At 46.5% G+C, this 144,179-nt stretch overlaps 2 protein-coding genes and 1 long non-coding RNA gene across 7 annotated transcripts in view; 1 reads left to right on the top strand and 2 right to left on the bottom strand.

The window, feature by feature from the left end:
• Positions 1 to 60,965: 60,965 nt before the first annotated feature.
• FHDC1 (FH2 domain containing 1) lies at positions 60,966 to 109,527 on the bottom strand. The gene is given in 13 exon segments (XM_070386663.1): positions 60,966 to 66,020; positions 66,022 to 67,574; positions 69,903 to 70,067; positions 73,530 to 73,647; positions 75,715 to 75,785; positions 77,526 to 77,633; positions 77,736 to 77,806; positions 80,864 to 80,964; positions 81,051 to 81,136; positions 86,332 to 86,434; positions 87,087 to 87,148; positions 97,237 to 97,846; positions 109,438 to 109,527. Coding segments are annotated over 12 exon segments (3,399 nt in total). The 5' UTR covers positions 97,711 to 97,846; positions 109,438 to 109,527; the 3' UTR covers positions 60,966 to 65,533.
• On the top strand, positions 103,874 to 109,610 carry LOC138991503 (uncharacterized). Its single transcript, XR_011467486.1, has 3 exons — positions 103,874 to 104,568; positions 106,490 to 106,565; positions 109,474 to 109,610. It is a non-coding gene; the product is annotated as an uncharacterized lncRNA (long non-coding RNA).
• Positions 109,611 to 122,319: 12,709 nt separating this feature from the next.
• ARFIP1 (ARF interacting protein 1) overlaps positions 122,320 to 144,179 on the bottom strand; it is a 140,081-nt gene continuing 118,221 nt past the window's right edge. For all 5 annotated transcript variants that reach the window (XM_070386662.1, XM_070386658.1, XM_070386659.1 and 2 more), the window contains one exon: positions 122,320 to 124,181. In XM_070386662.1, the coding sequence (XP_070242763.1) occupies positions 124,026 to 124,181 (156 nt within the window). In that variant the 3' untranslated portion in view covers positions 122,320 to 124,025. The remainder of the gene's footprint in view (positions 124,182 to 144,179) is intronic.

Genomic DNA, 144,179 nt, shown 5'->3' with positions numbered 1-144,179 from the left:
TTTTATCCTCTGTTGTCCCCTTCTCCTCCTGCCCTCAATCTTTCCCAGCATCAGGGTCTTTTCCAATGAGTCAATTCTTCGCATCAGGTGGCCAAAGTACTGGAGTTTCAGCTTCAGCATCAGTCCTTCTAATGAACACCCAGGACTGATATCCTTTATGATGGACTGGCTGGATCTCCTTGCAGTCCAAGGGACTCTCAAGAGTCTTCTCCAACACCACAGTTCAAAAGCATCAATTCTTCAGCACTCAGCTTTCTTTATAGTCCAACTCTCACATCCATACATGACCACTGGAAAAACCATAGCCTTGACTAGATGGACCTTTGTTGACAAAGTAATGTCTCTGCTTTTTAATATGCTGTCTAGGCTGGTCATGACTTTCCTTCCAAGAAGTAAGCATCTTTTAATTTCATGGCTGCAATCACCATCTGCAGTGATTTTGGAGCCCCCAAAAATAAAGTCTGACACTGTTTCCACTGTTTCCCCATCTATTTGCCATGAAGTGATGGGACCGGATGCCATGATCTTAGTTTTCTGAATGTTGAGCTTTAAGCCAACTTTTTCACTCTCCTCTTTCACTTTCATCAAGAGGCTCTTTAGTTCTTCTTCACCTTCTGCCACAAAGGTGGTGTCATCTGCATATCTGAGGCGATTGATATTTCTCCCGGCAATCTTGATTCCAGCTTGTGCTTCTTCCAGCCCAGCATTTCTCATGATGTACTCTGCATAGAAGTTAAATAAGCAGGGTGACAATATACAGCCTTAACGTACTCCTTTTCCTATTTGGAACCAGTCTGTTGTTCCATGTCCAGTTCTAACTGTTGCTTCCTGACCTGCATAGAGGTTTCTCAAGAGGCAGGTCAGGTGGTCCGGTATTCCCATCTCTTTCAGAATTTTCCAGTTTCTTGTGACCCACACAGTCAAAGGCTTTGGCATAGTCAATAAAGCAGAAATAGATGTTTTTCTGGAACTCTCTTGCTTTTTCCATGATCCAGCAGATGTTGGCAATTTGATCCCTGGTTCCTCTGCCTTTTCTAAAACCAGCTTGAACATCTGGAAGTTCACGGTTCACGTTTTGCTGAAGCCTGGCTTGGAGAATTTTGAGCATCACTTTACTAGCGTGTGAGATGAGTGCAATTGTGCGGTAGTTTGAACATTCTTTGGCATTGCTTTTCTTTGTGATTGGAATGAAAACTGACCTTTTCCAGTCCTGTGGCCACTGCTGAGTTTTCCAAATTTGCTGGCATATTGAGGGCAGCACTTTCACAGCATCATCTTTCAGGATTTGAAATAGCTCAACTGGAATTCCATCACCTCCACTAGCTTTGTTTGTAGTGATGCTTCCTAAGGCCCACTTGACTTCACACTCCATGATGTCTGGCTCTAGGTCAGTCATCACACCATCGTGATTATCTGGATTGTGAAGCTCTTTTTTGTACAGTTCTTCTGTGTATTCTTGCCACCTCTTCTTAATATCTTCTGCTTCTGTTAGGTCCATACCATTTCTGTCCTTTATCGAGCCCATCTTTGCATGAAATGTTCCCTTGGTATCTCTGATTTTCTTGAAGAGATCTTTATTCTTTCCCATTCTATTGTTTTCCTCTATTTCTTTGCATTGATCACTCAGGAAGGCTTTTTTATCTCTCCTTGCTATTCTTTGGAACTCTGCATTCAAATGGGTATATCTTTCCTTTTCTCCTTTGCTTTTCACTTCTATTCTTTTCACAGCTATTTGTAAGGCCTCCTCAGACAGCCATTTTGCTTTTTGCATTTCTTTTTCTTGGGGATGGTCTTGATTCCTGTCTCCTGTACAATGTCACAAACCTCCATCCATAGTTCATCAGGCATTCTATCAGATCTAGTCCCTTAAGTCTATTTCTTACTTCCACTGTATAATCATAAGGGATTTGATTTAGGTCATACCTGAATGGTCTAGTGGTTTTTCCTACTTTCTTCAGTTTCAGTCTGAATTTTGCAGTTAGGAATTTATGATCTGAGCCACAGTCAGCCCCCGATCTTCTTTTTGCTGACTCTATAGAGCTTCTCCACCTTTGGCTGCAAAGAATATAATCAATCTGATTTTGGTGTCAACCATCTGTGATGTCCATGTATAGAGTTTTCTCTTGTGTTGTTGGAAGAGGGTGTTTGCTATGACCAGTGCGTTCTCTTGGCAGAACTCTATTAGCCATTGCCCTGCTTCATTCTGTACTCCAAGGCCAAATTTGCCTTTTACTCTGGGTGTTTCTTGACTTCCTACTTTTGCATTCTAGTCCCCTATAATGAAAAGGACATCTTTTTTGGGTGTTAGTTCTAAAAGGTCTTGTAGGAGGTCTTCATAGAACCGTTCCACTTCAGCTTCTTCAGCGTTACTGGTCGGAGCATAGACTTGGATTACCGTGATATTGAATGGTTTGCCTTGGAAACTAACAGAAATCATTCTGTTGTTTTTGAGATTGCATCCAAGTACTGCATTTCAAAATCTTTTGTTGACTATGATGGCTGCTGCTGCTGCTGCTAAGCTGCTAAGTCGAGGCAGTCATGTCTGACTCTGTGTGACCTCATAGACGGCAGCCCACCAGGCTCCCCCATCCCTGGGATTCTCCAGGCAAGAACACTGGAGTGGGTTGCCATTTTCTTCTCCAATGCATGCAAGTGAAAAGTGAAAGTGAAATTGCTCAGTCGTGTCCGACTCTAGCGACCCCATGGACTACAGCCTACCAGGCTCCTCCATCCATGGGATTTTCCAGGCAAAAGTACTGGAGTGGGTTAGGGTTAGGGTTAGGGTCCATTTCTTCTAAGGGTTTCCTGCCCACAGTAGTAAATATAATGGTCATCTGAGTTAAATCCACCCATTCCAGTCCATCTTAGTTTGCTGATTCCTAAAATGTCAATGTTCAGTCTTGTCATCTCCTGTTTGACCACTTCCAATTTGCCCTGATCCATTCACACTTCATAAGATACCCTCTTTTCCAAGATCTCTTTTCAATGACCTGGATGATTGAGGTACTTGAATCATTACAGTAAACTAAATCATGTTTTTGGGTGCCATTAAGGAAGTCTTCTATCCTTTGTAATGTCATCAGGAAGACTTTCCGTAAAAGGTGTTTCAGGCCTTCAATATACTTCATGAGACATAACTTCTTAGGATGTCTTGGCTCTCAACATAAGTGGCCTAACACACCGTGATGGTGCCCATGGCAGTGGAGTCTGGGGTAACGATGGCAGAACAGGAAGATGACAACACAGCAAGGAAACCAACTCCTTGGCAGGAAGGGAGCAGGGCCAGGCAGGTGCCTTCAGATAATGTTGCAGCCCAGGGACTTCCCTAGTTGTCCAGTGGCTAAGACTCCATCCTCCCAAGGCAGGGGGCCTGGGTTTGATCCCTGGTTGGGGAACTCGATTCCACATGCCACAGCTAAGTGTTTGCATGCCTCCGCTAAAGATACAACACGCCACAGTGAAGCGTGAGGATCCTGCGTGCTGCAACTAAGACTCAGTGCAGCCAAACACTTAAAAAAAAAAAGAATGTCCCAGGTCCATTTGGGGAGAAGGAAGGGAAAGAAAGAAGCAGATGCATCCCTGCCTTGGAAAATCAGGAAAGGGAATCTCTGGTTCAAGATAAAAGCGGCAGAACAGAAACCCTGCGGGGCGACGGTTGTAGAGAGCAGCTCGGCTGCCCTGTTGCCATTGCAGAGGAAGCCTGTGGAACTGGCTCCAAGACTAGTCTAAATTGTGGTGATGGGAAGCCAAGAAAAAGACTCCAGTTGAGGGGCTGGGTGTGGGAGCTGCCGAGCTCAAAAGAAGATCTGTATTTCAACCCTTTATGTGCCCCCAAACTGAACAGGAATTAGGTGACCAAGTGGTCTACATGCGGATGGATAGCCTCAGGCTCTATAGTTTTGGTTTTTTAGACAGATTTTCAGTCTGGTAAGAGCCTTCAAAGAGACTGTGAATTCAAGAACAGACCGTGGACTAAGTGCTCACACAACAGTGTTTTTCATGTTTGTTTGTTTTTTTTCTCATCATAAAATGAATTCACAATAAACTGGGTAATAAGAAAAATTTTAAAAGATAGCACCAGTTCCTTAGCTTCTGCATGTCCTGCTCCCCGACTGACCTGGCCGTGCCCTGCAGCATGGCCCAGGGTTTCCAGCAACCACCAAGCTGATCTCACAGGTCCCAGACAGAGGGGTCTGGTCATGAGACACTTGTTTCTGCCATTAGAGCCAAGTCGGAGCCCTGCCCAGGCCTGCCTTCCCCACCACAAGCTGGGCCCTGAATTGTGGCCCAGGACTCTCCCTCCTCTTTCCTCACTCCCTTGACTTCTTCGTCTCTCCCTCATTCATCTTTTAAATCATGCTATGTTGAGTGAGAGGGATCTCTCATTCCCCAAACCCTCCTTGGTGTATCTCCAGAAAAGAGGTGACCTGGGGCAGACTGGTAAACAGGTTGGAGCATGGGCAGTGGAGTCACAAGGATCAGAATTTAAACCGAACTTTGCTGTGTAAACTTGGGCAAATCCCTTAACTTCTCTGAGTCTTTGTTTTCCTAATGGTTCAGTTCAGTTCAGTTCATTTCAGTTGCTCAGTCGGTTCCAACTCTTTGCGACCCCATGAATTGCAGCAGGCCAGGCCTCCCTGTCCATCACCAACTCCTGGAGTTCACCCAAACTCATGCCCATTGAGTCGGTGATGCCATCCAGACATCTCATCCTCTGTCGTCCCCTTCTCCTCCTGTCCCCAATCCCTCCCAGCATCAGGGTCTTTTCCAATGAGTCAACTCTTCGCATGAGGTGGCCAAAGTATTGGAGTTTCAGCTTTAGCATCAGTCCTTCCAAAGAACACCCAGGACTGATCTCCTTTAGAATGGACTAGCTGGATCTCCTTGCAGTCCAAGGGACTCTCAAGAGTCTTCTCCAACACCACAGTTCAAAAGCATCAATTCTTCAGCACTCAGCTTTCTTTATAGTCCAACTCTTATATGCATACATGACCACTGGAAAAACCATAGCCTTGACTAGACGGACCTTTGTTGGCAAAGTAATGTCTCTGCTTTTCAATATGCTATCTAGGTTGGTCATAACTTTCCTTCCAAGAAGTAAGCGTCTTTTAATTTTCATGGCTGCAATCACCATCTGCAGTGATTTTGGAGCCCCCAAAATAAAGTCTGACACTGTTTCCACTGTTTCCCCATCTATTTGCCATGAAGTGATGGGACCGGATGCCATGATCTTAGTTTTCTGAATGTTGAGCTTTAAGCCAACTTTTTCACTCTCCTCTTTCACTTTCATCAAGAGGCTTTTTAGTTTCTCTTCACTTTCTGCCATAAGGGTGGTGTCATCTGCATATCTGAGGTTATTGATATTTCTCCCGGCAATCTTGATTCCAGCTTGTGCTTCATCCAGCCCAGCGTTTCTCCTGATGTACTCTGCATGTAAGTTAAATGAGCAGGTTGACTCAGGGCAAATCATTGTAAGCTAAGATGTGTTCAGAGCTTAGCAGTTTTTCAGCACTTAATGAATGGGCTTCAAGGAATAGTAGTTAATTAAAGCAAAACAGGAATAACAAATGGTTCCTTGGTATCCCTGAACCCTTCAGCTTTGAGCCTAGGTGGTGTTTCTCAGCTTTGGTTGTACGTTAGAATCATCTGGAAAGCTTTGAAAAATCCCGATGTCCAGGCTTCACACTGGCCCCTTACATCAGAATCTCTGAGGGTGAGACCCAGGTATTGCCCAGGTATTACACAGTGTTTGGGCCAGGAGAGGAATCACGGGGAATGAAGCTAAGGATAAAGCCATGTAGGGCACCTTCTCAGTTTGCTGCGGTAAAGACACTCAGAGAGAAGCACCCTTACCGCCAGGGATCCATCCCCCAGACGCTAAGGACAGAGGTGCATCATAAGCCCAGAGCCTAGATGCCCCAGGGCCAGGCAGCTGGAGGTCAACGAGAGCATTTCCGCTGCAGAGGGGCTCGGCCCTTCCTGGGGGCGGGCAACCTTTGCGCGGCTGCGGGACTCCCCTGACAAGCGGAAGCGGCTGCTGCCTCCGCCCTAGTGGGCGGGCTCTGGTCCGCTCTTCTGCGGCGGCCACAGCTGTCCGTCTGACAAGGAGCACGCCAGCCCTGCCCCACTCACCTCTGGATGCCTCACAGCGCGGATGTTTCTGTTTCCAGAGCGGCACACTGCATGCATAAATAACCCGTGGGAGATACTCAGTAGGTCCCAGTGCTGTTTACCTTTCCGCTCGGGAAACAGACAAGGAGCTCGACAGACCAATATCCGCTAGTCACCAAGGGCTAATTGTACAGATGACACATCTTAAGAAGAATAAACAAAACAGGTTGCACTCGGTCCAACAGGGAGCTCCGGGGCTGGGGGGATTTTCCAGAGGCCAACCGCAACCTGCCCTCTCCTGCTTTTCTGATGGTGGGGGTTTTGCTCTGGCTCTGTGAATCCACAGGGAATGTAGGTTCTTGGACTCTGGGGACCTTCCGCAATTTCCTGTGGGGGGTGTGTGGGGGTGGAGGTGGGGGTGAGTAAGGAGAGCAGGGAAAAAAAAAAAACAAACCAGGGCCTACAAAGTATACAAAGCCGAGTTCTTTAGCCTTTCAGATCAGATCAGTCGCTCAGTCGTGTCCGACTCTTTGCGACCCCATGAATCGCAGCCTTTAGAATGAATCAAAAAAGGAAAAGTGGGAAGAAAAGGGGAAAAGAAGATGGAACAGAAAACATTTTTTGTTGCTTTAGTCACTGAGTATTAGGACAAATGAGAAAATTGTTTTTCAATTAAAAATATTTAATGAACATAGGTATCTTGACAACAAGAACAAAAAACACTCAGCTTTAAAAAAGCATGATAACTTCAGGTCCAGATTATTAATGGGTACAACCACTTTGGAAGAGTGTGGCTGCCCACACAGTTCAATTTAGCAGTTCCAAATTTAGGCATAACTGGAGGCACAGATGTTCACCAAACACATGGATAAGAATGTTTGGGGCCTTCCCTGGTGGTCTACTGGTTAAGAACCCATCTTCCAATGCAGGGGATGCAGGTTTGATCCCTGTTTAGGGAACTAAGATCCCACACGCTGTGAGGCAACTAAGCCCGTGTGCACAGCTAGAGAAGCCTGCCTGCCGCAACTAAGACCCTATGCAGCCAAATAAACATATTTTTTAAAAAAGAATGTTTATAAAGACACCATTCATTACAGCCACAACTCCAAAATGCCCCCAAAAGTCTGTTAGCAGGACAACTGATGTTACAGCATGCGATGGACCAAACAGAAATGAAAGAATGAACCACAGCACAACCAACAAGGCTATTACAGAAAAAGACAGTCATGTTATTTTTACAAACACCCCCCCCAAAAAAGAAAAATATTTAGTGATAATCACATGTGATAAAACTATATGAAAACCGCAAAATTCATGATAGTGGTTATTGCCCCTGGGAGGAGGGACAAGGGAAGTGTTACAACTGAAATGTCCTATTTTTTAAACTGATACTATGTTTAATTTATTGACCTTCTTTAGGTCATGCCTATGTATTAAATACCCTCTTTTTATATGTGATACAGTTTATGACAAAGAATCTAAGGGAGTAAAATGATGAAGTAGCAAGGATAACAAGGAGTAGGACAGTGAGGAATGAATGTGAGAAAGGAAATGATGAAGAGGAGAAAGCCATTCTGGTGAAAAGGTAGAGATCACACTTTGTCTGAGATGCAAAAACATACTGAGTAATTAGAACCTGAATGCCATTGCGTCGAAGATGGTGTTCCCGTGTTTCATCCTCCATGATGCTCTTCCCTAGCTACATACTCTCCATGGTGGATTTAAGTACTCTCTTGGTTTGACAACCACTGATTTGCTAATGACAACCAAAATTTTACCTCTAAACAAGTCATTCTCATGGAGCCCTAGACTCCTGCTATAGAATGAATGTTTTTGTGCCTCCCAAATTCGTATGTTGAAGCCTAATCCCCAATATGATGGTTTTGGGGGTGGGATCTTTGGGAGGTGATTAGGTCATGAGGGTGGAGCCCTCATGAATGGGGTTAGTGCCCTCATAAAAGAGACCCCAGAAAGCTCCTTCACCCCTCCCACCATGTGAGGACACAGCCAGAAGACTATGAACTAGGGAGTGGGCCCTCACCAGAATCAGGCACTTTCCTGCTACAGCCACCCAACCAGACTAAGGCAGCGCCCATAGCTAACTGCCTGTTGCATGTCTCTGTGTGGCCGCCCACTCACCCAAACTCACAGGCCTGGCAGTGGACATCAGCTTCCCCTCTGCACTGTTTCCGTCTGTGATCTCCTCCTAGCCTAAGGACACTACCTACCCCAAGCTTAGCATCCTAGGAGGTCCCCTCCTCTCCTTCTTCATCCTTACGCTTCATAGGATGTAAAACCCTGAACTTTTTCTATGCTCCTTTACATCTCTCAAGTATTTTCTGTATTTTTTCCATCCCCACAGTCACTACCAGAACTCAAGCTACTCTGTGTCTTTCTTAAGTCATTATACAGCTTCTCTACTCATCTTCCAGTCTTCAGGCTGGGTGTCTTCAACTTCTCCCTTCACTTGCCATTAGGATGATCTGGCTGGAACAGAAATCAGACAGTGTGACTCACCTACTTAAAACCCTGCTTATCATTTGCAGGATGAATTTCAAACTCTTTAACACCACAAGCAAAGCCTGCCAAAATCTGACCCATTTGGGCCTCTTCAACCTTGGGTTTACTCCTTTTGACTCAAATTCTACACTCCTACCTCAGGGAACCACTTGCAGTTCACACCCCCCACCCCCCACCCCCACACACACCTTCTTTTCTTATACCACTTCCTCTGTCTCTAATGCCCACCTTCCAAATAGTGGCCCAAGTTACCAACTATTGTATTTTTTCTAAAGAGAAATCAGAAATCTTGGTTTTCATGAGAAAACATTTTACCCATTTTCTCTTGAAATTTCCCAAATGTCTCAACATTGACGCATTTTTGCAAACATTTTAGAGAGTCAAACAAACAAACAAAAAAACCCTCTGGACTCCAAATTTGGGCTGTGAGCACCATTTTGTAAATTTGGTCAAGGTGTTTCACACTATGTTATCCAGACTTGCTTTTTAATAATCCACCTAATCAACATCTATTCTTACTTCTCAAGGAATAAAATTCAGGGCTCCATACAGATTTCTCAGCAGATTGCTCAAAACAGCTGAGGTCAGATCTAAAAACATTTTTAGAAGAAAATTGATATACTGTTAGAGCCTAATGATTTAATGTTTAGAAATACACTGAATGTAGTGGCATATATTATCTGTGATAAAATATTAATGAATGTTTTCAAACCATGAAAAGTTTAATTGCTCGTGAAAGAAGAAATAAAACTTAACTCAAGTATTTTTACTTTCTGTTCATTCCCTGTGTTTTGGGAATTCGAGTCGCATTTCTCTCTTGTTTCTGCATAATCCCTTGGAACAGCGCTCCCACTGCATCTACAACATTGTTCTCTATTTGTCTAAGTACTCGTCTCCAACAGAAGACTACAAACTCTTGGCAGAGATAAACGAATCCTTGCAGCATACAGTTGTTAGGAAATTAAATGATGGAATATGATAAAGGATCCATAATAGTGTCTGACATCCAGTAAGGCATGTACAGGTCTCATTTTAAAAATCATTTTTGATAGCCTATTTTATGATACCTAACTGTTCAATTAGTGAAAAGAATAAATGAGTGAAGTCAACTTGAGCTATTGGGTTGGCTGAAAGTTCGTTCGGTTTTTCCGTAGGATGTCATGGAAAAACCAGGATGAGCTTTTTGGCCAACCCAATAAAAATCTAGTTGCTATGATACGTGTATACCTCCTGGTAATGGCCACAAATCATAGTGAAATCTTCTGTTCATATATTCAGGGATTCCCAAACATGAGTCAAATCTTATTATAACAAACCTGAGAACTGGGTAATTGTTGTTGTAAGTAGGCCACCAGCTGGGGTTTGGAAATGCTTTATTATATAGAGTGTTTGTTACTGTCGTTATCATACTTATAAGTGCTGTAATTGAATTTAACTTAGATCTCTCCTAAAGCATTAGTATACTCACAAAACCCATGAGGATTTAAAGAAAATACAGAGGATAATAATCTTGGATCCAAGTTTTTCTATCAAAAGAACTGCAATGCATGCAGCGATTTCTAAGATGCTTTGTGGGACTGGAACCTTTGGCTTCTGACTGGCATGACACCAAAAAGACAATTTCTGCTGTAAAAAACTGTCCTTCTGGGAACTTCTCTGGTGATCCAGTGGTTAAGACACTGTGTTTCCGCTGCAGGGGGCCCAGGTTTGATTCCTGGTTAGGGAGCTAAGATCTATGCATGCCAGTTGGTAAGGCCAAAAAATAGGTAAAACAAGCAAAGAGACAAAAACTGTCCTTCTAAATTATTTCCAGCTCTATAGCACACTAGCCTACTCATGTGCCTGAAGTGAGGTCCTAAAGGAAGAGAGAGGCAAGGCATTTTGAAACATGATATTGATCCTAGAAGTCCTTTTGCTTGACAAATTAACTAAAATAAATTAGGAAATTCAGAAAAGCCACATCAGGCACAACTGAATTTTCCCCTGTATGGACTCCCAAGACATTTTCTGTAAAACTCTAGAACAGCCTGGAATGACAAGTCCCTATGTTAACTAACAACGTCTAGCCAGCTAAACGTGATTCATTAAATTGACAACTGACTGAGCACTAATTCTGCAAGACTTAAGGTTCTGACAGGAGGGATGGCAGGTATTGACTGAGGCAAGCCCTACCTAGGGAGAAGTCAGCAGGGAACAGCCTCTTACCCTGTGCGGTACATCCATACGCACACCATACGCATCCTCAGGGACACACTGGAGGGTGCAAAGCAGTAGTGAGTTTCTGTGTGTGAGTGTGTGTGCTCAGTTGTGTCTGACTCTTCATGACCCTGTGAACTGTAGCCCACCGGACTCCTATAGTTGTGAGTAAAAACCTAACAGGACTGTCCAAGTCTTTCACAGCTAATCTCTTCTCAGACTTTCCCAGAGTACTTATGAATAAGATGCAAACCCTTTGCTAAAAAAACAGAACCAAACAAAAAACCACACCTACCATCTCTTACTGAGATGTCTTCCCAGATTTGAGTTGGTGACTGTTTACTGCTTCAAAGCAAACAGATTTGAAAGCTTGCCATGATTTCCCCTATTCAGATGAGTCTGATCTTGTTTTTAATCCTTGCTTAGTTATTTGCTGTAATAATAACTTGTGGCAGTGAGTTCTCCTGGGTTACCATTCAGTGGGAAAGGGAAAGGATTCTTTGTTTCATTGGTTTAGATTCGTGGGGGAACCGTTATGCTGCTGTTAAGAGAAAAGCCAAGTATAAGCTGGTCAGCAGCTGCTAAAAGGGGCTATTCATTATTCTACTGGGGATGTGAATGGGGGAGAGGGTCATGAACCCCAGCACCTGCTCCTCATTCTGATTCCCTGTATAATTCATTTCAATCAATCACTCAACATCTTCAGCTATAAAAAGAGAGGGAAAGATCTTTTAAAAAGTGCTTATGTGCATGCAAGTGTGCTAAGTCAGTTCAGTTGCGTCTTACTTTCTGCGGACCTATGGACTGTAGCCTGCCAGGCTCCTCTCTCCATGGGATTCTCCAGGCAAGAATCCCACTCCCATGGAGTGGGTTGCCATTTTCTCCTCCAGGGGTTCCTCCCGCCCCAGGAATTGAGCCCATGTGTCTTCCATCTCCTGCATTAGCAGGTGGGTTCTCTACCACTAGCACCACCTGGGAAACCCAAAAAGTGCTTGAAACGTCACCTATTAGGCTGGTGTACTGCAGAAAGCCCTTTCTCTTTGAAGACACATGATGATATCATGGCACACAGATAGATGGGCTCTGCACTGGGGAAGTGCCAGAGGCAAGGACCATGTGTTCTACAATATATGTATTTTCTATCTGACTTCTCCAGAGGAATATTTCTCCCACCTCTAATCACTTCATCTGCCCAGCCTCTGGGCAGTCTTTTGAGCTAAAAGGTTTCAATATTCCATCATCAAATTGATATTTTTATTGGGCACTTGTATCAGGTCTCAGAATAAGAATGCTAGGGCGATAGTTCTCAAAGTGTCCTCCAGGAACCCCTGGTGGTCCTAGACACCTTTCAGGGCTCCAGAAAGCCAAAATTCAAACACGGTTCCTTCCAAGTGCAATACGGATAAATGGATTTTGAAGCAACAGAGAATGAAAAGTTCATCGACATAGTCTCAGATTCTGTATTACAGCTAATTAAAAATATTATCACTTGTCAACTTTTTGTGTAGTATTGGTATCAAAAAAGAGTATCCACAATTACTTGAAAGGCTACTAAAGTATTCTTGTCTTTGGTAATTTAATATCAAAGTGGGACTGGCTTGTCTTCATATACTTCAACTAAAATATGTTGGAGGTGATAGATTGCAGAAGCATATATGAGAATCCAGCTGTCTTCAATTAAGCCAAACAGTAGAGAGATCTGAAAAATACAAAACTTTGCCACTTTCTAGTTTTCCTTTGTTTTGAAAAAAATAATTATCTCTCAAAATGTGCTATTTGTATTAATATGTATTGGTATGATGTTATTTTCAATGAAATGATATTTTTAAATGTCTGTTTTTGTTTTTAATATAAATATCAAGATATAACCAACATAAGCAAACTCTTTGTCATCTTCATAATTTTTAAATTCAACTTTTAATTTAAGATTCATATACAGTTGTAAGAAGTAATACAGAATGCTCTCAGGTACATTTTACTCAGTATACTGCAAAACTCTAGTGCAACCAGGATCTTGACGTTGATATAGTTAAGATACAGAACATTTCCATCACCAATACTTTCCTCCCACTTCCACCCCCTGCCTTAACCACTGGCAACCACTTGTCTCTTCCCCATTTCTACAATTTTATCACTGCAAGAATGTTATAAAAATGGAATCATATAATATATAACCTTTTAAAATTGAATTTTTTCACTCAGCATAGTCTCTGGAGATTACTTCAGGTTTTTACATGTATTCATAGCTCATTCTCTCTCTCTTTTTTTTTTTTTTTTTTTTGCTATACCATAGTCTGTTCAGCCATTCATTCATTCACTGGAGGACATCTGCATTGCTTTCGGTTTGCGTCTACTACAAATAAATCTGCCATACACATTGTTGTACAGGTTTTTGTGTGAACCTGAGTTTTGTTTCTCTAGGATAAATGTCCAGGAGTATAATTGCTGGGTCATATGGTAGTCGTATGTTTAGTTTCTAAAGAAACAGCCAAATTGTTTTAGAGAGAGGCAGTATCATTTTACACTCCCACTGGCCATGTATGAGTGATCCAGTTTCTCTGATCTGTCTCCCCATCAACATTTATTGCCATTGTATCTTTTTATTTAGGCATTCTGATATGTTTGTAGTGATGTCTCATCGTGGTATAGGTTTGCATTTTCCTGGTGGTTAATGATGTTGAACATTTTTTGATGCACCTGTTTGCTATGTTTATGTCTTTTTTGGTGAAATGTCTCTTCATATTTTTTGCCCCTGTGCTAATTAGATTGTCTGCTCTTTTACTGTTGAGTTTGGAGAGTACTTTTTTATATTCTAAATAATGGTCTTTTGTTGGATATGTGGTTTGCAAATATTTTCTCCCATTCTGATCTTTTTATCCTCTTAATGCAGTCTTCCTTAGAGCAATCTATATGCCATTTATCTCCTTTTGTCTCCTTGTCAGACTGGCTAGAAGTCCAGCACTGCACTTAATGAGCATGATACAAATACACAATCTTGCCTTGTTTCTGATCTTAGAAGGGAAGCGTTCAATCTTTTATCAGTAAGTATGATGTTGGTTATAGGTTCTTTTTCATAGATGCTGTTTATCAAGTTGAGGAAGTCCCCTTCTATTCCTATTTTTTTGAGTTTTTACCATGAATGAGTTTTTAATTTTGTCGAATGCTTTTGCTGCACTAACTGATATGATCAGGGGCTTCTTTGTAACATGAAGGATTACGTTAATTGATTTTCAAATATCAAACCAGATTTGCATCACTGGAATAAACCTCACTTGGTCATGGTGAGCAATTCTTTTTACATATTGTTAAATTCTATTTGATAATATTTTATAAAGAATTTTTTCATCTACATTCATGAGGGACATTGGTCTGAATTTTTATACCCTCTTTGTCTGATTTTGAAATCAGGGTAATACTAGTTTCATGGAATGAATTTTGAATTGTTCGCTCTCCTATTTTCTAGACAAGATTGTATAGAATTAGTGTTAATTCTTTTTCAAATGAATGGTGAAATTCTCCATTTGGTGAATTTAAGCCTAGAGCTGTTTGCAAGTTATTTAATTACAAATTCAGTTTCCTTAATAATTATAGTATTATTCAAATGAGTTATTTCATGTTGAGTGATTTATGATAGTTTCTGGTTTTTGAGAAAGTGGTTCATTTCATCAAAGTTGTCAAAGTTGATATACAGTTATTTACAATATTCTGTTATTTTCCTTTTGAGGTCTGTGGGGTCTATAATGATATACTCTCTTTCATTCCTGATGTTGGTAATTTGTGTCTTCTTTTTGTCTTGCTTGAAGTTTACCATTTTATTATCTTTTCAGAAAGCCAACTGTTTCTTTTTTTTTTTTCATTGATTTTTTTATTTGGAAACATGTTTCTCTCTTTAAATTTTATTATTTTTTGCTCTGATTTTATTATTTTTTCTTTTGCTTGCTTTGGGTTTATAAAGATGGGCTCGATAAAGGACAGAAATGGTATGGACCTAACAGAAGCAGAAGATATTAAGAAGAGGTGGCAAAAATACACAGAAGAACTGTACAAAAAAGATCTTCATGATCCAGATAACCACGATGGTGTGATCACTCACCTAGAACCAGACATCCTGGAATGTGAAGTCAAGTGGGCCTTAGAAAACATCACTACGAACAAAGCTAGTGGAGGTGATGGAATTCCAGTTGAGCTATTTCAAATCCTGAAAGATGATGCTGTGAAAGTGCTGCACTCAATATGCCAGCAAATTTAGACAACTCAGCAGTGGCCACAGGACTGGAAAGGGTCAGTTTTCATTCCAATCCCAAAGAAAGGCAATGCCAAAGAATGTTCAAACTACCGTACAATTGCACTCATCTCACATGCTAGTAAAGTAATGCTCAAAATTCTCCAAGCCAGACTTCAGCAATATGTGAACCGTGAACTTCCAGATGTTCAAGCTGGATTTAGAAAAGGCAGAGGAACCAGAGATCAAATTGCCAATATCTGCTGGATCATTGAAAAAAGCAAGAGAGTTCCAAAAAAATATCTATTTCTGCTTTATTGACTATGACAAAGCCTTTGACAGTGTGGATCACAATAAACTGTGGAAAATTCTGAAAGAGATGGGAATACCAGACCACCTGATCTGCCTCTTGAGAAATTTGTATGCAGGTCAGGAAGCAACAGTTAGAACTGGACATGGAACAACAGACTGGTTCCAAATAGGAAAAGGAATACGTCAAGGCTGTATATTGTCACCCTGCTTATTTAACTTATATGCAGAGTACATCATGAGAAACGCTGGGCTGGAAGAAGCACAAGCTGGAATCAAGATTGCCAGGAGAAATATCAATAACCTCAGATATGCAGATGACACCACCTTTATGGCAGGAAATGAAGAGGAACTAAAAAGACTCTTAATGAAAGTGAGAGTGAAAAAGTTGGCTTAAAGCTCAACATTCAGAAAAAGAAGATCATGGCATCTGATCCCATCACTTCATGGGAAATAGATGGGGAAACAGTGGAAACAGTGTCAGACTTTATTTTTGGGGGCTCCAAAATCATTGCAGATGGTGACTGCAGCCATGAAATTAAAAGATGCTTACTTCTTAGAAGGAAAGTTATGACCAACCTAGATAGCATATTCAAAAGCAGAGACGTTACTTTGCCAACAAAGGTCCATCTAGTCAAGGCTATGGTTTTTCCTGTGGTCATGTATGGATGTGAGAGTTGGACTGTGAAGAAAGCTGAGCGCTGAAGAATTGATGCTTTTGAACTGTGGTATTGGAGAAGACTCCTGAGAGTCCCTTGGACTGCAAGGAGATCCAACCAGTCCATTCTAAAGGAGATCAGCCCTGGGTGTTCTTTGGAAAGAATGATGCTAAAGCTGAAACTCCAGTACCTTGGCCACCTCATGCGAAGAGTTGACTCATTGGAAAAGATTCTGATGCTGGGAGGGATTGGGGGCAGGAGGAGAAGGGGATGACAGAGGATGAGATGGCTGGATGGCATCATGGACTCGATGGACGTGAGTCTGAGTGAACTCTGGGAGTTGGTGATGGACAGGGAGGCCTGGTGTGCTGCAATTCATGGGTTCATAAAGAGACAGACATGACTGAGCGACTGAACTGAACTGAACTGAAGTTCTTAAAGTGGAAGCTCAAATTATTGCTTTCTTTTCCTCTTTTTTAATATATGTATTTAGTGCTACAAATTTCATTCTGAGCACTATTTTATTTATATACCACAAATTTTGATATATTGTATTTTCATTTCCATTCTTTTCCTTGTATTTTAAACAATTTATTTTATGGTTACCTCTTTGACCCATGAATTATTCAGAAATGTGTTGCTCAGTTTCCAAATGTTTGGAGATTTTCATGTTATCTTTTTGTTATTGATTTGCAGTTTATTTCCATTGTGGTAAGAGAATACACTTTATATGATTTAAATTCTTTCAAATTTCTTTTTTAATGTCCCAATATATAAGCCATCTTGGTCTATGCTCTATGGGAGCTTGAAAAGCCTGTGCATTCTGCTCTTGTTGGGTGGAGTGTTCTATAAATGTAGATTAAACTCTGTGGATTGATGGCACTGTTGAGTTCTTCTATATCTTTGTTGATTTTGCCTCTAGTTGGTCTATCAATTGTCGAGAAAGAGATGTTAAGATTTTTGCTTCAATCATTAAACATTATTTAGAAACTTTAATGGGAGAAGGAAAGCTTATGACATTTACCCATATTTTTGTTTTACTGTGATTTTTTTCCTTCTTGGTGTTTCAAAATTCTTGATTTTATCATTAACTTTTTTAAAGAGAATTTCCTTTAGCCCTTATTCTAGGTAAATTGGTTGATGACAAATTCTCTTGGTTATCCTTTATCTGATAATGTCTTTATTTCCCTGTCATTCCTGAAAGATAGTTTTGCTGGGTATAAAACTCTGGGTTGACAGTTCTTTTCTTTCAGTGCTAAAAAATATTGTGCTACTTCCTTCTGGCCTCCATGGTTTCTGATGAGAAATTTACTGTTATTCAAATTGTTTTTCCCCTATAGGTAAGATATTGTTTTCCTCTGGCTGATTTTAAGTTTATTTTTCTTTAGTTTTCAGAAGTTTAATTATGATGTGTCTTGGCATGGACTTGTTTGGGTTTATCGTCTTTGAAGTTTGTTCAACTTTCTACCAAATTTGGGATGTTTTCAGCCATTATTTTTCAATGACTTTTTCTTCCTCACAGTCTTCTTTCCTTTCACTAAGTCCTTTACATGAACATCAAATCGTGTTATAGTCTCATAGGTCCCTGTGGATCTGTCCTTTTTTTCCCCTATTTTCTCTCTTTTGTTCACATTGGGTAATTCCTAGTTACAGTCACACAACTGTCCCCACTCTCCCTTGTGCTGGTTCTCCACCCACATTTTCATACACACGTACACACCCATGAAACATGTATGTATATGACTCCAACTGTGTTACTCTCATGCCCTCAAACAATGAAGGAGCAGCTTTCGCTTGACACTTTTATGATTGGTGCATGCTCACCTCTCACACACTTTCTTAGGGTCAATGACTATATGTAACCACAACAAAATGACATAAACTTTGGTGAGTTAATGGGAAAGAGGAACTAAGTGAAGCCCTGGACTCTGACCAGCTTAGGATACCTGGCTTGACAGGCTGTTGGGAAGATACCCGGGCCAGCTGCACAGTCCAGGGCTCTGGCTGTGCCGCCATGAATCCCCCACGTGGCTTCCTGGGATGACAGAATCATTTTCAGAAGAAACTGCATCGGTCCCCTCGGCCAATGGAGATGACTTGGTAGGGTGACCCTGGTATAGAAACGATGGCTCCTGATTTCTGAGGCCAGACGGGCTGAGGTGACACTGACAGGGCCAGCAGGCGGGCAGACTGTGAGGGTTTGTATGGGGTGAAGGGCCCTCTCGGCCTGTGGTGGCTGAGGGCCCAGCTGGGATGCTCCCCAGCTGCCTCCCCAGGCTCCTGCTCTACCCGAGGGTGGCTCTTTTAAGGGGCTTTGAGGTAAAACCTGTTCCCACCATGTGTAGGATTTAGAAACTTCCTGTGAGTGGCCAGCTCTGCCGTTTGCTTATCTCTTGAGAAAGACACCACGAGGAGGTGGGGAGGAAAGTGGGAGGATGAACAACAATGAGGAAGGGAATGGGGAGAGAAGATCACGAGGAAAGGAGGGGACAGTGGAGCCAGGCTGCCCACCCGTGCTGCCAGGGCCACACCAGCCAGCCAGCCAGCCAGCAGGGAGCAGCCTGGACCCTGACGGGGGCCCACTGTGCAGGCAGGATGCTCCGCGCACCCAGCACCTACGCATTTGCTTTTCCAGAACCTCCATGAGTTAGCAACCTGGAACATAAAACTGGCCACCCCTTTGCTGCCATCAGGAAATGTTGAGGCGATCAAAGAATGCACGTGTCTATGAAGGGCAGAGGCAGCAAGTGAGACAATGGGTCAGTGGGCTGAGAGGGGCACCAGGGCCCCCAGAGTCCCTGCATGAACCAGCCCTTAACTGGTGCTTCCTCTCTCTGTCTCATAAGCAAACACACACACTGGCACACACACACACAGATACACACATGAACAGACACACAGAGACATACAGACAGGGAGACACATACACAGACATACAAGAAAACACACATACATGCAAACACACACATGCACACACACACTGACACACAGACGCTACCCTCACTTCAAACTAACACACTCTGTATACCCTTCCTGTGTGGACGTCTCAGGTTAGATACTCAACTAAAAAACCCGCATCTTACCCAGCCTTTTAAAGACTTGGTCACACCCCTACCCCAGGGCAGCTGGTGGTGAAAACAGGCTGGAGTTTGTGCCCCCCAGTCTGGCCCCACGGGCCTGGTCTGAACTGGCCACCCGCAGGACAGTCGCCTTTGCTCTTTCTGCATGGACCATGGTTAGAGAATTTTGCTCTGTTTACTTTATTTAACTATGATTATGGGTGGCTCAAGTGTCTAAAGAAAAACAAAACAAAGTCTCTTTATGTGCTTTCCTCTTGTAAATATCTTATCCCCCAAAGGTAGGTGAGCTCTCGGGAGAGCTTTCCCAGCAGTGATGACACCTTGAGGAAAACAGCAGTGCTGTGTCTCAGTTTGCGGTGCCCGGGGAGTTGTTTCTTTTATGGCAGCCACACCCGCTGCTTGGTTCAGGCCTGGCACTGAGAAGCCCCCACCCGGCAGGCTGGGCTTCTCCTCAGCAGGTTCTGCTCTCCCCACCCTGCTGGGGGTGGCCCAGGTGGAAACAATGCCCTCTTTCACAGGAGGGCAGGTGGTTTTGTTGCAACATCCAGGGAGAAGAGGCTCAGCTGTGATAGGCTGTTCTGGAAATGGAAGGAAATCTGTTTCCAGAGGGAAGGGGCCAAGCCAGTGCCTGGATGTGCCCAGCACTCACCCCACCTAGGGCTGCGAGCAGCTGGTACACTCACTGGGGCACAGCCGAGCCTGGGGTTAGAGTACTGAGATGCTGCCCTGTGCGTCCCTGCTATCCCATCTTATTTTGCAAAGTCCAGGAACTTTCCCACAACCAAGCCTCTGAGGATACTCGCCAGGGCCCTGGGGAACTTGCTCCTCTCTCGCTGGTCAGCGTTGTTAGTTCTGACTTTCACACTTTGAATCACCATCTTGCAGCACCTCCTTCATAAAACCCACACCCACCCCTACCCAAATTGAAATTAATTGCCCTCTTGAGAAGCCAGGTGGCACAGTGCTTGCCTGTTGGGCAGTGGCCACATTCTTCAGTGTAATCTCTGTGTTGTGTGGTCATTTACAGGCATACCCCGTTTTACTGCACTGTGGAGGTCCTGCCGTTTTTACAAAGTGAAGGTGCAGCAATCCTGGGCTGTCACGGGATGATTAGACTTTATCAGTTCAGTTCAGTCGCTCAGTCGTGTCCAACTCTTTGAGACCCCATGAACTGCAACATACCAGGCCTCCCTGTCCATCACCAACTCCCGGAGTTCACTCAGACTCACGTGCATCGAGTCAGTGATGCCATCCAGCCATCTCATCCTCTGTCGTCCCTTTCTCCTCCTGCCCCCAATCCCTCCCAGCATCAGAGTCTTTTCCAGTGAGTCAGCTCTTCGCATGAGGTGGCCAAAGTACTGGAGTTTCAGCTTCAGCATCATTCCTTCCAAAGAAATCCCAGGGCTGATCTCCTTTAGGATGGACTGGTTGGATCTCCTTGCAGTCCAAGGGACTCTCAGGAGTCTTCTCCAATACCACAGTTCAAAAGCATCAATTCTTCGGCTCTCATCCTTCTTCACAGTCCAACTCTCACATCCATACATGACCACTGGGAAAACCATAGCCTTGACTGGACGGACCTTTGTTGGGAAAGTAATGTCTCTGCTTTTGAATATGCTATCTAGGTTGGTCATAACTTTCCTTCCAAGGAGTAAGCGTCTTTTAATTTCAGGGCTGCAGTCACCATCTGCAGTGATTTTGGAGCACTTTATAGTAGTGAGCTATTTAAAAATTTTTATTTTAAGTTGGAGTATACAAGGTTGTCAGTTTCAGGTATACAGCAAAGTACCCCTGAAAGTTCAGTTATACATACACACATATCTACTCTTTCCCCATATAGATTATAAAAATAGAGTACTTGTCAATAAAGGTATGTACATTGTCTTGTAGACATAATGCCATTGCACCCTGAATGGACTACAGTATGGTATAAACATGACTTCTGCTTTTAATCACTCATTTATTCACTGGCTGCACTGGCTCTCTGCTGTTGTGTGGGCTCCATCCAGTTGCGGCAAGTGAAGGCCACTCTCTGCTTGTGCTGCCAAGGCTTGTCATTGCCGTGGCCTCTCTCCTTACAGAGCGTGGGCTCCAGAGCGAGGGCTCAGCATTTGTGGCGAACAGGCTGAGTTGCCCCTTGGCATACGGGATCTTCCTGAACCAGCAATCAAACTCATTTCCCCTGCATTGGCAGGTAGATTCTTAACCACTGGAGCAGCAGGGAAGTCCTAAACGTATCTTTTCCATAGACGGGGAAGCCAGAAAAATTTGTGTGACTTACTTTATTGCCATAGTTTGGAATGGAACCTGGCATGGCTCTGAGGTTTGCTGTATTTTTGGATCTGTCTCCTCCTTCCAGGCCTCTCTTGGTGGCTCAGTGGTGAAGAATTCACCTACTAATGCAGGAGATGCAGGTTTGATCCCAGGGTGGGGAAGATCCCCTGGAGGAGGAAATGGCAACCCACTCCAGTATTCTTACCTGGGAAATCCAATGGACAGAGGAGCCTGGCGGGCTACAGTCCCTGGGGTTACAAAAGAGTCGGACGAGACTGAGCTACTAAGCAAAATACAGGATCCTCAATCCCAGGGCCCACATGCCATTCACCCAGGATTCCCCACTGCTCAGCTCAGACTAAGCGCCAAGTGCATGTGGGTGATACTGGTTTGAATCGGGGTCGGCCTGGACATGGGCGATGGGATGAGAAAGCAGTTGTGTTGAGCCGGGGGATGGGTCATGGTGCCTGTGCCTGTAGGACCTGAGGGGCCACGCCCGCCACCCCTCTAATACAGACGTAGAGAAGGAAGACAGGGCTGGGGGGAGGCAGGGAGGCCTCGCAGCAGGGCAGCCTGCAAGGAGAGCAGTGAGTGACAGGCCTCTCTCTCCCCCGGGCTCAACTGTTCCATCAGGGCTGAGCTCTGTTCCATGGAGGCTGCCTGCTGTAAATGTGAGCTTTTGCCCACTGAGGTTCTGATGGGAGGTGGTTCTGAATCATTATCCAGGAGTGACTCTGAGAAGTGCTCCCATTCAGCCTTCTGCCCCCACGAACAGAACAACCTCACACTGGCCCCTCTTTCCAAAGCCTCCGGGGCTGGCGATGCCGTCTGTGGAATCAGGAGTGTCCGTGGACCCCACCGGGGCCTGCAGTCCACCCCGCCGAGGCTGTGCCCAGAGGGGTGGGAACAGAGGGACCAGGACACAGCCGGGGTCCATGGAGGATGACTCTTACGCTATAGATGACACCCTTTAAGAAAAGTTATCCAAAATTACAAACACACAGTGAGTTCCAGGACCTTGGAAAAGGGTTGAATCTCCTGCTTTTTGTTGTTGCTGTTCAGTTGCTAAGTCATGTCCCATGAACTACAGCACCCCAGGCTTCCCTGGCCTTCATCATCTCCCTGAGTTTGCTCAGACTCATGTCCTTCAAGTCGGTGATGGCATCCAACTCATCCTCTGTCATCTCCTTCTCCTCCTGCCTTCAGTCTTTCCCAGCGTCAGGGTCTATTCTAATGAGTCAGCTCTTTGCATCAGATGGCCAAAGTATTAGAGATTCAGCTTCAGCATCAATCCTTCCAGTGAACACTCAGGACTGATCTCCTTTAGGATGGACTGGTTTGATTTCCTTGCAGTCCAAAGGACTCTCAGGAGTCTTCTCCAACACCACAGTTCAAAAGCATCAATTCTTCTGTGCTCAGCCTTCTTTATGGTCCAACTCTCCCATCTGTACATGACCACTGGAAAAACCATAGCCTTGCTTTACGGACTTATGCTGTGTATTTTGTCATATGTCACAGTGTTTTAGCTTCATGCTTTCTTAGCATCACAATAAATTCACCTCTGGCACAGCATCTCAAAAGCAAGAGGGGTGGGGACTTGTCTCCAAGGACTGCTGTCACCAAGTACCACAAACTGAGTGGGTTCAAACAACAGAAATGTGTTGTCTTCCAGTCCAGGAGGCGCTGGCCAGAGACTGGAATCAAGGAGTCACAGGGCTCTGAGCCTGTCGAGGAATCCTTGCTTGCTCCTCTCCTGGCCTCTGATGCTCTGGGTATTTCTCAGCTTGTAGCTGTGTCCCTCCAATCTGTGCCTTGGTCATCACATGCCACTTTCCCTGCGTGTCTCTGTCTTCACATGGCCTTCTAAGGACATCAGCTATGTTGGATTCAAGATCCACCCTTCTCCAGTTTGACTCATCCCAGCTAATTACATCTGCAATGACCCTATTTCCAAATAAGGTCAGAAGCTGAGGTACTGAGGATTGGGGCATCAACATACCTTTTGGGGGACACCATTCAACCCATAATAGATGGTGAGGAAGAGGGGCAGTAAGCAGTGGATGAAGCAGCTGGGGCCTTCTGGAACTCTAGGGCTGGCAAATTCCCTGGCTGCAGCTCCACTGAACTCTCTGGGTGGGAACTCATTCTCACCCCCTCCCCAGGCCGCCTGCAGAAGACAGAGCCTCCAGATATCCATTAGTCTGAGCCCTGCTGCTTCATCCCCACCTTGGTGTTATGACACACTCATAGTATCTCTTTTCTAGTCCCAGAGACCCCCTGTGGTTTCCACCTACAACTATCCTACAGTCTCCATGGGTGTGGGTGGAGCCCACACCAGGAGCAGGCACAAGAGACACTCTACCGCTCATCCTTGAGAGTTTGCAGCCTAGGGGAAGATGGCAGACAAAGATTTTCCCACAAAGCACCAGGCCCATGTATCCACAGCCACAGGGTGACAAAGGCCAGGTCCCAGTGCTCACCCAGGTGAGCGAAGGGCGGATGCACCCGTGGTGAAAGCAGCAGGTAGTCTGGTCTGGGATACGTTGCTGTTTATGATTTTCTTTCCTCTAGGAGATTTGCGCTCTTACTTATGTTTTGCTTAATCTCTGAAATGCATTTATGTTTGCTGAGCACACTGCAAGGGGTTGGAGCCAGCCAAAGAGTTCTGGGCGGCAGGAAGAAGCCAGGCTGGGATTAAAAACAGACAAGTCATTACAAGATGGGTGAACCTCGGGCCTGTCCAGCAAGGTCAGCCGTAGGCTGGCCTGCTTGGTTCAACATTCTAATCAACCAAAAGCCAAAGAGGTCATGCCATTTTCAAGGAGTCATGCTCCAGTGAAACACACCTGACATGAAAATGCTGCCCAGTGTGGCTTATCCATGCTGATCCAGTTGCCACCTAAGAATCAGTGTTGACTCCCCAGGTACGTCACTTCGAGTGTGAACGATCCATGGATGTAGTGCTGAGGTTCTGAGTGATGACAGCCGGGGCTCCATCTCACCAGCTCTGTGATATAATGCAGAAGCTGCTTCCTGCTGACACAAGCCAAGGGTAGAAAAGAGTCTGGCTGTGCGAACTTGTGGTTGTTCGGTTCGGATTATGAAGCAGTGTCACAGTGACGTCTGAGTGCATTTGTGTTTGAGGGCATGGCACAAGTGCACTGACTGACTGGTTGTGCTCAGAGCGTGTTTGATCTCGCTGGACAAGGAAAGGCAGGATGTGAGCTGACTCAGCTCCCTCCCACCCGCAGGAGAAGGGAAGCCCCCTGCCCCTCTGCTGGTGCCATCAACACCCTTCTGTGCCTCCTTGACTATCCTGTGGCCCACCCTGCTGCAGACTCTTGGGTTTTCACTGAAAGAATCAAACTTCCTTCCCTTCTGTCTCTTAGTTGCCCAGAACCTAAACCTTGAATTTCTCGTGGCTAACAGAGGTTCTCCTTCTCCCACGCTTGTGCTCAACAGCTCCCCATCAGAAGGTACCACAGTGACCTCCTGGCAGGGCTGCTGTTAGCTCCAGCCCCCAGGGAAGCCCCACACAACAGCAGACCACAGATGTGTACACAGGTCTACTGCCCCCAAAAGAGTTAAGTGGGTCTGCCCTACAGCAAACCTTTCTCTGCAGCCATCACCATGCTGGTCATGCAATGGTGGCTGAAAGCTACTTTGCATCTGCTTTGTGAATGTCACTTAACTTTAGGGCTTTTATTTATACAGTTTGATGATCACCAAGGCACTGAAACCTGGAAACATCTCAAGAATTAATATGTGGTTCAGGACTTCCCTGGCACTTCCAATGCAGGAGGTACAGGTTCAATCCTTGGTCAGGGAACTAAGATCCCACATGCTGCATGGCATGGCCAAAAGGTAAAAAGAAAAAAAAAGAGAAAAAAAGAATGAATATGTGATCATTATGGACTGTGTTTATTTTTGGTTATTGTAACTGTTCTTGCCTGGAGAATCCCAGGGACAGGGGAGCCTAGTGGGCTGCCGTCTACGGGGTCACATGGAGTCGGACACAACTGAAGCGACTTAGCAGCAGTAGCAGCAACCCAGGGACTAACATAGTACCCAGCTCAGGGGAGGCTTTAAATAGGAGTTTTTAGGTGAATGAACAAATGAGTAAAACAACGAATGATATGTCAAATGGGGGTCAGGGCATGGGAAACAGGAGGGACCCAGGTGAACCAGAGCAATCAAGGAAGGCTCCTTGGAGGAATGAGACCTGTACCAGGCAGCCTAGAATGAGTTGAGATTTAATCAAGTCACAAGAGGGAGAAACCACAACCACTTCTGTCAAAGATCTTCCAGGTAGAAAAAGCCTTCTGCCACTAGGGATGTCGGGGGCTCAGTCAGACAACAACCATCGTTGTGGAGGCTCACGGTGAGTGTTTCCCTGTGGGACGAAGCTATATCCTGACATAGATGGTTTAGGAATTTGAGATCCTGCAGTGCGGGCACAGAAGCCATGATAGAGATGCAGGTGATGAATGTGAACTCACGTTCTGCCCAAGCAGAGGGGCCCTGAGTGGGTGGTGTGTTTCATACTCTGAAGGGGCGGGGTTAGGGAAAGTCAGCGTCTACCTCCCACTCCGTACCCTGGCCTGCTACCCACTGGCACGACAAGCTTTCCGCTCGAGCCTCTTGGACTCCCCCTAACGAAGCCTATCAACAGGCCCGCCTACTCCCAGTGTCTCGTCCTGGTGCCTGCACAGACTCGTCCAGAGCACATGTCCTTACTGAGCACCCACCACGTGCCCAGAAATCTCCCTGTGATAGAAGAGAGGAGGGCAGGCCCAGTCCCTGGGATCGTGCAGGGAAGCAGGATGGACAATAAGCAAGTGACGAAATCAACGTGTTAGATCATCCCTGGTATGAAAGGCACAGTAAGGACCACCAACCGAGGTGATGGGCAAGAACAGTGACAAGGTGGACGGTGGCAACTTCAGGACCAGTGGCTGGTCACAGAAGGTACCTCTCGAGAGGTGACATTTGAGCTGAAAGCTGTAGGTAAAGTAAACCCATGCCCCATGTTGATGAAAAAGAATAGGATATAACGTTTTGAAATGTATCTATTAGAAACGGAGATTAGTTACTTAGTGTTAGTCGCTCAGTCATGTCCTCTTTGTGACCCCATGGACTGTAGCCCACCAGGCTTCTCTCTCCATTGAATTCTCCAGGCAAGAATACTGGAGTGGGATGCCATTTCCTTTGCCAGGGGATCTTCCCAACCCAGAGACTGAATCCAGGTCACCTGCACTGCAGGCAAATTCTTACCTGAGCCACCAGGGAAGCCCATTAGAAATGGAAATTCAGTTCAGTTCAGTTCAATCGCTCAGTCGTGGCTGACTCTTTGCGACCCCATGAATCGCAGCACACCAGGCCTCCCTGTCCATCACCAACTCCCGGAGTTCACTCAGACTCATGTCCATTGAGTCGGTGATGCCATCCAGCCATCTCATCCTCTGTCGTCCCCTTCTCCTCCTGCCCCCAATCCCTCCCAGCATCAAAGTCTTTTCCAATGAGTCAACTCTTTGCATGAGGTGGTCAAAGTACTGGAGTTTCAGCTTTACCATCATTCCTTCCAAAGGACACCCAGGGCTGATCGCCTTTAGAATGGACTGGTTGGATCTCTTTGCAGCCCAAGGGACTCTCAAGAGTCTTCTCCAACATCACAGTTCAAAAGCATCAATTCTTGGGCACTCAGCCTTCTTCATAGTCCAACTCTCACATCCATACATGACCACTGGAAAAACCATAGCCTTGACTAGACGGACCTTTGTTGGCAAAGTAATGTCTCTGCTTTTCAATATGCTATCTAGGTTGGTCATAACTTTTCTTCCAAGAAGTAAGCGTCTTTTAATTTCATGGCTGCAGTCACCATCTGCAGTGATTTTGGAGCCCAGAAAAATAAAGTCTGACACTGTTTCCCCATCTATTTGCCATGAAGTGATGGGACCAGAAGCCATGATCTTCTTTTTCTGAATGTTGAGCTTTAAGCCAACTTTTTCACTCTCCACTTTCATTTCATCAAGAGGCTTTTTAGTTCCTCTTCACTTTCTGCCATAAGGGTGGTGTCATCTGCATATCTGAGGTTATTGATATTTCTCCTGGAAACCTTGATTCCAGCTTGTGCTTCTTCCAGCCAAGGGTTTCTCATGATGTACTCTGCATATAAGTAAAATAAGCAGGGTGACAATATACAGCCTTGATGTACTCCTTTTCCTATTTGGAACCAGTCTGTTGTTCCATGTCCAGTTCTAACTGTTGCTTCCTGACCTGCATATAGTTTTCTCAAGAGGCAGGTCAGGTGGTCTGGTATTCCCATCTCTTTCAGAATTTTCCACAGTTTCCTGTGATCCACACAGTCAAAGGCTTTGGCATAGTCAAGAAAGCAGAAATAGATATTTTTCTGGAACTCTCTTGCTTTTTCGATGATCCAGTGGATGTTGGCAATTTGATCCCTGGTTCCTCTGCCTTTTCTAAAACCAGCTTGAACATTTGGAAGTTCACGATTCATGTATTGCTGAAGCCTGGCTTGGAGAATTTTGAGCATTACTTTACTAGCGTGTGAGATGAGTGCAATTGTGCAGTAGTTTGAACATTCTTTGGCATTGCCTTTCTTTGGGATTGGAATGAAAACTGACCTTTTCCAGTCCTGTGGCCACTGCTGAGTTGTCTAAATTTGCTGGCATATTGAGTGCAGCACTTTCACAGCATCATCTTTCAGGATTTGAAATAGCTCAACTGGAATTCCATCACCTCCACTAGCTTTGTTTGTAGTGATGCTTTCTAAGGCCCACTTGACTTCACATTCCAGGATGTCTGGCTCTAGGTGAGTGATCACACCATCGTGATTATCTTGGTCATGAAGATCTTTTTTGTACAGTTCTTCTGTGTATTCTTGCCACCTCTTCTTAATATCTTCTGCTTCTGTTAGGTCCATACCATTTCTGTCCTTTGTCAAGCCCATCTTTGCATGAAATGTCCCCTTGGTATCTCTAATTTTCTTGAAGAGATCTCTAGTCTTTCCCATTCTGTTGTTTTCCTCTATTTCTTTGCATTGATCACTGAGGAAGGCTTTCTTATCTCTTCTTGCTGTTCTTTGGAACTCTGCATTCAGATGCTTATATCTTTTCTATTCTCCTTTGGTTTTCGCTGAAGTGGAGATTAGCTGTTATTAACAAGAACTAACCAAAGTGGCTTAAGTAAATGAAAGGTTTATTGTTTTTCTCATAAAATAAGCACAAAGATATGCATCCCTGGGCTAGTACAATGGATCTTCAGGGCACTATCATTTCTACTGCTTGACTTCTTAGCTTTATGGTCAGATTATGGCTCAACATGGCTGCTGGAGCCCCAGTCATTGCACCTATACTCCACGTAGGAAGTGTCTGCATGGAGATGAGGCAATGAGGGCATTCCCCAGATATCTATCTCACCTTGAAGGAACTTTTCTAGAAATTCCACTCAGTGAGTTCTCATTTGCAGAGCTCTGACCAGAGCTTAGTCTCATGTTCATAACAAAATGCAAAGGAGGCAGGGTCTTTAGCTGGAGACTCTATGAGGCAGCTGACTAGTCATCCCTTCCCCTGAGGCCTAAAGGTACATCCACTCCAGACCCCAAGAGCATGAGCTTCTGTTGACATCAATGGGGTAGAATTTTAAATCGGGGCCATTTCCCTCCAAATGGCATTGATAGTCTAAATCAGAACTCAGAGGCTGGCTGTCCCCCACCCTGCCCTCCCAACAGAGCCCACCCTCAACTGCTGGCTTGAGTCCAGCCTCATCCTGACTTCACCCCTTTGTTTGAAAGTCATTGGTAATATAATGTTCTTTTTCTCAAAGAATAAGAAATGAGGTGTTTGGGTTTTTTTTTTTTTTTTTTTTAAGTACTTATAGTAGTTTTAACAGTGATCAGCCAAATATTGGGCTTCCCGGTTGGCACAGTGGTAAAGAATCTGCCTGCCAATGCAGGAGCCACAGGAGACACGGTTTAGTGGGTTCAACCCCTGGGTCAGGAAGATCCTCTGGAGGAGGAAATGACAACTGACTCCAGTATTCTTGCCTGGAGAATTCCAGGGACAGAGGATCCTGGTGGGCTACAGTTCCTGAGATCACAAAAGAGTCAGACATGACTCAGCAACTACACAGCAACAGCAAACCCCCTATAATAAAAATGATGCAATTAAAATATTTTTAACTGATGTGACAAAGGACTAAAAAACTAAAATATGAGAAGACTTCATTCAAATTTACTAGAAAAACGGTTAGAGCTTAACATATAAATGGAGGAAATCTATCAATGGTTCTTACAAAGGGAAATTCAGTGTATGCGCACATGACATTCACATGACATCCTAATAAAAACCGTCGCCTGTTATTGCATCAGGCTCTATGTTGGACCTTTCAGAAACACTGTCTCAGATGCCTACACAGATCCAGCAAGGTGGCTGTTATCCCCATTTTAGAGATGAGTAAAGTGAGTCCAAAGGAGTATGGACCCTGCTCAGGGAGATGGGTTTGAAACTAAGTCTGAGAAAATCATTATCATTTCAGGTAATCATTTATTTATTTAGTATTCATTTCACTTCTTCTCTGTAGGACTAGTCACTGTGCTAGGACTGGGTGTTTAAAGATGGACAAGATGCCTATTTTCCTTAGGGATCTGGAGACTAGGTGAACAGGTAGACGAGTGAGTCATCAGTCAAAGACTGTGATAAATGCTGTGATCAGCGCACACAGAGGAGAGCTGTGGGGACAGCTGTTGGAGACGCCCATTTGTATTCGGGCTGGTTTTCGGTGCTAACATCGAACAGTAGCACCAGGATGTAGTGCCAGCTTTGGGAGGCAACTGTGCCCTTCATAGCAGGAGCTAAACAGATATTCAGTGCGCTCTGATCTCGTGATTCAGTCCTAGGAATTTATCTTATAAAGTCATTCAAAAGAAGAAAAAAGAGCTATGATACTATAGGCTTCTTATAACACGTTAAAAATAACAACAATAGGAAGCTGAGAGGCATTTCAAGACATCCTGAGACAAAAGTGTAGGTGTGCATGAGTGATGGACAAACAAGAGCAGAGGTAAGTATCCAGCAGGGCTGATCAAACTGCTCTGTGACTGAACTGCTCATATCCGGGTCCCCAGCCTCCCCCACTGCTTTGCCTTTGAGTGACAGATGGAGCCTCTCCTGGTCCCAGCATGCGTTTCTGTGACCAGCTTCACTGCGACCCGGTCTGCACACACAGCCAAGATGGTCACCACAAAAGGAACACATGTTCATAGAAGATGATAGATAAACACAATGAAATATCATTCAACTATTAAAAAAAAAAAAAAAAACAGGAAGGCTGTGTCAAAATACGAAAAAATATTTCACAGCAGAAACAACTTAGATGACCAGGCGGGGAAAGATTTAATGGGATGTGACAGGTCAACACAATGGAACAATATAGTAGCTATTGAAAAAGTAATTATGAAAACCATGTAGGGGACATGGAAAGAATGTTGGATATTGTGATAAGTAAAAATAACTGAATATGGTTTGTGAACAGCCTATATAGAGGTTTTGTTTCTCATTCCTATAATATAACTTTTATCATTATAAAAATGGAATGTATAAAAGTAGAAAGTCATGCAAAATCTTTTTGACTTACAGAAAGTGATTAAAATGCTTCTTTTTCATTAGCATTATCTTAGGGTTTTTTTTCAGTAAGATGAATGAAGCTTTTGAAAAATAAATTTTAAAATTAAGAGAACTCTTTCATAGCAACAGAGAAAGAAATCTTTCTTTAATGTCTTCAAATATGTCTTGAGAGGGAATTCCCTGGAGGTTCACTGATTAGGACTCAGCTGCCAGGAGCCCAGTTTCAATCCTGGTTGGGGAACTAAGATCTCATAAGCTGCATGGCTGAAAAAGAAAAAGAAGAAGAAGAAGAAAAGGGAAAAAATTAAAAATAAAGTTAAAATATTTATTTTAGTGTCTAGGTTCCGGCTTATAAAGGGTCAAGCTAGTCTGAATGCTGCTCCCAAGTTGTTCACACTATCTCTTTCCATCCTTTCAGTAGATACCCCACAAAGACAACTGCCCGCAGCTCCTCCACTCCTGTACGCTCCCTCCCTCAAGACACTGAGACTGTGTCACCTCTGCTTGCATCAAGCTGACCCTGTGACTTGCTTTTACAAAGGAAGGGGTGGTAATGATACCATGTCTTTAGGCTGGGACCTTAAGTGCCTTCCTGCGTCCATCTTTGTCCTCAAGGAAGGCGCTGCCACCATGCTAGAGAGAGGCCATGAGGGGAGGGAGGTGCTGGAGCAGAGAGGGGTCAGCCCAGCTAGCCCTGGCTGTTCCAGCCACCCCCGCTGAGAGCGAGTGATGCTATCATGCAGCCTCCAGCTCCAGTGGAGCCACTCAGTTAAGACTCAGTGACACAGAAGCAAACCAGCTGTCTATACTGCACACTGCTCAAACTGCAAGACTGTAAACAAATACATGCGTGTGTTTTGGGGTGTTTTGTTACACAGCGATAGCTAACTGAAACAACTCTACCCTTGAACAGGCTGAAGGACTCCAGGGCCAGGGCTGAGTCTCTCCTGGCTTTGCAGCCGTGTCCCCAGAAGCCAGCCTGATGCTTCATAATCCAGTCCAATGGGTGGATTCAGGTGAGAGACAGGAGAGAACCAGAACAGGGATATTCGTAGCTGTATTTGGCCGAGCACTATATAGGTCCTTTCTACGTATCGACTCAGTTACTCTGCATCATGTTACCAGTGGAGAAAAGGCGGCCCAGGGAGTATAACTATAGTAACTCGCCCAAGTTCACCCACAGGAACAGAGCAGCAGACCAGAGCACGTGTACTCAGTTACCTTGTTACACAACCTCCCAGAATAACACAATGATGAAGACTGGGAGGGAGGCAAAGTGCTGACTGCTGACGAGCCCCTTCCCAAGTAAGTACAGAGAGAACCAGGGCAGGATAATGACCAGGTAAGGGCCCCGGATTTGGGGAGCCCCGGGCTGGTCCCTCAATTCTTGATTCCAAGGCAGTTCTGCACACACAGCCCCCAGAGCCAGTCAGCTCCCCCATTCGCAGGCAACCTCCAGACACCCACAAACAGATTTCTAGAACTCAAAGGTTCTCACAGGCTTACTCATGTATATGGACTGTAGGGTGAGTTAGACCAACTCCACACTGGTTCCTGTTGTATGTTAATACCATGCCAGGGAGATGGTGAACCTTGAACCCAGGGGTTAGCCAAGTGCAGCCCATGAGCCAAATCCAGCCCACCATGTTTCTGTATGATTTGGAAGGTAAGGAGGTTTTCCAATGAATGAATGTTTTTTCAGTTTTCTTCCATCTCTAATGGTTAAAAACATCAAAAGAATAATTATATTTTGTGACACATGAAAATCATACAAAAAATTACGTTTTTATGCCCATTAATAAAACTGTGTTGGAATACAACCACAGTCATTCATTGACTCATCTGTATAGCTGTCTTAATGTTACAGCACCAGAGCTACAGAGATTTGTGAGCCACAAACCAAGAAATATTTGCAGGGTGACTTTTATAGAAAATGTCTGCCACCCCCTGGTCTAGGTAATACTTCATATATTGACATGACCTTAGCCTGCTTTCTATACAATTATAAATAACTTAAAATATTATGGTATTGACAAGGTCTATGAGTTGATAGACTAAATACGAAACATCAGCATGTTAGAGGGATGCTTTTCCTAGTACGGTTGAAGATCTAAAGACAAGGTTATAGGCTGAGCTGGGACATTGTTACACGACCTTGACCAGATCTCCTAATTTCCCTTAGGTTTAGCATCTCCATCCCCAAATGGTCAGCTTCAGGGCTAGGATTCAGCTTTCTGCTTAGGGGAAGGCAAACCGATTGTTAAAAACAGAAATACTGGGAATTCCCTGGTGGTCCAGTAGTTAGGTACTTTTCCTGCCGAGGGTGCAGGTTCGATCCATCCTTGGCAAGAGAACTAAGATTCCACAAGCCACCCAGCACAGCCAAAAAACAAAACAAACAAAAAACCAGCAGAAATACTTCTGTACCAGTTGGCGAATAAACTGAGCCCCCAGGGGTTCTCCCCTCCCCTGAAGCCCTGGCCCCCCCATTTTCCTGACCATCTCCCCTAGATTCAGCAACTAAAGGATTAACATCTGGTGCTTCAGAGCCCTGTTACAGTTGACCGGAGTCTGTGCCTATTGGTTGCTAAGTGTCTTCAATATCATCCCTGTCAAGTGCCCCATGCAGTAGTCTATCCGTAGGATGTGTTCATTTTATTCTCAAGCATATTTTCCGTTCTTGGGCTTAAAATCTGTCTTTTACAATAGCCATAAATTTCTGACCTTTAGTTAGACCTCAATCACCAGGTGAACAATGAAAATGACAAAAAAAAAAAAAACTTCCCAAAGTGAGTTATGGGAAAGAAGGCAAGAGTGTGAATATTCAAGGGCTCTGGTTCAATGGATTTTATGCCACACGGGGCACCAGAGGCTAAGAGGAAAGAGAGGAGTAGCCTGTTGTCTGCTGAACAGGGTTGATTCTGACAAAGGCCACGCCCTAGAACTCTCTCATCCTGTTTCTCCAGATATTTCCAGATTAATCTTCTCGAATGTGCTTGCCTCCACCCTGAGGATTCCAGGGGTGAAAGAGAGAAAAGTGGGCTTCATAGATGCTAGAGGCTGGCCAGCCACCAGGGCCCCACCTGAGCACCATCTCAGCATCACACCTGCCAGGATAAACTGGAGTCAACCCACAGCCTTCCTTCTGCAGTGTGAATCTGCTCAGGGAAATTCACTGACCTCTACCTGCAGTTGACTCTCTCAAGGACTCTACGCCCATTTATCTGCATGCAAATCATTTCTCTGCCTCTGACAGACATCCTAGAAACTCAGTGTTTTCAGAAACTGAAGCGAACCACTCCCATTGCTGTTTTATAAAACTCCTGGGTAGAAGGGGCCAGGAGAAGCCAGGAGGCCAAGGTTCAAATCCTGACACTTTAGCTGACACTTAGATCATTCATCTTTAGAATAGGATTGTGTCTGCCTGAAGCATTACATGACACCAAGCAGGTAAAAGATCCTGCAAACACAGAGCCTTTGTGTTGCTGTCTTTCACATCCTCTCTCCTTAATTGTTCCTTTGGCTCTTTGGAAGCAAGTGAGAGGTGATTAGGTTCTTTACTGGAAGAGGAGAGAGGTAAGGAAGAGGCTACCCACCCCTCACTCCATTCTAAACGGTGGGAACTCTGAACCCTGATCAAGGTCTGATGGAGGACCATGTTGGAGCTAATAGCTCAGGAGAACCACAGTTAATCTTGTTTAATTTATTTTTATTTTTTAATTAGGAAAAAGAGAAGTTTAACTTAAAAGTAGTCAAGGGAATACAGATTAAAACTATACTAAGACACAATCTTTTCCCTTCACTTATTCCTCCTCCAAAGTTCTTTTCTTTATGTAAATCTGAATTTTTAATCTGTATCATTGTCTTTCTCTCTACAGAATTTCTTCAAACATTTCCTGTAAGATAGGTCTACTGGCAACAAATTCTCTCACTTTTGTCTTTATATTTCTCTTTCACTTTTGAAGGATAATTCCAGAGTATAGAATTCTAGGTGGGTGGTTTATTTCTCACAACATTTAAAATGTCTCACTCAACCCTCTTCTTGCTTGCATGGCTCCTGAGAAGTCAGATGTAATTATTATCCTTGTTCTTCTCTAAGTCAGGTGGTTTTTTCCTCTGGCTACTTTCATTACCTTTGATTTTTGAAATAGTTTGAAAATAATATTCTTAGGTGTAATTTTTTGGTCATTTGTCCTGCTTGATGTTCTCTGAACTTCTGGGATCTGTGGTTTGATGTCTGACTTTAATTTCAGGAAATTCTCATAATTATTGTTTCAAATGTTTCTTCTATTCCTTTCTCTCTTCCTTCTCCTCTGGTATTTCCATTATCTATTACATTTTCTGTAGTTGTCTCACAGTTCTTGAAGACTTTTTCCACTCTTTGCTGTCTTTGCTTTTCACTTTGGGAGGTCTCTACTGAGATAATCAAGCTCGGGAACTCCTTCCTCAGCTGTGTCCAGCCTCCGAAGCTGATCACAGGTATTCTTCATTTCTGTCACAGCATTCTCGATCTCTAGCATTTCTTTTGGTTTTTCCTTGGTGGCTCAGATGGTAAAGAATCCACCTGCAATGCAGGAAACCCAGGTTCAATCCCTGGGTCAGGAAGATCCCCTGGAGAAGGGAATGGCAACCTGCTCTAGTATCCTTGCCCCGAGAACTCCATGGACAGAGAAGCCTGGAGAGCTCATGGGGTCGCAAAGAGCTGGACAGGACTGAGTGATAACACGTCTTAGGATTCTCACCTCTGTTTATATTGCCCGTCTGTTCGTGCACGCTGTCTACTTTATTCATTACAGCCCTTAGCATATTAATCAGTTATTTTAAATTCCCAGCTTGGTAGTGCCAACATCACTGTCACGTCTGAGCCTTGTTCTGTGGCTTGCTCTGTCTCTTCCATCTGTGCTTCTTTAGTGTGTATTGTAATTTTTTCCCCTGATAGCTGGGCATGAGGTACTGGGTAAAAGGAACCACTGTGAATAGGCCTCCAGTGATGTGGTGACGAGGTGCGGGGGAAGAGAAGTGTCTGTGGTCCTATAGGTGAGTCTCAGTCATTTTGTGAGCTTATGCCTCAAGGCCGTAATACTTCTCAGCGTTGTCCCATTAGGTGGGACAGGATGTGTAGAGATGGCTGGATGTGGGTGTTTCCCTTCCTCCAAGTTGGTTAGGCTCTGATAAAACCCCAGGAGGCTAGGCTCTGGTTAAACAGTTTCTTTTTAGGGCAGGCCCTGCTAAGAAGAGCAGAGTGCTTTGGCATATTTCAAAATGGTTCTTTTCCCCCTCCCTCTGCTGGAAACACAAGGGGATTTTTTTCCCTCTCTGATAATCACTGTCAGAACCTGATAGAGCTCCAGGAGATAAATCTCACAAAAGTATGTCCCTCCACTACCCTGAATTTTTAACTCTCAGGAGTTGTCCACATGGAGTCTCCAGCAGTTCACCAGTTACAACTGGGGCTTCCCTCCCCCAGCACTGGTCTCTACTCTAGCAAGCTGTGATTCTTGGTATTTGCCTGCCAGTCTCACCAATCTGGAGGGCATCAGGTTGTTCTGTGACCTCACTTCACTTGTGGATCTGAGAATAGTTATTGATTTTTCAGTTCAGGTTTTTATTTGTTGTTAGGACAGAATGGCAATTTCTAAGCTTCCTATGTGCTGGAATGGAAACTGGAAGTTGGATCTTGCTTAAATTTTTAAGTAATTTTTCTTTATTGAGAAAAGTTGGTGTAATTCATCATGCCTTTTGTTTAACCCTGAGTGGACTGCCTATTCTAACTGTAAAAAATGTAAAAATGGAAACTAAGGCAGGGAGAAGTTAAGTGACTTGGAGTCTAACACCCAAAACATGAGGCTCAGGCTGTGGTTTTAAACAGCATCTTCTCCTCTTTCTGGAACATAAGTTTGTTGAACCTAGACCAAATACAGGAGAGGAGTCTGAATAAAGTTTCCCAGAGGATGGTTCAATAAATGCCATTCCTGCCAGATGCTGAGTTAAAAACAAAAAGTGCTCTATGGTCCTATGATGTGACCATCACCCAAATAAAATGTGGAAAAATTCCATTACCCCAGTGAGCTCCCTCCTGCCCTTTTCTAATTAACCCCCCACTCTCAGAGACAATCACTGCTCTGATTTCTATCACACTAGATTAATTTTGCCTGTTCTTGAACTTCATATAAATAGGCTCATACAGTAAGCCCTCACTTACATCCGGCCTTGTTCACACATCTGTGACATTCCTTAAGTAGTGCACGTCAGTAGCTGGTTCCTTTTTATTTCTAAGTAGTATTTCATTGTAGAACTGTACCCAATTTGTTTATTCATTCTCTTGTTGATAGAGACCTTGACTCTTGTGAATAAAGCTACTGTGAACATTTCTGGATAAGTCCTCCTTGAGACTTCTTTTAAAAAAATTTTTTTTTAAATTTTTCTGGTAAATGCTTAGAATGATAGGATAGGTATATGTCACATTTTATAAGAAACTATCAGACAGTTTTCCAGAGCAGTTTTACAACTACTTTGAAACAGGGTTTGGCGGTTTCTTAGAAACCCCTTGATCACAGTTTTGAGTTTGCATCTTTCAGAAGCAAGCAGGAGAGGGTCAGCCCTTTTCTCATCAGCAGAGATAGAGCATCCCGTTGCTCTGTGATCTCACCAGCATGAGACCATCAGCTCTCTAAGTCTAGCTGTTCTAGAAGGTGTGGGGAGGGACAAGCGTTGTTTTCCTCCCTCTGCCAGCCTCCAGTACTCAGCTTTGCAGTGTTCTCTGTGGCGCTCTCCCCACTTCTCAGTGAAGCACCTGGGGGCTTCCACCCTTGGTCACTTTTAGGGTCTCCATCTCTAATCTCGGCCCCTTGGAGCATCAGAAGCCTTGCTCTGATACGTCACTCATTTGTGCAAAGAACATAAACTTCCCACAGCCCTAGGAACAGCCTGAAATCCTTTACAAATAAACAAATCAGGACTTGGAATACCCCAACAGTCTGGCCTCACCTGCCTTTCCAACCGTATTTTTCTCAGTCTCCTCACACACCCTTTTCTTCCTCTGCTGCCTGAATGTCCTTCAGGGGCTTTTAGGGTGGGAAAGATTATCAGCTTGAAGTCACTGTGGTTTATGGGCATAGTTGCTGCCAAGCCTTCCCCTCACCCTCTCTTCTCCTGGCTGGGTGTGAACTGCTGTAAGTTGGCTTCACAACTATCATGAGTTGAACTCGGGGGGCCCTGGGAGCAGCTGGGTGCTTTTGGAGGCGGGGAATTTGCAGCATAACAATTAGTGTCCCTCAACCCTTTGCCCTCACGTCTCCTGCTCCTCCCACTTATCTGCCACATCCATCCTGAGGTAGGAATTAGGAAGTGACACTCCCTGGCTGTATGTGTGAGTGTTATTTTCAGCTCACCACCGCTGTTTTCCAGGCGCCCGCCCTGGCCCCTTCCAACAGTTCCCTGGCCCCGGGTTCTGTCTGGAAGCTTGGACGTTCCAGACAACGGAGGCCCTGGGTGAAGAGCAAGCCATTTGGATGCTGGCAAGAGGGGCAGCGGTGAGGCTGATGTCCCCCGGCCAGCCCTTGGGACCACGGGAATCTGCCTTCTGAAAGCTCCCCTGAGGCCTCTGGAAAGGGGCCTGGCTGTCCCTGCTGTTACTGGATTCAAGCCAGACACAAGCACTGCTTCTCCCCACCCATAGCTGCCAGGCGCTCCAACTCCACAGCAGAACTTGGGGGAGACCCAGCTCCGCCACGTCTCCCGCCAGCATCTGTCACGGCGCTATTTCTGAAAACAGCATTAGAAGTGGTCCCCCGACATGTACAGAGCGTCTGCTGTGGTCAGGCTCCAAGTAGTCTACTATTCCGGCTGCATGAAGGTGGGAACAGGCCACAGAGAAGTTAATGATTCGGGCGCCAAGACCCAAGACACCAGGTGGTTTAGAAACAGCATCTTCTTCTTTCTATTGGGTAGGCTCGAGGAACGTAGACAACTCACATAAGGAGTGTATTCCAGAGTGTGTGTGCCTGTTCACACTAGTCTTCCTAGATGCCCAGTGGAGCAAAAGTGTCCTAAGGTGAAATTTGGAAATCACTACACACAAACCTAATTTATATTACAGGCTCTGGGAAATTCTGAAGTCAAGAAAATGGTGTAATGCAGGAACGCTAGTGTACTGGGATGGCAGTAACAAAGCACCGTGAATTGGGCGGCTTAAACAACAGAAATCCACTGTTCCCAGCCCAGGGGCCAGAATTGAGAAAGCAAGGCTGCTTCCTTCTGAAGGGCCATGAGGGAGGCTCTGTTCCCAGCTGCTCTCCGAGCTTCTGGTGGTTTATTGGTGAGCTTTGGCGTTCCTTGGCTTGTAGACGCATCACACCAGTCTCTGCCTTCATCTTCACGTGATGGTCTGTGTGTGTGTGTGTCCAAATTTCCTTTCATAAGGGCACTAGTTACACCAGGTTAGGGGCCCGCCTTACTCCAGCATGACCTCACCTTAACTACCTCTGCATCATCCCTATTTTCCTACAGGAGTTCATTCTGATGTCCTGAGGGTAAGGACTTCAACACATACCTTTGGGGCAGGGAACACAGTTCAACTCACAGTACCAGGGTTTCCCACGTCTAGTTTGGGCTCCTTGGTTCTGGAAAGAGGTTGATGACAGCTCAGGGAGACCAGAACACACACTTGCAGGTACAAAGACCAGCCCCCACCACCGAAACGTCCCCAAACCCTTGCAGAATCCACCACCTTGGGATACTCACTCTAAACCTCAGGCCACAGGTTTCAACTTGGATGAGAGGAGCCTCTGAGGGCTCAGTGAGGGGCAGCCCACACCCCAGCCCAGAGGAGACACAGAATTATTCAGACTTGCTTGTTCCTCACCCCAGCACGGGCTGTTGGGGTGTCAGCAGGAGGCACTGAGCCACAGCAGCTGCCCTCCAGACTGAGGAAAGATCCATTCTCCCTTGATATTCAGCAGCCCCTGGCCATTCATGAAAGTGAAATTCGCTCAGTCGTGTCTGCCTCTTTGTGACCCCATGGACTAAATGGTCCATGGAATTCTCTAGGCCAGAATACTTCTCCAGTGGATCTTCCCAACCCAGGGATTGAACCCAGGTCTCCTGCATTGCAGGTGGATTCTTTTCCAGCTGCTGCTGCTGCTGCTGCTGCTAAGTCGCTTCAGTCGTGTCTGACTCTATGCAACCCCATAGACGGCAGCCCATCAGGCTCTGCCGTCCCTGGGATTCTCCAGACAAGGACACTGGAGTGGGTTGCCATTTCCTTCTCCAGTGCGTGAAAAGTGAAAGTGAAGTTGTTCAGTCATGTCCAGCTCTTAGCGACCCTGTGGACTGCCGCCTACTAGGCTCCTCTGTCCGTGGGATTTTCCAGCTGAGCCACCAGGAAAGCCCAAGAATGCTGAAGTGAGTAGCCTATCCCTTCTCTAGAGGATTTTCCGGACCCAGGAATGGAACCAGGTTTTCCTGCATTACAGGTGGATTCTTTACCAACTGAGGTATCAGGGAATCCCATTCATAGCTTCCAGTATTTAAGAAGAACTGAAGTTCTGAGACAGGTGGAAAGTTGTCACTTGTCTGGGGCATGAGTGCGGCACCACTTGGCATGGCTGACTTGGAAATCCCAGAGCAGTGAGCAGGCCTAGCTGAGGGCCACCCACCCTCTGCCTCACTCCCTTTGGGGACGTGACCCAGGCTTCTGGGGGAAGAATGGCCCTGTCGGCGCTCTCTCTTCTGATTATCCTCTGATTAACAAAATGGAAATAGTAGGCTTTTTATTAAAACCATACGCCCAGCTGGCCTCAACAAATCACCACAGCTGACATGAGCATCTTATTGACCAGAGGTTCACTCAGAATACCACTATGGGGAAACCGTCCTGAGATATTATCAGCACAAAAAGTCACATTGAAGGGGACTGGAAGGGTGACATTTAAATGAGTCCAGAGGATCAGCTTGGCCAGACAGAAAGGAAGGAACCTCTGGTTTGGAAGATGAAAGTGGAAGAGAGAATAAGTTTGAAATTTAAGAGATCATGAACATCTCAGAGAAAGAGAGTACTCTGAAATACTTGAACAAACAAATGTTTCCTTTGAAATGTAGAAAAAGCAGTTGTAGGACAAATAAAAGCAGGTACTACTGTTAGAGCAGGTGGTTAACAATAAAAGATATAATACAGGCTGATGCTATGTTACAAGTAGGTTTAAAGAGTTTAAATCAACAGACTCCATCATGGAATATACATTTAGACATGGGAGCGGTAGCTGGAATTCAAAATGTTCAATGGGAACTACTCAAAATCTCATGAGCTAGCTTTGAGCCCAAAGCCCAGTAAAAATCCATAATATTTACAAACACAGCTCTATTTTTAAGAGCTCTTTCCCTCTTCTACTTTGACTCCTTTATCTTTCTACCAGGAACTGCATAGCATAGTATACTAGAAAGAGAGTCACAGGCTTAAGGACCAGATGAGATGCTCCTGGTTTTACTTCTCATGGGGGGTTGAACTTAGGTGAATTATTGTATTTCATTGTGTAATTACTGTATTTTCATTCTGTCTAATATCATCAAATTGGATGTTTATGAATCAGTGAGGTAATTTATACAAAAGGCTTGGCACATAGTAGGTGCTCAATTAAACAGGCTGCCGTCTAGCCCTGCTCCTCAGGATTCTAGAGTAGAAAGTAGCTTTTCCTGAGGCAGCACAGACAAAGCCCAGATTCTGCCTAGATGGAGAACGTTCCTTTAAACTGGGTCTCATCCCACTTTGGTGCTCCCTGTGTCAAGGGATTTCCTTAGGGCTTCCCCAGTGGCTCAGACAGTAGAGAATCTGCCTGCAATGCAAGAGACCTGGGTTTGAACCCTGAGTCAGGAAGAGCCCCTGGAGGAGGGCATGGCAACCCACTCCACTATGCTTGGCTGGAGAATCCCATGGACAGAGGAGCCTGGCGGGCTACAGTCCATGGGGCCGCAAAGAGTTGGCCATGACTGTGCAACTAACACAGTTAGTTGACTTTAGCTTTACTTTCAGAGCTGGAGGGAGCCCGGCTGGCCATGTGCTCACAACTCCCATCTCACTAGGAGGCCTGGACTATGGCACTATGGCCTGAGGCTATGGTTCTGGGGAGATCAAAGGGGCCAACTAAACCCAAATTTTAAAGAGAAGGGACTTGTAAATACATTAGAAGTATGAATATCTCTTCTCTCAACCTCCCGGGCCATTGAGTGCCAACCTTGTTAAAAGCTGTCTTCTTTGTGTATTCTTTGATTGCAAATTTACAGGCCCAGCTCCATGAGGCAGTGGGACAGGAGGAAGACCAAGCTCTACCTCATGGGATTCCCAGCCTAACAATCAAAGCTACCCCTTCCTGTGTGAAAAGTCTTAGCCTCTTTCTCTTAAACCATTAAAGAATTTCAGAGGCAGGAAGGAGGCTTGGGACAAGGGACTGACCAAGACCTTACTTTATGCATCTGAACACAGGGAAGGACGGTTGCAAGAGGCCTAAAGAGAAAGAAATCAAAGTGGGGTGAAGCACCAAAGAGGAGGGGGCTGAATTTTCAGGAGTTGGAGAGGCCAGGACAAGGCTGAGAGGGCAGGCGAGGGCCACACCGGGATGGAGGAGCCGGGGCCTGGCTGCACCCCCTTCCCCAGGCTGGAGTCACATGCTGGCTTGGCCAGAAGGGGAAGACTAGCAGGACTTTCTGTGATTCTGCCTGGAGGAGGGCTATTTGCTCCCACCAGGTGTGGAGCCCCCAAAGATGTGGGGTCCCCTAATCTTCTGCTCTCTGGGTAAAGCAGGCATCAGGGAAGTTCTGCTCTGTCCTTTGCCTTCCCCAGGAGACACTACTCTGAAGGCACTCTCCTTCCCAGACGGTGATTTGAATGACCAAGAGGGCAGCAGAAAAACAAAAGTAGAGCCCCAAGAAGCCACCTGCCCTGCTTCCCGCTCCCCAGCATCCCCCTTCCCAGCAGCCAGTAGAGCTGCCTGCCTCACCCACCTGGCTGAGGTCCCAGTGCAGGGGCATCCCATCTGCTATTTTAAATGCCCCAGTAAATCACGTTTCTCCATCCTAGGAGAGTGCCCCCTGCCCAGCCTTGGAACTGAGTCCCCCAGTAAGATGGGGATGAAAGTATGATGAAAGCTGCCAGGGGATCAGATTGTCCAGTTTGCCTGTGATTGTCTTGCTTTGCGCACCAAAAATCCCATGTACCAGGAACCTCCTCAGTCCCTGGTCAGCCTGCAAGTTCCTAGGGGCCAGACTAGCTTTGTGGTTTTTCTAGGGGCTCCCTTAGACCCCCAGGGGTCCCAGCTTCTCACACTGGATTCACCTCTGGGGCCTTGTCCAGAATTCCCTCATCACTGCAGAGAGCTGCTGGGGGACCCGGGGCTCCCAAGAACTACAGAGAACTGCTAGGGGATCTGGGGCTCCCCCAACCGAGGGTTCCTGGGGGTAGGGGCCACAACTTCCTTGGCAGCTAGTCAGTCCAGGGCATCCTGGCCAGGCAGTTTGAGCAGGGGCTTGAGAAATGGAATATTTCCTGCCGTATCAGTAAACAAGGATGTCACAGTCATCAGTGATTGCAGCCCTCCAGCGTGAGCCTGGGAGCCCTAAAAGAACACAGGAAGGAGATGAATACCTGCTATTTAGCAACCATCAGACTGCAGCCACTCCCTACAGTGAGTCCTGAGGAAAGGAAGCTCAGGATGTCAAAACACAGGATAGTGGCCTGAGATAACTGAGGTGCATAGGAAAGGAACGATCTCAGTGGACCCAGACTCTTACATCTTCCCATGCATAAAAAAGCATTAAATTCCTTTCCTTGGGATGTCCGGTTTTCTTTAGTTAAGAACCGTCTTTTGATGCTCAGACTCCCTGCCCTCTGTTGCAAAACTTCTGTGTAACCTGGCTTCTCCCCTTGCCTCCTCAGAGCAGTTTTCTTGGGGTCACTTGAGATGCTGTCTCCTGAGCTCGAAGTCCTAAAAATTCCCACCAAATAAAACGTAACCCTCAACTTTTAGGTTGTGAATATTTTTGAAGTCAACAGGCTGTTACATATCAGACACACATGCTCTCACATGATCCTCCTGCCCAGACTGCAAAGGGGAAAAAAATGAGAAAAACGAGCCACAAGCAAGTGGTGGATCTGGATGAAAACCCAAGTCTGGCAAACTCTGAGAGAGCCCGTTCTCTGAAAAACAAGAAATAAAAAGAGGTTATGTGGGTTTTGGAGTGGTGGTGTGGCAAGCCATTGGACAGTTGCAGAGTCAGGCCTGAGAAACGGGGAGCGAGACCTCCTGGGGACTTCTTTCAAAGTGCTCCCTTCCCCACTTAGAGAATCAGAACGGGTCAGGGGTGGCATGTACATTGTTGAAAAGCTCTCCTGGCATTCTGACACGTCCCCACCTCCATCGCCCTGGACCCCTGAGGAAGGCCTGGCTCTTCAGTGGGAAAGGGTCACTGGAGCTTTTGTGAATACATTTGAACTTGGAGATCTAGAAGTCCCAGGAACATTCTTCCAACTCCCGTAGGGTCATGACCCCTCACTTCACATACCTCCTTGGTAGGCGGGGTCACGCTGGGAAGGTGGCCTATTTTAGGGACAGTTGTCTGTAAACTTTTCAGGAACAGGATGCTGTGCAGTCTGGCTTTTCTTTGAGCACAGCTGGAAGGGGTCATTCTTGAAAGCAGACCAAGTCCAAGGCCTGTGAGGAATCCCCACGAGCCCTTGAAAGTCAGAGTAAAAGCCTTAGTGTCCCCAACCAAGTACTGTTCTTCTCATTCTCTTTGTGAATGGATCAATGCTTGGCTGACACAGAAATGTTTACAGGATCTTAGAAGGTATGTGGGCTTCACAGGTGGAGCTAGTGGTAAAGAACCCACCTGCCAATGCACGAGACAAAAGAGATGTGGGTTCGATCCCTGGGTCGGGAAGATCCCCTGGAGGAGGGCATAGCAACCCACTCTAGTATTCTTGCCTGGAGCATCCCATGGACAGAGGGGCCTGGTGGGCTACAGTCCATGGGGCCGCACAGAGTCAGACACGATGAAGGACTCAGCACGTGGGCATGCACAGGCTGAGGGCATTGCTAGGTGGTTCAGGACCTCAGGTCAAAGGTGCCCAAGGCTGTGCCTTTAATCTCTATGAGGTGCAAAATAAACACGTGTCTAGTCCTTTCTAGAAATCCAGGGAAGTATTTCTGTAACATTGTTTCATTTTTTTTAGTCATATAATGGAGAAATCCCTAGTTTTTTCTATAATTCCAAGGAAATGGTTCCTTGGACTAGGAGGAGTGGGAGGCGGGCGGGGAGGAGGTGGGGTCTCCTGCCGGTTTGCAGGTGTCTTAGAACATTGCCCCCCACCCCACCCTGCACCAGATGGACGGTCATCAGCCACTAGTTCCCACCGGTCCCTGCAGTCCTTTTGGCCTCTCATCCCCAGGTTGTTAACTTGCTTTTACTGAACACCAAGCACCTGCCAGGGCCCTTCTCACGCAAATGCGTCCCCAAGGTCTGTCCCTGCCAGCCTCCTAGTTAATTTGCTACTTAATTCCTCAGGCTGATCACAGTGCCTGTCACATGGCTGGCACCCAATCATACTGTTTTATTATTATCCTGAGCATTCTTTCACTGAACTTTCATCATAACCCCGAGATGGGCATCTCTCCACTTAACAGGTGAGGCTCCCATAGGTTCCTTGACTCCCCCAGGGTCACACAACCAGAAAGTGACCTTGCAGATTGTCACCCTGCCCCCTCTCTAAGCTCTTGCTCCTTCCCCAGGACTTGGCTTCACAGCTGAGCAAATTTCCTCACGTAATAAGCACATCTTGGGTGCCCATCGAGCTAAGTGCCAGGGGCACAAATAAGTTCAAGACACCAACAGGGCACCCAGGTGATCTCTGAGGGACAAAGAGCCAGGAGGTGTGCTCCGTGCTGGGTGGGGCAATACAAAAGGGGGCGGAGTCACCTCTGCTTCAGGGCTAGGTCAGCTCAGGTTTCCCAGAGCCAGTGACTCTTGAACCAAATCCCAAATGGTGACGAAGATCTGCGAGCAGCTGGGAGGAGCAGGGAGGGCGGCCAGGTTGGCGGGCAGCCCGAGTTAGTGGGGCGGGGCGTAGGTAAAGACGGTAACTTCGCGCCCCACCCCCAGCCTCTTTGCCCCCGCCCCCGTCCCAGTGATTATTTTTCCCTGGCACCCGTCTCTCCCTTCCCAGATTCAGGAAGCGGACTTGCGGAAGTCTCAGAGTGGCTTGACTGCACGGGTGGGGCAGAGGGCAGAGTTTACTGTGGAATCTAGCAGGATCAAATCTGAGGCTCTGCACTCAGTCCAGGCGGACTGGGAGTCCTGGGCACCCCTGGCTCACTCCTCACCCCTCTGAGGTCACCTGTGGTTCATGTGAGCCTGTAGACAGTTGTTGACATGTATCACTGAGACCCAGGGCCCGAACAGCACCCACCACTGACCTCCACACAGTAAGTGGGAGGGTGAGTGGGCGGCCAGCGGAAGGGGCCGCGGGAAGAGGCTTAACTCCCTGCCGCCGTTCAGCTCTCAGAGAACAGGTTCATCTGTGGGTACCATCAGCACCACTGAATGCTCCACCGGAAGAAGAAAGGCTCAGGCAGGATTGAAGAGGCAAAGAACTGTGGGTCAGCCTCCACGCTGGAAGGTCCAGCTGAGAAGTCAGAATTCTGCCACTGGTGGGTCAGGCAAATTCCCCAGATTCCTGGCTTGGCAGGAGAACTTAACCTGCCCTCCTGTCCCTTCCCACTTTCCCCACAAAACAGCGAAGCTCCATGCCCTGCTGCTGAGCAGGGGCTCCGGTCTTTGTAGGCAGACCCATCTGATCTGGAATATTCCTCCAGTAGCAGGTCCAAGGTTCAAAGAGACTGAAGATGGTGTAGTTTGGAGCTTTCAACTTTGCCTTCATTTCAACCCACCCCCAAGCTGCCTCGGGTGCTGGCTCTCCTGGGTCCTCGTGAAGTTACCCGCCTCAAGAGTGTGAATAATTGTGTGTCACGGGAGCAGTGATATACGAGTCTGTTCGACTGGCTTGCTTTCTTGCACTAATGTATGTCATTCACAGTCCCTAAGCCTGTCGTGTTATGAATGAGCATGCATCAGAAGAGAGAGGACGTTTCCAGAGAGTTCTCTTCTTTCCCCTAAAGTAAAAGCACGGTCTTTTCATCTGTGCATCATGCCTGTCGGGCTGAGATGGGAGAACCTCAGCATGGGTTGAAGTTTGCCATCCTATACCCACTAGAGCCCAAAGAGCCCAGGGCCGGTCCTTGAACCCCGGGCACTATTCCCCATTTACTAAGTGACACGTGAACCTGTACATTTAAAAAAAAAAAAGATAGATAAGGGACGTTTCTGGTGGTTCAGTGGTTAAGACTTCATCTTCCAATGCAGGGGGTGCTGGTTAGATCCCTGGTCAGGGAGCCTCATGGCCAAAAAGCCAAAACAAAAGACAAAAGCAAGATTGTAACAGATTCAGGAAGGAGTTTAAAATGGTCCACATCAAAAAAATCTTTTAAAAAATTGTTTGAAAATGGGAGAGATCATATGAGTCATTGCACTTCTAGAGAGGGAAAGGGGGAGAGAACCTGTTCACCGCTTCCTCCCTACTCTGGTTCTCAAGGGCTAAACTGGTCCTCTCTGCAAAGCAGGATTTTCTTGGTGCTGCCTGCACCCAGGGCCCCTTGGGGCTGGTCCTGGGAGCACCCAGCAAACCCGATCTGCTGGCCCTGTTTGCAGCAGAGCCGTGCCAAGGGGGACTTACTGGTGGAGTTGGGGTGTGACGAGAGGGCTGGGAGCCTCCCCAGCCAGCGTGTGTGGCAGCTGAGGGCGCTGCGCCCCAGGGCCCGTGAAGCTTCTGCCAGTCTCTGTTTCAGAGCCTCCTGCCCCGCTCCCTCCGCAGGTGTCTAGGTCTGCCGTGCCCTCGAGGTCTCTGACTACAGGAGCCCAGAGGCCTGGTGCTGTCACTTCCAGGGAGTCACCTGCCTTCCTCCCACCTGCGCTCTGACAAAGGCCCAGAGGCCACAGAACCACTTTGACTTGTAAGGATGTGTTGGTTTCCAGGCTGGGTTGCTCTTGCTTCTGTTCTGTGTCCTCTAGGGCTTTGGCCACTGTTAGATGAAGAATGTTAACAAAGATCACCGCTCATGGAGGCCGCAATCACTGAAAATGGACTCCAGGAAGAACCGGAGGACACTGTGCTGAGTGCTGTGTGTTCCCGCTGTGGATAGGAGACACGAGGCGAGCTAGGCCGACCACACGGTAGAGGAGAGTGGGATCCACGCCTTGTCTGTATCACACAGGGGCTTCTTGGCTGGACTGGAGCTGCCCATGTCTGCTGATTCTCAGCCCCCCAGCAGCTCATCCTACCGTACTTTCGGCATGGCGGCGTTGTTGCTCAGTCACTCAGTTGTGTCTGACTCTTTGCAATCCCGTGGACTGCAGCACGCCAGGCTTCCCTGTCCTTCACCATCTCCGAGTTTGTTCAAACTCATGTTCACTGAGTCAGTGATGCCATCTAACCATCTCATCCTCTGTCGTCCCCTTCTCCTCCTGCCCCCAATCCCTCCCAGCATCAGAGTCTTTTCCAATGAGTCAACTCTTCGCACGAGGTGGCCAAAGTACTGGAGTTTCAGCTTTAGCATCATTCCTTCCAAAGAAATCCCAGGGCTGATCTCCTTCAGAATGGACTGGTTGGATCTCCTTGCAGTCCAAGGGACTCTCAAGAGTCTTCTCCAATACCACAGTTCAAAAGCATCAATTCTTTGGCCCTCAGTCTTCTTTATGGTCCAACTCTCACATCCATACATGACTACTGGAAAAACCATAGCTTTGATTGACTACCAGGACCTTTGTTGGCAAAGTAATGTCTCTACTTTTTAATATGCTAAGATTGTGATAGCTTTTCTTCTGAGGAGCAAACGCCTTTTAATTTCATTTAATTGAAATTAAAATTTAATTTCATTTTAACTTCAATTGCATGCCAGTGACCAGCATCTAAATGCCTTCATATTTCCATGACTATTTTCTATCTCCAACATAAGCTCCACCAGTAGGTAAGTTCCTTGGGATGTGGTTTCTCTTGTCCTTCCTACACCCCGTGCCTGACCAGTGACACATAGTAGGACATCAGTAAATAGCTATTGACCTGCTGGTGGGCTCCTGGTCCAGCGCCCTTTCTACACTGATGATCTGCTCTCTGACCCACCTATGAACCGGGGATTTAGGAAGAAACCTTACAGCCTTGCCTGGTGGTCCAGCAACCGCTGGAAGACTCCCAGCTTCCACTGCAGGAAGCACGGGTTTGATTCCCGGGGAACTAACATCTGGCATGCTGCATGGGATAAATAAAATTTTTAAAAAAGAAGAAACCGTAAAGCTGGGGCCCACTCAGGTGAATAAAACAATTCGTCCCCCCAAAAAAGGCTTGTCCTCCTTTATTCAGTGCACAGAACTGGTCACAAACTGGACACCTGAGAACAGCTGTGAGTCACTCTTCACTCCTGCTTTGGCACCGGAGAGATGGCCTCACCCTCTGCTGGGCAGGACGGGCTGCTGGTGACTCCCCTGCCGTGGAGATTGGCACTGGCTTCAGGCTCTCCTGGATGGGCATGAGGCTGTGCTGGGCAAGTACGTGGCGCGGCCCTGGGTGTGCAGCGTGCGCGCAGGTTCAGGGAGGAGGCCAGGGAGACAGATGGGTTCCCAAGAGCGCCGTCAGCAGCATTGGCCTGCAGTGGGGGGGTCACCTATCATCTTGTACTGTACACATCTGTAGAGCACAAGCATTGAAATAAAGAGCTATTATCAATAATTAAGCCTAAATAAATTCTTCCGGAGGATCCCAGGTAGCTGTGCTCTCCCCACCTCCTGTTTTCCTATCCTACCTGGGCTGCAGGCAGACGCAGGAACTCAGAGACCTGGCCTGTGCCATAGCAAAGAGTCGAATTCAGACACACAGGGGAAGGTCAAGGCTTCAAACGTGGAAACCCCTGGGGACTGAGGTCAGAGGTTTCATTGACCAACAGGCCAAATAGCTGGCCGGTTCCATGGACACAAATGGCCTCAACCCCAAGCAACCACGTCTCTTTCTCTATCTGCTTCCCAGTCCTCCACTCCCTGGATTTAGCATCTTAACGACCCAGCGCTCTCCTAGTGCAAACCATGCGCAATGCGATGGGGCGGCTCGCCAGACCAGTGGATCCCACCGGAACCCCGGGGAGTGCTCTCGGGGATTTGTGCTGACACTTTTATGCCCGCCCACAGCCCAGCGGGGGTCAGAGCAATAAGACAGGAAGGAGTGGGTAGGAGGGGAGTGGGGCAGCTGCCCTCCCAGGCTGAACTTTTTTAAAAAAACTTTTAAAAACCAACTGAATTTTTTTTTTAATTGTAAAAATAAGCCCCCAGATAATGTTGACGTTTCCCTGAGTGGGGACCCGCAAGTCTATGTCACTCTCACCAGGCTGGGCATGTTCCCAGGTTCTGTTTCCACAGGAGAGAGAGGAAGCTTGGTGCCCTCAGCCGGGACTGAAAGTGTGCGGGGCACAGCAGGGCCACGAGGGTCAGCAGCAGATCAAAGGCAGCAGAGCCCAGTTTGGAGCAATGTCTCTAAGCACAGGGAGCCCGGGAGCTGGCTCTCGCCGGCGTTTTCCTGGTGGCCAGCGCTGCGCCCAGGACGGGTCTCACAGGCCTCGAGTGGCTGGCAGGGCAGCGGCTGCTCCGGGAAGCCTGGCCAGCCCAGGGGACGACAGCAGAGGCTGCACGAGTCACACCTGGTCACGGCGAGTGGCCCGGGGGTCACACCTGGTCACGGCGAGCGGCCTGGGGTCACACCTGGTTACAGCGAGCGGCCTGGGGTCACAGGACAGAGGAAAGAGTCAGTGGAAGCAGCCGATGGACAGAGTGCCGGGGTGGGGCGAGGGGAGGAGGATGGGAGCCCCTGATCCCGTCCCGGAGGGCAGTCCCGCCTGCAAGTCCAGCGTGGTGCCCGGGTGCAGAGGGTTCTCCTCAGCACTGGGGCGAGGCGAGCGCAGTGATCATGGCTTCTCCCTTGGTCATGAGGCTCCACAGCCTGGCCCAGCAGGAGGGTCCCACTCCCTCCCAAGGCCACTTCAGAGGCTTCAGTTTCAGGAGAGGGAAGAGAAAGTCCCCCTCATGGGGTGAGAGTGCATGTGGAGGGAAGAGGCCCCCTGTCCTGAGAGGCGGACAGCCAGCCTGGGGCCTACATGGCCACTCTGGGGTCAAGGTTGGGGTAGAGGTCCTGCTTCCTCCGAGCAAGAGGACAGTTTGCTGGGGGCCTTTCTCGCTTCTGGAAAACAGCTTTGCTGATGGTTGTTTGGGTCACAAAGCTGGGGAGGTATCTCTGACTCAGAGGGGCTCCCTTTCTTTTGACCCCAGTGAGACCCTGCCCAGTGGCTCCCCCGATGCCTCAGTTCTCCTCTGGACACCCAGCAATGACTTTACACACTTTTACACAAATGTGTGATCTTCTAAAGGGCACGCTTCTTCCTGCCATGCCCAGCTTACAATTCTTCCATAAATCGTGGCCCTCAGGATACCGCCTGAGTGGCCCCTCTGAACGGCACCCCACTTTTACCCTTCCCTATCACCCCCACATCCCCTGCCCCTGCAGCCTGGGCCCCACTGCTCCCCAGACCGAGAACCCTGCCTCTGCCTTGGACCTCAGGCTCTGGGAACAGGTCCACCCCAGCCCTGACCACACATGTGGTTCTGACCCAGTGCCTGGCTCAGACACACTCCATCCACCACCTCTTGACAAAATTCCACCCAAAGCCATGGCCCCCTCCATGCTGTCAGAGGTGACTGACTACACACTCTCCCTGCCTCTAACCTCCTGGGCAATGACTCACTCTATTTTTTAAAAAAACTCACGTCTATGCATCATAATGGTTAGTCTCCTGGGGACATTGACCCTGCCAGGTCATAGCACAGGGTTGAGCCCACAGTGAAGGTCCATGAAAGGGGGCGGAGGCCGGGGGCAAGAGAGAGGAAGGGAGCAGGCTGGATGCTAACCTGAGGTCAGAGCTGTGCTAAGGCAGAAGTACCTGCAATCAGAGTGGGGTCTAGGCCGAGGCAAGGGGACCCCAGTCTCAGGGGGCACGTGGGTAGGCAGCACCTGAGGGTGGGCCTGCTTGACTTCTGCCCCCCAGGAGCCCCTCTTCCCTCCCCCTGGGCCCGGCCCCGCCCAGGCTTCACTCATTCCTCACATCCAGAGCTCACCGCTGACACAGACCAGCGTCTGCTTGCCGCAGTCTGCTGGACCAGCTCAGCCTTAGGTGTGGGACCCAATCTGACGGCAGGGGCAAAGAGCCCTGCCCTTGCAGAACCTGCAGTCTAGGAGGTGAGGAGACAATCAAATGTCAGTCAAATCACCTTTAATTACAGTTCACCGTTATGGGCTTCCTTGGTGGCTCAGACAGTAAACAATCTGTAGTGTGGGAGACCAGGGTTCGATCCCCGGCTAGGGAAGATCCCCTGGAAAAGGGAATGGCAACCCACTCCAGCATTTTTGCCTGGAGAATCCCCATGGACAGAGGAGCCTGGAGGGCTACAGTCCATGGGGTCGCAAAGAGTTGGATACGGCTGAGTGACTAACAGACACACGTGCGCGTGCGCACACACACACACACGTGAGTTATAAAGGAAGGGGACACTGGCCTCAAAATTGGAGCCAATCAGTGCCCTCCCCAGAGAAGGGAATCCAGCACCAGCGCCCGACAACTCAGCCCCAGGCCGCCCGGGCTCACAGGCCCTGATCTGGGCCCAGCTTCGCCAGCCCTAGGCAGCTGCCCCCATCCCGTCCAGAGCAATCTGCCAGGACCAACGACTGGCTGCACACGGACTGTGCGGGGCAGTCCCAAGGAGCTCTGCGGTCCTTAAGGGGGTGTGTGTGGAAATGCCAGCCACAGTGCCGGGGCTGGTGACAGTGAGGGAGTGCATAGGGGTCCATCAGCAGGGGACGGACAGGAACGACGTGGTGGCCACAGACTCAGGACTTGAGTGCATCAGTAAAAACGAATAAGCTAGAAACACAAAAGGATCATAGAACAGTGGAGAGTGAAGAAACAGGACAAGATTCATAGCATGCCATCTCCCATGTAAATTAAAAATACACACGCAAAGCAATGGGATATGTTTATATATAGACATATAGACACACAGGGACTTCCCCAATGGCTCAGCAGGTAAAGCATCCGCCCGCCATGCAGGAGGCATAGGAGATGCTGGTTCGATCCCTGGTTCAGTAAGAGCCCCTGGAGAAGGAAATGGCAACCCATTCCAGTGTTTTGCCTGAAAAATCCCATGGACAGAGGAGCTTGGTGGGCTACAGTCCAGAGGGTGGCAAAGAGTCAGACACGACTGAGCGACTGAGCACACACAGACACACAAATCTAAGAACAGACATCAAATATCTTACGGTGGGCTCCCGAGGGGAGGAGGGTGGGAGTGGAGATTACAGGTGGGGAGATAAAGCGGTGTCCACCACGAAGGGGCTTTGCACAGATCGGTGAGAGCTGTGCTCCAAGACCTAGTCTGGGCAGCTTTACCCCGTGCTCCCGTGACCCAACACAGCGTGTGACAGTTCAAAGCCAACCACTGGCTAGTGAGAACCCTGGGCTTGCTTCAGCTGGGCACGATGGCTGCATTCCATTTTTTTTTTCAGGGGCTATAGGAATTATTCCAATCCAATTCCCCACCATGAGGGTTGAGGAACCCAGGGTCCAGAGAGGGCATATGAGTCGGCCAGCTGCAAACATTCTGGAGGGCCAAAGGATGAGCTGATGCACGGCTGACCCCGTGTTCTACTCTCTCCATTTCCATTTTCTGACCGCCCAGCCCAGCCTCCTGAGAGTGTTTGTTTAAAGGGCTGGGCTGTGCTTGTCTGAGCACAGGAGCACCCAGGCTGAGGTAATGCACTGGCATTAACTGGCCCTTCCTGTGTGGAGTTCAAGGTGAGAAACTCCTACGGAACTGGGAGGCTCAGGGACTCCTTTATCTCTGTTGTTTAGTGCCTTTCCTCCTTTCAGGACAACTGCCTCAGAGCTCAGATGAGCTCATCGACTCACCTGGGCAGGTGAGCGCAGAACTTGGACAGGGCTTTAATGGGAGTGAGTCCTGCTGGAGGAAATGGTGTCATTGTGGTGCCGAGGAGGGGAGGAGCCAGCCCTTAAAGGCTCCATCTTTCCCACAGCTCGGTCAGCATGCGCCCTGCCCACAGCACATCCAGAAGCTCCGCACAGGTTGGGTTTGGTGTGTTGATGCCAACAGATTTGCTGGAACCCACAGACCCATAAGACTGCTGACAAGAAAATTGGACGGGGTATTAACGTAGGCAGTTGGTGGAGATTTATGGCTAACTTTCCCGGGAGAAGGAGATGAACAATGAATCCTGGGGCACCTCTCTTAGGAGCAGCCCTCGAGACAGGCTTAGATCATCAACGCCCCCCAATCCTACACGGCCCGGCTTTTCACAATTAAAGCACAATATGCTTACACAGGGAAAAGAGTGTATATCATAAGAATGAATGTTTGAAAACAAAGAAAAACACACACAAAAAAAAAGAAGAAGAAAAAGAATGAATGTTCACAAATTCTACCTCCTCATATAATCATCCCAGAATAGTCCCAGACCGCAGAAGTCCATTGCCCACTCTCCAGGGCGGTCGCTACTATGCTGACTTCTACTGACACAGATGAGTGTGTGTCTCCCATTTTAACTCTGTCAGCATCAAGGTCAGGGTGTCAGCAGAAAAAAAAACCTGGGCTAGTTGACCGAAGTCCCTTTAAAATAGTAATGCATTTGCCCCCACTGTTCTCTAGTGAGATAGGCAGGTGACAGGCAACGTCCCCATCCCTTGGAGTGCTGAGGAGCCAAGATATCTAAGGGATTGCTTCATCTTAGAGCCCTATGGGGAGTCAGCAGAAACCTGCCGCTCAACCAGTCCACCAGTGGGTGGATTCCCGGCTTGCCCTGCACCTTCTGACATCCTGGGGCATTATGCAGTGGGTAGTAGCTCTTTGCTGAGCCACTTGGGCTCTGCTGGGAATGCACAGGTTTGGCATGTGATGTAGGCACCTGGATGAGTTGTCAGCACTTTCCTCTAAGAGGCTTCAATAGTGACAAACCTCAAGCTTTCCTTAAACTGTGGAAAACAATCAAACATTGTGGCCACGTGTGAGAAACGGTCTGGTATGCTCAAATCACTCAATTTCTCTTTTACAAATTCCTTCAGAGCAAGATTCTTGTTGTTCAGTCGCTAAGTCGCGTCTGACTCTGCAGCCCCATGGACTGCAGCACACCAGATTTCCCTGTCCTTCACTATCTCCCAGAGTTTGCTCAAACTCATGTCCATTGAGTCGATGATGCCATCCAACCATCTGGTCCTCTGTTGTCCCCTTCTCCTCCTGCCTGCAATCTTTCCCAGCATCAGGGTCTTTTCTAATGAGTCAGTTCTTCAGGTGGCCAAAGTATTGGAGCTTCAGCTTCATCATCAGTCCTTCCAATGAATATTCAGAGTTGATTTCCTTTAAGATTGACTGGTTTGATCTCCTTGCAGTCCAAGGAATTCTCAAGAGTCTTCTCCAACACCAACCACAGTTCAAAAACTACGGTTCTTCAGTGCTCAGCCTTCTTTATGGTCCAGCCCTCACATCTGCACATGACTACCGGAAAAACCATGGCCTTGACTAGATGGCGGCTTCCCTGGTGGCTCAGCTGGTAAAGAATCTGCCTGCAATGAGGGAGACCTGGGTTCGAACCCTGGGTAGGGAAGATTCCCTGGAGAAGGGAAAGGCTATCCACTCCAGTATTCTGACCTGGAGAATTCCATGGATTGTATAGTTCATAGGGTCTCAAAGAGTCAGACATGAGTGAGAGGCTTTCACTTTCATTTGGAGAAGGCAATGGCACCCCACTCCAGTACTATTGCCTGGAAATTCCCATGGACAGAGGAGCCTGGTAGGCTACAGTCCATGGGGTTGCAAAGAGTCAGACACGACTGAGTGACTTCACTTTCACTTTGACTAGATGGACCTTTATCGGCAAAGTGGAGCCAGATGGTCAGTCTTTTTTCTTTTATGTTGAGGTTGTATCATGTTTGCAATGAAAGACAACCATAATCCTGTTGGACCACCCATCATTTTTCTCACATGGGGGCTCATCAGAAACTAGAGCCCCAGTCAGCTGTCACTAAGCAAATGGGAAATTCATGAAACAAACTTCCCTAATCATTCCAGTCACCATTTATTGAATACCTTCTATGCACCAGAATATATCTCCCATTTTAATAGCAACCCCCAAAAGTGGGCCTGATTTATACCATTTTACGGATGAAAAACTGAGACTTAATGGTAAGTGACTTCCCCACAGTAATCCAGTTAGCAGAGCTGAGATCTGAGTCAAGTCTGTCCTTCTCCACAGCCCATGCCCTCAAGGGTCCTCAGCAAGGCCCTTTGGGGCAACCACAGAACAAGAGATGGGTGGGTTCTTTGAGTCCTTCTTGGGAGAGGAGGGAGGCTGCTGGTATAAGATGTGAGTGATGAGGCAGAAGGGGTGGGCTCTGGCGTGGCCCCAACATCACTCACACTCTCGTCAAGAAACAGACCTCCAAAGAATATCAGCACTGGTGGGAACTGAGAGGACATAGCACCCTGCCCTCCTCGGAGGATGAGGACACAGATGTTTTGAGGGGATATATAAGTGAGCAGGGTGACACAGGGCAGACCAGAAGAGCTCAGGAATTCCAGGCCCCTGTGAAGGCAATGGCACCCCACTCCAGTACTCTTGCCTGGAAAATCCCATGGATGGAGGAGCCTGGTAGGCTGCAGTCCATGGGGTCGCTAGGAGTCGGACACGACTGAGCGACTTCACTTTCACTTTTCACTTTTGTGCACTGGAGAAGGAAACGGCAACCCACTCCAGTGTTCTTGCCTGGAGAATCCCAGGGACGGGGGAGCCTGGTGGGCTGCCGTCTCTGTGGTCACACAGAGTCGGACACGACTGAAGCGACTTAGCAGCAGCAGCATCAGCAGTGCTTCCCCCCAGACTGGATGGCCTCCTTTGTCTGTCTGTCTGGCCTTCCTTGCAGCTGGGGTGGCAGGTTTTAAGTGGGCAGAGGACACACCCCTTCAGGTGGCCCAAGGCAGCAGGGGGTCCCATGGTGGAGCCAGAAAAGCAGGAGGTGCTGGACCCCCACTCCTCTCATTCCCGCTGGGCTTCACTGACCTCGAAAGGCTCCTTTTCCTGAACCAACACCATAACTGCTGCTGTCAAGAGCACCTCCCCACAGACACCTGGTGGACAAATATTTTCCCAGGGAAAGGACACCCAGGTGAGTCCCAGGTGAGAGGGAATCCCCTGAAGACTCTGGCCTCGAGAGTGAGATCATGGGTCTTGGGAGCAGCTGCATTTTATAGATCTAATAAATTAGACACAACCCGCCTGGTTATACACTGGCAGGTGTCATGGGGCCCTGCCTTGCTTACTCGGCAAGAGGAGGAAACAGAAATAAAGGTAAAGTGTGTTCAGAGACCAGATCACCAGATGGATAGGGCAAGAGTCCCGTGAGGACACAGGGCTGAGTCAGCAGGCTGCTTCGGGCCCTGCTGGCCCCCTGTCTGATGCACCTGGGTCTGTCGATCTCCTCGCAAGCCAGCCCCCATCACTGGGCCCCTGAGAATCTGCCAGGTTGGGCTCTGACCTCAGACAGTGACGATGGCAAATGTACTGTCTAATGTATTTAACCATCAAACCCTCTCACCTGCTCTGAAGTTACATAGGGATATGGTTTCCAAGCTGAGGGGTTAAGCAATTCCCAAAGTCACACACAGCTTATAAAATGGCAGAGTGGGCAGGAGCCTGGCTGTCAGGGGGGGCAGGGACCTAGCTACCTCCATCTCCCCACATGCCCAGAGCTGTGTCACCACCCTGTGCAAATCAAGGATGCAGCGTCACATTGATATGCCCTGTGGCCGCTTCATTCTGCTCTCAGTGCCAAGGGGAAGGCTAAGGTCCAGCTGCCTTCCAACAGGCCTGCGGGTTTGTGGCATGGCCACGAGGCTCCTGTGATTTTCTGTGGGAAGTGCAGACTTAGCACCTGGGTGCCCAGTACTGTCTTTATATTTGTTCTCATCCTTCCTCGTGCTTCTCAGAGTCCTCCTCTCCCAGAAGCCCTTTGCCCCCTCCATGGGGCCTTCTGCTAGGAGTCACGCACGCCCCACCTTGATCTACCTAGGCCAGGTCCAGACACAGGCAGTGGTATTCAACCACATGTTCCGTTAGCAGACAGGTCCCTGAGCCTTGCCCTCACTCACTGGACTCCATCTGCCACTCGTGTGTGGGGGCACCCACTTGGCGGCACCCTTGCTGGGACCTAGAAGCCTCCACAGATGGCAAATCACCCCCATCCCCACCCAACACACACATACCCATAGTCCAGGAGTCAGATATGACCAACAATCCTTACAAGGCAGGTGGGGATCAGAGTTTTAATCCCAAGCACTCTATGAGTTCAGGGGAGGGAAAGATCGATTTCCAGAGCAAAAGGACAGAGGAGGAAAGAACTGTTTGATCTAGACTTGGAGATGGCTGCGCTTCTGAGGAGCCACCGGATGGCACAGACCGGGGCACCGCGTTTTAGAACCCCTGCAAGACCCAGAGCTTTTCAGGATCACAAGCTTGCCTTGAACTCCCACTGAGAATCTGTTATGAGGTGACTGTCTTTGCATTCCCGCTGTGCGGTCAGATCCAGAGGACTGAGCAGGTGCTGCCATGACAACAGGAGGCCCTACGCCCAGGAGACCCCACATGAGGGCCTCTTGGCATAGTGACAAGGGTGGCTGTCACGAAGGTGCTTCTTGTGACATATAAGGTACAGCTGGGCCTCCCAGGAGGTGACCCCTTCGAGGAAAAAGTGGCCTTCAGGGGCTACTGGGTCAACTCAGCAACTGAGTCTGAGGCAGCCATCTCATAGGCTCAGAGTCTTCCAAGTGGAAGGGACTTGGGAGCTCATGCAGCTTTGGCATGAGCTCTTCTTGTACCTGAAGATTTAGCTCTGCTTTGCTTTGGAACAACACAGAATATGATTAATCTCACCACCAAGTTCTTATCGCCTTTTTTCAGTTTGAACACTCTTAGTGGGCTCATCCTCAAACACGACGACCCTTGGGGGTCCCTTCATTCTTTCCACCATAATCCAGCTCACCACACTTCCTCCTGAGAGGCGACCCAGGGCTGAGGACCTCATGTTGGGTATTATCACCCCCACAGACGGTGCCTTGGGTAGCCACACAGCATCACGTGTTCACCTGCTTCCCCTCCACCTCCCCCAGAAGGAACTTCTCCACTGAAAAGTGGGAATGGCAAGTTTCACCTCCCACTAGGTCACTAGAATGAAGTCCCTGTCTGCAAAGCCATAAGCTTCTTGGGAGGAAAGCACTAGCCAGAGTCCAACCCATTATGAGCTGGCTGAGAACCACAGGGGCCGGGGGAGGGCTGGGAGCAGTGGGCACCGTATCCAGGTGCTGATCTGATGACTCTCATTTCCATTGTATAAAAGGCAAACCTGGCCTCGGGAGTAGGAGGCCCTGTGGGGGTGGGGAGGTAGTTCCGCCATCTCGGCTGGGGCAAGAAGCCTGCCCTGCAGCAGCCCACCTCTTCCCTCTCCTCCCTGGAGATGAATCAGCTTGTGGGAACTGCTGGTGCCTTGGGAAAGAGAAAGAAAGCTGACCAGCCAGGCTGCCGTCTCCACAGCTGAATGGAGGCACTGTTCTTCCTGCCCGGGCATCTTCCAAGGCTGAACCATCCTTTTAATCCAAATATAGCTAAATCGCTTCTGCTGCCTTCTGGGAACTGGCAGAACAGTTGTCCCTGGAAGTGGCCAGACTGTCCAGACCTCAGCAACTTTCCCGGTCTGATGGGGAGCTGTTTACAGCACGAAGCGGTGAAAGGTGAATTATTCTGTGCTGACAGCTTTGGAAAGAACCAGGGGCCGGTCCTCCTTCCAGGGAGGGCTTCTACCCGCTAAAGCAGGACAGAAGGGCTGAGCTCCGGCCGCTACAACCTCGCGTGAGGGCGCCGCGCTGCCGCCCTGAGTCAGCACCCTGGAGAGCTGCCCCACCCCCTTCCTAAGCGGTGAGGTCAGCGCAGATGCGCCCGCCTGGCCCCAGCTCGCAGCGGGAGAAGGAGCCGTGGCCACGAGGAAAAGCTCCGAAGAACAGAGTTGCAGTGACTCTCATGAAGGCTGTGAAAACTCCAGAATCCAAGAGGCCTAGGGAGCAGGGTTCCAAAAAGCAACTTTGCTGACAAAAATCTCACCGTGGGCAGTCAGGTGGGTGTGGCATTGCTCAGCACTTACTACCAAATTGCTTCACTGACACTCAATTATGATCTTCCTAAAAGGCAGTCATTGCGTCACTTCCTGTGTTCCCCTGGAGGCACCGTTCTGGGCTCTCTGGTGCCGTGCTCCTGAGAACTCCAGACTCAAAGGAGTGGCCGAGCCACCCAGTGGAGGTGTTTCTGCTGCAAGATCCAAATTAGACCACCTCCTCAGGTTCCTGGGGGCACCTCTCCTCCCATCTGGCTGCTGAGCCCGCAGGGAGCTGTGTCCCCTGCCTAGGGGAAAAGCACCTGCTTTGCCTGGCAGAGGCCCAAGGAGAGGGCCAGGCCAGAGAAGCCAGCCTCTGGCCTCTCTCTGGTCCACTGGTTCTCAAGAGCAGAGCAAAAAATGAAGTCACTGGGGAGTCATTCAATGCAAATCACGGAAGGATGCTGAGTTGGTGCAGGTCTGGGGTGGGACCAGGAAACCCCCCCCCCAGGTGTCCTGTCCCACACTAGAGCCCTCCCCCAGAGGAAAGTGGGCACCGCTTGGTGCTCTGATACTGTTGGGGGTCACCATGGAGAGCTCACCGCCCTCGTCAAACACCCAGCTCTCACTGAAGTGGCCCAGTGGCCCCACCACCAGCTGCTGTTGGCTCATGAGGCACGCCGTGGCCACACAGGTGGCCTCCCCACAACCCTGCCACCTGCCGCTAGTTTTCAGGAGGCTGAGGGAGCATGGTTGAGTCCGGTCCTGGAGGACTGAAAGCGCAAGGCACATACCTTTCTGCTGCGCAGTGTGCTATTAGGAAGGACAGCCGAAAGGCAGTCTCCCACAGGAAGCAGCCTGTGTTTGCTGGAATTGGCCTAGGAGAGGGTGCTCCTGTGGCTGACCTCAGAGGGGAGAGGATTTTCTTGTTCAGCGGTGGAGAGTGAGCATGGCTGTGCCCTCGCCTCCACATAATGTCATTAACTAGGGGGGACAGGCTCGTGGCACCCTGGTGTTTTCCTCTAGGACGACAGTTACAAGTGAAGTTCTTGCCTACAAAATTTCAGTGCCGCCGCCCACCCATGGATGGGCTACGGAAGTTTCTGATGGGCTGCCTTGGAAACATACCTATAACCGTGACATGGTTGCTCGGGGAATGTGCATTCTGAATTTCTCAAATCTAATTTTGAGCAAACTTGGGGAACATCATTTGCTGGCAAGTTAGGGACCGCCTCTATGACTCAGGGTTTGAATGTTTCTGAGGAGGCTGGGGACAAAGCCTGACTCCGGAGGTCTGGTACGAAAGTGCCTAAGAGGACCTCGAGCATCGACAGGCTGGCGGTCAGGTCATGCCCTCCAGGTGCGCTTTGGTCAAGGGCCGTGAAGGAGGCCGTGGGTGCTGTTCGGGCCATGACCCCCTGCAGTGGGGCCAGGTGTTCCACCTGCCGAGTAGGAAGGGAAGCCGAGGCAGTGAGCTGCAGGGCTCTGGCCTAGAAGACAGAAAAGCCACTTTCTTCAACCACAAGGACACTTGTGCCGTCACTGAGGCAGTCCCAGTGAGCCACGGGGCATTTCACTGGAAGATATTTGCAGATGAAAATACCCCCAGGGAGAGGTTGCTCTGGGTTATGTTTTCAAGCCTGTCCCGGATTCATTCTGAGCTGTGCACTGCGGCTCCACAGAAGCTGAGTAGGGTGACTCTACTTTGTTTGTGCTCACCCAGATAATTTTAAGAAGTTCTTAGTGGGTCAACTGCAATGTCTCTTATCACATTTGGCTTAAATGTATATGCTCATATGTGCTCAGGAACACATACCAGAAAAAAAAAAAACAACTTATATTTTCATGGCAGGACTGAAGCATGAAGTGAAAGTATAATGAAGAATTAAGAACAAAGTTTCGATAGAAAATTGTGTGAAACTGCAAAACGTCATCATTGCTAGATGGGAGGAGATAGAGGAAGGAGAGTACGCCCTTAGAGGCAGGAGGTGGCAAATTTGTTCACCTCGGAAACTCGTAATTAGTAAACCATTCCAGAGCCTCTCATCATAATATATAAATATGCAGACTGTTGAAAGAACAGTTAGGAAACTGTGGTCCCTGAGTTTCAACGAGAATCGTTGGAAGAAGACCAGAACCCAGGTTCCTTGAGTAAGTCATATAATAAAAGGGCTAAGGTAACTACTTGAGACCCACTATGGAGATAAAAGGCCTTGCTTTGGTTTGTATCCTGTTTGGTTTGCCCTGTTACCACAGGGATGATGGTAGAGGAGGGGTCCAATGTTCCAAACCACTTACAACCCAGGCAAAACCAGGCTGGGTCTATGGAGCAGCACCTCACAAACAGGACAAGGGTGTCATCTGCTCTCTCATCCATTGCTGTCTGACCCCAGGATCTTCCTTTAATGCGTCAGCTAAACTGGGAGAGCAGCTAGGACTAAAACTTCATAGGAAATCCCAAGGTACAAGTCTCATCATTGTGTACAAGTCTCATCATTGTGTACAAGACACAATCCCCCTTTTTTTCCAAACCAATATTGCATTTCAAATAAAAGCATGCCTCCCTCCCTCTCTACTCATTCCTGAGGCAGCCACAGAGGTGAGCTGCGATTTCCCAACAGCGTCCTGAGCCAAAACACACGCGAGTGCACAGGAGCAGATTCAGACTTGCCGGCCTCATGGAGATTGCGCAAAGGTTGGCCCACAACATGGAATAACGCAAGAGTGCACGAGGTGCTGAACATTCCATGCGTGGCCCGCATATCAGATGCATACCTGCATCCCAGGTATGGCGCAAGGCCCCTGCCCAGGGCCCGCACAGTTAAATGCAGGTTCTGTGCTATTAAGAAGACACACATCAACAGCCCATTTTGGCTCTTGAGACGTTTGAAGCTACAGCTGCTCTATCCCAACCTTCTGGCACCTCCTGTCCACCCCATCTCCACCCTTCTCTCTGTAAATTATGCACTCTCTTACCGGGGTCACATGCCAACGTTCACAGAAGCAGTTGAGGAGAAAACACAAATCTCATAAACATGAGCTTTATTAAACTACACATTACATAAAAGAACAAACATATAAATGGACCTTTAAATACATTCAGTTCATCTTAAAATTTATATATAAACTTATTTACATTTCTGCATTATGTATTTAAATTATTTTCCAAGCTTACTACCAATAAAAGGTAATAGAATGATCACCCGCTCACACAGATGCAAACAAGTGGTCCACAGGGCCAAGCAAAACGCCACTTCTCAGGAAACTCAGCTTATTAGATTTCAAACCAACAACTCATTCTGAAGGAGCTTTCTTCCGAGCGAGCCTTTATGTGAGACCTCCACCGTGGAAACGTTGGAGTTTTAGTTCTGGAAGCTGATCCCAGGGCAGAGATGGGTTCTTGGCTGTTCACGATGACTTGGACTCTGGGAGTTGGAAGGACCCTTGAAGACCACAGCAGAGGCCATGCCCTGACTTATGCAGACTGGGAAACAGAGGCTTAAGGAGAGGGAGTGACTTGCCAAAGCCTCACAGCATCAGTGAGGGAACAGGGATTTGGACCCTGCTTTCCAGGGTTCCCCAAGGGGCCATAACCCTGACACTACCCAAAAACCCACAAACTTTTGACCTCTTTCACAGGTCCTAGGTTTCAAACAGTTTTGTCTGCATGGTTAAATACATGATTTTTTTTTAAGGGCTTTTTGAGATGACGAAAAATGGCTCAGGATTCTCACAACCATCTTTGTGGAGCCCTGGAAATACTACTCAGGGCTATTTTTACAAGAGGTTTTGTGGTCAGGCGCCTTGTTTTCCTTTTGAGTTTAGCGGACTTATGGAAGCTCAGAGTTTCCAATTAATTTGGATGGGGGGCAACATTCTATAGGAACGAGACTGTAACATCAACCGTATGGATTCACCAGGAATACATTACTGTATTTGCCTAAATCCACCTCCCACTGTCAGATCTAAAACAAAGTTTCACTAGTAAGTGATCAAAAGTGAAAAAGTGGGAGGAGGGGCAATTTTTAAATAACAAAAATGTTTCAAGAATGCCACTTCCCAATTAGCTAGTTGGGACGGAAACAGTGAAATTGGAACTGAGTAGTATGTTTTCCTCTTCCGAATGAATCTTTACTTTTTTTTCCTTCAAAATTTTCCTGATAATATAAAGTCTTCTTAAAGCAACTTCAATTTTGGTCTGGTTTTAAAAACTTGACCTGGTTTTTCTCAGGATTTAAAACCATTGTACCAAAGGACAGACATCAACATTTAAAAGTATCGTGGAGAGAGAAAGTGAATCTTTCTCTCTAGGCTCCAGGTCACATTAGCAAAGGAGAAAGTCTGGGTTTAATCCTCCCTGGAGAAACTAGAGTGAACACGAGTCATAGCAGCCTTCGCTCAGTGTTACAACAAATACTCAAATGAGACAACGGAGAACGGGAAAGATGTGCTTGGCTGAACAGTCCCTGATGACCTTCCATCAAAATATGGCACCTCTAAATTCTGGAAGCTCCAGCGTTCTCCCAGGGGCCGCCACCCGTCTACAGGGGAGGCTTGCCCCACAGCCCCAATACACGAGGAGCACCGGATTTCTGTCCAGCAGTTTCGCTTTCCCTCCCGTTCACCTCACCAAAGGTAGCAGGTGGAGATGAGCAAGGGAGAGTCTTCAGGAAGACGGTGCCAACCACAGGACACCCAAAGGCTTTGCGGCGGAAGTCCAGTTGCCAGCTGCACAGCATGGGCAGGTGGAACCCTGAGGCCAGGGAACTAGGAAGATAAAAAATACCTTCATTTTCCCCCGGGAGGCATTTCACTCTGTGAAAGGAGCCAACTAAAACAACGTTTAATTTTTATAATAGTAAAAAATGTCACTGATATATAAAAACTGGCCCCCAAATCTTGTTTGTTACTCGTCACCTAAGAACATCAGATGATGCTGAGTCAGACAACGGTCTTGTCTGAGTCGTTCACCGCTCTCTGTGTTTGGAGAACGGGGCTCACCAGGTCCACCTCCGGGGCCGATCGGTCCAGCGGGGATGTGGGTCCAGTAGGCTACACCTTCAGGGGCACTGGCAGGCGGCCCCAGCGAGGGGTTCTATGTGGAAGACATTCAGGGTCGGCCTTTCGCACAAGTCAGTCCTCACCATCCGAACCCCAGAAGGCAAGCGGGGAGGGCGGACGCCCCTCACTTACGTAAGGGATGAAGCCCCCTCCCCAGCGCCGTGTGGTTGGCCTCCTTCAGCCGGCCCTTCGGCGGGGTCTCGGCGCCGGCCCCGGGGCCCTCAGCTGACTCGGACCCCTTCCGTAGGGTGCGGGCGCTGCCGGCCCGCCGGAGGGCGCCGCTGTCCTTGGGGACGGCACCCTCGGGGCCGCCCTTCACTCTCAGCTGCCGCTGAGACATGGTCCGGGTGAGGCCGGGGGCTCTGGCCGGAGCGGGAGAGTCGAGCCTCTGGCTTCGAGACGAGGAGGCAACCGTGTTGCGAGCGAAGCTGGGGACTGAGGCCGGGCCCCGGGGCACGCTGGCGGCCAGCGCGGCGCGGGGCGGCTCTCCGGGGCCGTCGGGGCCCTGGGCGCCGGAGCGGCACGCCTTGTCCTCCTCGGGCTTCGGCCGCGGGACGTTGCGCACGGGCTTGGCGCTGGGCTTCCTGAAGGAGCTCCGGAGCAGAGAGGGGCTCCCTCCCGGGCCGGGCCGCCGGCGCCGTTGTGGGCCTCGCTGGCGACGCGTCCGCGGTCCCCCGCATGGAGCTGCGGCGCGCCAGCGGCGGGGGCGGGTCGGGCCCGCTGGCGGCCTCGCGGGGGCTGCCCTTGGCTGCCGGGGGCGCGCGGCCGGCGCGCGAGATGGGCACGACCCTGCGCATGCTCTCGTTCTCGCAGCCGGTCAGCGTCCTCACCGGCCGCACGGGCCCCACCGGCCGCACGGGCCCCGCCGGCCCTGCGCTCCGGCGGCCGGCCCCGGCCCGGGACGGCCCCGCCAACGGCGGCGCCTCCCTGGGGGAGCTCCTCCTGAGGGCCGTCGCCTCCCTCGCTCTCGCCGGCCTGTCCCTGGGCGGGCCGCCCTTGCAGCTCTCCGGCTCGCTCTTCCCTGAGACGGAGCCCGAGCCGGGGGTGGAGGCAGCAGCGGGAGCCCCCACAGTTGGGCTGCAGATGGGGTTGGAGGAGGCCTGACTGCCGCCCGTCTCCCAGGCCCCGGGTGACACAGAGCCCTCCCCATCGCCTGCCTCGCCTGGGTCCCCCTCTAAGGGTCTGGAGTTGGCTCCCTCAGAGCAGTCCAGGGTCAGCGAGCAGTCGCTGGTGTCCGAGATGCAGAACAGAGGCCCAGGATCTTGGCTGTCAGGGTCGCTACTCCCCTCAGAGAGCGGAGCTGCGCTTCTGGGCTCATAAGGGGCAGCTTCGCCATCCTGGGGGACAGGGCTGGGACCCACTCGGGCACCTCTGCCCACGGGCGTCGTCGGGCTGCTGTTGGGGGCGCCCAGGGATGGTGGGCTCGCATCCCCCACGGACACCAGCTCCATTGGGCTGCAGTCATTCCCGGTCAACTGGGGCGGCTCCTCCAGGCCCTTGGGAGCCTGGAGGTCGAACTGGGCCAGCCCGGTCACCAGCTCATGCTCCCTAATCCCTAGAGCCAACGGTGAGAGTGGGGGCGAGGACCGCACAGGATCCAGGCCCACCGGTGCGCTGTTCCTTTTTCGGAGGGTGCTGACCCCACTGCGCCGAGGGCGGCGTAAAGCGCAGGCGGGATCGTCGGGGTGGGCTGCAGGGAGCCAGTTCGCCCAAGCTGTGGTGGAGTGGGGGGCTTCCTCCTGGCCCTCCAAGGCCCGAGGTCTGTGCGCTAGGCTGGAGTCCTGGCCCCTCGGTTCTCCAGGTTCCCTGCAGGCTCCGTCAGGAGGGACCTGCCAGAGGCAGCCCTGGGATGAGTTGCTGGGCTTGAGTTCCTCGGGGCCGTCTGTGGATCTCTCGAGGAAGCTCAGCAGCTCCCTGTCGGCCATGGTGTCCAGGGAGAGGCGGGAGCGGCGGGTGGTGGGGGGCCGGTAGGAGGGGCTGGCGGGCCTGCAGCAGAGAAAAGGGGGCAGGTCCTCCGCACCCCTCTTGGTCAGCAGCTCCACGTCGTTCTCACTGCTGCTCCGGCCGAATCCAAACTCCCCCGCTGTCCAGGATCGCCGCTTCTGCTCCAGCTCCTTGAGCCGCTGCCGCTGCCTCAGCTCCTGCACCTGGCGGTCGTGGTTGTCCTGAAGGTGGGGTAGAGAGGCGGGAAGATGGATGAGCCACGGGGACCCTAGTGCAGTTCCAGAGCTAGCTATCCGAACACCCCACTGAGAGACACTGGCTGGAGGAGAGCCCTGAGTCACGGGCTTCGCTCACTGAGGGAGACGGCCTGTGTTTGCACATGCATGTACCAGGATGGAGGCCTCCATTCTCCTCAAGCTGCGTGGGCATGACGGGGACACACTAGGCCTGACCCCAACCATCTGCCTAAGGTGGTCATCAGATCCCAGGGCCCAACTTGCAGTCGAGGCACTGTGCCCTCAGTGTGGGGCTGTGACTGCACACGTCTCTGTGACCTCAACTCCCAGGAAATGCAACTTGGTTTCCAAGTACGGCGAGACAGAAGGGACTTCCGGGAGTGCTATTTAGGCACACAGAGAAAAATACTGTGGGTATTAAAAGGAGTCTGAATCAATGTTGCCAACATACATAGATATACACATATGTCTACACACACACTCATGTGCACACGTTCTACTTCGTGGTTTGGATGCATAAATGCAGACTCAGGATATTAAGAGATGCCTGTGTTCTCTGAATGCTCCCTGGTAAACACCAGAAATGTCAAAGAGGCTCTGGCCCTTGTGCCCGACACACTTCTCACAATCAGAGACGAGGATCTGCTTTATCAACCTTTCTGCCTTTCACCTTGCTCCAAGGAGCCAGCCCTCACCCAACAAAACCAAACAGAACACGTGCACACACCAAAGTTACTACCTGCACCTTCATTATACTTGCGTCACATAAATGTGCTGCTGCTGCTAAGTTGCTTCAGTCGTGTCCGACTCTGTGCAACCCCATAGACGGCAGCCCACCAGGCTCCCCCGTCCCTGGGATTCTCCAGGCAAGAACACTGGAGTGGGTTGCCATTTCCTTCTCCAATGGATGAAAGTGAAAAGTGAAAGTGAAGTTGCTCAGTCATGTCTGACTCTTAGCAACGCCATGGACTGCAGCCCACCAGGCTCCTCCATCCATGGGGTTTTCCAGGCGAGAGTACTGGAGTGGGGTGCCATCGCCTTCTCCAGGGGCGGTGGCTAGATGGGAGGAACTTGGGATACCCACATAAATGTGAGGGGCCCACAACCCAAATCTGTTATCAGTGCTTTTTACTTGAAAATCAATTTCCGCAAACAGTGGACTTTCCCTTCCAAGTGATGTACTTTCCCTTCCAAGTTTCTGTGAGCCTCTGGCTCCGACCACTGGGGACTCTGGGCCCCTCCTGCAGCCTCAGCCTCCCCAAGGTCCCCGGGTCTTCTTTCCAGGCTGCCTGTGGAGGGCACAGGGCCAGCTCCTGGCTCTCAAGACAGCTGGGCTGAGAGCATCACAGAGGTGGCCTCACAAGCGTGGAGAATCCCGACTGGGAGTGAGGGCCTCAGGGCCAGTTTGGCCAGTACCACCCCACCAGCACCTCCCCTGCTGACCTCACTGCTTGGACAGAGGAGAGGAAACGTGGCCACAGGCTCAGCCTCCTTTTCAGTGGACAGAGAAAGGCGGCTTGAGAACTCCAGTCACTCTGAGCTACTCATTTAGGGCTGCAGAGACACTGAGCAGCCCCTCAGAGAAATTCAGCCATGGGCAAATGTGCACTTAAAACTGAGGGAAAGAGGTGCACAGGAGTATTTGGTTCCTTATCAACACCTAAAATGATGGGCTGTTGTTCTGTTTTTAGTTGGCAGATGAAAGTTCTATGTGCAAAGTCAAGAAACCCAAAGAGTTTTCTGGATTCTGCATGAACTCAGAGATTATGACCTGGAGGCTGACGGGCAAGAAGGCGGCGGTTGTGTGCAGACAGCAGCCTGCCCCTTTAGTCTCTGGGCATTCTGAAGCCTGCTCTGGCCAAGGACAGCCCAGTTGCCCAGATGCTGACCCCTGGCAATGGCTACAGAGCTCAAAAGAGGGGCAAAGGGGCCTTCCGATCACCCCACTGTAACAAAGGACCCCCTGAAGGAGGAAAGTGTCTCCTGGGAAGACAGAAGGATCTTCAAAGAGATGCTTTAATAGCGTGACTGCCATCCTAAACAAACCTGACGAACAAAATGCTTTTAGAGCATCAGTGCAAGCACTGGAATGAGAAGCACACGTTAGACTTGGCAACAGGGGAGGGCTCAGGGCTGAGAGGGCAGAGCCTCCCCGGAATCCTGAGGGACAGCCAGGCAGCGCCACAGGGGCCAGACTTCCCAATGCTGTGAAGCCACTGAGGCACCTTTCCGCCACAGGCAGGGGCCAGGCTGGGAAGAGGAGAGGCAGAAATCCAGACAGCTCAGAAAACACGGAGATGCCACGAGCTGTACCTTCACCGCTTTGTTGAATCTGATGCAGAAGTCTCTGAATATCTGCAGGCACTCATCCAGCTTCACGGTGTCCTTGTCTTCACAGAAGAAGTCGATGAGGGCGTGGGCCTCGTCCTGGAGCTCGCGTTTCCATTGCTCCAGCTCCGCCAGCTTTTCCAGGGCAAACTGCGGGGGAGGGACAGACAGCAGCCGTGGACGTGAGCGCTCGACGGCTGCCAGGGGTCCGGGGCTCAGTCTCAGATCTCACGGCAGGACCCCCAGAGCCGACAAGGGAGTAAGTCACCCCAAACAAAACTCTGGGGAGCAAGGTGGACCCCTGTGTCAGGGGAGCCAGAGGAGGCTGAGGCGCTTTAACCTGGAGGTTGTCGCCAACCCAATGTCCCCCTGTAATGTCACTGGACATGTGGCACCGGCATAGTCGGTGTCATTAAGGGAAACCCCGTCTGCCTCTGTTCTTCCTGCCCTCACGACTGAGTCACACACTGGTCATGGATCCGCGTCAGGGTCCCAGAGGTCTCTTGTGTTGACCAGTTGTCTTATTCACAATTGGGAAGGGTTTAAACTTAATCCCAAATGAGCACTGTTAGGTTTACATGGAAGCCTCACGTGCTTTCTTTCTTTACTGGGAAACAAGGATTTTATGAAGAAGGCGTGCATGGGGTATATTCCTTTATGAAATCACACTTTAATTGGGTTGGCCAAAAAGTTTGTTCAGGTTTTTTCTATAAGTTTTTCCCCCTGAACAAACTTTTTGGCCAAACTGATATTTGAGACACTTCTTCCTGTGTAGGGGGCCAGGCCTGGGCAATGCTGACGCTGTGGGCTGCCCCCTGGCCACAGGGCTCGCGTCCAGAACACAAAAGAGAATCTCAAGAGAAAGAGAAAGTTTAAGAAGACGCGCTCCTTCCTATCCATTCCACGCACCACCCCCTTTCAAAGCCCTTTTCTCATACAAAATGCCTTCGAGAGGCAGTAGGAAACCAAAACTATTTAGGAAACCAAACGCCAGGGAAAGGAACCATCTGAGTCAGTAGCCTGAGGCAGTGTGTGCGTTCGCTGTGTTTTTCTTGGTGGAGGGAAGGGTATTAATGGAAGGATAAATCTCTGCCTGTCCTTCTTGCACAGGGGGAAAGATGGATCCTAGCCAAGAACAGCTCAACTGCAGAAAAATAGGACTTTGACAGGAACCTTCATGGGCACTGACTCTACCTGGAATATCTCATCGTCAGATCCCGTGGGGACAGCAGAGCACCTGGACGCTTGCAAGCCCCCTGGGACTTGGAGAGTGACACATTCTGAACAGAGCCTGAAAAGCCACCATGCTTGGAGTCACTGGCCTAGAGCTAGTTTCTGAACTCTTCCCTCATGGTTGGTGCCACAGATGAAAAAGTTCAAAGCAACGCTGGCAAAGCGTGAATGACAGATTGGTAGTGGTGGCAGCCAATTCAAGTTTTCAACTCAAACTTGTCTGCTATGGAGTATCAAGTCCACCCCAGTACACTTGATACTTCTCACCCAAAGGGTCAAAATGTGAAACAGATCTGCAAATAGTAGATCATTTTTCTACTCAGAAACCTTCACTGGGGCTTCCCTGGTGGCTCAGTAGTAAAGAGTCTGCCTGCCAATGCAGGAGACACGGGTTAAATCCCTGATTCAGGAAGATCCCGTATGCCATGGAACAACCAAGCCTGTCCGCCACAACTGTCCAGCCTGAGCTCCAGAGCCTGGGAGCCGTAAGTACTGCAGCCTGCCCACCCTAGAGCTGTGCTCTGCAACAAGAGAAGCCGCTGCTGTGAAAAGCCCACACACCACAACTGGAGAAAAAGCCAGAGCAGCAATGAAGACTCAGCACAGCCAAAATAATAAATACATAAATAATTTTTTTTAAAACCCTTCAATTGTCCCCACCTGGCTTAGAGAGCAAAGTTTTCAGACTGGCATTCAGGGCCTTCTATGGCCTGACCCTAACCTACATTAAAAATTGTATTTCCCCTATTTAAAAAGAAAGTAGACTTGAGAAAAATAAGTAGCTGTATGGAATATTTCACTTACACAGATAAAAATGAGTACCAGGAAGATGAGTTTAGAGTGAAAACAAGGCTGCCTCTCAGCAGCCGTCTGGGTGTGCGACTTTGCATTGTAAGCTTTCCTGTACTGCCATTTAACAGGAGAAATTAACATCTCATATAAGAACTGAGAAACAGGCCTCCAGAATGCGCCTCTGACTGTGTGACAGGTCTTCTCCTCACATTCCTGGGTTGCTCCATTTGTCTGAACAGGCTTATTTATTGCTGAGTGCTTTCCTAGCTCCTGTTCATGTGATTCTGTGGTGATGTCTACTTAGTTGTCTCAGAGAAGAAAATTTGTGCACTTTTCAGGGAAAATTAAAGTTCAGTGATGGTTGAAAGAAAATACAGAATATGTGTTTAATAATAAAAATGAACTCCCAGCAGAGCCAAACAAAATCAGGTGTTCCCTGATGGGAGCTGCAGCTCACAGCATCTGATGTGGCTTCATTGCAAGGAAACCAGGGGAGGCTGAGGCTGACCTTGGTCTGATATTCAAGCACACAGTCCCTTTCCCATCTCCCAGGGCAGCCCTGCCTCACATATCCCGGCTCACAAGCCTCAAAGCCTTGACGCCGAGGTTTCAGACCTGTTTGGCGAAGGCAAATTGAGTAGCACACCATTTCCTGAAGACTGAAAGCATGAAGAGGTGCCACTTCTTTTTTTTTTTTTTAAATAAGGAAGATAAAAGAAGTATGTCAGACTATGTGATTAGTGAGTCATGATGAGCTGTCACAAACAGGTCCACTCTGCTGGGTTCTGTTGACGTTACTCAGGGCAGCTCCCACCACACCCTGTGGGCCGGTGGATCTGGGGTGGTAGGAGGCTTTGGCTCCAGTGTGCTCTCCTACCTCCCTATAAAACATGCCAAAACGGAGCTTGTTTCTTCCACAGAAACAACTGAAGGAACAACAGCCCAAGTGCTCAGGTGTCTTTAACGAGAACCTCATTCTGGCATCCAGAAGTTTAACTGGAAGGCAGGAACTCCAGAACTGAGCTTTCGAACCAAAACCCGAGTCACCAGGCAGCAGCTGCCAAGCGTAAGCATAAGTGATCCCAGTCCATGTGGGAGTGGGTGCTGTCCTGCAGACGGAGCAGAAATAAACAGAGACCCCATCGCTAACCAAGGGCTCAGGGTCAGACATACTGCATATCCTCTGCCAAAAAACCAATCCAGCAAAGAATGCATGCTCAGCTGCTCAGTAGTGTCCAACTCTTTGTGACTCCATGGACTGTAGCCCGCCAGGCTCTTCTGTCTATGGAATTTTCCAGACAAGAATACTGGAGTGGGTTGCCATTTCCTTCTCCAGGGGATCTTCCTGACCCAGGGATCGAACCTGGGTCTCCTGTGTCTCCTGTATTGCAGGCGGATGCTTTACTGCTGAGCTACCGGGGACGCCCCCATAAATACTGGGCACTAAAGTATCAAGTTCCTTTGACTGGCTTAGTGGGGAAAACATGAATGGGAACCTGCTGCTTCCACAAATACAGCCCTGCAAACATAAGTGGCCTCACAGGGCCACTGAGGAGGAGATCAGAGGGACTGACTCGAATCACTCACTTGAAGGAAATCTTCCATCTGCTGACACAGCTCTCGATCCCGCTGGATGTTCTCCTTGAGAGACTTCGTCCTGACAAAGAGCGAATGCAGCTCTGCCTCCGTGTTATCCAAAGATAATCTGAAAGAAAAAAGGAGAGAGTGGGCAGCTGGCACTGGGGTTGAGGGGGCGGCCACCCCAGGGACATCAGACGAGACCCTGGAAATAGAGGGGAGGGCTGCTGCAATCACCTTTACCACCCTCTATATTTCTAGTCCCCTCCTGTGTTTTCTAAGAGGCAATTCCTTCCTAAAGACACATAGTGGTTCAAAGAGAGCGGGCTGTAATTTTGTTCTTGCTGGAGAGATAACCACTTGCAAAGCTTTTCATAAACTAAGTCTCAACAGCTTTATGCCATCAGCATTAGCGTCCAGCAGGACTCACATACTTATACTTTCCTCTGGCCACAAAAATGCAAATACAAAAGCCCTAACCCTAAAAGCAAGGTGGCAGCACATGCTGATAACCAGGACGTTACCGGGGATGCAGAGACACCGCACAGACTGCATGTTGCCTGCCGCAAGCAACCAGGGTCAGTCCTCTGGGGCTTGGAGAGAATGGGCACACAGCTAAGAGTTCTGCAGAGAAACGGTGGGATTGCTGGCAAGGCTTTTGTTATAAGTGTCACACTGAGATCAATAGAGCATGAATGATGTTCATGTCACCTGGTAAAGTGAACAGGTGAAACCTAAGTCCAGGAGGAATTCAGTTAGCACATTCATAGATCAAGATGCTTCCAAGCTTCCAGGTCAATTCTAACTTTTCTTTACACAGTAGTTTTCCACCTTCACTGGCACCGACCTATGTCCTATTCGTACTTCACTTTCCAGTTCAAATAAACCTTAGTAAGTTTTTCCTAAGACAACCTTAGTAAGTTTTTCCTAGCTAACCTTCCCCATCTAACTCTGATCAGAAGTGGGACCGTTATTTCTGTGTGTATCTCTTAGAAACATTTCTGTGTTGGAAGGAGGAAAAAAATATTTTCACGCAAATTTCTTTTAGTAATTCAAAAGTGAAAACAGTTTACATCTTAGCAGATGCCCATTCTGTGGGAGGAATACTCTGGTGATCTGTAAATACGAACTATATCAACTGTTCACGCTTAGGGCCGATGCTCTCACTTTGGGAAAGACGTCGTCCACGGTTCGATGTTCTCAGGCTGTAACCCTGAGATGCGGGCCAGTGGTAGGCGGGGCTTGAAAAGCTGCGGTTGGCGTGTTTATGCATCTGGTTCACAGCTGTCCCAGCTGGATAGAGTCCCTCAGATAACAAGCAGATGACAGGCACTGGGCTGATACGTGAGGTGACTGCTGCTGCCTGCTCACGGGACATGGCTGTGGCTACGGGTATCTTTCCCCAGCTCTGTAATCGACAGTGCCACTTGGCAACCTGAGGTCAGCCATGGCGGCAGTATTTACACCACGGAAATCAGCAGTAGCTACAAATCAGGACCTTTTACCTTAAAAAGCTGGCTATGGGACATTACCACCATTTAACATTTACACGCATGGGTATGTATTATAAATTCAAAAGCACAGGGCTCAGAATGGATACACAGATTATAGCTACGTTAAAATACACATCTATGTGAGGCTCAGAAGCAAAGAACAGTGATGTAAGTAGAGCTTTATGTTTGTTAGATACTTTCTCTGTAAAGTTGAGTGACTAATTTAAAACACAATCCTTTCCCAGCCCTTGATATGGTTCCAACTTCTTTTAATGCAATAGAAAGTAAACGTACCATGTTAGATTCTAAAGGAATCAGTGAGGTAGGGCCCCGAGAGCTTGACTGATGTATACCAACTCCAAGTGCTGTGTTCTTTGAGCCCTGTCTTTTGGGTGTGGAGGTATTTGAAGTTCTTAATCCATATACATACATTTTTACACTGATGATATTCATTAGAATAAACTGCAATAGGGTTTTTTTTTAGATTAAAAATAAAGATTAATTTTTGAAAACCCCCATAATTCCAAAGGTGCAAACACACCTCTGTAACCAAATGAAAGGAAGGTCTGAAGTTCAATTAGACAAAACTTTTGAAAGTTCAAACCTGAATCCAGAAGTTGTAAAATATCAGTTTTTATAAGAAGGTGGTTAAGAAAAAAACAACCAACCACGTTTGTCTCACCATACTCTTTCTTGCTTACCTGGCAGCCTCCTGAACATGAAGCAATTTTTCAGAAAAATTTAGAAGCACAGCATCTTTCTTTTGGGCTTCCTGGAACAAAAACAGAATTTTCTCTTACTCTATGGGGACAAAACTGGAATTTTATCTACTACATGGAGAAATTTTTCTCAGGGCTTAAAGGAACCCTAACATCACTGTCTCCCTTTAAGGCTTGATGCAGTCAAAGTAATTCCCAGAGACACAAACTCAGTCTGACATTCTCAGTAAGACTGGGCAGAAATCTACTCTCAAGAAACATTTAACTTCCCGGAGCAACTGATCCTGACATGAAACACAACACATGTGTGTGAAAACTCAGTGGAAGGAGGAGGCGGCTTCGCAGGGCCCACCGCTCCTAAAAGAATCTGATCTATCCTGCTGAAAACCACCACACCTCTAAGAACGCCTCCGTGTGACCCAGCCACCAGCAGCTGTTAGACCAGTCTGCAGACTGAGCCTCATCAGACAGCGCACAGGCCACGGAGGAGTCTGGACCCTTCCCCTGTTCAGAAGGTACAAGGAAGGCAAGTACGAAGGGGGAAATTTGCAACTCAGGCAACCTCCCCACAAGGGGCAGGGACCAAGCCATACAGAGCACCTGGATACGGGGATCTAACAGGGCTGAGGAACACATTTTCTGGTCTTAATGTCCTGAAAATGGACTCTTCAGTTAGTACCAAGTGCAACATGCCCTCTGTCTTCTGAAGAATATAGTAATAATAGGGTGTATTATTTATGGAGAGCTTACTGTATTCAGAACACTGAGTTAATAATCACACTCTGGAATTATCTTCCTCCGCCTTCTCAATTACCTAGTTTGGAGGTTATCACTCCCCGCCCCCCATTATTAGATGAAGAAATTGAGGAACTTAAGGCTTACATAACTTGTCTGAGGAAGTACAGCTAATAAAAGACAGGTCAAAAATCTCCCTTCTGTCCTGATCAGAAGCTCACACTTAAGCCTGAAACACAGCCTTCCTCCCAGGTAAAGCTATGTCTACATGACTGCTGTCAAAACAACAAAGAGATTCAGCAGGAGAAACAAGCCCTCACAATTCGTTATTTGAGATAATTTAACAACAAAGAGGGAACTGTCCTTGGCTGATCTTTGGCTTTGTAACTAGTTATCTGGGGGTCACACAGACCCAGTCCATGTGTCCAAGTGGTGGACAGGGTTCAGACCCCAAACTCTGTGTGGATGGCAAGGCTCCCTCACCCCCAGTTCACAAAGAAAACGAAGTGATCCATCCTCTCATTGCTCTGACCCCTCACTCTTTACACACAACTCCAGTCAACTCAACACTAGAAAGAAATGTTTCAACACCCAGGCCTCTGCTGTCTATCCCATGGCCATTACTCGGATTCTCAACGATCCCAAACGATGAACGCCAGCTTCCACCAAGAGGCACCCCCATTTCTCTTCTCTCTCCACTCCAACCCATTCCCCACACTGCCTCATTTTCCTAGAAAAAAAACATCCCTGGTCATGCCGTGATGATGTGTACAAACCACTGCTGGCTCACCAGTGCTAATGCGTGAAATCCAAATTCCCCAGCTGTGGGTTTGAATCCTTCATCACCTGACTTCACCAACCTCTGAGCCCAGTCCTGACCCCCCACCTCCCTCCAGCCCTGTAACTCCAGGTGCAGCTCAACTCAGGCATCTGCACACAGAGCCTTCTGGGCATCCACCAGGCCCTTTTCTGATGGTTTGATGCCACCTCACCCCTCTGAAAAACTTCACTGCCTCCAGCGGGGGTGCACGAACACTCTGTCAACCATTTCCACATACCTGTGCAACAAAGTGCAGGAGATTCATCCCAGGTTTGTTTGCTTTTGTGTCTGCCAATTTGAGCAAAGAAGACAGTTTAAATCCTACTGCATTGCCAGCATACCCTCCCTAAAGAAGACAAATCAAAAGAAAAAAATATATACACACTTTTAGACAGACAAATAAAGTTGGAAATGCAACATTAAAAAAATTTTTTTGAACTTTACTTACTGCATTCATGATATTCCCTGCTTGTAGCACCAAGTGTAATATGGAATGTAATTCCTCACATGACATCAGCTCTGTCAGAAAGAACACACCACGGTACCTTAGAGAAGCCTGCAGCTCAAACTCACGTCAGACAGCTACCACACCCAAGTTTAAGTGTATCTGAAGCAAACTCTGACCTTAAACTGTACAAAAGACTGAAACTAACAAAGCAGCGCATTGCCTGGTATATCTAATGTGCCACCAGCTACTGGCGGTGCCCATCCCAGTGTTAAACTGGGAATCAAATATGTATGACACTTCAGTTCAGTTGCTCAGTCATGTCCGACTCTTTGCGACCCCATGAATCGCAGCATGCCAGGCCTCTCAGTCCATCACCAACTCCCGGAGTTCACTCAGACTCACGTCCATTGAGTCATCCAGCCTTCTCATCCTCTGTCATCCCCTTTTCCTCCCGCCCCTAATCCCTCCCAGCATCAGAGTCTTTTCCAATGAGTCAACTCTTCACATGAGGTGGCCAAAGTCCTGGAGTTTCAGCTTTAGCATCATTCCTTCCAAAGAAATCCCAGGGCTGATCTCCTTTAGAATGGACTGGTTGGATCTCCTTGCAGTCCAAGGGATTCTCAAGAGTCTTCTCCAACACCACAGTTCAAAAGCATCAATTCTTCGGTGCTCAGCCTTCTTCACAGTCCAACTCTCACATCCATACATGACCACAGGAAAAACCATAGCCTTGACTAGATGGACCTTTGTTGGCAAAGTAATGTCTCTGCTTTTGAATATGCTATCTAGGTTGGTCATAACTTTCCTTCCAAGGAGTAAGCATCTTTTAATTTCATGGCTGCAGTCACCATCTGCAGTGATTTTGGAGCCCCCCAAAAATAGTCTGACACTATTTCCACTGTTTCCCCATCTATTTCCCATGAAGTGATGGGACTGGATGCCATGATCTTTGTTTTCTGAATGTTGAGCTTTAAGCCAACTTTTTCACTCTCCACTTTCACTTTCATCAAGAGGATTTTTAGTTCCTCTTCACTTTCTGCCGTAAGGGTGTGTCCCATATACTTCAATGACGAAAATTTTCAAGAAGTGGAAAATACAAAAATCTTAGGAAAAGCAGCATACTGTGCTATAGGAATAATCTACTCAACAGTTATTTATTTTTTCCTTTATATTCTTTGAGATTGTGTTTATGGACTATGAAAATGGATAGTAAGCAGCATTTTGCTTAGCTGATGAGCTGTGAGGAGATACAAAATAAACAGGCTGGCATGATATGTAAATAACTTGCAAAGCTCCAACTCTTACAGGCAGGTACCCAGAGAATCTTTCCATTTTATTCAAAACTAAACATTTTATTTGGATTGGCTTAAGGTTTCAAAAGGAACTCAATCATTGTCATACTGGTAAGCTAGTTCTTTAAACATCAATCTTTTGTATTATCCACCAAGACAAACAATATTAAAATTTGTTAATGTCTTTAAAAAGATAAAGAGATAATTTAATTACTAAAATTACAGTACATATAGGTAATAAAATGTCACCTATGATATTGGTAACATTCTCCATTATGTCTGGTATCACTTTCAACAAGTTACACTTGGATCACTGCCTATACTGTGTTATCTAAGAAGGCCAGGTTTTAAAGGGTAACCAGATAAAAAACATTTCCACGGTGCCCACAAATTTGCATCGCTTAATATGAAAACACATTCTTCCATCTCTATTTGAACAGAGGAAACAATCCTTTCAAAGCTGCTGCTTTAGCCTTAGTACAGGAAGAAATTTTAAAAGGGCTCCCTATTGAAAGAAGAAAATGCCCTTAATTTTTAGTCTCTTCTCTAAATGAAGAAAATATAATGAGCTGAAGAAACTGCGACTTAATGTCAACACAAGCCAGAGTCACTAAGCAGGGAAAACAAATAGGAATAAGCAGTGTACCACAGTAACTAGAGATCCAGAAGGGGACCAGGAGGAAATGAGGTCAGGGACCCCAGGTGACAAAGGAAAACAGGAGTCCAGGGAGCGCCAGAGACGCTGCCTCAGAGATGCAAGGAGGCTGCTATGGCCAGCGCTCTCACTGGCCTGCGTGCAGGAAAGCAAGCTCCCAACTCTGCGGAGTGAGACATCAGAGCAGCCCGAGGAGGCTGTCCACGGCGGCAAGCGAAAGTCAGCACGCTGTTCAAAGGACCGGAAATGGCCGGCTCGCTCCTCTCAGACGTGAGCATCTGGGGGGCACCTGGGGGTGCGGGAGACGCCGCTGGGGAGGGGTCAGGAGGGAAGGAGGCCAGCTTCCCGGAGAGCAGGGCGCAGGGTCAGAGCCACCAACAGAGGCCAGAGCGTGGGGGGCACGAGCGGGCGGGGCCCAGGCTGTGAGCACGTGCCACCATACACACATATGACACACACAACGCATGCACAGTATACACAGGATACACACACACCACACAGAGAACACGCAGCACACACATACTCTACACACACACCACACACACTAAACACACCACACACAACATACAGCACACACACCACCCACACGCCACCCACGAAACATACCACACACACACACACACACACACGTTCAGAAAGCTAATCTAGGTGGGGAACAAGAGCGCGCTGCAAGGAACGGGCTTACTCCTAAACTTGAAAGACAGGCTTCCCTGGTGGCTCAGATGGTAAAGAATTTGCCTGCAGTGCAGGAGACCTGGGTTCAATCCCTGGGCCCAGAAGATCCCCTGGAGAAGGGAATGGCCACCCACTCCAATATTTTTGCCTGGAGAATCCCATGGACAGAGGAGCCTGGTGGACTACAGTCCATGGGGTCGCAAAAGAGGCGGAGACGACAGAGCAACTAATACGTTCCCTTTCTGAGATGAAATAACTTTCTTTTATTGGAGGATAATATGCTAATTAATTGATTGACCAGTCAATTAATTAAATTAATTAACGGGGGGAGTAAATGGAGCTAAACCTTAAATACCATCCTTGGTAACACATCATTTCCCTTTTGAAAGTGTATCAGAAATGGAACTTCCCATATCTACAACTTTTCATCTGAACAGTTTTTAAAAAATAGGCTGCTACCAAAATTAATAAAAACAAATTACACAAAGCATCATGTATTTACTCACCTTTTGTAGCCTTCCTTAGAATCGTCATATCTGTGTATAGAGAAGAACAAGAAGGCAAAAATTCCTTCTTTAGCACCATGGCTTCAATCCGCAGGGAATAGCTGAAAAACAAAAAGCAGAGCTGTAGCGTGTGAGGCTGTTGACCTAGAACCGTGCGCTGCCAAGAGCAGAGATGGGTGGTCCTTACTTTGGCACCTGGATTAAGCAGTGCAGGAAGGAGTCTGCCAGGGACAGCTTGGCCACGTCTCCACTGAACGTCTTTAGTTTCTTTATCTGAAAGACAAATGGAAAAGGGGGGGGTCAAGGAAAAAGGACCAATGATTGAAATACAGCATTATTTTAAATCCCACCTTAGAATTCCTTCCAGAAAATAAGGATTTCAGAGCTAAATTCAAATTAATAAACATGTAGACCTAAGGAAAGACAAAAGAAAGTCATTGACTAGTTTGTTGTTTCAAAGAAACCCAAACAAGCAAGTTAGGGAGAGGAGAGCTGTGTCACTCATGTGGGTATAAACAGCCCCACACACGCTGCAGAGCTGAAGCCACTGGAGTGAGTCCTCGGGGGGTTACTAAGGGAGCCAGGAAGAGGGTCAGGCCCAGGATGAAAATGTTCAGTAAATCATAAGCTGGAGGGGAGACCCTTGTCTGGAAAAAGAAAGAAGAGACTCGATATATATAGTCACTCTGCTAAGTCATGTCAGTCATGTCTGACTCTGTGCGACCCCATAGACGGCAGCCCACCAGGCTCCACTGTCCCTGGGATTCTCCAGGCAAGAACACTGGAGTGGGCTGCCATTTCCTTCTCTAGTGCATGAAAGTGAAAAGGGAAAGTGAAGTCGCTCAGTCGTGTACGACTCTTCGTGACCCCATGGACTGCAGCCCACCAGGCTCCTCCATGTCCATAATAATAACCTAATTTTTAAACCTCTTGAAAAACAGGAATTAACCGTTCAAAAACAGGGAGGAGGGAGTATTTGTGAAGATCCCCAAACTGAAACATCTGCATCAATTTTTTCTGAAATACAAAAATGTAACAGTGCAAATGCACACCCCAGACTCCCCAGTATTAAGTCTGGGCCCTAAGACTACATTTTCTTTCTGATGGGCAAAAAAACAGCCATTTATAGAATTGCATTATTTCCCCTACCTTTAGGGCCTCAAAGTGAATTTTACATTTTCAGCCTTACTAAGTTTAAGGAGAGATGGAACTTCTGCATTACTTAAACCCAAACTAGTGCCTAGTTTCTGAACTGAAAAAGCCACAGGATGAATTCTGATCCCTCCTGAAGTAGAGTCTAACGATTTACCATATATGGGCAGGGGCAGAGTGGGGCTGTCTGTGTCTTTTATAAGACCACATATGTAGCGTGGGCAAGACTTCTGAGAATCACAGCACGGCTTCCTGTCTGAAGCACAAGAACAGGTCATGCTAAGTACACTTGGTAGATATTTCTATTAAACATGTGCTGAACTGTAAATGAACAATGATTAATTGCCTTCTCTTATATAATGAGTGAAAAATGTTTATGGAGTTTAAGAAAATAGTGATACTAAAGATAGTATTTGATTTAAACGCCATGTATACAGTTCTTAATTCCATTTCAAAATGAGATTTATGTTCATTAAGAGGGATTACTGTGCCTTCATAGTGAGGGAGGTAAAAAAGAGAGGTGGACAAACCCTGTAATTATTGTGTATTCTCATCACCATCAAAAAGCATTTATCAAACATTGTTAGGCATCATTTTCTTGGCTGAGCCGAGGGACTCTCATTATGACCCGGCTGTGCCTGGTTTCTGCCCTAACAACAAACAGCCTGCTCTTTAAGACTCATGCATTCCACAGAGCAGGCCTCCTTCATCCCGGCTAAGTCCACTCACATGGCCGTGAAACGGCAGGGTTTCCCACCAAATAGCAGACCCACCCAACAGAAGACCCCAGGGCTTCCTCCTCTCCCAGGAGCAGAGTGAACAAACAAGGTAAGAATGAGGTGATAAAAACATCAGGAGGGGCAAGGCAGCTTGCTGCTACAGACAGCAGCACCACCTCCAGCCCCAAGTCCCTGATGCTGAGCTGGTGGAAGGGCACCAGCACCCACAGAGGGCACGGCTCCTGCACAGCCCACGGCTCCTTGTCCAGCCCCATCTCGGGGCCCAGGCAGGGAACATGCTTTCATTCTGGGTCTACCATCTCCCTCTTCCCTGGGAGCTCAGTTGGTAAAGAATCCACCTGCAGTGCAGGAGACCCAGGTTCGACCCCTGGGTCAGGAAGATCCCCTGGAGAAGGGAATGGCAACCCACTACAGTCTTGCCTGGGAAATGCCATGGACAGAGGAGCCTGGCGGGGTCGCCAGGAAATGGACATGACTTAGCAATTAAACCACCACCATCTCCCTCTCAGTTCAGTCAGTTCAGTTCAGTAGCTCAGTCGTATCCGACTCTTTGCCACCCTATGAATCGCAGCACGCCAGGCCTCCCTGTCCATCACCAACTCTCTGAGTTCACTCAGACTCATTTCCATCAAGTCAGTGATGCCATCCCGCCATCTCATCCTCTGTTGTCCCCTTCTCCTCCTGCCCCCAATCCCTCCCAGCATCAGAGTCTTTTCCAATGAGTCAACTCTTCGCATGAGGTGGCCAAAGTACACCATCTCCCTGTACAAGTTTTAAACAGGAGTTTGAGGCAAGACGAAAAAAATGTGCCAGATAAAAAGCTTTGTGGTGAAGGGCAGGAAACACATGAACCCGGGTGAGCTGGCGGCCACGCCGGTCCCCTTCACCAGCTCAGCTGCTGCTGACGGTGTCACCGCGCTGACACTCACACTGGTGCCTCGGTTCCCTGTGACAGCGGAGGTGATGCAGGCCTGGGGGCTGGCCTGGAGCAGGCAGGGGGTGGGAAACCCTTGTCCTTCCTTCCACAGAGGGAGGTGGTGAGGGTGGCCCAGGGGTCAGATGAGTCAGGCCAAGCCCCCCGCCCTCCATGGCCCGTCAATTCTATGGCACGGGACAGGGTCTCGTCTGTTACCCGAGGAAGAGCTTACAATGTCACCATGCGGATCGGATGAAAAAAACACACCCAGCCCCCACGGGGATGATTTACCGACTCTCTGTGCCAGAGCTGGGCTCCCTGTGGCCCTGGCTTGTGCCAGGAACTCAGGGCACGCAGTCAGTGCACGGCCCCTCCCTGTGCTAAAAACGAGCACGGGATGTACCCCTCGGGCTGAGCAAGGCGCAGTTGTGCACCTGCTGATGCATTTATTAGCGTGTTTCTGCCACATTCCTCAGCCTCTTTCACTGGGCCCTGCCTCCTCCTTGGCCTCTTCTCCAGCCTCCGCCCCCCACCCAGGGCTCTAGGGTCGCCCCCGCCGCGTGGGGGTCCGGGGTGGCCAGAGCCGCCCAGCACTCACAGCAAAGCCAGCCTGTCCCTGCAGGGGCAGCAGTCGGGAGGTGGCTCCTGCCCAGGGAGGCACACAGCCCCCAGGGAGGGGCTGAAGGCGGGCTGCCAGGCAGCCTTGGGGACTGTCAGGGCGTTCCTGCCGCAGGAAGCTCAGCTCCCGGAGGAGGGCGTGCCCCATCGAAGGCCAGGAGGTGGGAATGTAAACGAGCAGAGTGTGACTGAACTTGTCAGATACACAGAGCGAGGGGGACCCTGCGGGGGAGGGGACGGTGGGTCCCCGGGCTCGGAAGGCCCTGCAGGACCCCAAGGCCTCAGCGGGACCCTGTTTCGTCTCTGGGGTCAGCGGATCATCTGCGGATGAGAGTGCCTGGGGATCCTCAGGGCAGCGCTGGGGTGGGTTTTGGTCACCTCGTCCTTAACCGCCTCTTTCCTCTGAATTATTCCCACACACAAAAAAACAGGATTCTTGAAAACAAGAGGTTGGACAGCTAAGTTGCTTCTTTGGAAGATCCGTAAGTCTTCCACAGCCTTTGCATTTAAAGATTTTTTAAACATAATTTTCAATTGCCTCTGATTTTTAAATCAGGAAGGAAGATAATAAGGAAACCATATTTAACCTCCTCCCTCTTCAGTGGCATAAAGCTGGCAGCCTCCCCTCACGCTTAACTCCCACTGAGTTGGAAATTCAGAGCTCTGTTAGGAAGGTACGGGAGCAGTGCTCAGGAGCAGGCATGAGAAATGCCCAAGCAGGAATAAGATTTCCAGAGCAACCAAATCTTCTTAAAAACTCAATTCATTAAAGCTATCCATCCTAATAAAAGATTTTGAGTACACCTGAAACACAATACTGTAAATCAATATAGTTCAATTACAAAAAAAGATTTTGGAATGCCTTTCTTCACAAAAAAAGATTAAGGAGTGTTCAGTAGGTAGGATCCAGGGTGAACTGCGATCTAATGTACTTCACCCTCAACTCTGTAGGACCCTTTCCTAACAGTAACAAGCACCGTTAACTAATTCTGGCTTTGGAAAATGACAATTAATCTGCAAACAGGAACCTGAGGTGAAGAGAGCAGCTCAGAATACCTGAAGACCCAGTCGCCCACTAAGACCCTCAGCTTGGCACTGTGAAGTTAGCACTGATGGAAAAGAAAAAAGCATAAATACATTGTTTTTGGTTACTAATGGTGCTAAAATCAAGTTCCATAAATTATGTCTGGGAAAAGGAGAGAGATTGGGGAGGGAGGAACCAGCAGCGTATGTAGGAGGGTAACTTACACTTTTTACTTTATAGGACTTTGTATTATTCAAATAACACGTATTTATTTAGCCTTTTACTGAATTTTTTTCAAGGGTCACTTATTCAGAAATAGTACCACAATTTTGGAAGGTTTTACAAAACTGTCTTTCTCTTTTTTTAATCCTATCAAGCTCCTAATCATGCAAAGATTCAGTTAATTCAGTCCCTCCAAAATCAGTAACTTTATTTATACTGCGGTACTATATTGTCAACATAGCCATCTCCATCTTCAGTCAGTTAATACATACAACATCTATTAACAATTTACCTACCTCTTAGTTTTTAGAGCATCTTTATTCAGAAGTGGTCAGTCTTTCCTTTTTTTAAAACAAAAATGCATTATCAAACAACCCCAGGTACACCCTAGGCAAAGATCACCTTAGCTGACAGAAAAGGGAACTAACGTTTATTGAGCTCCCCTGTGCCAAGTACCACGTTAGCTGCATAATGAGGGCTTAATCATCTCAACGATTCAATGAGGTAAGCCTCATTATCCTTACTTTACAGGTGAGGAAACTAAAGTTCACAGGACTTAAGAAACTTGCCCACTTTCTCAATTAAGGGAAGGAATGTCAATTTAAACCCAGGTTCTTTAACTCCATAACTTGTACTCCTTCTACTGGGTAACATTTTACTGTTACAAGAGAAAACCTGGGCTCTGGGTAAAAGAGTGCCCGTTCCATGTGAGTTCTGACATTCCTAAAAATCCTAAAAAAGATGACGCCTCTATTATCGCTCTTGGCATCAAAAACTCATGCCCCAAATTCCTTACCTCCTCTGACTCTGGCAAAAGCTTAAGAAATTCTCGCAACGTCTCTGATCCATAGTGTTCACTCTTTCCGTGATGGATATCTTCCACGATGGACGGAGGTGACCTTGAAAAGACAACAATCAGATTCCATTTCACATTTGCTGCAGTGCCCGAGAAACACAAGCCAGTGGAAATGAAAGCAGATCGCCTCCACCCTCCTTCCCACCCCGCCTCCCTCCCTGTCTGACGGGTGGTCTCGTGTCAGTGACCGTAACAGCCCCCTGCCAGGGCACGCAGGGCGTCCTGACATGCCGGAGGTCCCTTCCATGGGGAACCACCCTTGGGCATCCCGGAGAGGCTAACAGTAGCATCTTCTCTGGGAGAAGAAAAGCAGTTCGGTCAACCTCCTGGAGCCACAGCCCTCTCCTTTCCACGTTAGCACACCTGAACTTAACCACTCTTTGACTCACTTGTCCATCCTCCACTAACGGGGCAACACCTCAGGTGAATTTATAGATTCCCTGACATATCAGGCTTGAAGAGATGCCCCAAGGCAATTCTCCCTGAGCCCCAAACAACTAGATTATGCTTTTATGGAGGAAAACAGCAGCAAGTGACACACACCTGGGGACCCTTCACGACATGTGCCTAAAACAATTTGAAGGGATGAGGGGTGCCTTTCCCTCATTAGAATCTGCGTTTCAGCTCACACCCACAGAGTCTGATGCTGACAGCAGAGGTGTGACTAAAGTTTCAAATGTGTGCAAAAATCTTACTTCTTAAATTGCTTAAGAAATATCCCAATGTTCATGCTCCGTTTTGCATCCAAGAGAGTAATCTGGAAAAAAACACAAGACACATAAGATTGTTAAAGTGTGAACGAGAAGAGCTGGAGACTACTGAGCCTGTGCTCTAGAGCCCAGGAGCCACAACTACCGAGCCCCGCACTGCAGCTGCTGAAGCCTGAGCGCCCTGGAGCCCGTGCTCCGCAGCAACAGAGGCCACCGCAATGAGAAGCCTGCACGCCACGACTAGAGGGGAGCCCCGCGCTGCAACCAGAGAAGAGCCCACACAGCAGCGAAGACCCAGCACAGGCTAAATAAACAAAATGATTTCTTAAAAGAGTTGGAGAAGAGAATTAAAACCTATCAAAATACAACATAATGTATTAATATAAGAGAATGTATTAAAGTAAGAGAATAATTTCCAGTATGTAAATCTGCAGACTGATACCTAATATAGCTTCAAAATATTATCTCCCCAAGCTTTCTACAATATTTCCTTAATGGTAACAATCATATATATATATATATATATGTATATAAAACAATCATATAAATATGCATATATATATTGGCCAAGCTGCAGGGCTTGGGGACCTTAGTTTCTTGACCAGGTATTGAATCTGGGCCCAAAGCAGTGAAAGCACTGAGCTAACCTCTGGACCACCAGGGAATTCCCATATAGATCTATTTTAATATTGCATAATCTCTGATGCTGGGAGGGATTGGGGGCAGGAGGAGAAGGGGACGACAGAGGACGAGATGGCTGGATGGCATCACTGACTCGATGGACGTGAGTCTGAGTGAACTCTGGGTGTTGGTGATGGACAGGGAGGCCTGGTGTGCTGCAATTCATGGGGTTGCAAAGAGTCGGACACGACTGAGCGACTGAACTGAACTGAATCTTAAATAAACTATATCAACATTTTCTAAATTTTACAATTTTCTCTTAGAACAACATAGCCCACATTTAAAAGCCCCAATTTGGAAATAGCTGTCTTAGCATAGCAAGAATCATATGAGATTTGAACTCTGAAGGTATTGCGGCATGAGCTCCAACCCTGACTTAGGGATGTTAAAAGACCAACACTGTTATTTTCAGAAACGCAATAAAATTCTTAGTATTCTTCTAAACAAAAATTTTATTTTCATTCAAAGAGTAGATCCAGTAGCCCTTTTAAAGGAGGAGGTAAGAAAGTGTCCTACACTTTTTTCAGAATTTAAAAGGGAATTTATAAGGGAAAACTCCTAGGCTGTATTTTACCAAGTCTAAGATGCTTTCTTTTTTGGCATGCGAGCATTTCTGGAATCCTCGCACCATCCCGCTCCATCCACAGGGACGTGAGTCAACCCCTGTCCAGCGTGTCCTGCCCGTTAGCCACGCAGTAGCTATGGGTTATGGGGTTACCGGCATGGTACCATAGCGCTTGTGTTCACAATGCTTGCTTATTTTACTTGGTAATGGCCCAAAGCACAAGCGTGGTAACACTGGCAACTCAGATATGCCAAAGAGAGGCTGTAAAGAGCTTCCTCTAAGTGAAAAGGTGAAAGTTCTTAACAAGGAAAGAAAAAACTCATTTGCTAAGGTTGCTAAGATCTATGGTCAGAAAGAATCTTCCACCCATGAAATTGTGAAGAAGGAAAAAGAAATTCCTCCCAGCTTTGCTGTTGTCCCTTAAATTGCAGAAGTTACGGCCACAGTGGATAAGTGCTTTGTTGTGCTGGAAAAGGCATTAAATTTGTGCCAGATATTTTGAGAGAGACCACATTCACATAACTTTTATTACAGTACATTATTATTCATAAAATAAAAATTCATATTCTAAGGCAAATCAAGGAAAATGTAAACAATTTTTTTTCTCTGCTCTTTGGCCTCCTCTTTCTCCTCTAGTGTGTATCGTGTATCTGTCTTACGCATTGACCAAAACTCCCCATCGGCAGAAATACCTGCTCACCCATAAAAGGCAACATTCTCTTGGCATCCACGAGATAACTCCTTAGGAGATAACCTTCCTTCTTAATCTTGTAAGGGGCCACCATGACCCATCACCCACTGTTTGCTTTGTATGGGTAGATCTGGATTGTGTAGAATGTACAGCCCTCGGTCTCAAAAACTGATACAACTGTGCTTTTATGTCTAATGAGAGGAGCAGTTCTCAGAGCTTTCTGGGAGGCTGTTCCCGAGGTATAGTCCTCAATTTGGCACAAATAAAATTTTCTGTCTTTTTTAGATAAACTTTGTTCAGCAACATCATAACCGCTCTGTTTTACTATTCCATATTGTTGTTAAGCTCCTACTGTGCCTAACTGATATTGAACTTTATCACAGTTATGTATGTCCAGGGAAAAACACAGTACAGACCTTCCGCAGCTTATGTCCCGATAAACCTGTCATGAGTTGAAAATACTGAAAGTGCGCTTCACACTCCTAAATGGCTGACATCACAGCTTAGCGCAGCCTGCTTTAAATGTGTTCAGAACCTTTACCTGAGCCTGCTGCTGCTGCTGCTGCTAAGTTGCATCAGTCGTGTCTGACTCTGTGCGACCTCATAGACGGCAGCCCACCAGGCTCCCCCGTCCCTGGGATTCTCCAGGCAAGAACACTGGAGTGGGTTGCCAGTTCCTTCTCCAATGCATGAAAGTGAAAAGTGAAAGTGAAGTCACTCAGTCGTGTCCGACTCTTCGTGGCCCCATGGACTGCAGCCTACAGGCTCCTCCGTCCGTGGGATTTTCCGGGCAAGAGTACCGGAGCTTACAGTTGAGCAAAATCGGCTAACACAGACTATTTTATAATAAAGTGCGGAACACGTCCCGTAAAACTGACGGAACGCTGTACTGAAAGTGGAAAACAACGTCTGTCAGTGCGTCGGCTTCTTCTTCTTGGGATGGCATGGCTGCCGGGAGCAGCCGCAAGCCCACTGCCCAGGATCGGAAGACGGGACTGTACCGAGGACGGCCAGTGCGGAAAGAGCAAACCTCAAAAGTCCAAGCACGGCTTCTACTGAATGTCTATTGCTTCCATACCATTGTAAGGTTGAAAAACCTTAAGTCAAAAACATCATGGGACCATCTGTATATATAGAGTTTGGTACTGTTCATGGTTTCAAGCATCCACCGGGGTCTTGGAAAGTATTCCCTGCAGATACGGGAGAACTACTGTAATAATTGGGGAGGGCTTATCAGACTGCAAATTAGAACCTTTTATAGAAGGTAGTAGTAGTGTCAGTCACTCAGACGTGTCCAACTCTCTGCGACCCCATGGACTGTAGCCCACCAGGCTCCTCTGTCCACAGGATTCTCCAGGCGAGAATACTGGAGTGGGTTGCCATGCCCTCCTCCAGGGGATCTTCCCCACCCCGGGATCGAACTCGTGTCTTCTGCATTGCAGGCAGATTCTTTACTGTCTGAGCCATCAGGGAAGCCCCTTTTTAGGGGATGGGTATTATTAAACATAGAAGCCATTTCTTTGGAAGTAAACATCCGGCCAGAATAGCTGGAGGAAAGATAACCTTAAAATTCTCCCATTTTCCCCATTTGTTTTTCGGAGGAGGGAGACTAGCTAAATAGGAATGTTGCTACAATGCTCTTTCTTTCCAAATGTACGTGATTCATTTGTGAACAGAAAAGAATCAGGTTTCAAATTAAATTCCTGATCTCTGGGCCTGCTTCTAAGTTTATAAGAGGCAGCAAGATTGTTAACCAAAGTTAATGGGACTTCCTGGCTAGAAGGTTAAATTTTTACAAGAGTATGGTTGCCTGCTTTTGAAGACTAATCTTAAACAATCACATTATTTACTATCTGAGGGGTTTATTTCATCTTAACACAATCACCTGCCAGCCATAAAATAAACTCCTAAGCTAAAAGGACAGGCTCCTTATTGGAATCCTACCCAGGGATTACAGTTCAAGTTCAGTGTGAAGGGAGGGGAGAGGAGACGGGAGAGAAAGTCACACTTCACATCCTCTAAGAGGAGAGCTTATACCAAAAAGAGGAATCTGGATTTCAGACAGAAAATGATGTGGTTATAGAATTCACAACTAAAATGTAAGAACATGCACACTGATCTGAAGAGCTTTTTCTGCACTCATATCTACCCAGAATGGGGACAAACCTTCTTTTATATTTTTTCACTAAACTACCACCTCCTGCTATATCTCACCTTGGCGGCAGCACCCTCGCCCAGCCCCACCCTCAGCCTCTTCACCCATCGGCCCTCAGGGCTCTGTGTGCTCAGTCTAGACCCCCTGCCGCTGCTGTTGGAAAAGCAGGTGGAGAAATCACTGTCATTGTCCCTATTTCACAGATAAGGAAACTGAGCCTTAGGGATGTCATTTTATACCTTCCCAAAGCAACAGGCTCCCTCTGGTTCCTATTCACCCAGTTCTTATGACCTTCCCTTCTGCTGAGGATACAGGAATACAGAGAAATAGCGAAGGTCCCCACCAGCCCAGTATTCACACTGACATGCTTTTCCAGGAATGGGGGCAGGTCTGCAGAGAGTGGTCCACAGGCCTGGCCAAAGCCCCGGTGACCCCAGGGCTGTTCGCGTGGGACAGACGACAGCACCCAGGTTCCGGGAGCGGAGCTCTGAGCCAGGAGGGCACAGCGCGGGGGCCACGCCTGGGGCAGCAGTGGTTTCCACAGCCTGAAGTGAAGCTTCAGAACCTGGTCCGTCATTAGAGGGGCTCCTTGGGGAAAGAGCACCTTAAAGGGAAACTGGCACCCAGAGCTTCCTGCAAAGCACAGGAGAGTGAGGCGGCTGAGAACGCTGTGGGGACGGCACCCTTCTCTCCAGGCCTCTTCAGCTGTGCCCAGTGCGGGCAGCCTACTCTCAGAGGGCATCACCTGAACGCCTCCCAAAGCGGTGTTATCACACAGCCCTTTGAAGAGGGTTATCAGGACACGTGTAAATTAGCTTATCTCACTTCCCCAAAGGCTGGCTGGAGGTTCAGATACCCGGCAGTGTAGGGCAGGAGGTGCTGGTGCTCTGAGTTACCCCCAGGAGTGCACTCCAGTGGCCCAAGAACAGGGTGACTGACCCGACCCCTCCCTCTCCACCAGTTCAGTCAATCCTATCGACTCCTTGGGACACCACAGCCTGCCACGCCCGTGACCTCGGCGTGCACAGAGCTCGTGACCGTTCCCACGAGGGGCCTGCCTGCGAGTTCACTCCCCCCGGTGCACAGGGGAGCCGAGATGCGAGGGCAGGGGCCCAGCAGCTCTCGGAAGAGCCTCCCCACAGGCCGCCAGGGCCAGGGCTCAGGCCCCTCTGCAGCCCTGAAACAGCAGCGCTGTCTCCGTGCTCAGGGAAGCTGGTGAAAGCTCCAACTAAGCGCTTCGCCTTTCTCCTACCATTCTTATACTCTCATCCATCTGCTCCAAACTCTGCCTCTCGTATTCATTACAGGAAGAAGAAACTTTCCTTTTTAAATTGTGGTAAAATACACACGTGCTGTGCTGTGTTCAGTCGCTCAGTCGTGTCTGACTCTTTGTGACCCCATGGACTGCAGCCCGCCAGGCTCCTCTGTCCATGGGGATTCTCCAGGCAAGAATGCTGGAGTGGGCTGCCATGCCCTCCTCCAGGGGATCTTCCCCGACCAGGGGTTGAACGCAGGTCTCCTGCATGGCAGGAGGATTCTTTACCAGTTGAGCCACCCAGGAAGCCCCAAAATACACACAACAGTTCCCATTTTACCATAACAGGTAACCATTTTTTTAAGTGCACAGTTCAGCAGCAATAGGTACACTCACACTATGGTGTAAACATCTCCAGAGCCCTTCATCTTGCAAACTGAGGCTCCATCCCCAGTACACACTAACCTTCCCTCCCCACCGCTGGAGGCCACCTGCTACTTGTCTCAGACTTCAGAACATTCTGGGACTAGAACAGAAGCTGACAAAAAATGACTGATGCCTGAATTACTATGTGGGAAAATTACTTTTCACAAATTTAGAAAAGCCAATCTTCCTTCCTCCCTTTCTCTTTCCTCTCCTTCCTTTTTCTAATAAGCAACTTTAATTCTTTCTTATGTGGTATGAGTAATGAGCAGTAATTATAATATTACTACACACACCACAGTGAATGACCTCAAGTGTTTTCAATGTTTACATTTTTTTTTCAAATTTCAGTTTTACAGACATGTAATTGAGAAATAAAATTGTAAGAAATTTAAGGAATACATGGTGATTTGATATATATATACACACTGCATGCTGACATACATTCCCCTCATCTAGTTAAAGAACATCCATCGCCTAACATATTTCTCTTTTGTGAGTGTGTGTGCAGAGTGAAGTTCTACTCTCTTAGCAAATACAGTGTTATCAACCAGTCACCAGGTTCCACATTATGTCCTCAGACCCCATTCATCTTACAGTTTTCTCTGTGAACACCTATTTTGACCCATCATACTGGTGTCTTATAAGACAGTCCCTCTGCTCCTTTGGCTCACTTCTGGCAGTTCAGTTTACTTTCTTTGGAGGAGACGAGATGGCTAGGACTGTCTTCCCCTTCAGAGCATTTCAGATTCTGTAGGGAGACAAATGCAGCCCTAAGTAACCAGCTCTGGGGGGCTGAAGAGCAGCACTAACAGATGGACAGGGGCTTCTCAGACCTGAGACCACCGAACTCAGGAAAGAAGATGGAGTTTGAGTTGAATCTCTTTATTACTACCCCAGTAACATTGTTTGTTATTTCTAGTTACTTTATTACAGTTTATTATTGTAGCATCTGTAGCCTCTTCAAGTTAATTTTTAGCTAACAAAGATACACAGACAGTATTTCATAACCTTTTCCCCCTTACTAAATGTTCTAATTTACTATTTCAGATGTTGCTCTTCCTAAATTTAGCCATTCTCAAATCCAGTTCTTCTCTGTCTCCCAGTAATTTCTTCCTTCAGAGTACATGGAACTTATTTGTAATGCCTTATAAGCGCTTTAAAGCCAGAGCCAACCGCACAACGGCAGGTCATTTCTTTAGGAGGTTATTACATTTCAAGGGGACATAATCGGATTCGTGGTGTGTCTGAGTCTCCAGAACTATGAGCTGTGTGGCAGCAGACTGGAAAGCCACACTTCCAGGCTCAGGACGGAGCTCCTTGGCTACAGGCTTCCCGTGCACACTTCAGTTTGCAGTTTCAACCCTGGACTCCACTTACTACTGAGGGAATCGGAAGATGTATCCCTGGTCTGTGTTAGACTACCATTCTGCTGGGCTGTAACTTCTCTACAAGAAAATCTAATGACGGAATAAAATAGCATGTACTGTATTCTTTTGCCAAAAAAAAAAAAAAAGAAGTATATGTAGTATATGTGATACTTCTTACTTTGAGCCATGTTGGAGATAGCATGAAAAATGAAAATGAATTCTGGACCCCCTGTGATGTGACAATATTACCTAATCTATCCTTAAATCCATCTACCTTCACTACTTATCCTGAGTACTGAAGAGTTGAAGAGTTAGATCACCTTATAATACAGCCGTGGTGATTTCATTTTTATTTCTAGACAGCTGTCTCTCAGATTAGGACCTACATGTGTTAAAAGATATCTGCACACCCACCATTCATAGCAGCATTATTCACAAAAACCAAAAGGTGGAAGCGACCCAAGTGTCCGTCAAGGATGGCTAGATAAACAAAATGTGATAAATATATGCCTGCTTGCTCAGTCGCTCAGTCGCATCCGACTCTTTGTGACCCTCTGGACTGTAGCCCACCAGGCTCCTCTGTCCATGGGATTCTCCAGGCAAGAGTACTGGAGTGGGTTGCCACTTCCTCCTCCAGGGGATCTTCCTGACCCAGAGATCAAAACTGAGTCTCATACAACTCCTGCCTTCGCAGGCAGAATCTTTTGCCACCGAGCCACCTGGGAAACGCTGTGATATACACATGCAATGGAATATTAGCCTGAAAATTCTGGCACATGTTACAGCATGGATGAACCTTGAAAACACTGTGCTAAGTGAAACAGTCCGGTCACAAAAAGACAAATACTGTGCGAGGTACCTCGGGTAGTTAGACTCAGAGAGACAGAAAGGGGAAGGGTGGCTGCCAGGGGCTGGGGGGAGAGGACAGCGGGAACAGTTTGCATTTTGCAAGATGCAAGGACTTCTGTGGACGGGTGGTGATGGTGGCCATTCAACAACGTGAATGTTTCCATGCTACTAAACGATACACTTAAAAACTGTTCAGAGAGACTTCCCTCATGGTCCAATGGCTAAGACTGTGCTTCCAATGCAGGGGGCCCAGGTTCAATCTCTGGTTGGGAAAGTAGATCCCACATGCTGCAACTAAGACCTGGCATAGCCAAATCAATAAACAGTTTTAAAAAATTTTAAGAGGGTGAATGTTATGCTATGTACATATCACCACAATTTAAAATATAATTATTCACTTTCAGGTTTTGTTTTTTTTTTTAAGTTAAAGAAAAAAAAGAAAAGATGTACCTAGAGTAAAGGGAGGTGAAGAGAAAGACTCTTTTACCTGAATTTTAGATCTGGCCTAAGAAATAGACATTTCTGCTTCTGCCTTAGTTGGGAAAAGATGTTATAAGCCCCTCCTGTTCCTTCCATCAGTGGGTCTGAATCCCTCTTGAAGTCACAAACATCCAGCAGCAAGTTCTGTACAGCCTCTTAAACACCTGGCCGGCGGCCTCCCTGGGGGCCCGATTGGCCAGATCCCCTTCTGTCTGTGATGGGGAGACAGACACGTGAGACACGTGCTCTGACTCCGGGCCCCCATCCACTCTTTCCTTCAAAGTGCTGGAAGGCCAGCAAGCAGAGCTGGGGAACAACGGTAAGGATGACCTACTGTCTAGCAGGAGCCTCTGCTGGAAATGAGGTCACAGGCCAGGGCACTGAAGAAATGACTTCCTGCTCCTTCTGATACTGAAGCGATGAGCTCAGAAATCAAAGGTCTTTGCACAAAGCAGAGAGCAGGGAAAGCCAGGACGCTGAGCATGTCCTGGACACCTCCTCTCACACGCCTCTCAGCTCACGCCTAATTCCACTCCTAGGGTTCTCCGTATTTCATAAAAACTTGGCTGTTTCAACAGGGGACCATACAGCCAGTTTCAAGGGCCCCCAGACAGAGAAAAGAGGTCAATACTGCCAGCTCAAGAATTCAATGATGTGGAGAGCTACTACTTCATTCCAGAGCTCTGCCCATTCTCTTATCTAGTCAGCTCTATCTATTTTCCTTGCTCCTTTCCAACAGATTAAAAAATAACGCATTTCTATAGCCCTTATTTTGGGGGGTGTCAATATCCTTTTCCCTCTTGATTTCCTAATTAATTCTTCTAGCAAGTAGGGTTGTCTTAATTTACCTTCATGTTTCTAAACAGAGAATACTTACAAAGCTCATTTTGCTTCAGTTTCTATAAGACATGGTGACTTGTTTCTCTGGGGCCATGCTTTCACTTAACTTTTCAGAACTTGTTAGCTTTATATTTTTCTCAAAGTAACACAGCTCGTGTTCACTGGAAACATGCTTTGTAGAAAGTCTATCTAATCACTGGAAATATGCTTTGTAGAAAGTCTATCTGAAAATAGCGTTATGCTTTGGCTGTCAGAAATCTCTGTTCCACAAAGGCCAAAATTTAATTAGGAGGTCAGAGGAATAAAGACCACCTCAAAACACTTGTGGAAAGAAAACTGGAGGGAAAAACAAAGATAAACGTCTAAGGATGTACATTACTTAATGATGTTATTTAATAAAAGGCATTTCGTCTCAGAGAGCTCCAGTTAATGTCAAGTAACTGAGTTCAGAAGCTCAGAGTTTTGTCTCCTCGGAGCTCTTCCACCCGGGGTGCGGGGAGGGGCGTGGGACATGCAGATTTGCTGCAGGCAGGGCTGGGCTGGGAGGCCAGTGAGGCCCCAGACAGCGTGTTCTCCGCATGAGGTCATGGTCCTCTGGGACGTCTGGGAGGATACGGCTCGCAGGCCTCTTACACTTGCTTGCTGCTTAGCTCAGGCTCATCATATAGGGCCCTCCTTTCATTTTCAGAGCGTGCTCACTCGGGTTATCTCATGTCTCAGTGATTCCAGCAGGTTTGGGAACGGAGGCACATACCCAAACACAAAACCACGCAGCATGAGGAGAAGCGCCACCCCCACCCCCCCCACCTCCGTGGGCCTCTCTTACCTCTTCTCTGGCCTCCCTGGAGGACGAATGTAAAGACCCTCCCCTCCGGGAAGGGGGAGCCATGGTGGCATCTTCCTGCTGCCCAAACAGCTCTTCGACGGTCTTGGTGTCGATCTGGTAGTGATGCTGCTGGCTGGCTGCCAAGGTCCAGATGTTGGTTTTGCCCCGAACTTGCTCTTCTGGAATGGTTTTCCAATAAAAGCTTCTCATCCGCTTTTTCTTACCAAGCTGGCTGTAGCCGTTCAGGTGAGAGTTTGGGGGTAGTCCTGGAGGAGGTGGGGGCACCGGAGGCCCCCCCGGCAGTGGAGGGGGAGGGGGCGGGGAGGGGGGAAGCCCCTCCCCCGAGTAGGGACAGAGCGGCGGTGGCGGGGGAGGTGGCGGGGGCGGTGCCTGCGCAGTCATGAAGCCGGCTGCCATGGCGGTGTTCCCATTGCCTTTATCGCTGACCAAGGAGACACAGTTCATAACATGCATAGCACCGCTGCCTCCTAAGGAGGCAATTTCTTGCCCTTGGGGAAGCAGACACAGCCATCAAACTCGTGCCATGCTTTTCCGTCTGCTAGTAGGCCGCCAGAGAAAAGGCAGCGGGGTGGTGTGTCCTCTTCCAAACCTGCAAAGGTAAGACAACTTTCAGTTCCGTTCAGGAGGACACTGCCATATGGCGACTCCCTTCCCAGGCCACTGCCAGCCCTCCCAGAGTAGCTGGATGTTAAAATCAACGAGGGCCACAGGTCCAGAAGAGCACGGAAAGGGACTAATAGCTTTCTAAACGTGAACCAAATTTTACTACCTGGAAATGCTGCCAAAGCAGCAATGGTAAACCCCACCTGGAAACCTTCCATTCACCAATAAAACACATATTTACCGGAACCTGCGATAGGTTCAGCTCACTTTCTGAATAAGCTACTTGTTCACTAACTGGCTTGTTTCCTTGGGGCAGTGGATCTCCCATCCCTGGGGAAATTACCCAGATGGCTGCAACCTTAGTGACTCTGCCTTTCTCCAGTAGGGACATGTCCCCGGGTCAGCGGGTCAAAGGGCACCCTCCACCTTGCACATATGATAAACTAATGGCCAAACCTTCTCCCAGAATCAAGGCCACCATCTTCCACCTATACCTGGTGATGCTGCTTCCCCGCAGAGGAAAGAATGCCAGGCAGGAAGATGAAAGGTTCCAGATCGAAACCCACCTTTCTTGCTTACAATTTTAGAAGGGCCACTTCCTCTCACTAGACTTGGGCTTTCTCCTTTGTAAATTTAGGAGGCTGGGACTGACCTCCACCTTCACTCCCGCAGCAGTTGTTTTGGGCTCGTGTTAGGGCATTCTCTGTGCACCATCAGAACACTTCTCTGCCTCTCCTGCTCCATCTGAGACTATTAGCAGAGCAGACACCAGCACAAGACGGGAGGTGCCCAAACCACGCCTGTCACATGTCTACCCCTCATCCACTCAGTCACGGGCTTATCTCAGTGGCTTGTGTTTTTATTGACCTTTAAATGTTTGTTTTTGGTGTTTTTGGTGGCGGAATCTGGTGTGAAAACAGGGGTCAAAACAACTACATTTCTTCAGCTATGAGGACAGGTGAGTGGACACAGGGCCCTGTGCAGGCTGTGGAATGTGCACCCAAGTATGTGGGCATGTAAAAAGGGGGCTGTTCTGTCCAGGTGATAAAGGCTCACATGGAGGAGGAATCATCCTTCTACAGCATTCACTTACACATCTTCATCAAACACAGCAGAATTCTACAGGAGTAAATGTTATTAAATGTTTCACGCAGAATCACACACAAACGGCAGGCCTGCCTCGGGAGGAAGAGGGAAGACTCCAAAAAGAGTCTCTTCTTCAGATCCCAGGGCTGCTACTTCTTTGGGGGTGCAACCTGGGCTGAGGTAGATTATTTAACTTATATTTCAGCATCCTCCTCTGTACTCCACACTGTAAGCATACACCATTCCATTGGTTTGTATGAGATAAATGAGCTCATACATGTACACCCTTACCAAGACGCCTGGTACGTGGTTAGCCATTACTAACAACTGGTATCAGATGCATATACAATTTCTCTTTATTTTCACAAGTAGTGCATTTGCTTTAAAATACATATTGGGTTTACAAGTAAAATGCTAAGTTGCCCTTGGCTACTAGAAACATACCTTTAATATTTCCAATCTCTGCTTTCTAAGTTACTAGGTTTATGACCTTTGTCCTTTTTCAATACTCAGTGATTGTATATTACATTTCTACACATTACGGGAACAAACGTTTTTATGAAACATTTAAATATTTAAGTTCTAAAAATTATATATGGGGAGAAAATAGGATAATTGGATAAATTTTTTTAAGCATTTTAAACACTTTTAAGTGCACATCCCTTGGACTGCAAGGAGATCCAACCAGTCCATTCTGAAGGAGATCAGCCCTGGGATTTCTTTGGAAGGAATGATGCTAAAGCTGAAACTCCAGTACTTTGGCCACCTCATGCAAAGAGTTGACTCATTGGAAAAGACTCTGATGCTGGGAGGGATTGGGGGCAGGAGGAGAAGGGGACGACAGAGGATGAGATGGCTGGATGGCATCACTGACTCGATGGACGTGAGTCTGAGTGAACTCTGGGAGTTGGTGATGGACAGGGAGGCCTGGTGTGCTGCGATTCATGGGGTCGCAAAGAGTTGGACACGACTGAGCAACTGAACTGAACTGAACTGAACTGAAGTGCACATCAGTGGCATTAAGTACATTCACATTGTTGTGTGAAGTGTCATCATGGCATAATGTTTTAGAAAGTAAAACTGAAAATATTTATCCAAGCCAACTTACAACTCACTAGAGATGCAACCAGCTTTTAGAAGGAATTTTCATAATTATCATTAGGGGTGTAACTAGGCTGTTTTCATAGTTGGCACCCCTAAAGCAAATGACTCATTGTCAATTACAGTTTATAGTTATATTTGAACTCTTCTTCTCTCAAGACTCTACAGGTAATCTTGGCAGTTTATCCTTACATATTTTAAAATACTTCTGTACACGAAATATCTCATATATAGAAGAATTGCTAATCCTCCAATTCACCTCCAATTCCAGATATGCTGACTTGTTTATAGATTATCCCTGTTAAGAATCGTGATGAGCTAAAAACGTCCCCATCCTAGAAAGAAGTAACTCATTCGGCGCTGTGTTAGTATATGCACAGCTGTGCCATTAAACCTCCCATAGCAAATGTGAAGATACTAATAAAGAGTGAGAAAGACTATGCCCTCAAAGGTCGTGCAACAACACTGTCTCCTAATACCAAAGCCCCTAAGCATATAGGTTCTTTTGAGTACAGCCTTTTCTGCAGAGGAAATACAAGCTTAAAGCTTGTCAAAGTAAAAAGTGACACGAGCTGGTTTTGCATGGGCAGGATCCTAACCACTATTCTGTCTTGAGAAAGAATGCTATTTTAGAAAGTTAAAGGGACAAAAGAAAATTTACAACATTGTGCCTGGTATGTTGTCTGGCTAATTTTTTCCCAGGGTAACATACAAGGATCCAAGGCCCCCAACAGCTTCTAATGAATGAGTTCTCCAGCAATGATTAGCTAAGATGCTAATGCTTTTACTAGAAGCCTCAATGGGGCTTTGACAGGGCTTCCCCCTTGGGCCAGGATTTCCAATGTCAAAGAGATGGCAGGAAAAAGAAAGTGCAGACAGACATTCTAACCCTTTCCACAGTCCCATGAGATATTAAAACAGAGGACACACAAAGTGCCAGATTAAAGCTTGTCCGCAGTGAAGATGCAAAGGTGTACTCTCCAAGCCCGCAAGAACACAGGTGACGAAGCAGCCCCGAAGCAGACTGCTTCACACAGTGGGCGGCTGCCTTCCTGACAATGGAATGAGCTTTGGGCTCTATCTGGAAAATGTCAAGTGTCTCATCAATCTCCCCCAGGACAAAGAGAGACAGGCTTGTATTTAACATCTTACCTACAGGTTGGGGACCTCAGCAGCAGGGGGGACGGCTGCTAAGGTTGACAAATGCCCAGCCCTGAGTAAATCATAGAGGTGTCACAATCAGTCTCTGAAGATGAGAACTTCTCTTCAAGTCCCCTGACTGCTAATCAGGACCCACTGGGGGTAAATCCGAGTGGAGGTCTCTCCTGGGGAGGCTGTAGCTCAGCTGAACATCTCCCAACTATGGGTTTTTAATAAGAGGACATTTGAGCTGATCAGTAAGCAAAAAGTCTTAGAATGAGAATGTTTATAAGGGTCTTCAAAGGAGCCCAACTCTTGCCTTTGCTCTTGGTGTCAGAAACAGTGTTGAAGCTCTTGAAGGGAGTGGGTGGCAGGGAAGAAAAGAATAAGTATATTTCATTTCACAGTGTATTTAGGAGGAAAACGTGTTCCTGAAAGCTCCTTCAGGGCTCAGAGCTTTCCTGAAAGAAGGTTAGTAGGGCCCTGTTGCTCAGCTGATCACTCACCCGCTAGGTCAACAAAAAGCAAAAGTAAACGCCAGGGGAAACCTACCAGAAAAACCTCTCCCTTTGATTCCTGACTTGTGTCACAGATCAGGTGGGAGCAGGAAAGGCTGGCCCACACCCTTCTGATGACAAACGGGGGCAGAGCAAGCCCGGTGTGGAGAGAAGAGGCAGAGGAACCCACAGCTCTGTTTTATTTGGGGAGAGAGGAGAGGGTGGGGAAGGAGCAGTCAATTCTAAAACACGGAATGTTTGCTTCCACCAACTTACTGGGAAAACGCCTCCCCCCATCACCTATCTTTCAAAACCTTTCTTGACTATTGAACACAAAACGTCAACCACACAGTGGAACCAGAGCTGGCAACACCCAACCAGGTCTTCACCTTGGCACTTTCACCTGCAGTGAAAAACCCAAGATGCTTTCAGTCCCCGCAGTTAATCCGCTGTCGCACAACAATCCACAGACACCCCTGAGCGCGACACCCTGGGAGCAGAGATAAAAACGCCTGCGTTTTCAAGGTACATTTTCAGCTTCTCTCAATGTCCCCAAACCAAGGGGGGGGGAAAAAAAGCACACAGGCGCCAAAGGATGCTCTAAAGAGAAAAAAGCGCTCGCGATTCATTCCAGGAAGACAACCATGGGTCAGGAGAGAGGGGGTCACAGACAGTCAAACCCCAGGGGCAGTTTCTATGCAAACAGCTGTTTGAAAATGGACTCCCGAGGAGTCGGCATGGGGGACACCGGGACCCGATTTCTTTCTGGAGGCCCAGCAGTTCCCCAGGTCTCTGCACTGGCAAGCGGTCCACCGCGTCCTTCCATCCCCAACCCCCGGCTCGTGTCCCAACCCAGCCACTCACCGAAGCGCCACCGGCCCGGCCGCACGAAAGGCTCCGAGGGCGCTGCCTCCGCCCGAGTCCCCGGGGAGCCCCGTTTGGCCAGTGCCGGTTGGGCCGCCGGCGCCTGCGCGTCCTTATCTGGGCGGCGGCGGGAGGGTGAGGGAGAGGGCGCCGGTGCGCGGCCCAGATAGACGCCCACACGCGCCGCGCAGGCTCCGCGGCGGGCCCGGGGCGCGCGCCGGGGAGGCCCGGCCGCCCTCGACGCTGGGACACGCGGGCCCGTCGGGCGGACGCCGGGACCCGGCCGGACCCTGCGCCTCCCGGCAGCGCCGGGCGAGAGTCCTCCGGCAGAAGGTCCCGGAGCAGCAGCCGCACCGACGCGCCCCTCCCTGGCCCCGCTAGGGTCGGCGACTCAGCCCCGCGCCTCCGGGGCCCCCGCCGAGCCTGGTTCCCCCAAGCCGAGTTGGGGGTTCGCTCACTAGGGGAGGTGTCACTGGGCTTGACGCTAAAGGAAGGGGTCTCCCGGCTTGCGGGTTCCGCCAGCTCCTCGAATCTCAGCGGAGACGCTTCCCCAGGTCCGGGGTCCTAGTCCCGGGCGCGGGGGAGAGAGCCTCGCGGCCGCAGTGCGGAGCGGCCAAAGGGAGCGGGGCAGAGCCGGCGAGGAGAACAGACGGGAGACGCCTGGTGTTTGGTCAGGGGATTAAACCGGCAGCCCCGGGTCCCCGAGCTGGGGCACCGCGGCGGCTGGAGGTGACCCGCCAGCCCACCCCTTCCTCCCTCAACTTCGACGAGCGCAGGGTTCAACTTCCAACCTGAACTTCGCACGGGCCGAGTGGACGTGCCAGTGCGAGTGCCGCTTTGTCGTCGGCCCGCATCACTCGGACGCCGTTCTGGCCAGCCCCGCACCCACTGGCAGGAGGGGCGAGTCGTGGCTCCCAGCTGGCCAGGGAGCCGGCGCGGCGCCCCTCGCTGCGCGCTCTTGGATGGGCGGGGATCCAGTGGGAGCGCAGTTTATCCGAGTCCTCGCAGCTAAAGCTCAATCAGCCAGCCGAGGTTTAGCCCGGAGGCGGCCAGGGACCTATCTGGTTCTACGTACGCGCGTCCAGACCGGAGCGTCTTCCCCTCAAGGGGTCCATCGCTGTCCTCTGCGGCCTGGCGACTGCAGCCACCAGGTCGAGAGAGCTCAAACCTCCCCAGCCTTCCCGGTGAAGCTCGAAGACAGCCGAGACTCGGCGCCCCAGCACCGGGTCCGGGCTGATCCGCTCCTCCGGAGTGGAGGACTCTCCGTCCCCGGGTACTCTCGAGCAGCGATAGCTCCGCCGGGGCCGCACTGCTCACTTACCCGCGGCCGGAGCTCCCAGCGCGCGCTCTTCTCCCAGCCGTCCGCGGTCTCCCGGCGCCGCTGCCTTCTCCCGGCTGCTGCAGCCGCGTCAGCTCGGGACCGCGAGGGGGCAGGGCGGCGCGGGGCGGGGCGCGGCCGCTGCCTCAGGTAACAATGCTGCAGACCAGGCTGCTCTCAGCGCCAGCTGCAAAGGGCAGCACGCCCTTTCCTGCTCGGCCCTTCCGCCCTCACTCCGGGAGCGCCCACGCCGGTGCTGCCGCGTTCACCTGCGCGGGACCCCGGGGGCGTGGTTGCCAGCACCCGAAGGCTGGCGCAGAGCGGCCACCGAGGAAAGTCGAGGGGCAGCAGGGGACAGAGAGGTACGGACTGTGCAGAAGAACCAGGTGTCCTCCTGGAACCAGCAAAGGGAGGCGCCGAGCTGGTTCTGAACCCGCAAGTGGCTCCACAAAGGAGCCTCTGCGACAGCCTCCCCAACACCATTGCCAGTGCACACGCGCGCGCACACGCATATTAGCACATTCATGCACGCTCAAACCCCGCGCGCACACACAAACGCGTGCCAGGCCTCCCTCTGCCCAACACACTCGTTTCTACCGGGAGCAGGAGTCAGCACTGGGGTGAACTGTCCCAGCCTGCGTGGCCGAGTCCCAGCCGGGCCGTAGCTTCCCAAATCAGCTTCTCCCTGGCCCGTGTCATCCGGTAAGTTTGTTACTTTTTTTTTTTTTTATCTCCTCAACGATAGTGGTAAGAGAAACCTTTCAGTTATATATAAAAGAAAAAATCCATCCCAGGACTGATTGAATAAACAGAGCTGTCTGGGAAAGGCCCCTCACAGGAGGAAACCCAGGAACGGTTTAATTGCATCTTTTTTCAAAGTGACTTGTGAGCCAGGCAGTGAGAAAGGAGTAATCAAAGAAAACCCATCCCCAGCGAAGCGGCTGATGGGAAATCAGCTGCAGGGGTGGGGAGGTGCCCTCTGCTAGGATGAAGTCATTGCTACCTTTGGCTCTGTGCTCGCAGATAGCAGACCAGGGCTTATCCAGCTTCTGGTGCCTGAGGACTTCCGCCTTTGTGCCCTGGTCCACAGCCCCTGAATTCCCAGGACAGAATTCCCGGCCTCCAAGTGGATAGAAAACGAGAAGCTATTAGGATAAAACCGAGAACAAACAACCCCCCACCCCCAAACAAAATCCTGCCCAGCAGGCTTACACTACCATCAAGAAAAGTAGATCCAGGGAAGACCACGGAAAATCTCAAGGGGTGCGGAGTGTCTGTTACAGAAGAGATGGCCTCAAAGGAATACTGACGGCAGAGGCAAAAGTTAAAGTGAAGTCGCTCAGTCGTGTCTGACTGTTTGCGAACCCACGGACTGTAGCCCACCAGGCTCCTCCATCCATGAGAATCTCCAGGCAGGAATACTGGAGTGGGTTGCCATTTCCTTCTCCAGGGGATCTTCCCGACCCCAGGATCAAACCCGGGTATCCTGCCTTGTAGGCAGACGCTTTACCATCTGAGCTACCAGGGAAGCCCAAAAGTTAAATTACAGAATAGCAAAGTGAGGCGCTAATGGCATCCTCTTCTTTTATGTTAACCTTGCCAGATGAGGCATCTACAGACACTTCTTGCTCAGCAAGCCCCCTTCCTCACAATGTACTGAGTGTGCATTCTAAAATCAGTCACTTTTTTTGCAGGGTCAAGTCCAGTGACCCATCCTCAGTCCTTCAGCCCTTTGATGTCCCTGCAGCATCCTGACTGCAGGCCTTCTGTCTGTCTCTTTACTGACCCTTCTTGTCCTCTGAGGACAGTAACTGGATTCTTCTAGCTCTTTATTTCCCCTTATCCCATGGGTACTGCCTTCTGACTTCAACCCACAGGGGTCCAGAATTTGTAGGGCCTGAAGCTTGGATATACAACTCCCCAGGGAGCTTTTAAAAGAAGAACAGTTAAGACTTACAAACGCAACCCAGCTCGGTGTCCCAGGGAGTGTCTGGGGAAACTGAGAGGCAGGAGAGTGAGCTCTGAGGTGAGTTCACCTCTGATTTCACCTCTGTATCCATACTCTGTCCCTGTAATGGTTCAAGTCCAAATTCCTTGTCCAAAAGTCAACTCATCTGTCTCTCAATACTAGTACTCTTCCATCTGCACCCCTTATTTAAGACCTGATTTTTAAAAAAATATTTTTTTGTTGTGGACCATTTTTTCAAAGTCTTTATTGAATGAGTTACAATATTGCTTTTGTTTTATGTCTTGGTTTTTTGGCCACAAGGCATGTGGGATCTTAGTTCCCCAACAAAGGATCGAGCCTGCGTCCCCTGCATTGGAAGGCCAAGTCAGTAACCAGTGGACCTCCAGGGAAATCCCAAGTCCAGATTTTTAAAATTTAAAATCCCAGTTTTCCTCTGGGTTCTTTTTCTCTTTCACATCTTTAATATCCAAGTATTTGGCACATTTGTCGTTCTTTACCAAGTGGTATCTACTCCATCTGTACTTTGTATCCACCGCCACTATACCAGCCCCGTGAGAGGAAGGAGGCGGTGGTTTCTTTGCTGTTGGCTGTGTTTCAGGCATCACGCTTGATTCTCACAACCTTCCTAGAAATCCTACCTTTTCTATTTTGCAGCTTGGACAATTGAAACCTGGACTCCTGCACCCACTGCTTCAGCAGTCTCTCTGCCTCTCCTCCTGACTGCTGTCAGGTCAGTGTTTTTCAAAGCCTGATTCCATCCCATCACCCACCCGTTTGAAACCTTCTGTAGGTTTGCATAGGTGCCTGCAGGGGGGAGATGGCCATCTTCTGTCTGACACGTCGGCAGCATCCTTCCTTCGTCTTCTGCAGCGTGAAGCACCCCATTTCACTCAGTTTGTATAGAGATGCATTTTTGATGTATCTGCAGGAGGAGGTGAATTCCACGTCCTTGTACTCCGCCACCTTGATTCCCTCCCATTTCCCTTGAGCAGCACCGTGTGCTGACCCTGAAAGAAACACATTTATTTTCATTCTTCTTTTCTGAGTTGTGCATATGAGGCAGCCAAAACGCCCTTGAATAGAGCAGAACACAGTTCTCACTCTAATGTCCCAGTGGGTTGGATCTGAGGCTGCAAATCCAGAGGGCAATTTATCCTTCATTCATTGTGAGCCACACCTTCATCTCACCTAAGACTGTGCTCAGGAGTTAAGATCTGCAGTTCATCTGTTTCCCAGCAATGTGCCAGCCACTCTGCGGGGAGGCCAGAAAGCCTCTTGAAGCCAGGCTGCCCAAAGTAAGCGCAGCTCCTGGAGTTTGTGGCCAGGAGGTTGCTGCTGCTGCTGCTACTTCTGGGCTCCTGGGCCGTGGCCAGCCCGCACCTCTCCAGGCCAGCTGGGCCTCCTGGGAGCGTGGCAGGGGCTCCGAGTGGCTTCCTAGGTGCCAGCTGCAAGCCCTACTGAAGAATTCTGTTTGCAGCTCTCCCTCCCTCTCCCTAGGCTGTCCTTCCCTGAGGGCTTCATTTCCTTTGCCCAGATCATTGTATTTCTTTCAGCCTCAGCTCCTCGGCCCTGAAAAGCTTTCAGTTTCTCCTACACGGAGCATTTCGGATTTGGATCTCTCGTTGTGTGGGTGCTGAATCACTCAGTCATGCCCAGCTCAGTGTGACCCCATGGACCACAGCCCACCAGGCTCCTCGGTCCACAGGATTCTCCAGGCAAGAATACTGGAGTGGGTTGCCATTCCCTTCTCCAGGGGATCTTCCTGACCCAGGGATCGAACCCAGGTCTCCTGCATTACAGGCAGATTCTTTATTGTCTGAGCCACCTGGGAAGCCATGAAAGAAAACTTTCAAACCAAAATGAGGCAAATGTCAGGATGCAATCTAAAGAAGACTTCACAGTTCTGAGACAGGCTTATCTGCTCAAGCAGTGTGGTCCTCTGGGGACCATGGTGACACACCAAGTCCCCTCTGGCTTAGTAGTGAGGCTGCAAATTAATTTTTAAATCTTTCTCTCCCTCTCCCTTTCTAATATAGACTGAGATTTACTTCATCTTTGCTCTTCTTAAAACATGTATTTGATGAAATTAGTTGTTCAGTAGATTATGGGCTATATCTTTGCTCTTAACAATTGGAAACTGCAAAAAGAAACAAACCTTACCACCTCTGTAGTTAAACAGACTTACAGACAAAAGCAAAGTCTCACCAGCCCTTCTAGCAACAGCCATTTCTAAGAGAAATCGCTAGACCTTGTTTCCTTCAGAGAACGAAAGTGTAAAATGAATAAAATGAGCAGAATTTATAACATCACTATGAATGCAGATGTGCATCCAATACCTTATTGGCAAACTGCAGACACTGTATTACTATAATTTTCCAAACAACTCGGAACTGACAAAATGAGGCTTTATTTTTGTAGGCTGAGACTTAAATTTGAATAGCAAGTTGCCTTTTATAAACATTGGAAATAATGTCTAGGTTCTGATCCTTAAGAGGGAGAAACTTTGTTTCTGGATGCTACGTAGTGATTTCTGAAAGTTGTAAATAGAAAATGTTTCCACACGTGGTATTGATATCCATGGTAGCATTAACGGCTTTTCCTTTGCCAGAGGTAAATACAGGTACTTTGTCAACAGCAGTGCCTCGTTTGTTTGGGGGTAGGAGAGATTATGGACAGTCCTTATCCAATGTACGACTGATGTAATCAGATGCCCCTTGTCCCTACCTGCCCATGTTTCCTTACACCAAAGTGTCCATCTTCTCTTTTTTAAGATGTGTGTGTGTGTGTTTGGAGACAGGGAAGAAAAAGGAGACTTAGGTAAGAGAAAAGCTGCAGGTATCACTGAGTTTTCACCCAGAAAACCTTCGGCTAGACTTTTAGTTTACATTTGGTACAGTGCTTAGAAAACTGGTTGATTTTAATTACAAATGTATGTCTAGCTGTTATAACATTCAAATTATGAGGAAAAAATAGCTTTAAAATAAAACATGAAAGTATATCACTTCTTTCCACTACCCATCATCAAAATCAAGTGTGCGTCTCAGTAAGAGGAATTAAGGTAAAGAGGGTGTCAGATGCCAATTTCTTTGGCTACCGGTTCTGTTTCCAAGTTGTTTACCGTCCAAGAAGTTAGAAGAGCAAACAGTAATTTGAAACCATAACACACACGGTATGGGCATTCCCCAAACAGAAACCCAGCGAACCAACAGTGTCGGGATGCGATGGTGTGTGTGTGTGTGTGTGTGTGTCCCATACAGGGCTTTGTAGAGTGTATGAAGGTGGGAGAAAAGCCGTGTTGATGACTTAGCAATTTGGAAATCTTTTCTTTTTTTGCTCCCCTGGGAAACTGAGTTTGTATTTAGTTTATGAACAATCCCTTTGCACTAAGCTGCCATTAGGTCGGCCAAAAAGTCCATTGGGTTTTTCTGTTAGATCTTACGGAAAAACCCAAATGAACTTTTTGGCTAACTCCATAATAATAAGGTAAATACTCTGGGTATGATAGCAAACAACAAAACTAGCCAATAGCAATTAGCATCTTAACATTTCTCAAGCCAGATTTATAAAAATAATGAAAATGGACCATTTTAAAAACTACTTACGCATTTTTGACTGTGGTGGGCTTTGTTGCTCTGCAGGCTTTCTCCAGTTAAGGCAGCGGGCTGCTCCTCACTGCAGTGCGGAGGCTTCTCTTGTGGAGCACAGACTCCTGAACCCAGGCTCAGTAGTTGCGGTGCCCTGGCTCAGCTGCTCCTTGACATGTGGAATCTTCCTGGATCAGGGATCAAACCCATGTCCTCTGCATTGGCAAGCAGATTCCCAACCACTGGACTACCAGCGAAATCTGAAAATGCACCACTCTGGAGAAAGTGAAGAGGGTGAGCTTTTTGTTGCAAACACCGTTATTCAGGTTTTGACTAGCCTTTGCACAAAGACAATCCCTGTCAAAACACCCAATGTCAGTTTCCTCACAGTTCCATCCTTCTGTGGGCTGACCAGGCTAAAACTGGCAGGGGGTGCATGGCGTGAAATCCAGGACTTCTCGTCTTCACTCCTATTAAATAGCTTGCCAGCTCCCTCCTGAAGAAAGAGGCTTCTATGTTTAATCTAACTCACAGAGGGAGTGGTATTACATGTTCAGGCATTTGTAAAGTGGATGAAAAAATTTCCCCTCACATTCTAAGTTCCTTTTATGAAGCATTCTTGTGCATATGATCACCTTGTGTAAATTGTATATTAAGTCATAAAAAAGACTAAAATGTACCTATACAAAATATTTTCCTATTGGTGATGATGTTTCAGGACTAGGCTAGAGAACAGAGCAAATGACTTTAATTTTTCTTGAAATGTCGCTGGTTTTCTAAGTAAAACCCTAGATTCACTGCCTACTACATCCTTTTGTTTAGGATGCAGGTGAAGGAATTTCTGAATTTTAGAGTTTCGAGTTGTTGTTTCCTGTGGGATGATGAATGAGCAGTGTTGCTCCCAGGCTCTGGTTTACGATGGGGGAGGGGATGCTCAGCAAGCACACAGTGACACACAGGACTTGACTTTACACTGTACAAGGGGATTTTTAAAATTTTGAAATGGCTTCACACACACACACACAAAGGGAGTTTCTCTTCCCAGGAAAATTGAATACCCTTTCACTCTGAATTTGTATTTATTTCAAATTTGGGGTCACAAAGACAAGTCCCACTTGCAATTTTAAGGGGAGGATAAATAAGGAAAAGCAGAGAAAATGCTAGTTGTTCACACAACTTGTTCTGCTCTCCATATTCCTTATTATCAAAGATTTGAACGTACTTCCTAGCTTCACAGTCTTCCCTTTACATGCAGGCCCTCGTCACAGTTGATCTCAATAATGAGACTAATTTCCAAGGGCCCTATTTACCTGCTGTGCAGAGTCAGGCTAAACCTTGTCTCCTGGAGGGGAGGGCAAAAGGAAGGAATTCTAGCCAGCAGCTCTACCGCACAGGAACTCAAAAAAGGGGGGCCCCTTGTGATCCCATGCTCAAGGTACAGAGTCTACAAGGGTCACTTGATGTTCAAAGACCTTTGTCCTATGTGACAGGCAGGACTGAGGCACCATAAAGAAATCAGAGAGGCTGATTCAGGAGACTGGAGCAGGCCTAACGGGAGAAGGGGCAGTCACAGAGATGATGACTCACCCCCAAATCCTTATTAGCATTAGACTGTTAACAGTCACATGTGATTCTACTTGGGCTAAAACTCTGGAGTAAAACTACCAATGACATTTTTTGTATGAGTGTCTTTCCTGTCAAAGCAAGCTGATTTCTTCTACATTAGACTGCAATCATCAATATCACAATAAAGGACTTTTACCAGAATTGTTTTCAAATTCCGGAAGATTATTTTTGCGGATTCTAGGGCTTTCCTGGGAAACCCTGAAACAGACATGCACCCTAGTCCCTGTGTATCTAGTTATAATCCACACATTTGAGCAGCTAGGGAACTAGTTATCAATTTCTTTTCCCTCTCAAAAATGGGAGTACTGAAAAAAAACACAAACAAAAACAAAAACGGGAGCATTCAAGTTGACTTCCAGATGGAAAGTCAGTCATATATTCTGACCAACAAGGCTGCCCTGATGACCTAGAAGCCATAGGCTAGTTCCGCCTCTTTGTCTAAATACACTCCAGTGCTACTGATATTAGAAAGGAATCAAGCATTCTGTCTGACTGGGAGCAGCAGGGGATAGTGTTAAGATTCAAAGCCTACAAATAAATAACACTGTATTATATTGAAGATTTGACTTATGTAAGGCTTAGTTTGACAGCATGGATAGGACCATTTCCAGTGACAGAGCTGCAGAGGGTAAAACACAGCCCTCTGCACCCAAAGCATATGCTCACACAGTCCAATTTGGAGCTGCTTCCCCACTCGACCACTAATAAATAGCATGTATTCCCCACACCACGAATTCCCAGGATTTGCATGGACTTTATCCCTATTAAACCACAAAGTCTGAGGGCAGGCCTGCCTTACTCATCTTCATGTCTCAGTATTAATCGTATCTGCTCCAAGGGCTCTGACGATGAATTGTTGGTTGTCATTTTGTCTGCCAACTAAACTCAGTCCTCATCACAGGCAAATGGTGCCAATGGACCTCCATCCTTCCAAACTGGAAGCTCCAGCAATGACCATCATCATCATGGACAAAACTGAATGCTTTTTGTGTGCAAGGCACAGAGAGGGCTACACACACGTTCAAAACAGCTCTGCTCTCAAGAGGCTTCTAGAATCCAGAAAGGAAGCCACCAGAGGAGACTCCAGCTCTTTGGAGCAGGATGAGCAGCACATGAAGAGAATAACCAGATATTGTAACATTCCACGGTAAACTGCAGAAATGTAGGCACGTACAGGCCGGTCACACGAAACATGTCCGAGGACACGCTGATGGCTGTTGCATAGCAGTGTGTCCCAACCCTGGACCAAACAACACCTCTAGCTTTGACACAGTTTGGGAAGAAGAGTGATTGGGATTGAGTTCTCTCTCCTGAAATTTTTCTAAATTAAATTTATTTATTTTTAATTGAAGGATAATTGCTTTTATGCAGAGTACATCATGAGAAACACTGGGCTGGAAGAAGCACAAGCTGGAATCAAGACTTCCAGGAGAAATACCAATAACCTCAGATATGCAGATGACACCACCCTTATGGCAGAAAGTGAAGAGGAACTAAAAAGCCTCTTCATGAAAGTGAAAGTGGAGAGTGAAAAAGTTGGCTTAAAGCTCAACATTCAGAAAAAGATCATGGCATCTTGTCCTATCACTTTATGGGAAATAGATGGGGAAATAGTGGAAACAGTGTCAGACTTTACTTTTTTGGGCTCCAAAATCACTGCGGATGGTGACTGCAGCCATGAAATTAAAAGACGCTTACTCCCTGGAAGAAAAGTTATGACCAACCTAGATAGCATATTGAAAAGCAGAGACATTACTCTGCCAACAAAGGTCCATCTAGTCAAGGCTATGGTTTTTCCAGTGGTCATGTATGGATGTGAGAGTTGGACTGTGAAGAAGGCTGAGCACCGAAGAATTGATGGTTTTGAACTGTGGTGTTGGAGAAGACTCTTGAGAGTCCCTTGGACTGCAAGATCAGCCCTGGGTATTCTTTGGAAGGAATGATGCTAAAGCTGGAACTTCAGTACTTTGGCCACCTCATGTGAAGATTTGACTCACTGGAAAAGACTCTGATGCTGGGAGGGATTGGGGGCAGGAGGAAAAAAGGGGACGACAGAGGATGAGATGGCTGGATGGCATTACTGACTCGATGGACGTGAGTTTGAGTGAACTCCAAGAGATGGTGATGGACAGGGAGGCCTGGCGTGCTGACGTTCGTGGGATCACAGAGTCGGACACGACTGAGCAACTGAACTGAACTGAACTGAATGGAGATGCATGCAGACATAGAGAAAAGACTTATGGGTACAGAATGGAGGGGAGGAAGCAGAGGGTAGGATGTATAGAGTAACATGGAAACATACATTATCATATGTAAAACAGACAGCCAATGGGAATTGTCTCTCTTCTGAAATTTGATACAGAGGCTTAGGAATCAAAAAGAGATGGGAATTTCGGATTTCAAATGAAGAGAGCCAGGCTGGCTCTTGGAAAGACAGCCTTCTGGTTCTGCCACTGCTTCTGGAAACTCATTTTGTAGGCCAGGTGTACAAGGTCCCAAAGAGGCCACTGAGAGGAAATGAGAGGCTGTAACGATGAAGAGCCAGCACACTAGAAATGAAGTGATTCATGAATGAAGTTTTTCTGAATTAACTGGGTGATCCAGTTCACTTCTAGTGAACAGAAATTCACATAAAAATGAGCTAAAAGAACTAAACAGACAGAGTTCTTCCCGGGATAGGTCAAGGTCAGTGTTGAGGTCACTGGCAAGGAAGTCTGGAGTGGCTTGGACTGAAGCTACTGTGTCTTGGGGAAAAAAGACTTGTTTTCATTGCTTTAGTCATGAGCACAAATCATGACTCCAAAGCTTGAAAACCCAAAGACAGCACAGCAGCCTCTTATGATGTCACTGTTTTTAAAGAACAAAGAGGCAAGTTAGGACTAGAGCTTCCTATGAAGACTAATACTTTCTCTTCCCTTGTGAGTTTAGACAGGTTATTTATATATATACGTGTGTGCTAAGTCGCTTCAGTCGTGTCTGCCTCTTTTTGACTCTGTGGACTGAGCCTGCCACGCTCCTCTGTCCATGGGGTTCTCCAGGCAAGAATACTGGAGTGGGTTGCCATGCCCTCCTCCCAGGGATCTTCCTGACCCAGGGATTGGACTGCGTCTCCTGCAGCTCGTGCATCGCAGGCGGATTCTTTACCATTGGGCCACCAGGGAAACCCATATATATACACACATATATACACAAAAGTTTCATCATTAGACTTAGAGCTCTTCATTTGCAGTTCCTAACTAATTTATCTTATTTTATGGCTGCCTTAATCAGGGAAATGCTGAACTTCACAAAGAAAATGTAGTGAGGGGGGGCTTCCCTGGTGGCTCAGGGGTAAAGAATCCACCTGCCAGTGCAGGAGACACCCATTTAATCCCTTTTCCGGGAGGATCCCACATGCCTTGGAGCAACTAAAGACCATGCACCACACAATTATTGAGCCTGTGCTCTAGAGCCCAGGAACCGCTACTGATGCCCCCAAGCCCTAGAGCCCCTGCTCTGCAAGAAGAGGAGCCCCTCCTCACTGCAACTAGAGGAAAGCCCATGCAGCAAGGAAGACCCAGGACAGCCTAGATAAATACTTTTTTTAAGAAGAAAATGTAGTGAGGTTTTTTACATAAAAAATGTCTAGAGAACATGAAGACAGGTTATTTTTTTTAAAGTCCATACTGTGGGAAATCTAAGTGAATCTAACCAACTAAAGGCCTGGCCTCTTCTGGTAGCCAACACCAGTCCAAGAAGGGACTGCCTGACCCACTTCAGGGGCTCTCTGACCCTTTGGAGGGTGTTAGTGTGATCAGGTGATGAAAGGCTACATGGACGGGCCAACCGGTTTGTTCAGCAAATACTCATGACCGTTTAAACCTACACAGATTCTTCCTTTTTACTCACTTGATCATACCAGTGATTATGTAGTAACTATTGCCATGGTAAAAACTCAAATTCTCAAAACATCCTCTGCTTCTATTTCTAGTTAGAAACTTTTAATCCACAGGATTTTCCTTGTTCAACCTAAGGTAGGGGTGAGGGAACGAGAGAGAATTTGAGATCAATGTAAATATCCATTATTTATTTATTCTTTAAAGATTTAAGCTATTTTATTAACAAGTGTGAATTAAGGACAATTTGTCCAACTATTTAGGTATCTTTCAGATTTAAAATAAGTTATACCAATGTATAAATATAATTTACCCTGAAGTAGGCAATAAGTGAAACTGTAAGAAATAAGCTTTAAGAAATATAGCATCTCAGTACGTTACTGAGTCTCAGTCATCTATGCTTGCTTATGAGGAGAAAAAATTGAGACAGAAGAGAAATTGGTATTAACACCAAGTTACTGTTTAATTCTGGGACTTAACTTCCCTCACAGTTTCTTATGGGGCTTCTCCAGTGCTCAGCAATAAAGAATCTTCCGGCAATGTAAGAGATGTGGTGTTCAATCCTTGGGCGGGCAAGATACCACGGAGAAGGGCATGGCAACCCACTCCAGTACTCTTGCCTGGAGAATCCCGTGGACAGAGGGGCCTGGAGGGCTACAGTGCATGGGGTCTCAAACAGCAGAACACAACCGAAGTGACTTGGCATGCACGCACGCAGTTTCTTACAGCTTCACATGGCCATTTAGAAAGCTGATGAGAAAAATGTCTAGTTGGGTGAATGCATGTTTTCTCACATGATTTTTTTTCTAACTAGCCTCATATGCTAAATTATTTCTACTTCTTCACTTGTCCTAAGTTTCTATAATCTTTACTGACAAACATAAAACTGTTCAACTTTACACTTTTTGGAATTTCTGTGCTTCCAAGTACAAACCAATTTCTTGTACACACTGGTGAAGGGGTTCTGATAGCTGCAGGAGGGAAACAGGCGCTGTCATTGCCCGTAACCAAAGGAAGGCCCTGATGGCCGCGCTGCTGCAGGAGGGAAACAGGCGCTGTCATTGGCCGTAACCAAAGGCCGGCCCTGACGGCCGCGCTGCTGCAGGAGGGAGGCCTTAACAGAAGCCTACTTGCATTTCTGGACCAAAGACCCTGGATATTTTCTCGCTAATTTTTATTATGAAAAAGTTCAAAAGAGGAAAAGTTAAAAGACTAGTACAATGAAATCCCACACATCCACCCACCCATTACATTGGGCCATATTTATTTTATTCTTTATTTTAAAGAACTTTTGGTTTTACATTGGAGTATAGCCAATTAACAATGTTGTGACGGTTTCAGGCGCACAGCAGAGTGACTCAGTCATACATGTGTCCATTCTCCTCCAACCTCTCCTCCATCCAGGGTGATACATAAGACTGAGCAGGGGTCATATTTAAAGACATTTTTTCCTTCTTCCTTCTCTCTTTCCTCCAGTTTTCTGCAAACATGTATGTAGAGATGTGTGTATTTCTGCTGAGCCTCTTGAGAGTACATTTCAGATACTAGGCCACTTCACTTTTCAGGACTTTTTTGCCTGCATCTCCTATACGCCTATTCCCTTACCTTACCACGACAGCACCCCTCAAAAAGTTAATGAAAAGTCCATAGTTGTATCGAATACAAATTCAAATTGCTCAGTTGTTCCCCTGGTGTTTCAAGTGATTTTTCTAAGTCTGCCAATAGCTACTTTTTGAACTGTAATCTAAAGTCTCTTTTATCTTCTAACAAATTTCTAAAATATTCTTTCCTGACTGACTTTTTGAAGAAACTACACCAGTTGTCTCGTAGGAAGCCCCAGATTCTGGGTTTGTCCAATTAATTCCTTGTGGTATTTAACTTATTCTTTATCCCCTTGTACTTTCTGTTCACTGGAATTTAAGGTAAAAGTCCTGATGAGATGTAGGCCAAACAATCCCAGCGGGACTATCTCATCTCACAAGAGATGTTGCATAACTTTCACTTCATCATACCTGGAGGTACCTGGCTATCTGGTTATTAGCGATGTTAACTTTGATCTCTCGAGGTAGATGCTAAGCGCAGAACTCTTAGGAATGCCACCTTTCCCCCCATTCACACTGAGTAATATGTGAAGCAACGCTTTGTATTTTGGACATTATCTGTTTTCTTTCAATCTCTAATGATTTTACATTCCACTGGTGATCCCCGTGAAACAATATTTCAGTAGCGGCTGTAACATGGGTGATTTTTCTAAGTCTGCCAATATCTCTACATTTTTATTAAAAAAAAAAAAACCTGGCCATTCATCTGTAAACATCCTAGTACCTTAGTTAACACCCTGATGTTGATTCAGAATAAGTTACTGATATAAATGTACCACCTTATTTATAATTCATTCAAATGAAATGGCAGTGCAACCTCCAAATGTTTTTCTATATTAGAATTTTGTATCAAAAAGCGGACACATTTTTTACTACATGGCTCCTTTGAGCTAATATCCAAGGAGCTGGGGATGCAGAGTGGATAAAAAGCAACACCCTCTGCTTTTCCCAAGAGCTTGGAGCCTAGCCATAATAACTACATATATACCCCTCAAAGGAGAGAAGTACAATTATCTGCCTAAAACTTTAGGTAGGCTTTCAGAAAAAGCTTCCTAACACAGATTTAGAAATCACTTGTGAAGTGAAAGTCTGCTCAATCATGTCTGACCCTTTGAGACCCCATGGACTAGTCCATGGAATTCTCCAGGCCAGAATACTGGAGTGGGTAGCCTTTCGCTTTTCCAGGGGATCTTCCCAACCCAGGGATCGAACCCAGGTTTCCCGCATTGCGGGCAGATTCTTTACCAGCTGAGCCACAAGGGAAGCCCAAGAATGCTGGAGTGTGCAGCCTATCCCTTCTCCAGCCGATCTTCTCAACTCAGGAATTGAACTGGGGTCTCCTGCATTGCAGGCGGATTCTTTACTAACTGAGCTATCAGGGAAGCCCCTAGAAATCACTTAGGGGGAGGATCAAAGTCAAGTTGTATATGTATATATCTACATATATATATAGTATCTAATTCACTATTCTAAAAAAATTGTAATTTAAAAACAAGGCCAACAGGATTAAAGTTACCCTCCCTCTCCTTACCCCATAATACCCTCCACTCTTTTTTTAAAGTGAGATATTGCTTTTTCTGTAGAAATTCAATAATCAAAGCTCCAACATATACTGAAGACCAGTAGGGTTTACATTTTTCTCCCCTATGTGCCCCATGCCAACTTGAGGTACATTTCACTTCTAAGATATTTATACAAACACATGCCTGTACCAAAAGCAAAGCAACAGCAAAGTGTATTATAGGAAGTTATTTTTGTGTCTAAGGCCAACAAGGAGGTGTCTGGTTCTATCATTTTTCTTACGAATCAACAACTCACGACGAACCAGCTGCAGAAAGCTCAGTCTTTGACAGAGGACACTCCTGGCAAAACTTAGCTTGGGTGCAAACCAAACCGTGGTTTTATTTACTACTTTTGATTGGAGGACAGTCGCTTTACAATGTTGTGTTAGTTTCTGCTGTGCAACAAAGTGAATCAGCCATGTGTATACAAATATCCCCTCTCTCTTGAGCCGCCCCCGACCCCCCACCCCCCACCCCTCTAGGTCATCACAGAGCATGAAGCTGAGCTCCCTGTGATATACAACAGCTTCCTGCTAGGGACCTATTTCACGCACAAGTGTAAATATACCAATGCTATTTTTTAAATGGAAGTTTCATTTGCAAAAGTGTCATTGACATTCCCAGGTCTGCTAGCATATTAACTAACGTAATTAACTACTCAGGAACAGAGTTACGGTTGACAGACTGGGCCCAATTTCCCTCCCTCACATGGAGCGTAGCTCAAATGGTAAAGAATCTGCCTGCTATGCCAGAAACCTAGGTTGGATCCCTGGGTCAGGAAGATCCCCCAACCCTGGAGGAGGACATGGCAACCCACTCCAGTATTCTTGCCTGGAGAATCGCACGGACAGAGGAGCCCGGTGGATTACAGTCCATGGGGTTGCACAGAGTCGGGCAGGACTAAGTGACTCACACACACACACTCTTCCCATAGCAGAGTTATGACCAGAATAAAAAATAGTTCTCACTTCATATACAGAAACTGCCAAGAGTTCGCCTTTATTTCACAAAAAACAAAACTGAACTTCATAGTTTTCTGTACATTAGAATGACTTGGCTGCTGCTGCTGCTAAGTCACTTCAGTCGTGTCCGACTCTGTGTGACCCCATAGACGGAAGCCCACCAGGCTCCCCCATCCCTGGGATTCTCCAGGCAAGAACACTGGAGTGGGTTGCCATTTCCTTCTCCAATGCATGAAAGTGAAAAGTGAAAGGGAAGTCGCTCAGTCATGTCCGACTCTTAGCGACCCCATGGACTATAGCCTACCAGGCTCCTCCATCCATGGGATTTTCCAGGCAAGAGTACTGGAGTGTGGTGCCATTGCCTTCTCTGAGAATGACTTGGCAATTTATTATAAAGACCCATTTATGTCAGGAAACCTGTCGAGCAAGAAACCTTCAAGTGGGAACACAGAAGAGAATTTAATGCAAGCCCTTAAAAGTGGTAAGCGGTTTGCACTGCCATTCTGTGTTAACAGGCCTTGCTCTGTTGTAAAGCTAGTTAAGGACTAATGCAAAATATAATTGGCCTTTTGGTCGGAAAATAGCCTATTCACAACTGGACAGTCAATCTTAGCCAGTATAAAAATTTGCAGTCTTACAGGGAGAATACCTTTTTTTTAAAGGCCTAAATTTGGTTACAATAAAGGATCTCAGGCAGTCTCAACCCTCCCAGAAAGGTTTAAGAGCTACCGGCAAAAGACATTAAGGAATATTACTACAAAATACAGGCATTCTTAGTGCTTCACAACAGTATGAATTAACTACAAATGTTATACTGAATTAGCAGTTTAGATAATACACTTTTATTTTTCACATCCTACAGTCATCTCAAGTGAAGGGTAAAGGAGGCTGGGCACATGAGGTATCACATTATTCTTCAAATTAACAGTCCCATGATTAAAAGATTTATTTTTAGCTTTTACAATATATATAGTTTTACTTAATGTAATCCTTTTTGGGTTCACAGTATTTCAGAATGCTTTAAGTTAAAGATCAGTGGATTGTATATACTTTGAAATAAATCTAATATGAATCTGTTTGGGGATGCATTATTTTTTTCAACTGAGAAGACATTTATCCATATAGTGCTTTAGTAGAAGAAATGACAGGCTTCCCTGGTAACTCAGACTTCTCTGGTAGCTCAGCTGGTAAAGAATCTGCCTGCAATACAGAAGACTCTGGTTCAATTCTTGGGTTGAGAAGTTCCCCTGGAGGGCATGGCAACCCACTCCAGTATCTTGCCTGGAGAACTCCCCAAGAATAGAGGAGCCTGGCAGGTTAAGTCCATAGGGTCGCAAAGAGTTGGACATGACTGAGCGACTAAGCACAGAACAAATGACACTTCTGACACTGAATTAATTATACAGTTGCAGCTGAAATTGGAAGGGTTTAAAGAGGAATTCATATATTTAGTTGCAAATACTCACCTGGGGCACTACATTTGGAGATGGGAGTTGGCTAAGTCAGTTTGATGTTTTGGGGCCTTTGTGAAAAAAAAGGGAGGCCTTAAACAGGTATCTCTAAGGAAACTCCTAGTTTCACTCTATGGGCTACACTTCAGTAATATTATCAGTATGCTTTGAATATTGAAAAGATGCTTCTTAAAGTCTACATTTCAGCTAAACTACTTCTGTTAAGTCCAGGTCCTTCCAGGGCCCTAACATTCTGGAGGCTTTGGGATTGTTAAATTAAACAGACAAGGAGGCCTTTAGACTGAGGTCGCTTTAATGACTTAGTAGTCTATGTAAGCAAACCAAACTTATGATGAAGGGTCTTCCCCGGCGGTCCTGTGGTTAAGACTCTACGCTTCCAGTGCAGGGAGTGCACCGCTGGGTACCTGATTTGGGAACTGAGATCCCAATGCCAACTAACAAAGAAAAAAAAATTATCAAAGCTCAGGACAACCAGTCACAAACAGCCGACCAGGCTTTCCCAAGTAAGCATCCCTTAAGCTGCGGCCGGTCAGATACGCTTCCTCCTTGGCACCTCCCTTCTCTCTCACGGTCTCCCTCAGCCCTAGCTCCTGCTGGTGGAGGGCTAACCAGGTCTTGGGTTGGTGCTGCTTGATTCCAATCAACTTTAAATATAAACCCCTACAATTTTTAATATGCCTCCGTTTACAGGATGAAGAGTTCAATTTCACAGACTTGCTCTTCAGTGCATTTTCTTTCTTGAACAATTTCTATTTTAATGAGAGAAAAGTTAGACATTTCTATCCATCCCCTGCCTCACACCCCACAATTCCCCAAATCCTGATGGTTCAGTCCTTACCTTCTTGACAATTTTTCCCTTTCCACTTAAATATTTATAAAATGATGCTCTGCTGATTATATGCATGATGTCCTTTTATGTGTGCTGGCTTTAAAAAATATGCTAAACAGGCACATGTGTAAAATTGGCGAAATCTTTCTTGAAAGACAACTGGCAATGCATAATAAACTCATACACTTTGTGAGGGCTCATATTCACTTTACGAATCTAACCTAAGGTAATAACCTGGTTTGCGTGTGTGTGAAAGGATATTCAAACTAGAGCCTATAATACAAACAACTGGTAACTAAAGTATCTAACATCAGAGGGAGTTAAGGGGTCCCATGCAGTACTTAATGATTTGGGAAGTTATCCTCAATTTTTGAGATTTTCTTCTAATTTTTTTCCTCTTAATACAATGAATATGAGTTCCTTTCCTAACAAAGTAAATAAACCACTGGCTAATATGTTAATCTGGCTACCCTGGTGGCTCAGTGGTAAAGAATCTGCCTGCCAATGCAGAAGAGGAGGGTTCGGTCCCTGGGTCAGGAAGATCCCCTGGAGAAGGAAATGGCAACTCACTCCTGTATTCTTGCCTGGGAAACACCATGGACAGAGGAGCTTGGCGGGCTACAGTCCGTGGGGTCACAAAAGAGTCAGATACGACTGATACAATCAAACAACATATTAATTCACTTATTTCTTTGGCACATGTACTCACTACTTAACATTACTGAAAATTTCAGTTTCTTCTGAAAATGAGATGATTTCATTACTGAGCTACGCTGAAGTATGTAAGAGTGGACACGTTCTGCTCCCAGCAGAGTCCCACTGAGGGAAGACTAACTTACTGAAATAACACAATCTAAGGGATAGAAGCACCGTTTTCTGGTCATTGTCACTGTTTCCAAAGGCAAATCACACGGCCTCTCTTTTTCCAAATAGTTGTTTCTTATTCTGAATTATGAAGAGGCAGAGAGAGATATGAGGTACTGCAGCAAACACTTTTAATAAGAATACAAAATTCACACCAGAGGCACATTCTGGGGAATGTAAATGAACTATCACAAGTAGTAATTCTGCTGGAAGAATAAAATAAGGCTCTCTCAGAGTACAAATATACAGGAGGGAATGATGTAAAATAGGTTTATGATTTACAGTCACATTACATACACTGTGTTAAGCATTGAAAACAAGCATATTAATTAAAAAGCCAGCTAAATGGCATTTGAACATATATAACAAATCTTACAGTCCATGAAGTTCTGGTATAACAGTAATTTTAAGTACTTCATTTCAACACAAAAGAAATGAACAGGTGAAGAGATGCATCTCAAGATATTAATTTATGACAAAAATCAAGAGAACTTATACTGAAAAAGGGTTACATTGCTGATAAAATCACACAGAAGGCCATAAAACAAGACCAACAGTGCTGAGCAACTGAAACAGTACTGGCCTTTCCAGCCCCCGTCTACTTGCTCCCACCACACGGACCCACGTTACTTTTCCTTTACTCAGGGCAAACAAGTCCTCCGTCTTCCCCTTTCACAAAAAGAACAAAGAAAATCCAAATGGCAAATTCAAAAGTTGATTTCTCCATAAACCTTAAATGTGCTCAATGAATATAAAGAAACTCAACATTTATACACAGTGCTCCTTTCCAAGGAAGGAACAGACACATCAAACATTATCTGAAAGGGGCTTCTTTATGGATTTATGTACATTGGTTGAATGAGAATTACTGTATCTGAGAAGGCACATATCTGTGATTTAAGGCTTAACCGGTATTGTTACATATGGAAGTCAATGAAAGCTGTCTAGGAATTCACTTCTATCAAAATGCAATTTACCCAAAAACTAGCTTTCTAATAAGCACAGATTTCCACTCTAGAAACCATTGAGAATTTCTACTCCCAGATCCATCTGTCAAAAAAATTCTCTCAATCAGGTTTCATTATGAATCAAAAGAAATTGCTAACAGAACCGCTCCATGACTTTGGGTGATGCAAATTCTTAAGTTCAAAAGCCTCAAAGAAATGACAGTGTGATTCCTGCGTCTTCAAGAAAAATTCTAAACAAAATTACAATGGTACAGATTCATTTTTAAAAAGGTATCTGCCACAACTCCACAAGCCAATCAGTCATTCATCAGAGCTGCCGCCTCTGTGTGGGTGCTGCAGGAACACCATATAATATTACTCTGCAAAATAGTCTCTTTTTCTCTTTAAGACAATACATGAAAGACTCTCTTAAAGATGTTTAATATATTCTTATATAAAATATCTGATGTTGATACAAATCATGTAAACCTTCCTTTGGAAAAGTTACAACTGGTCCTCATTTGCAGGACCAAAAACCTTGAATTTTTATCTTGTCAGTGCAAATCTGTATTAGGTGTTTTCAAACTACAGAAATAGCCATCAACCCTCACAATACAAAAGGATTTCTCAAAAAGGGAGATTATTGTGTTCAGGTTATAGAAATTACGTTTACATTAAAACCACCCACCTTTGCATCAAATTTAACAGCTCAATTGTTAAAGTATGAAAAAGGGAAAAATTAAAGCTGTTTGTGCAAGAATCACTACAATGGTTGTCACCCCTTCCCTCTTCCCCAATTCTGCTTAATTCTTACTAGGTTTGTTTAGAAATATAACAATGTGACTTTTTCTTTGTCTCCAGGTGGATTTTACTGTTCTTCAAGCCAAGATGGGGCGTCAACTCCAGGGGTTTTCAATTTGATATGGAACTGTTTAAGTGTCTGTTCAAGCTGCTTCTGATTCCCAGCAAAGTAAGCGGCAATGGCATTGTGAAAAAGGACCAGCTGATTGTGTAATACTTTAACCTGTGAACAGAGGAGAGTTATAAGACCGAGCATTAACACCAATGATAGTAAAACATAAGGTGGTTTGTTACATGCCTTAATGAAAGAGTGTATCTCTCCTGAGGAAAAGTTGTTTTGACGAAGTATATCACATACCCTAACTGTACACTGCTTTGCGAAGTCACCGAGCCTTTCATAGCTTTTTAACTTCCCTGAAGGGAACAGATCAGCTTAATAAGACGCTAACCATATTCAAACATTACTGAGCATACCTTAATTTAAAAGTATCAGTAGGTCCCTCTTTAAGTATGTTCAAAGTCAAAGAAGCAAAATTATAGATAAATAACTGTCTGTGCCAAGTATGGACATCATTAAGGCTACACTTTAAGTGAAAACTGAGTATTTAAAAGGCTGGATACTTTTAAATACTGCTGTTCTCTGCAAAGATTGAAGGAGTGATGGCAAGAGCCGCCCCGAAAGGCAATTTACTGAAAAGTTCAAATACCCCTCAGTTATTTTCAACTGCTTATTACTTCAAATGATATAAGAGTATGTTTTAACCAGGTAACACTATTTCTATGACTCTTCTATTTAAAGGTACCAGCAAAATGTCACAAAGATATTATGAACGAAGTATTTCCTCAAGTCTTATTTATAAGTGCAAACTGTTCAACAATAAAGTATAAAATTTACCCATCCAATGCAATATTCACTAAAACTGCACTTTTAATAATATTTTTTAATGATGTAAAAACATCTGCTATATTATGCTAAGTGAAAAAATAGGATATAACATATGATAAGACATCTGTATTCACTATTAACACACATGCATAGTCTCTGGCCATTTCTCTATGTACCTCTATAAAGGAAAACACTTAATATGTTTATATTGGACAGTTTTGATTTGTAAAGCCTTTATTTTTAAGATTAAAATATTGTAAAAATGGCATATGCTCAAAATTATAAAGTCTCCACTCTGCATTTATTCCTCTCCTTCCCACCCAAGAGAATTACTGTCAGCATTTTATTGTGTGCCCGTTGAGAAATTTTCTAGGGTTATATACAATATTTAAAAACATAAATGGACTGTATTATGCACACTTAGGGCTTCCCTTGTGGCTTAGAAGGTAAAGAATCTGCCTGTGATTCAGGAGACCCAGGTTTGATCCTTGGGTGGGGAAGATCCCCTGGAGAAGAGAATGGCTACCCACGCAAGTATTCTTGCCTGGAAAATCAGTGGACAGAGGAGCCTGGCGGGCTGCAGTCCATGGGGTCACAAAGAGTTGGACACAACAGATTAACTAACTGTTTCACTTTCTATACACACTTTCAGTAACAGATTTTTACTTAAAGTATCTTAGAAAACTTTTTATTTCATTCACTTATTCATTCAACAGAGATTAAGTACCTTCTAAATGCCAGGTACTATTTTAGGAGATACAGAAAAACATTCCTTCCCTCCCAAGCTTACATTCTTCATTTTTTTTTTTAATTGGAGGCTAACTACTTCACAATATTGTAGTGGTTCTGCCATACATTGACATGAATCAGCCATGGGTGTACATGTGTTCCCCATCCTGAACCCCCGTCCCACCTCCCTCCCCATTCCACCCCTTAGGGTCATCCCAGTGCACCAGCCCTGAGCACCGTCTCGTGCATCAAACCTGGACTGGCGATCTATTTCACATATGGTAATATATATGTTTCAGTGCTATTCTCTCAAACCATCCCACCCTCGCCTTCTCCCAGAGTCCAAAAGTCTGTTCTTAACATCTGTATCTCTTTTGCTGTCTCACATATAGGGTCATTGTTACCATCTTTCTAACTTCCATATATATGCATTAATATACTGTATTGGTCTTTTTCTTTCTGACTTACTTCACTCTGTATAATAGGCTCCGGTTTCATCCACCTCACTAGAACTGATTCAAATGCATTCTTCCAAGCTTACATTCTTAAGGGATTGGGAAGGTAGGAGGCAGGTAAGAAACAAAATAAGTACTGACCCCAGGGAATGAATAGCTCAAGCCTTGAGAAGAAGATGGGTTAACATGCAGGGCATCTGAAGCTGCCGATTCAACTGAAGTTGTTTAAAAAAATAAAAGGAATTTTTTTCCTTTTTTTCTGACAAAGATAAGAAGGTTTCTGGCAAGGAGATAGTTTAACAGGGCCGGATAGCATGAAATGATGACAACTAAAAAAATACCTTGAATTCATCTGGTCAGAAATGTAAGGCCTGCAACCTTCCTAAACGAAAGGCTTTGGTACCAGGTGTCAGGACAACACAAAACCTTTACCACTGTGTACCAGGCCCTGCACTAGGGATACAAGAACACAAGGAGGACTGAAGCGGAGGGCAGCAGCGGATGATGCTAATGATAAACGGGCAATAAAAGTACATCTTGTTAACTTGAAGGCACTTGTGGGGAGAAGAGGGTTTTTTTCCAGAAAGCTTGAACAAGAACATTGGGATGGCAGAACCTGGCCCTCTGGTTCTGAGATAAGGGGGACGTTGACGGACCTCCACTCAGGGGCAACTATTCAGGAGACAGTATGATCACAGGAAGCGCAGGCTCCTAGAAGGCAACTGGGCTTCTCTGGTGGCTCAGACGGTAAAGAAGCCACCTGCAATGCAGGAGACTCCAGTTCAATTCCTGGGTCAGGAAAATCCCCTGCAGAAGGGATAAGGTACCCACTCTAGTATTCTTGCCTGGAGAATCCCCATGGACAGAGGAACCTGGTGGGCTACAGCCCATGGGGTTGCAAAGAGTTGGACACGACTGAGTGCCCAAGCACACAGAAGGCAATGAGCAGGTGAGCAAAGTATACTGTTGTAATTAACTTACAACAATGGCTCCAGTCAGCCCTCTCAATCCACACCCTTGGGGAGGCTTCTACAGTGACAATGAGCTTAGCCTATAAAACCTGGAAAATGAGGCCTAATAAACAAGTGCCAGCCATGTGGGATCACGGCTGTTGCAGTGTGAGGAAGCCCCGTTCAGCCTCCGTTCTGGATGAAAGCCCACAGCGACGGAGGTCCAATGGTTCCAGCTGCTCCCAGAGCCCAGGGGACCTTCCAGCTGAAAGCCACCAGGCAACTGTGGGAAGTAACAGAGCTCTAGGTCACCAAGTTGTGGGTGTTTTTGTTAGGCAGCAAAAGAGGTACATCATGAAAAAGGTTAAGAGTGTGCTCTCCTAGGAATTAATAAGGGTTAGAAAACACAGTGAAAAGGAGGAAAATCAGAGGCAGAACGACAGGCCTAGGAGGAGGAAAAGCTAATAATAATAAGCAGGGTGGTTGCGATACATGAGAGAAACTACGAGAGAAAGCAGCTCTGGAGCAGATACTCAAACAAGGAAGGCAAAACTGATATGGACAGAACAGCGAAGTTACACAGGTAGCTGGAGAAGTCCCAACAGGGGATCACAAACAGAGGGAAACCCAGGGAACTTCGGGAGACCACGGTAAGTTAATGATCGCTCAAGGAAGCTCTCAGAACAGCGTGGAACACAGCAGCTTGCTTAACCATAAAAGCACGAGATATGCCCCCGGTCATTAAGCGAAAGAAAAAATGCTACCATCCTTCTGCTGATGTGAACAAGTACTATGGTAATTACAGTTTGACCTCGCAGGGTCAGACGCTCTCCTGCAGGGTACTATGGGGGGTTAGGGACGTAAGCCTTAGGTCTACTGAAGAGGGCAGTCTACCCCCCGCCCCTGCTTGCCTGCGATTATAAAAATGCAGCTGCTTAATTCTGGGGCACAGGCCTCTTGACTCCCCGACTGCATCTCTCACAAGCATCCTCTATCGATACACCTACTACTTCTTGCCTGTCACTTTGCCTCTCACTGGATTCCCTCTGCGCTGAGACACAAAGAACCTGAGCCTCAGTAAGTCCAGTCACCAGGTGAGTGATTCTAAAAGAACATGGGTTCAAGTCCCAATCTGAGTTACACGGTTTCAAAACTGCTACTAACCAGCCTCAAGACCTAAGTGCAGTTTATGAGTAAATGGAATACGGATTCTTTGAGAACTTTTATTTCCAATTTTCTGGTCAGACTTGCATTAGGTATAGTCGATACTGGGCACAGCCTCCCCAAATCTGTATTTGTTATTCATTTAGATCCTTAGTAAAACATCCCTATTACTAGTACTGTTCTTCCATAGAAATTACCAGAAGGAGCTCTGGACTCAGGCAGCATGTGTGCCAGGCCCGGCTGCCCCACCGTGCAGTGGTACCGGGCACAGGGTCCTTCTAACTTCACTGGCCAAGGTCCTCACCTGTCCATTAGGGCTGCCGTTACCAAGAACTGCGCTCGCCGTGCTTTGGAAGGCTAAATGAGAGATACTATCTAGTACACTGCCCGACACAGAGTGAGGACTTACTCCTCCGACTGCAGGGGAATCTAAATTCACCTATTTGACGGTTTAAACCTCCACACGACGTTGATTTTTTTTAGTGAGATAAAATTTCCTTTATTTAGAACCCACTGATTTGGAACTTGTAAGAAGTACGAGTATGATCCTGTGATTTATAATAATACATACATACTTTGTTTTGGTCCCATTCTAGGCACAGAGCTCCTAAAACCTGTTAATCTCCTAAGTGATAAGAGCCAAGGAGGCATCTTTAGTTGTAATATTTGGTCTCCAGTTTGGTTCCTGAAACAGTCCCAGAGCTATTAAAGGTGAAAGGAGTCTCTTTTGTTATTCACAACAAGCACTTTTCAACCACAACAGCCTTTATATTAATATGGTTCCTGGAAAGCCCCTAGATAACCATTGCTTGAAACTGGTTGCCAAGGGAACTAAACTGTGATTAGGTGGGAATTTTCACCCTCACCCCCCAACCTCTGGACAATTATTTAATCAGCCGTGCCCACGCAATGAAGCCTGTGTGAAAATCCCTACAGCAGCCGGTCTGGGCGCATCCACAAACAAGAAGGGTGGTGCCCTCCAAACCCCAGGGGCACAGGAGCCGGTGTTCAGAGCCCTTCCAGACCTTGCCCGATGGACGTCTCCATCTTTAATACTTCCGTAATGAACCGGTGAAGTAATAAGTCAATTGCTTCCTGAGCTCTGTGAGCTGCTCAACAAAAATGACTGAGGCTCCTGAGGGGGCTGTGGGAACCACTTTATAGCTGACCAGTCAGAAGCACAGGTGACGCCCCAGAGTTTCCAACTGTGTGGTGCTGAGGTGGGGGCCACAGGGTCAGAAGGCAACTGAATTTCAGGACACCCAGCTAGTGTCCAGAAAATCAGAGAACTGTCTGTGTGGAAGAAAAATACCCACATACAACTGATGTTAGAAAAGTGTTGTAAGTGAAACAAGAATCAGAGTTTTTTACTTTTCAAAGGTAGAAAGTGATGTGAAGTTTACCCAACCACAGTGAAAAAAAGGTGTACGCTAAGCAAATAAACTTTGTCAACAGGAGTGCATGGACACAATTGGTTTACCACACTGCCTGCCTTGACAAGGCCTTCAGTCCAAGCGCAGAGATGCTGTAGAAGGAGTTCCTCTGCCTGATGGGTCACCTCAGAAGAGCCTCCAAGGGTCCCTCTATAACCCCAGGATTCTGCACTTCTGAAATGAACATATTTTTCAAGCACCAAGAAGGCACTTAATTTCTTCCTAACTATCCTTTCACTTTTCCTTTCATGCATTGAGTAGGAAATGGCAACCCACTCCAGTGTTCTTGCCTAGAAAATCCCAGGGATGGGGGAGCCTGGTGGGCTGCCATCTATGGGGTCACACAGAGTCCGACACGACTGAAGTGACTTAACATAGCATAGCATCCTTTGGTTAACAACATTCAAGTTAACAGTATTACATTAAAAATTTGTTTAAACATTCTTAATACAGACTTTAATTAATCCATATTGATCTCATTTTCTATGTCTAGATAAGTTTTTGCATGGCAACCACTTTTAAAACAAGCTTTAAAATGAAAACTGATTTGTCTAAGTATCTACTAAGATAAGGTCAAATTATTAAAGTTATAACCTGGGTTTACCTTACAAGAATGGAGTTTGATTTCAGGACCAAATCTTTTCCCTGTAAGCCACTAGAATCAATGAAAACTGTTGTTGTTTTGTCGCTAAGTCATGTCTGAGTCTTTTGCAACCCCATGGACTCAGCCTGCCAGGCTCCTTTGTCCCTGGGAGCTCCCAGGCAAGAATCCTAGAGTGGGCTGCCATTTCCTTCTCCAGGGGATCTTCCCGACCCAGGGATAGAACCTGCGTCTCCCGCACTGGCAGACGGGTTCTTTACCACTGAGTCACCAGGAATGCCACAATGAAAACCACAGCTAGAAAAAAGAGGTAAAACAAAACATTACAGGCTAGCTCTCATTTGATTCCTATTTATGTAAAAATGTTTTCTAAAACTGGCCTGGTCTCAGTCACCTCTGCCAGTGTGACTGCGTTTTCGATCTCTTCTGGAGAACAGACTGTCAAGGACTGGTCAGAGGAGCGCTCTGAGGCCAGTATACTGGGACAGAAGGGTGGGAGGCTTCCAGATGACCTTAGGTATCAAAGAACTCCTTAAAGATAAACAAGCGCAAGTTATGAAGAAGAGACTGTTAGATTCAATTTGAAAATTTGGAATTCCTATTCACCCAAAGACAGTGAAAATATACAAGCTACAAAGTGGGGAAGGGGTCTGCATTACAGGCTCTGACAAAGGGTACATATGCAGAAAACGTGAAGGCCTCCCACACACCAACACCCCAGTCAAAAAGAGCGGGTAACATGGATGTGCACTGTACAGAAGAGGAAACAGAAGTGGCCAATTAAATCTGAAAAGACATCAGCCTTGCAAGAAAACAGGAAAATGCACATTAAGACTGATGTGAGATGCTATTTTTTAATCTTCTACCTTAGCAAAACTTAATAGCAATTCTTGTACACTGCCAATTGGTGTATAAATTTGTACAACTACTTTTGAAAACAGTTTGGCATTAACCAGTAAAATTAAAGATGCATATACCCTATGGAATAGCCATTTTACTCATAAAAACATGCCCTATAAAAACTTGCACGTGTTCCACGAGACACAGGGCTTTCCTGACGGCTCAGATGGCAAAGAATCCGCCTGCAATGCAGGAGACCTGGGTTCAGTCCCTGGGTTGGGAAGATCCCCTGGAGGAGGGCATGGCAACCCACTCCCATATCTTGCCTAGAGAATTCCATGGACAGAGAAGCCTGGCAGGCTACAGTCCACAGGGTTGTAAAGAGTTGAACACAGCTGAACGACTAACACTTTAACATGAGACAGGCACAAATATGTTCATAACAATACTGTTTTTAGCATAAAAATACAAGAAAACAACACTAAATTTGTAATTACAGTAAAACCGATAAACTACAGTTTCCTTACGCAATGGGGATACTATTAATATACAGGTGTGAAAATAAATGATCTCGAGTTCCATGCATCAACATGGACGGCTCTCAGGAAGATCAGAGAGAACAAACAGAACGCTCCCAGCAGGATTCCATTTACATAAAGTTCAGAAACACACGTAATGGAATGAAACATTCACATGTAGTAAAACTTCAGAAAACCAATGACGACAATAAGGAAAACTCGGAACAAGGGTTATAGAGGGAGCAGATGAGGGAAAATGAGATACGCCAAAGCAACAAGGAGGCGTCAGAAGGACTGACAGCTTTGTTTCTTAACCCGGGTGGTGGGAAAGTGGCTGCTACATGTTGTCATCACTATTTACATCTTGCCTGTATGTTGAAACATTCCTTTGAATGTGTTTAACATTTTTTATTATTAAAATAAAGGAAAGGTTAAAAAAGATAGTGTCTCCACTTTATATTCAGAGGAAAAAAAATATTGCACCTAAAATGTTACTTACATTCATTCACTCAGTAAATATTACCAGGGTCTGGTCTAGGGGTTGGAATGCAAGCAAGCAACAAAACAGACAATTCTCAAAAAGCTTGTATTCTATTGAGGGAATAATGAGAAATACAATCAGTAGAGTATACAGTACATCAGATGATGACACTTGTTACAAAGAAAAACAAAGCAGCAAAGGAGAATATGAGCTGTGTGTACTGGAGAGGTGTTGCAATGTAAGAGGAAGGCTAATCATATGAAAAGATACATGCAGTGATCAATACAGCACTATTCACAATAGCCAAGACTTGGAATCAACCTAACGTCCATCAACACAGGGATGGGTAAAGAAGGTGTGGTACACGTATACAATGGGATATTACTATTATTCAGCCATAAAAAGAAATGAAAGAGTGCTATTTGCAGTAACGTGGACGGACCTGGAGATTATCATACTAAGTGAAATCAGACAAGACAAATATAACTCGCTATAACCCATGTGGAATCTATTTTTCAAAAAACAACGCAAAAGATACATATTCATTTACAAAACAGAAATAAACTCACAGATTTTGAAAATAAACTTATAGTTACCAAAGGGGAAACATGGGAGGGAAGGACAAATTAGGAGCTCAGAATTAACATACACACCATACTATATATAGAATATCTAGGTAATCAACAAGGATCTACTGTATAGCACAGGAAACTCTACTCAATAATCTGTAATAACCTATGTGGGAAAACAATCTAAAAAAGAATGAGTATATGTCTATGTATAACTGAGTCATTTTCTGTACACCTGAAACTAACAACAAATTTAAAAAAAGAAACAAAAAAAATGAAGGCCAGAAGAGGTCTCACTAAGGTGACATTTGAATAAAGACCTAAAGTAAAGGAGAAAGTAAAGAAAGTAAAGTAAAGAAAGGAGAGGAAAAAGAAGAGGAGAGTGAAAAAGTTGGTCTAAAACTCAACATTCAGAAAACTAAGGTCATGGCATCTGGTCCCATCACTTCATGTCGAATAGACGGGGAAATAATGGAAACAGTGAGAGACTTTATTTTCTTGGGCTCCAGAATCACTGCAGATGGTGACTGCAGCCATGAAATTAAAAGATGCTTGCTCCTTGGAAGACAAGCTATGACCAATCTAGATAGCATATTAAAAAGCAGAGACATTACTTTGCCAACAAAGGTCTATCTAGTCAAAGCTATGGTTTTTCCAGTGGTCATGTATGCATGTGAGAGTTGAACTATAAAGAAAGCTGAGCGCTGAAGAATTGATGCTTTTGAACTGTGGTGTTGGAGAAGACTCTTGAGAGTCCCTTGCACTGCAATGAGATCCAACCAGTCCATCCAAAAGGAAATCAAGCCTGAATATTCATTGGAAGGACTGACACTGAAGCTGAAACTCCAATACTTTGGCCACCTGATGCGAAGCACCGACTCATTAGAAAAGACCCTGATGCTGGGAAAGACTGAAGGCAGGAGAAGAAGGGGATGACAGAGGATGAGACGGTTGGATGGCATCACCGGCTGGATGGACATGAGTTTGAGCAAGCTCTGGGAATTGGTGATGGGACAGGGAAGCCTGGCATGCTGCAGTCCACAGGGTCACAAAGAGTCGGACACGACTGAGTGACTGAACTGAACTGAAGTGAAACTTGCTCAGTTGTGTCTGACTCTTTGTGACCCCGTGGACTAAGCAGTCCATGGTAGTCTCTAGGGCAGAATACTGGAGTGGGTAGCCTTTCCCTTCTCCAGGGGATCGTCCCAACCCAAGGTTTGAACCCAGGTCTCCCACATTGCAGGCGGATTCTTTACCGGCTGAGCCATAAGGTAAGCCCAAGAATACGGGAGTCGGTAGCCTATCCTTTCTCCAGCAGATCTTCCTGACCCAGGAATTGAACTGGGGTCTCCTGTATTGCAGGTGGATTCTTTACCAACTGAGCTATCAGGAAGCCATGGGAAGTAAGAAGATGAACCGAATTTAAAATACTTAGAAGAAGATCCCAGACAGAGGAAATAGCAAGTACACAGGTCCTGTGGTGGGCAGGTGGATTGTTTTAGAAACACTAACCAAGCCAGTGCTACTGGAGTTGAGTGAGTCTGGTGGGAGATGAAGTCAAATAGGTAATGGGGTTAGACGGTATGAGAATTCAGATGTCATTAAAGACTCTAGCTACTTTTCTAAGTGAGATGAGAAGGCACTAGACGATCCTGAGCAGAAAACGACAATACCTAACTCAGATAATACACGGAAGACCTGTTAGAACGCTTCAGCAGCCACCTAGGCGAGGTGACCGTGGCCTGGACTAGAGTGGTGACAAGCAAGCAGTGAGAAGAGGGGGGCTTCTCAGTGTGAGGGTGGAGCCAACAGAAAGAGCAAGAGGTGGGGTGCGAGAGAAAGAGGACAAAGAGGGTGTTAAGATTTTGCCCTGAACAACTGAAGCTGACATATAGTTACGTGGCAAAGACTAAGAGAGGGGCAGGTGTGGAGGAAGGGAAGGGGGACATTAGGGGCTCAGTTTTGGACAAATTGGAGATGCTTTTCAAGTAAATATGAAATGAAATGTTCAATAGGTAACTGTAATTTTGAGACCACTACCACACTAATGGCAGAAAACAAAGAGGAACTAAAGAGCCTCTAGATGAAGGTGAAAGAGGAGAGTGAAAAAGCTGGTTTAAAACTCAACATTCAAAAAACTAACATCATGGCATCTGGTCCCCATCATTTCATGGCAAATGGATGGAGAAATAATGGAAATAGTGACAGACTTTATTTTCTTGTGCTCCAACATCACTGGAATGGTGACTGCAGCCATGAAACTAAAAGACACTTGCTGCCTGAAGAAAGTGAAGTGAAAGTGAAGTCGCTCAGTTGTGTCCGACTGTTTGCGACCCCATAGACTGTAGCCTACCAGACTCCTCCGTCCATGGGATTTTCCAGGAAAGAGTACTGGAGTGGTTTGCCATTTCCTTCTCCAGAGGATCTTCCTGACCCAGGGATTGAACCCGGGTCTCCAGCACTGTAGGCAGACGCTTTACCGTCTGAGCCACCAGGGAAGCCTGAAGAAAAGCTATGACAAATCTACACAGCATATTAAAAAACAGAGACATCGCTTTGCCGATAAAGTCTGTATAGTAATAGCTATGCCTTTTCTAGTAGTCATGTATGGATGTGAGAGATGGATCATAAAGAAGGCTGATGCTTTCCAACTGTGGTGCTGGAGAAGACTTGAGAGTCCTTTGGATAGCAAGGAGATAAAATCAGTCAATCTTAAAGGAAATCAACTTTGAATATTTATTGGAAGGACTGATGCTGAAGCTGAAGCTGCAATACTGTGGCTACCTGATGTGAAGAGCCGACTCAGTGGACTAAAGACCCTGATACTGGGAAAGATTGAGGGCAGGAGGAGAAGGTGGTGACAGAGAATGAGATGGTTGGATGGCATCACCAACTCAATGGACATGAGTTTGAGCAAGCTCTGAGAGACAGTGAAGGAGAGGGAAGCCTGGTGTGCTGCAGTCCACGGGGTCGTGAGGAGTCAGGCACGACTGGGCAACTGAACAAGAACAACAATTGTGAGACTGGAGAGAGTTCAGTACGGCAGTCTAGGCTGGAAACGTAAATTAAGAGTCAGTATACAACAATGTTCAGATGATATTCAAAGCCATATGGCTAGATAAAGCTCTTTAAGAGAGTGGAGAGACAGAAAAGACATCCAAGGAACAAGTCATGAAAAATGAATCCTGACCCTTATACTTTACAACATTACAGAAATCAGCTCAAAATGGAACACAGGCCTAAATGTAGGAGCTAAAAACTATAAACCTTCTAGAAGAAAACACAGGAAAAAATCTTAATCTTAGGTTTGGCAAAAATTTTAAAACAGCTCACACAAAGAATAAATTATAAAAAGAATACAATCAACTGGACCTCATCAAAATTAAAATGTTTTTCTCTTCAAAAGACACTGTTATGGGGCTTCCCCGGTGGCTCGGTGATGAAGAATCCACCTGCCAGTGTAGGAGACATGGGTGTGACCCCTGATCCGGGAGGACCCCACATGTCACGAGACACCTAAGCCTGTGTGCCACTACAGAGCCTGTGCCCCGGAACTGCAACTACTGAAGTCCGTGTGCCCTAGAGCCCATGCTCTTGCAACAAGAGAAGCCGATGCAATGAGAAGCCCTCCAACTGCAACCAGAGAGAAGCTCCCACTTGCTGCAACTAGAGACAAGCCCATGTAACAACGAAGACCCAGCACGGCAACCCCCCAAAAAAATTAATTAAAAGACACTGTTATAAAAAGGAATAGGCAAGCCATATATTGGACAATATTTGCAAAACCTATTAGACAAAGAACTGCTAGACATAAAATATATACAAAATATTCTTACAAATGAATAAGAAAATGACAAACAACCTAACCAAAAAATAGGGGGAAAGTCTGAACAGGCATTTCACCAAAAAACAAAGCAAAAAACAGATGGGAAATAAGTCCATGATAAGACAACCAATGTCTTTAGGTATTAGGGAAATTCTGACTTAAACCAGTGAGGACGTGGAACAAACTGGCCTCTCATATATTATTGGTGGAAATGTCAAATGATACAACTGCCTCTTGAGAAACCTGTATGCAGGTCAGGAAGCAACAGTTAAAACTGGACATGGAACAACAGACTGGTTCCAAATAGGAAAAGGAGTACGTCAAGGCTGTATATTGTCACCCTGATTATTTAACTTCTATGCAGAGTACATCATGAGAAACGCTGGGCTGGAAGAAGCACAAGCTGGAATCAAGATTGCCAGGAGAAATATCAATAACTTCAGATACGCAGATGACACCACCCTTATGGCAGAAAGTGAAGAGGAACTAAAAAGCCTCTTGATGAAAGTGAAAGAGGAGAGTGAAAAAATTGGCTTAAAGCTCAACATTCAGAAAACTAAGATCATGGCATCTGGTCCCATCACTTCATGGGAAATAGATGGGGAAACAGTGGAAACAGTGTCACACTTTATTTTTTTGGCTCCAAAATCACTGCAGATGGTGACTGTGGCCATGAAATTAAAAGACACTCACTCCCTGGGAGGAAAGTTATGACCAACCTAGATAGCATATTCAAAAGCAGAGACATTACTTTGCCAACAAAGGTCCATCTCGTCAAGGCTATGGTTTTTCCTGTGGTCATGTATGGATGTGAGAGTTGGACTGTGAAGAAGGCAGAGTGCCGAAGAATTGATGCTTTTGAACTGTGGTGTTGGAGAAGACTCCTGAGAGTCCCTTGGACTGCAAGGAGATCCAACCAGTCCATTTTAAAGGAGATCAGTCCTGGGTGTTCTTTGGAAGGAATGATGCTAAAGCTGAAACTCCAGTACTTTGGCCACCTCATGTGAAGAGTTGACTCATTGGAAAAGACTCTGATGCTGGGAGGGATTGGGGGCAGGAGGAGAAGGGGACGACAGAGGATGAGATGGCTGGATGGCATCACTGACTCAATGGACACGAGTTTGAGTGAACTCCAAGAGTTGGTGATGGACAGGGAGGCCTGGCATGCTGCAGTTCATGAGGTCGCAGAGTTGGACACGACTGAGTGACTGAACTGAATTGAATCTTAAAAAGTTAAACACGCACCTACTATTCCACAACTACGTACTGACCTAAGAGGGATGCATTGCTGTTGTCGTGTGTGTAGTCGCTCAGTCGTGTCTGACTCTTTGCAACCCCATGGACTGTAGCCCGCCAGTCTCCTCTGTCTATGGGATTTCCCAGACAAGAATACTGGAGTGGGTTGCCATTTCCTTCTCCAGGGGAAGTTCCAGACCCAGGGGTTGAACCCGCATCTCCTGCTTGGCAGGCGGATTCTTTACCACTGAGTCACCTGGGAAGCCCAAGGATATGTATTTTGTGTGCATACCAATTTAAAAAATTTAAAAAAAAACTGTGTGTAGCCCAACTGGGACTTTCCCAGGTAGCTCAGTGGTAAAGAATCTGCCTTCCAATGCAGGAGACACAGGAGACAGACATGGGTTCGATCCCTGTCTGGGTAGGAAAAATCCCCTGGAGGAGGAAATGGTTACCTACTTCAGTATTCTTGCCTGGAAAATTCCATGGACAGAGGAGCCTGGTGGCTGACCGCAGTCTGTGGGGTCACAAAGAGTGGGACATGACTAAATGACAAGCACGCACTCACGTACACCAACTAAATAGAAAAGCAAAGGAAAAAACAGGACAATAATGAAGCTTCATGACTCAATTATAGTATAAAAAATAAAGACTATAAATCAATAGATTTAAAAATTGAAACTAAATTAGAACATTTCAAATAATCTTTCTAGTTTCTAATTCTCTCTAAAGCCACAATTATAATCAAGACATTCACCTTTGCTTGTAGAGTCTAAAGTAATACACCTCAGAGAATTCAAGGAAAACTTCTGTTCCTAAAACATCATGGTACAATCCTTACAAACTGCTATGTGATGAGTTTTGAATTTTTGCAAAAGCACACAAGTAAAATTTCCTTCACTAAAAATTCCACTTACCAGATTAGGAACAAAGCAAATCTACTACAAATAAATCATTTATTAATTTTCTATTTTCTCTCTCCATGAAGCAGATAATCCTTTTCTTTGCCCTTAGAGACTCTTGTTAACCGCAGAAGGAGGGTGATAAAGTTGAATGAGAATGACAGGTTTAAGAAAACTGGGCTTCATTCCCGTCTCTATCCCAAGTTTACCCTGTGAGCTCTCTTCACCTGAATAATGAAGAAACTGAGATTCAGGTAATTTTTATGGTTCCTTTCTACTGAAACTTTCTGATAAAGTTGCTTTCTAAATAGAAGTAAACATATATTTGGAAACTCACATGGCTTTGGAAAACCTTTCTGTTGAAAGGCTTTCTTTCAGTAGAAAAGCATTATTTCTATTTAAAGGACAGAAACTGGCACTTTGATTAGATAAGTATTAAATTCAGCTGAAAGTTTATGTACAAGTTTATGAACACTCTTCCCTATTTTAAGTTATTGTTTAAGGTTTTCACACTAGTAAGCCTACTTGAGTCACAAAGTAATATTTCTATCTTGCTCTTCTAGTATTTCGCTTTTCTTGTTTTCCAATTTCAGATGACCCTTGGCTCCTGGAATTACAGAGAAACTAAAAGGCTTCTGTGTTTTTAGTGTGAAATTCTAATTTTTAGAAATAGGGTCTAGCTAATTATTGTTTTTTGGGGCCACAAAAAATTCTGGGTTTGAATTTTAATTGTCAATGTTTTAGAATTGGAGAAGACAATAAAAGAGCACAGGATTTGATTCAAATACTAAACTGCAGAGAGCTCTTACAGCAATCTAGAAAGTTAGGAGAGAGTCAAAAAGAAAGTGTGAAGGGCATCAGCCAACTTTTAGTTAGCCCTATTGATGTCAACACAACGGTCCTCACCCTCTGACAGTCAACCAACCTAACAGACATCCTAACCGAGCCTCGAAACAGGGACATTAGCTGTATTTAAAATGGCTCCCCACCCCCCAGGAAACCTAATCCAGAAAGAAAAGAGGATGCTTTTTAGGACTGAATTCTAATTTTCACAAAACAATGAGACAATATCCATTTTCACAAAAACATTCTTTTGGTAACTGTGAGAAGGTTGATGTGTAAAAGCATTTCAAAGTATTCACACTTCAGAAAAGTTTCTGGTATAAAGAGAGGCTCTGGGGATTCACAACTTTTCAATTATAATTATGGGAATAAAGTATAAAATTTCACTGTCACTTTAAACTCAGAAGCTGTTTTATACCAAAACAGGTAACTTATCTCACTTTTCTATTAGCACTGATTCTGTGTTATTCTAGTGCAAGTTTTGATTCTGGTACTAAGTCTTCAAATCAGATGCAAATTTAAATAAGAATAACAAGTTGACTCTTTAATCCAACCATTACTAACTCAAAAATAAAGGTAAATTAAACTAATAAATCAATTACCATAAGAATATACCTTCTAAATTAAATGAATTAAAAACAATATTTTGCTTTTACTACATCTTTTTCTTATAATTTTTTTTTCCTATTCTTCTTCTACTTATTTTTGACTAATTTTAATTTGCACTAGGATATGGACTCATATAATGTATTCAGTGAAGCTATGATAGCTACAAAGACTCTTCAGGATGTTTGGTTATTAAATAAATATAAACCATTACCAACAGAGGGAAAAATTAAGAACTATTAGAAAAGCAGCTGCAGTACAATTTTAAAGATAATTTTTGCAACCATGGTAATGATATTATGCTGTCGTCACTGTATATAAGCAATAAGACTCAAAAACATTAAGTACCTGGTTTTTTCATCAGGTTCACTTTGTAAAGGTCAGTCTGGGCAAGATTCTGGCTTCTCAATTAGAACTGACTTAAGAGACATGAAGAAAGTAAAATGAGGGGGAAAGATCAAACCCTACTTTTAGAAGAAGGGTCAAAAAGCCATAATGCTGAAGGAAATATTTTAGGGTCCTTACACTTTTTCAGATTACTTCTGCAATTGTGCTATAAAATCATGAGAAGTTATGAGCATATAGTATCAAAGAAACAGCCAAGAATTTTTGGTAGACTATTCTTTATTATAGTAGGTGACACTAACTTTTGTGAAGCACTTTCTGTTCAACAGATAAATGTTACCCTTACACCTGCTCTTTGCAATCTTCTATTCTCTCCATGTTATCATTAAAAAAAAAAAAAAGACTCAGCAAGTTAAGTAATTCACCTAAGTTTTAGACATCCAGGAAGCAGATAGGATTTGGGGAACTTAGGAATGTCTATTCCAAGACTGGCTTCTTTCCCCTATTCTAACCTGCCTCTATTCATAAGGCAATAAGCATTTTATAAGGCAATAAGCATTTTAGAAAGCTTTTAAACAAAGTTCGAAATAAACAAAGAAAGGTTTAACAGATCAACTAAAGGAAGGGCAGTAATGTAGAAAATATACTTTAACCTTCTTTCTGTTTTGTCTCTGGTCCTCAAGCTGCACGCAAACAGCCTCAGGACAAGGAACTAATGCAGAGGCTGGAACAGCTAAAATTTAATTCTTTCTAAAGTTATGAAGAATAATGCAATATTAAATATTCATATATTAAAAAGCTTTCATATAATCTTTCTATAATTACAGAGCAGGAAAATAAAATCTATATTGATCTATTTATGTAAGTATCTCCTAACTTAAAGTGGTTATAAGGCTAAATAAAACACAACAGAAAACCAGATTTAAAACAGAAGACAGAAGCAACATTTTCTGCCTGTGGGATGACGAAAGATTTGACCAATTTTCAACACCTAACATCAGAAACAGGTACAGTAATTTAGAAACACACTAAATCATTGTGAAGTCAATCACAGGGAACTTTCATAAAGATCTGCCAAAGAGCAACCCTGACCAGACAAAAGGAAAACCACTATAGCAACATCTGGTGAATGACCTAAAATATACCATACGATACTGTAATTGTTAAAGGGCAAAACAAACTTCAATACTGACTGCTAAAACAGAGAGACAAGCTGGGGTTTTAAATAGAAATTGGGTAAGAGAAATTTAAGAGCAGAACTGATACATGATACCAAGTTCAGTTCAGTTCAGTCACTCAGTCGTGTCCGACTCTTTGCGACCCCATGAACCGCAGCACGCCAGGCCTCCCTGTCCAACACCAACTCCCAGAGTTCACCCAAACCCATGTCCATTGAGTCGGTGATGCCATCCAACCATCTCATCCTCTGTCATCCCCTTCTCCTCCTGCCCTCAATCTTTCCTAGCAGCAGGGTCTTTTCCAATGAGTCAGCTCTTTGCATCAGGTGGCCAAAGTACTGGAGTTTCAGCTTCAACATCAGTCCTTCCAATGAACACCCAGGACTGATCTCTCTTAGGATGGACTGGTTGGATCTCCTTGCAGTCCATGATAAGACTCTCAAGAGTCTTCTCCAACACCACAGTTCAAAAGCATCAATTCTTCAGCACTCAGCTTTCTTTATAGTCCAACTCTCACATCCATACATGACCACTGGAAAAACCACAGTCTTGACTAGACGGACCTTCGTTGGCAAAGTAATGTCTCTGCTTTTTACTGTGCTGTCTAGGCAGACTTGTCTAACTCAATGATACCAAGTGGATAACACTAAAAACTTTCTCCTGCCTACACAGCATGTATCAATAGAAGATAAATACCATTTACAAAGTTACTGACTATAAAATTTAAAGTATTACTTCATGGACATCAAACAATAAAAAAAGTACTTTATTTCTACCAAATGAACTTTTTCCCAAATCAAATTTAGATTACATACCTTCTTATCAGAGACATTGAGGTAATTTTTTTAAATGAGGTAATTTCTAGTTAAAATAAGTTATTAGCTTACAATTTTATTTACAATTGTTAAGTTCTTCAAACTTATTTGGCTCTCCTTTATAGTAATTCTATAAAATAGGGTTTTATATTAAGTGTACAGTAATTTGGGGGCAGTAGCTTGGCTTAAACATGAAAGGAAAAGCTGGAACAAAATCAGTGTTTAGTAAGAAGTCTCCAACCACTAACATGTAAGGTATTAACTCCTTTCTTTTTTCCCAACTATTTAAAAATGTATAATGATGTGCTTTCTCTGTGCATCCTTGATCTTTTTCCAGTAAGTGAGAAACCAGAAAAGTAACAGCAGGAAAATATACCTGTCTTCGCCTTTTATTAGGTTTGCAAAGTGTAATTTTATTTGTAATAGCTTTGGAAATGGCTTGTCATAAAAGCAACTACCAGCTGAAAAAGAAAAGCACTATCAGAAATATGGGTGTGGGCCTTGGGAAGGGAGGGAGAAGGAAAGACAAATATGGAGGTTTAAGAACAGATTTCATTTTTCTGACTCACTGGGATGGATTTCAACAAATCATTGACAATTACGTTAAAAAAAAAAAAGCATCCTATGAGGTAAAAAGTGGCTTCCCTCGTGGCTCCTGCTTGCAATACAGGAGACCTGGGTTTCATCCCTGGGTCAGGAAGATCCCCTGGAGAAAGAAATGGCAACCCACTCCAGTATTCTTGCCCAGAGAATCCCATGGACTGGGCAGCCTGGAGGGTTACAGTCCACGGGGTTGCAGAGTCGGACATGACTGAGTGGAGCCCAATGCCATGAGGTAAAAAAGGGCAGTCCTGTTTTGAAAAGAAGATAACCGATGAAATGCAATCTGTAAACTCCAGTAACAGATTCACACAAGTTTTCTCCCCTTTAGCAAAAACGCCTAAGCTAGCTAACTCCCAGTCCTCACCCTTCCTCCAAAGGTTCCAGGTTTAGATGTGACCAACACGGCTTCTGTTTCCCAAGGTTATCTCCAATCTTTTCCCTCTGCTGTTTTTTTTTTTTTTTTTTTAAGGCAAGGAATACCACTTTAATTGGAAAGCTGGCTGGCCGAGAAGATGATAGACTTGCTCTACATGCAGATTACTCAAAGATCCATGTCCATCAGTTCACTTACTATAGGACGGGAATGCCCTAACTACGTACCCGTGGCACTCAGGTCTAGGAGAAGAAACAGACTAAGAGGCATTCACAGCACAGTAAGATTGGTGCTTTGATGGAGAAAGCCCTGGATGCTATGATAATACACAGAAGAAAGAAACTTTCCAGCTGCTCGAGGACACATTTTATAGCATCAGTCTTTCCGGTTAGCATATGAACTCCTACTTAAAATTAATTCAGGGCCATGGGCGTGGCTAAGGCACTGGGTATTCCCTTCATTAAATAGGGGGCCCTGTTCCCTCTGGCCTTTTGGACACTGGGAACTTACAGATGAACTGATGGTCCATTCAAACTCATCTTTACAGTCACAAGATAGTTTTCCTTCATAGTGTGGTTCTGTATTTTATCTTGGAAAGCTAACTTTTTCCCTCTTAAACAGCTTGCAAAATTCTCATCCCAGGCACCTAACAACTGTTTAAACTTAGAAAATCTTTACCAAAATTTGTTATAATAAAACCATTAGATTTCTTAAAAAAAAAAAAAATCCATAAGCAGCAATACTATGTTTTGCTTTAGGAAGATGACAGAAAATATAACGAAAGTTTACAAATCATTGAAACAAAGGATCTAGGATTTCTTGAAGACTTTGTTTGGCCTGTTTCTGCCAGTGTCATGTTCCTCACTCT

Source organism: Bos mutus, chromosome 17 (assembly GCF_027580195.1).
Source record: "Bos mutus isolate GX-2022 chromosome 17, NWIPB_WYAK_1.1, whole genome shotgun sequence".
NCBI lineage: Eukaryota > Metazoa > Chordata > Mammalia > Artiodactyla > Bovidae > Bos > Bos mutus.
Note: the sequence above shows the minus strand (reverse complement) of the source record. Positions and strands in the feature narration are given on the sequence as shown.